Raw genomic sequence first — 144,179 nt, 5'->3', positions numbered from 1 at the left:
CTTATTTGTTAAATCAGATTTCCCTGAAAATAAGTAGGAAAATTAAAAAGATAACTTTTAGAGAATATTATAAAATCTTTATGATTGCTAGGGAAAATTAGCAACACCAACAACACACGGTTTCAGAACCCAAATTGGTATCTGTCTCTTTTAAAAGTTTTTCTGATTTCAAGGTAGAATGGGATTAAGATTTATTTAATATATTCCTTCAACAAACATTTATTGATCACTTGGTATGTACCAAGAATATATGTATCAAGTCTATCCCTTGACAAAATAAACACACAGAAGTTTCTGGATACAATAAAATAACCAAATAGTTATGAAGAGAAGGAAGCAAATGGAAAATAATTTTATTCCAAATACCTACAAACAGAAGCCCTAGTGGTAAAATCTACTCTACAAATTAGAAATAATTCTTTTCAGCCTGAAAATGATACCCATTGCCTGAAGTGTCCAGATGGCCAGGCTGCTTTCCGTTTAAGATTGTTAATATAGCACATTAAAATTATTTTTCTAATAACAAAAGTAATCCAAATCCAACGACTCTAAAAAATATGGGAGTCTCTCCCCAGCAAACCCATTTCCCGGGAGTCACCACCGTTAACATGTTTGTTCACCCAGACTTTGTTTTTCTGTATCCCAAATTATAATAGATGATCCAAGAAATTCCCAAAGTCCTGGGAAATTTGACAGTCAAGCCTCTTCTATAATTGATGAGAATCCAAGAGAATCTTAAGTTACCCGAAAATTGCCAACGTGTGTTTCCAGTGTGGTATGCTTCTCCTGGTTGACCAGGGGTCTACTCTGCTTCCTTGACACACCAGTGTATGAGTAGCAAGGTACATAGAATTTATATCTTCAGCCCCTTTCTAGTTCTATTTTTTATTTTTTTAAAGATTTTATTTATTTATTTGACAGAGAGAAGTAGGCAGAGAGGCAGGCAGAGAGAGAGGAGGAAGCAGGTTCCCCACTGAGCAGAGAGCCTGATGCAGGGGCTCGATCCCAGGACCCTGAGATCATGACCTGAGCCAAAGGCAGAGGCTCAACCCACTGAGCCACCCAGGCACTCCCTCTAGTCCTGTTCATGACCATAAAAGTAAGAGCTGAAAACTTCAAAATAATCACTTTATCAGAATTTGGTGATCACCTTTCAAGGGCCTTTAGCTGGTCCTTGATGACTCATAGACTTGAATGACGTCACCTCATGTTGGATGCACGCAGCAGGCAGGACAGGGACACGCCCTGTTCCCAGCTGGTCCTCGAGTTCGATCCATGTCTGAGAGCGCCTCGCAGTCTGGCCGACCACACCTGCGAAAAACAGGTTAATATTTATTCCTTCAGTGAGTGCTTCTGGACATTGCTTTATGTCAAAGAATATTGATGAAGGAATACCCTGAGGGGCTCCTGGGTGGCTCAGCGATTAGGCACCCGACTCTTGGTTTCTGCTTAGGTCACGGTCTCGGGGTGGTGGGATTGAGCCCCACGATAGTCCCTGCCCTTGGCACAGAGTCTGCTTGGGATTCTTACCCTTTCTCTCCCACAGTCTCTCTCTTTTTCTCTCAAATAAATAAATAAAATCTTCCCTGAGAGGAACTTAAGGCCAAATTTCTCAGAAAACTAAGGTCAAAAAAGTGAGGAGATTTTTCCAAAATTACACGGCTGGCTGTTAAGCACAGTCAGTTTAAGACCTGGGTCCGTATCCAGGTTAGAGTGATACAGCAAGGAAAGGAGTTTCCAGGAGATGTAAGCTTCCCAAGAAAACAAAACAAAATTTGAAGAAAAAAAAAAAAAGGTACCATTTTCAGATAGGTATACAAAATATAGCATGATTAGGTAATTACCAATCCTTTATGACTTCCATGAAATTGCTCCTGGGAGCAGAAAAATAGAGCAATGTACAAGAAACATCAAAGGCAAGATTAACAATTCAGTCTCCTCAGTAAAACGTTCTATGTGCTCCATGTAACGGCTCACAAGATATTTTAGATCAAAACACTTTCCAACAGCCAGAACCAAACCCACCACGAAATTCCAGGAGTACAGGAAGAGACTGTTACATCTACTAAGTATCTTAAATCAGGTTCTCTTCTCAATTATAAGGATTACATCGATGCTGACATACTTCATTCTAAGGCTCTCTTTGCTTTATGCCAAATCTTAGTCCACAGATGTATAATCTTAGGAATATGATAGAAAAATATGATAAAAATACAGCTGATAGAGATTTTAATCCACATCTTAAATGAGCTTACTGCATGTTGTTACCTGATTTTGGTTATCATACTACTTGAGCGACAAACTTCCAACTCATAAATACCCAGGAGGGAAAAACAGGCGGTTAGCCCATTTTCTTTTTTCTTTTCTTTCCTTTTCTTTTCTTTGTGTAGTCTCTACACCCAGTGTGGGGCTCATACTCACAATGCTGAGACCAAGAATTGCTTGCTCTACTGACTGAGCCGCCCAAGTGTCTTTAGACCACTATTTTAGAATATACGTTTGGAAAGTTTTTTTTTTTTTTTTCTTTTTGGTCATTTGGGGTCTGGTGTTATGCGAGAAGCATGGGAAAGAAAAGGCTTTAAGAAAATTTGTTTACCCTTGCCTGATTAGCAGTTTGCCTTTCAGTGTGGCAGACAGCTGAGCACATGAGACTTTTGAGACTTAGTTTTATAAGATTGAGACATATGGAAGACTAGCGAAGACTTTTGGAAGTAATATTATCAAGTCTTTCATTTTTACTTCATTTTTAGTTTGTCATTTCCATCTACTCCTTCTATTTAAAAACTCTCTGATGCTTTCTGTTCATTTATCTTGACTTCAAGAAATTGTCGAGCTGCCCCATGCTGTTTCACTGAGACAAACATCTAATGCTGTAGAATTTCACTTGAATGAAGAGTCAGGTCATTATTATATTCAATGAATAACATGGTAGCCCCTAAGTCTCCAATATTTTTGATATTTGGAGCTATTTCATTGACATAGACAATTGGGTCAGTGTTTTCACTTTATGCAGTCTTAAATAGAGCTCGTTAGAAATCACTCTTTGGGGGCACCTCGGTGGCTCAGTTGTTAAGCATCTGCCTTGGGCTCAGGTCATGATCCCAGGGTCCTGGGTTTGAGCCCCGCATTGGGCTTCCCGCTCGTCTGAAGCCTGCTTCTCTTTCTCCCGTTCCCTCTCTGGCTGTGTTTCTCTCTCTCAAATAAATAAAATCTTAAAAAAAAAAAAAAAAGAAAGACAAAGAAAGAAAGAAAGAAAAAGAAATCTCTCTTTGGGTCCAACGCAATTGTGTCATTACTTACGTCTGGGAAGTTCATCTCCTGGGTTTCTCCAGCTCCTATGCTTGGAATAGAACCATCTCCATTAGTAGTTAACTCTACTGTATTCAGCATAGTGAAAAGTACTAGTCCTACTGGCTAAACATATTAATCATCTCTATTAATTTTCTGTATAAGGTCCTAGTGAAAAATACTTATACAATAGAGGTTGTGGTTCAGAAACTTCAAGAGAGAGTAAAACCACATTTAAATTTAAGCACAAGTGACCTGATGAAATAATGTAGAGCGTTATTATTATTAGAGGCAGAAGAATCAGGTACTAAAGGTGAGAATGTCTGAATTTGAGCTCTAGGTTTGCCACATGCAAGGGGAGCTTGTGAATTTGGAGATGTCATCTGGCATCTCTGAATTTTCTTATCTGCTAAAAATGGAAGTTATGATGATATAACTCTGATTTCTTCCAAACAATACTGTTGTAAATATCAAATGAGCTGATTGTACATTAAAAAGTTTTATAAATTATGGGGTGCCTGGGTGGCCCAGCCGTTAAGTGTCTACCTTCGGCTCAGATCACGATCCCAGGATCCCTGCATCGGCTCCCTGCTCCGAGGGAAGCCTGCCTCTCCCTCTCCCACTCCCCTTGCTTGTATTCCCTCTCTCACTGTCTCTCTGTCAAATAAAAAAAATAATAAAATTTTAAAAAACTTTTGTAAATTGTTAAGGTGCTATGCAAAATCAGAAACAGAGTAATAAAATATTTGTTTTAAAATGCAAAGTAATATCTCATTTTCTTTACCAAACTGCAGAAAACTGGAGAGGATTAGAATGGCATATACTGTCTTATCTTACTTCTAATTATTGGACCTTTGCTGCCCACCTCAGCTTTCAGGTAACTACACTTATTGTCTCTTATTATAATGAAGCAATATTGTGCCTATGTCTGCCATTAAGAATTTCAACCAGCTTCTGTAATATATTATGTGTTAAGGGGGAAAAACACATTAGGCACAGATTTTTCATTTTACTAATAAAACATTTACATAATATCTTCTGGGGAAAATATAAAGAGGGCTATTCTATTGAAAGTTAAGAAAGGCCAACCTAAAGTACAGAAAAACTTTCTAAGAAATGAAAAGCAACCTAACTTGAGAGAGAATCAAAGAAAAGCCTCGAGGGAAGTCTTGTCTTCAGTTGAGAAGAATGTATTTAAAGCTTACTGTAAAGAGAGAGGAAAGAGCTATCGGAACAATAAGAATTGTTGATATGAAAGAATCTGAGAATGGTGTCAAGGGAGTGAATCAGGCAAGGAAGATAAAGCACAAAAGCACAAGAGTTCTTACGGGGAGAGAAATTGAAAAACGCTTTCGAAAAGAGGAAGGTAATGAGCTAGGGAACTTCAGATATCCCTGAGGTCACACATAATAGGAATAGTTATTTATGTCTGTGTCTATCTCAGCCATGAGATTTTTAGCTCCGTAAAGCAAGATGCCGTATCTTTTACGTAGTTGTGTCTCACGGAGCAACTAGCTTAGTTCCTTGTTTGTAGGATGTACTTGGTAGATACTGAGTTGCACCTGAATAAAAGTTACCTGTAGTGTATGTTAGATGCTGGTATGAAACACAGTAAGAGTCACAAAGCAAGATGAAGCTCATTAGGGATACACTTGCTCATTTATTCATTCTACAAATTCTCAGTGAGCACCATGTACTAGGAAGGTTCTGAGGATATAGCAATGAGTCATGTGTAATCACGTGTTAAAAAATAGAACCCGTATCTTCCAAGTTTAACATTAGAAGAATTTCCAGATGATCAGGAGATAGTTGGACCACGTGGCCATGCTTTTTCCTCTGGTCTTCCCTTGGCATGGGGGTCTTTAAACTGATTGTCATTGAGACAGTCATACTGGGGAGGGAGTGCAGATCCTGCTGTTGACACTCTAGCCCAAGCGTGGGCAAGTGACCCTGTCCTGGCTTCCTGGCTACCTCAGGCGGTAGAGCATGCTTGATCTCAGGAGTATAAATTTGAGCCCCATCTTGGGAGTAGAGATTATGTAAAAAAAAGAAACAAGCAAACAAACAAACAAACAACAAAACTAAAAAAAAAAGTTTATTAAAGATTGGGGAACAACAAAAGGTGACCTAAACAATAGCTAAATAATAGTATGAATTTGGGGGCACCTGGGTGGCTCAGTGGGTTAAGCCGCTGTCTTCGGCTCAGGTCATGATCTCAGGGTCCTGGGATCGGGTCCCGCATCGGGCTCTCTGCTCAGCAGGGAGCCTGCTTCCATCTCTCTCTCTCTCTCTCTCTGCCTGCCTCTCCATCTACTTGTGATCTCTCTCTATCAAATAAATAAATAAAATCTTTAAAAAAAAAAAAATAGTATGAATTTGGGTAATCCGGATTGAAGTTATACCATGCCTCCAAAGCTCATGTGCTACCCTGGAGGGGAAAAAAAAAAAGACAATCGAAAAACAAAATGGATCTTATCTATGTCCTCTCTTCTTGGCTCTCCTTTTGCTACCACTTGGTGGACCATGGGAGCCATCTTTAATAGGAATCCCTCAACAATACACTTCCAGGGGTGCTTGAGTGGCTCAGTCAGTTGAGCATGTGACTCCTGGTTTCAGCTCAGATCGTGATCTCAGGATCCTGGGCTCAAGCCCCAAGTGGGGCTCTGTGCTCAATGTGGAGTCTCATTGTCCTTCTCCCCTCTCCTTGCATGTGGGTGCGTTTGCCTGAGGTCTCTCTCCCTCAAATAAATAAATAAAATCTTTAAAAAAAAATACACTTCCAAATATTCTGATCCTTTGACCTTTGGAGACCAAATCTTACTTCATATCAATTTTGGGCACACCGACTCAGAAAAACGTTCCTGTCTGAGGAATAGCCCCTTTCCTTGGCAAGTATCAGCGTAGTTGTTCCGACCGCATCACAACACGATAAGCTGAACATTCTCTCAAGAGATACATACATACAGTCATAGTACAGGTGGGAAAGTTAGTTTCGTATCATGAGGGCACTAAACGCTAGTTTCCTCTTTCATTTGTAATTAGGAAAATGGGCTCTGTGTTTACTAAAATAAAAATAATGTAAAAACTAAGTTTGTTGATTGAGTCTAGATATCCCACCAAGTTCCGCGTGCAAATCACACAGAAAGGAAAAAAAGCCTGTACCTACACAGATTCAAACTTGTGACCTTCATTACTTCGGCTCAAAGCACTCTGTGAAGGGGAAAAGGCTATGAGGAAAGGAGAGACAAGAAGAAAAGCTACTCTTCAACGGTCTTGTCTGTGCTAGTACAGTTCTAGCGATACTCATAAATACCTCATTGTGTCTTCCCAACAACACAACCCTGTCAGTTTGGCTCATTTTATAGGTGTGGAAAACAAAATACAAAGGATCTAAGTGAAGAAGTCTGTTCGTACACAGCTTGTAATTATCGTGATAAATCAGACTGTGCTGGGCTTCCTGCAGTCACTCAGTGAATATTTACTGTGAATTTACTAGGTGCAAGCATTACAATGTATCACGAGGGAAACAAAATGACATACATTCTCTGTCCTCAAATTACTTCCATTCTAGTAATGGATGAGAAAATCAGTCTGCTAATGAGGAGGTTATTCATAACCACTGAAATAATGTTTTCGGATGACAAGAGTGGGATTAAAGCAACCATCCAGCAGTTTCAAAAGTGGTGGCTAGTGAGAAAAAAGAGGCAATGAGCATGTAATAGGATCCTCCCTGGACATGTTGGTTCAGGTTACAAATTCTCAAGCTCCTTTAAAAATTAAATTTGCTCAGTTATATTGAGTCATTCATTCAGAGACTGCCTGGGGGTAGGGACATTAATTAGAATCAATTGTAGCAGATCGAAATCTAACGCAGATCTTCACTTTAAAATGGCAAATAGGCTCATATTTCCAGAAAAGAACCGTTCTAGATAGATCAGAAAGGAAAGGCAATTATGAAGGGAAGCTGCATCAGAAAGTAAGAAAAGCACTGAACAGAAAGAGAATGGCTGCTCTAAGAAGTAATAAAAATTATATCTGGTGGGGCGCCAGGTGGCTCAGTCCGTTGAGCGTCTGACTTTGGCTCAGGTCATGATCCTCACTGGGCTCCCTGATCGGTCGGGAGCCTACTTCTCCCTCTGCCAGAGTCTCCCTTGCTTCTGCTCTCTCTCTTTCTCCTGTCAAATAAACAAAACAGGTAACTGTATCTGACGATATATTGTTGTAGCTAAGCACAGGGACCTAAACATTAAAAAGACCTGGACTTAGGTCCTGGCTCCCTAGAAGGTTATTTGACATCTTTGAGACTCAGGTTTCTTATCTGTAGAGTGGGGGAAAATAATACTATTATTTACCTTTACACGGGAGTTATAAAGGTTAAACAAGCTAATGCAAATAAAATGTCTGGGACATTGTGAGCTCTCAGTAAGTAGCTTCCATTATGGTTATTCGGTGTTTTAAGGACTGCCCTTGAATTTGGTGAATAGTTGGTAACCCACTAGTGTCATACAATGAATTCAGTGGAATGCTAAACGATCTTTAACATACATTCCACAAGTGCAGTTCTTAATTGGTGTGTCCACGGATAGGGGCATTTTGAGAGTTTGTATGAAAGGTTTTTGGACAATGTAGTCCTGGGAGTGGCAGTGGGGATGAACGACACTTGGGATGAGCGGACGGGGCTGCAGATGCTGTATGTCCTGTGATTCTCGGGAAAGTCCTCCACAGAGAAAGGTGCTGCCTGTGCAACCTACATGATTTGCTTTTCTTTCTTCTGGTTTTTTTTTTTTTTTTTTTTGAGATTTTATTTATTTATTTGACAGAGAGAGAGATCACAAGTAAGCAGAGCAGCAGGCAGAGACAGAGGGGAAGCAGGCTCCCCGCTGAGCAGAGAGCCCGATGCGGGGCTCCATCCCAGGACCCTGAGATCATGACCTGAGCCGAAGGCGGAGGCTTTAATCCACTGAGCCACCCAGGCGCCCCAACTTTTTTTTTTTTTTAAAGATTTTCCTTATTTATTTGAGGGAGAGCACAAGCAGGAGGGTGGGGTAGAGGAGAGAGGGAAGCAGAGTCCCCACCGAACAGGGAGCCCAACTGGGGACCAAGACCTTGGGATCATAACTGTGAATTTACTAGGTACAAGCATTACAATGTATCATGAGCCACCTAGGCACCCTCCTACATGATTTTCAAATGGACGTTTTAGACATTAGTGTAGGTATAAAAGAAAAACAAAACAAAACAAAACAAAACCCAAAACCCTTTCTATAATGATGTGAATCTAGAATTGAACTCCATTTTACTTAAAATATAAAAGCATTTCCCCCCTCCCACGGTTCATATGAATTTTCTAGGAATCCAGCTATTATGTAAATGGAGGAAAAAAATGAACGTTATTCTCTTTGGAATTTTACCAAGGACATTTCATCATTTTGGGAAAATCCTGTCACTCAACAGTGTTACTCCTATGACAAATCAACACATCTGAATATCAGTCTGCTTTTTTGGCCATGACATTTGAATTAAAGCTACATATAGGTACAAGCATCTAGCTTCTCCATTCTGCCTTCTAATGAAGTCATGTTTGAGTGCTTCATCATATTATTTCATTATAGATTTCTTGGCTTTTATTATGCTATATTTTATGCTGGTGAATTGTATTGCTTTTAAAAAATTGTTTAAAAATTAAACTTATTTATTACCTATGCATTTCATCTTAGGATAGTAAGGAAGGCGTTATAAAAGATTTGCTATTAGAAGGGAGTATTGGGCCTAATGGGGTTGAAAACTATGCTCTGGGATTATATTTAATGGCAAGAAAATATATTAATAACATAAGGTCAACACAAAAGACCTAGAATAGCTAAAGCAATCATGAAAGTGAAAAACAAAGCTAGAGGACTTATCTCATCTGGACTTCAACTTATATTATAAAGCTGTGGTAATCAAAACAATATGGCACAAAAATAGACACATAGATCAATGGAACAGAATAGAGAGTCCCAAAATAAATATAATTATAAGGTCAATTAATCTCTGACAAAGCAGAAAAGAATATCCAGTGGGAAAAAGACAGCCCCTTCAACAAATGGTGTTGGGAAAACTGGACAGCTATATGCAAAAGAATGAAATTGAACCACTTTCTTAAACCATATACAAAAATAAATTCAAAATGGATTAAAGACCTAAATGTGAGACCTGAACCCATACAAATACTAGAAGAGAGCAAGGCAGTGACTTCTCTGATGTCACCCATAGCAACTTTTTTCTAGTTAGACCTCTTGAGGCAAGGGAAACAAAAGCAAAAACAAACTATTGGGACTTCATAAAAATAAAATACGTCTGCATAGCAGAGGAAACAACCAACAAAACTAAAAGGTAGCCTACAGATGGGAGAAGATATTTGCAAATGACATATCTGATAAAGGGATAATATACAAAATATGTAAAGAATTTATACAACTCAACACCCAAAAAACAAATAATCCAGTTAAAGAAAGGGCAGAAGACACGAGCAGACATTTTTCCAAAAAAGACATACAGATAGCCAAGAGACCTGTGAGAAAATGCACAACATTACTCATCATCAGGGAAATGCAAATCAAAGCCACTATGACTTATTGCCTCACACATGCCACAGTGGCTACATTCAACAACCCAAGAAACAACAGGTATTGGCAAGGACGTGGAGAAAGGGGAGCCCTCATGCACTGTCGCTGAGAATGCAAACTGGTGCGACAGTGTGGAAACAGTACGGAGTTACCTGAAAATGTTAAAGAATACAACTACCCTATGTTCCAGCAATTGCAATACTTACCCAGGGCACTTACCCAGAGAATTAAAAAACACTAATTTGAAGGGATACATGTGCCCCAGTTTATAGCAGCATTATTTGCAATAGCCAAATTATGGAAGCAGCCCAAGTGTCTATTGACTAATGAATGTATAAGGAAGATGTGGCATATATATTATGTATTTATATATAAAAATATATATAATATATAATAAATGTGTGTGTATATATATACATATATAATGGAATATTATTCAGCCATGTAAAAGATGAAATCTTGCCATTTGTCATACACGGATGGGGCTAGAGGGTATCATGCTAAGAGAAATAAGTCGGTCAGAAAAAGACAAGTACCATGTGATTTTACTCATATATCGAACTTAAGAAACAAACAAATGAGCAAATGGGAAAAAAGAGAGACAAACCAAGAAACAGACTGTTAATTACCAGAGCGGAGTAGGGAGGGGGAATGGGTTAAATGGATGATGGGGATTAAGGAGTGCACTTGTGGGGCACCTGGGTGGCTCAGTGGGTTAAAGCCTCTGCCTTTGGCTCAGGTCGTGATCCCAGGGTCCTGGGATCGAGCCCCACATCGGGCTCTCTGCACAGCAGGGAGCCTGCTTCCTCCTCTCTCTCTGCCTGCCTCTCTGCCTACTTGTGATCTCTGTCTGCCAAATAAATAAATAAAATATTAAAAAAAAAAGGAGTGCATTTGTGATGAGCACTGGGTGTTATATGGAATTGTTGAATCACTATATTGTACACCTGAAACTAATATCACACTATGTTAACTGGAATTTTTAAAAAAATACACTTAAAAAATAACATAAGATCAAGTGAAAAAAGAAAATTTCAAAGCATTACTTTTGGGTTGATCCCACTTTTATAAACAAAACTCACACTCCTTCCCCTGTAATAACTTACGGGATCACAGTATCCCAACTGAAGAGGCCTCTTCTGTGCTCTATAATTTGGTAGCATTTTGATCAAACAATTTATGTGCTTTATTTTAGTTGAAGAATTACAGAAATGTATTGGTTAGGTTCCCAGGAATCACATGGGAAACAAAATATGGGTTCTAATATTGGCTTTATTACTTAAGCCAAGTCATTTAATTTTTATAAGTGTGTTTCTTTTGTGTGCGCATGCATGTGTGTGTGTGTTTATTTTATAAGTGTGTTTCTTTATCTGAAAAACCAAAGGCCTAGGGATACCTTATCAATAACAAGAATTCCAGCTTTCTGGTTCTGTAATGATAAGCATTTCCCCAAGTATGATCTATAGAACACTGATACAATAGGACATTTATGGGTCTTAAGTAAATAGGGTTCTGTCACCAATATATTTGAGAAAGCCCTGGTTTAAATGAAGTTAGATATGTTTCCTTAGGTAAGACTTTTTCACTTTTTTTTTTTTTTGTCCAGCTTAAGGGTATTGTGAGTTTTCAAGAGAAGTACAATTGTAGCATTTCTTGTGCATAATTTGCCACAGATTTTCCCTTTCCCTAAACCCTGAGAATTTCATGGAAGTAGTATGCTATAGAGCAGGTGTTGGAATATGCTAATTTAAGGCGATGTACATTTTTAGAAAGTTTTATTTTCAAAGGATTGAGTCCCCATGTTTAATATTCAGTCATTGTAATAAGCAACGAGGGAAATTGTTCTGTGTAGTGATTCTCTTAAATCACATCGTATGTTGGAATCCTAACTTGTGAGTTTAGGCTGACAGAAAGAAGAAAGTGGAAAAATTAACAAAAGAACACAAATTTTAAAAGGGGGAAAAAAAAAAAAAGGAACACAGTGGCGCCTAGGTGGCTCAGTCAGCTGAATGCTCAGCTCTTGATTTTGGCTCCGGTCATGATCTCAGGGTCGTGGGGGCAAGCTCCGTGCTGGGCTCTGCACTTGTCCTCCTCCCTCTGCTCCTCCCCACTGCTCGTGCCCTCTCTCCCTCTCACATAAGTAAAATCTTCAAAAAAAAAAAAAAAAGAACACAAATTAAAATGTGTGATGAGCATGAATCATTTTAGAATAAGAGTGAGATAGAAGCTCTTTTCACACTAAAAGACTGTTCTATTTCATAAAATCAGTCCCCCAAAACAGGTTTGGCCGGTCTATTCAGTTTAAACTATTATATCTGAAATTGTTTATAGAAAAATAATACAATGTAGACATGGAGCACAGTGAAGATATACACAGAATATAATAGTATAGATAGAAAATAAATAGGAAAAGAATTAGATGATTTGAGATGTTATATTGCACTTTCCTGGTTTTTGGGGGGTTTGGGCCACCAATATAGACAAGCTAAATAAGAAAGTGGAGTATAATTCTGGAAAGAACACAAAAAACAAAATTATCTCTGTTGCAGAAAATAGCACAGTCTCTTTAATGATTATTTTAAAGGTCAACTGGTAGAAGTTTGCCAAAATTGTTTTGTGTAGGTGTATCAGCAGTTGGTATTAGTTAAAAAGAAACCCAAAACCAAAAACCTCTTGTTTAGCATTTAAAGCGTTATTCTAGATTATATAAATGTCAAACTTCAAAATGTAAATTATTTAATGTGTGGAATATCTGACGCAAGATTTTAACATCTCGTTTATTTACTGTGCCATAAAATGTACCTTTGGGCCACGGTTTCCCACAGGAGATGGTGTATAAAAACTGATTTTAGGGTGCCTGGGTGGCTCAGTGGGTTAAAGCCTCTGCCCTCCACTCAGGTCATGATCTCAGGGTCCTGGGATCGAGCCCCGCATCAGGCTCTCTGCTCACTGGGAGCCTGCTTCCCCCTCTCTCTCTGCCTGCCTCTCTGCCTACTTGTGATCTCTGTCAAATAAATAAATAAAATCTTAAAAAAATATATAAAAAATTAAATACTAATTTTAATAATATACAAAGTAGGGGCGCCTGGGTGGCTCAGTCGTCAAAGGTCTGCCTTTGGCTCAGGTCATGATCTCAGGGTCCTGCATGGGGCTTCCTACTCAGCGGGAAGCCTGCTTCTCCCTGTCCAGCTCCCCCTGTTTGTGTTCCCTCTCTCTCTATTAAATAATAAATAAAAATCTTTAAAAAATAATAATAATAATACACAAAGTAAAACTAAATCATGAAAGTAAGTCTACCACCCAAATAAAAACAAAACAGACAGTTAATGGATTCTAAAACCAAACTAAGATTAACTAACATATAAACTTCTTAAGGATAACAACAATATGGAAGTCTACATTTGGCCAAACAATTAGTAAGTCTCCACCTCACAGGTCATTAAGCTACATTTCTGGGTGGGTGAAGGGAATGTCATCATTCTACTCAGGGGGCCACACCCAATATTATTTATTGTGAGTCAACCCGATATTATGTGTCTTCTCATGAGAGGCAATATGGTATTCAGAACGTACCAAGAAGTATTCTAGCCAATTTGAATCCATTAAAACCTTACTTATAACAGTCAGTTTACAAAAAAACACAGGGTACAGTGGAATAAACCAGATGATATAACACAGGGAAAAAATTAGACAAATCTGAAAGTGTGATGTCCTCCAGGATAATTGCCCCAGTTTCTTCAAGTCAAGGTCATAAAAAAGGGAAATACTCGATAAAGAGAGACTTAGCCATATCAACTTGATGTAATGTGTGGTCCTGGATTGGAGACTAGTTTGGACAAACCACTCTAAAGGACATTTTTGTGTCATTAAGGAATTTTTAAGACTACATTCTATGTGTTAGATAAAAGAAATATTTACTAAAATAGGTGGGCATCATTGACTGATAAAAGCAGGCTACAGGGCACCTGGGTGGCTCAGCGGGTTAAGCCTCTGCCTTGGGCTCAGGTCATGATCTCAGGGTCCTGGGATCGAGCCCCACATTGGGCTCTCTGTTCAGCAGGGAGCCTGCTTCCTCCTCTCTCTCTGCCTGCCTCTCTGCCTACTTGTGATCTGTCTGTCAAATAAATAAATAAATAAAAATCTTAAAACAAAAAAAAGCAGGCTACAAAACCGCAAACACAGTATGAGTTTATTTAGTTTAAAAATATGTAGAGAAAACGAGGATGGGATACATCACTAACTAAGGTGCTCAATGTAGTGGAAATGTAACTTTTTAAATTTGTCTATATTTTCTATAATGCAAATTCATTAATAAAGGGCTATTAACAATTCATTAATATGGGGCTATTAACAACAACAAAATATGTGGCCCTTAAGGAAATGAGTTTCTCAGTGACTTACCAGGCTGTTTGTTAGGAAGGGGATTTGACAAAAGCTGTTTTTCTGCGTCTTGATTCAATAAGTGAATGCTGGACTTCTAGTCATATGTAAAATGTTTCTGTGCCACCCCATTTCTATCTCCCATTCTTCTATCAGTCAAATATTTCTGAGAGCCTTTCACAATTTAAGAGTAAACTCTAAAGACACACAGAGAAAAGGAGTAGGCTTCTTTCCCCATTTTAGGAAATGCTGGATGGCACCCTTTTCCTGTTGGGCCCCTTACTCACTGGTGCCCTGAGGACAGAGGAGTGGCAAACCAGATCGGCTAGAGCTTGACATTCACTAGAGCACAGTTTACTGGGGGGCGGAGGGTAGGGCTGCTGGGTCTAAAGTGCAACTCTGCACTTTTTTTTTTTAATATCAGATGGAGGAAATTGGGTTTCTAGGTCCAATATGCTAGCTGGACATCTGGGCAGAGCCTCCTTAGCACGGTGACACACCATAAGGACGTGACCTGTTACCCTCTCTGTTTTTCCTGTAGCTGCTAGTCTACCATTCTCTCTCTTGCTGTTCTAGCTTCTCACATGCAGTGGGCTAAGTCAGCCAACCAGCCGCCATCCTTTTTGTGGGAAGAAACTTTGGTCTCAGCCCAATAGTGTGGCTAGTTCAGCAATCTCTTCGGCATAGTAGGGGACACATTTTTAGAGGATATATTAAATGTACTTTATTGACAGGGGAAAGTCCCAGCAAAGTGTAATTGGTTTCTGAAAGAAATTTAAAAACTCTTCATAGACATTTTGTAGAAATTTTAGAGCACGTGAAGTATCCATTCTTCACAAGTTTTGGAAAATTATAGTACAATGCATGCTTTCAGAATAAGATGCCTAGTACTATAATCTTGAGAAAATGTACCTGTTTTTCTACCTCTTTGTTTCTTAATGCACTCCTACTTCTCTACTCAGTTTTCTGACATTTTAATTTAAAAGCACATACTCAAAATAAAAACAAAAATAATCCAGGGGTTGAACATGCTTTTAGAAATTTGGAATTTCATAGAAATTTCTTATCTGAAAAATCATCCCTATAGCAACTGACTATAACTTTATTAACAGATTCACTTTATCAGTGTGAGGCCTGGATTGATGTTATATAATCTATGATTTCAACCTCTAGCTCATGCTTGGTACACAGAATTGCAGGTTGTCCGGAAAAATGAGAACAAGAAAAACAAAAAAGCACATCCTCCTCAACACAGTTAGCATGAGAACACAGTGATACTTGGTATTTTTGGTAAAGCAGTTATATGGATCAACCCACGCATTAGCATATAATTTCTTCAATCCACTAAAAGAATTGGTCAGGTAAAAATATTAACTTAATTGGTCAGACAGTTATAAATCCTGCATTATCAAGGGAAAGAAGGAAGGAAAAAGTGAGGTTGGGTGGGTGGGTTTGTTCTGGAGAACTGATTAGGGAGTGTTATCAGAAAATAAGGTGTCGCAGCTCATGAAGAAGAAATTCATTGCAGGAAGAGAGCCAAAAGAGACATTACTTCTTTTAACCATTTATTTGTCTTTGTTTAATAACATAATTATAGGACATAATATGTAACATTTTAAAATAATTTATTATTTTTTATAATATTTACACTTGGTATCTTCACCTTTAAGTTGTTTAGGGTATGTAATGTCTTGGTTTTACTCCACTGTTTTTGATAGATTAAGAAGCTGGGAAATGACAAGCCTGGCAAATTGCCAACGATGGAGAATATATGTAATGACAGAATTGGAAGTAGAACACATCACTCCTGCCTCCTCATTCAGTGCAAACAGATGTGTGTATTTCCACAATTTTTCAAGTTCTGGTTACCTGGAGATTTCTGGTGAAGAAATTTCTTTTTTTTTGTTTGTTTTTTTAAAGATTTATTTATTTATTTGACAGAGAGATCACAAGTTGGTGGAGAGGCAGGCAGAGAGAGAGAGGAGGAAGCAGGCTCCCTGCTGAGCAGAGAGCCTGATGTGGGACTCGATCCCAGGACCCTGAGATCATGACCTGAGCTGAAGGCAGCAGCTTAACCCACTGAGCCACCCAGGTGCCCTGGTGAAGAAATTTCTTAAAGTAAAACATGCTTTAGGTATTTTCTACTTGTGATTATGCCTTTTAATTATGTCAATGTATTTTTTAAAAAACGTGTTTTGATGATTTTTACTTCTGATAAAATCGAATGGAAGAAAGTATATCAACTGCTCCTTGAAGGTATCTTTGAAAAATTCATATTATGACTCAAAATAATATAACTCAGCAAAGCCTGTATACTATATTTATTAATTTAGTCAAAAAACATTGAGTTTCTATTGTTGTCAGGCTCAACAGTTACTATTTTACTTGTTTTCATGCCAACCTTGCAAGTACATATTATACTTATGTTTCAAATGAAGTTAAGCAATTTGTCTGGTGAAAGGCAGAGCCAGAGTTGTATCCTGTCTTGACTCAAATCTGTCTTACTCCAAAAGCCATAGGAGTTTTACGACACCAAATAAAAGGTCAGGGTCCCTTCTCTCAAAGTGCTGAGGGCATTCAGATGGGAAGGAAGAGGTATCTGGTTGTGGGGGGTACATCGAGTCAAGCTTTACGAAAGAAGGAGCGTTGGAACGGGTGCTTGAAAAATGTGCTTGTTTTGATTATGTGGAGATAGGCTGAGAAGTGAAAACCAAGAACAGTGTCAAAGGTGCAGAGTGGGAGTCAGGGCATATGCAGGGAACATGTCTGGATGCAATTTAGGGTACATGAAGGTAAAATGTGCTAAGTTTGGAAAAGTCTCTGAATCAAGGTTCTAAAGATCCATGAGCAAAAGACAGTGGGGAGCCTTTACTAATTACCACTGGCCTAGAAGTATAGGTATGAATACAAAACACACAGCCCTAAAACTTCAATGGTAATAGGGTGAGGAGTATCACCTTCTTTGTAAGGGTTTTTTTTTTTTTTTTAATTTATAAAGGATAAGAGAGTCCTTCTACTTGATAACTCAGAATTTACATATAGAGTCTTCAGTGTACCAAAAATAAGCTCTACTGACCTTTTAGAAAGAGACTGATTATTGGGTTTAAAAAACAGACCATGAAAATTTTATTGAAAGGGTCTTGCTTTAGTTTAGATAAACATAAGTTTAAGTTTGCTTTATTAAACTTTTAGTTGTGAAACTCAGTACAATGCCGTAATTGTATTTCTTTGGACTCCTTAGCCACACAATGTTGAAATGATGGACTTAATGTATGCTACACCTATTCTGAAGCTTCCCAGTATATTTGTTTGTGGTGGCAGTACGTTTAACTGGACACTCTTTCCCAGCTTCCCTTTTAGCTAGTTGTGTCCTGTCATTAAGTTTGGGCCAATGACATCCAAGGAAATATTTCTTCAGTAAGACTTTCAGGAAAGTGCCTAGCGATGGGGGTAATTTTTGCCTTTCTAGGACAATGGATGGGATGGTTGGAATCCCAAAGGCTGTATCTAAGATAATCTCTTAGATAGAATAAAAACACCGGTCCTTGCAGATGAATTAGAAAGAAGTTCCCCTTCTCAGCAGCGACAAACCTTGCAGTATAAGGATCCCCTCACTTCCCGGTCAGGTGCCTTGGCAGTAAATAAAGCGCATGGCCATGTGAGGTGGCCCTGACAGATCTACTGGATGCTGAGGTGACATGGAGCCCTGTTCCAAGGATGGCAGCGAGAAGACTAATCCCTGCTGAACATGGATGTGCCACTTCAGCCCTGCATCGACTACCACCAAACTTCTTTGATGTGAGAGAAAAATAAAATTTATCTTAAGTTACTGTTATTTCTGATTTCTTGTATAGCAGCTAATTGCTAGTAAATGGAGACCAAATGGTTTGGTTGAAGAAGTGCTACCAGTAATTAATTAATTACACAGATGTTTCTTGAGCATTATGTATCGCTCTGTGATGTGCTAGGAATAAAAACAGGGCTTAAAATCCACGATGAGAAAGACAGATGCAGACCTCTGTAGAGAATTACAGTAGACCACGATGGTTGCTCAGTTTGCACTTCGCACATAGACATCTGGCCAAAAAGTGAGTGCGGGCCGGGCTCTGATAGAGGGCATTCACACAGACAGGAATCGTTTATAGTTCGTCTCCACAAATGGGATGTCTCTTTTTAAAAGACTATGATTCAACCAAGAATAATGCCTTACTGTTCAGTGATTTCCAAACTTCTTTAGCAGCAGTTAGCCTTCTTTGAAAGAATCCTCATGCAGAAACAATGTGTTAGTCCAGATATTTTGGTTGTAGAGGTCTACTTCAAATTAACTTAGATGTAGAAGAGAATTTGCTAGTTAATTTAAGCACATACATTGTAATAAAAGTGGGCACTGTGTGCTATGAGAATACACAGTAGGACTTCTACAGATGGCTCTACACAAAAAAAAGGGATGCTTGAGCTAAAGCTTGAAAGATGATTTCAAGAGGAGGACAAAATGGGAAAAAGCATACCATGCTGAGTAAGTAGCTTGTGCAAAAATATCTAAAGGATGTCCTGTTTTGGAAATAGGTGGTTCATTTTTTTTTTTAAAGATTTTTATTTATTTGTCAGAGAGAGGGAGAGCAAGCGAGCACAGGCATACAGAATGGCAGGCAGAGGCAGAGGGAGAAGCAGGCTCCCTGCTGAGCAAGGAGCCCGATGTGGGACTCGATCCCAGGACGCTGGGATCATGACCTGAGCCAAAGGCAGCTGCTTAACCAACTGAGCCACCCAGGCGTCCCTAAGTGGTTCATTTTTTAAAAGATTTTATTTAATTATTTGAGAAAGAGAGATCACAAGTAGGCAGAGAGAGAGGGGGAAGCAGGCTCCCTGCTGAGCAAGGAGCCCGATGTGGGACTCAATCCCAGGACCCTGAGATCATGACCTGAGCTGAAGGCAGAGGCTTAACCCACTGAGCCACCCAGGCGCTCCTAAGTGGTTCACTCAAAGCAGGGGTGAGAGAGAGCGGAGGATAGTTAATGGCTTCAGGCGATGGTGGCGGTAAGGGAGAGGCAGATCATGAAGGGCCATATATACTTGTGAAATTGGCTTTCTGTTTATAAATTATGGAAAGTCGCTGAAGGATTTTAAAGAGCAGAGTAAAATGAATAGAATGTCTTAGAAGGCTGTTGGGATTATACTTAGTAGGGATGTCTTAATAGACAAAATGCAAAAAATCAGGCAAGAAGAGACTGGCTGACTTAAGACATTAGCAGTTCACGGGGATGGAGGGACTAGATTACTGAATGTACTTAGCAGGTTAAATTGGCAGACTGTGGTAATGATGGGAGAGAAAAATTAAGAATTCCTAGGATTCTGCACTGGGGAACTATTCCTATGATTACATGACCATTAGCATAGTAGTACCATTTTTCCCAAAAGACTTTAACTAGAGAGAGAGAGAGAGAGAGAGAGAGAAAGACAGAGTGTGTGCAAACAGTGGGAGGGGCAGAGGGAGACGGAGAGAGAGAACACCAAGCAGACTGTGCACGGAGAGCTGAGCCCCACGTAGGGCTTGATCCACAAACCTGAGATCATGACCTGAGCAGAAATCAAGAGTCGTCTAGCCAACTGAACCACCCAGGTGCCCCAGGGCGGTACCATTTTTAATGGGAGGGGGTCAGCCAGGCCAGGAACAGAGATCAGGAGGAAGGACGATGAGCTTAGTTTTAGCACCGGGATGTGGAGACACGTACGGACTGTTCAGGGGAGACACCCAGGAAGAAACTGACCATGCAGGTCTGAACGTGTCAGGACTGGAAAGTGTAGGTTGGCAATTATAAGCATAAAGATGGTAGTTAAAACCTGTAGATCTGACCATCTTAGACAAAAAGAGTGTGTTCATGCTCAATATGAAAAACATCTGAAAGGCTTAAAGAGGAAAAGACCTCTATTACGGCCTTCGTGGTGCCAAATAGCTTCCCACTCAGCAGTCAGTGACATTGCCACTGTTGTGATTTATTCTTACAGATCAAGGTTGTTTCTCTAAGTATTTACCTCTTAAAAATACCACTGGGAGGAGTTAAGCAGGTGACAGTATAGTGTAATGAAGAGAACAAATGAGCAAGGTATCTACAGATCAGTTTCTGATACTGACTTTGCCGTTGACTGCCTGTGTGATGTTTAGCAAGGCGCTGTGCCTTAGGTTCCTCATGTGGAAAAGGGGGAATTAGGACAAGGTGACCTTCAACGTTTCATAGACCATGATTCAACCGATAATAATGTCTTATTATAGCTTAGTTCAGTGCCTTTCAAACTTATTTAGCAGTAGTTAGCCTTCTTTGAAAGAACTTCCATGCAGAAATACAATGTATATTAGTAAGGATGTTTTGGTTGTGAGGTCTGACTCCAGTCAGTCTAGAAGTAGAAGGGAATTTACCAGTGAATGTAGCCACACTACGTGACAAGGTGCAGCAGGACCCCATGGGTGACTGGTACCCCAGATCGGCGCACCACTAGGACTTGTGAATGTAACCACACTACGTGACAAGGTGCAGCAGGACCCCATGGGTGACTGGTACCCCGGATCGGCGCACCACTAGGACTTGTGAATGTAACCACACTACGTGACAAGGTGCAGCAGGACCCCATGGGTGACTGGTACCCCGGATCGGCGCACCACTAGGACTTGTGAATGTAACCACACTACGTGACAAGGTGCAGCAGGACCCCATGGGTGACTGGTACCCCAGATCGGCGCACCACTAGGACTTGTGAATGTAACCACACTACGTGACAAGGTGCAGCAGGACCCCATGGGTGACTGGTACCCCAGATCGGCGCACCACTAGGACTTGTGAATGTAACCACACTACGTGACAAGGTGCAGCAGGACCCCATGGGTGACTGGTACCCCAGATCGGCGCACCACTAGGACTTGTGAATGTAACCACACTACGTGACAAGGTGCAGCAGGACCCCATGGGTGACTGGTACCCCAGATCGGCGCACCACTAGGACTTGTGAATGTAACCACACTACGTGACAAGGTGCAGCAGGACCCCATGGGTGACCGGTACCCCAGATCGGCGCACCACTAGGACTTGCTGTACTTTCATCTCTGTGTAATGGCTTCATTTCACATAAAGCATATGTGGCCACTTGCCATCATCAAGTCTTCCTTCTTTCCTCAGACTATCACTGTAGTGGGACAGCCCTTCTTTCCTTAGTTCCACCTGAACACATCCTGGGGAAGAGCTCTGCTTGCTTTGGCTTGAGTCACATGTGCACTCTGCAGCCAAGAAGTCGAGGGACTGAGCAGCAGCTGCCACTGAGGTCACCTGTTTAGAGAACAGGCAGAAATAGTTTCTCCAAAAGAAAGGAGCATTGTCTGTAGGAAAAGGAAAGTTACCAGGGAGACAAATAGATGGTCAATATGTAAAGCAGAAACTTTCCAGTCGAAGTCCCACCTATCTGGTCTCCTCTGTACCCTAGGTGGCATTCTGACGTGTACCTCTGAAAACCCATTAGGATCCTTGGAATGTAGCAGTAAAATAATCGATTTTATTGATTAGATAGCATGCCAGGTGCCCGTGAGTCCTTGATAAACTCATGTACTAGATGTCTATTGTCGGTGGTAGTGCTGAACTAGAAAATTTCTGGAATAAGGGAAGTACTAGAAAGAGTGGTGAGGATGTCGATGGGGCTGGGGTGGAGATTCTGAATACTCAGGGACCAAGGAACTTGAGATGGAAAGTATAGAAAGAGGAAGCAGGAGGCACCAAGACAAACTTTCCCTGCTTTGTCATTTTACCTAGGACTAACATATCAAATACACTGTATGATGGTGGAAAATGTTCCTCTTTGGCCAAGGTGGTGGAATGGTCCTCGGTGTCATCCGTAGTCAGTCTAGAGAAAGGGATAAGGGCAAGTTGATGGAAGGCGAGCTGGTGGACCTGGAGAGGGGCAGAGGCCCTGAGTAAAGACACCGTTCTTGGATGGATATACCCACGGCAGATGGCACTTCAGAAAATATTAGAAACAAAGTATTGAGGATACAGGGAGACAGAAGAGGAATAAGATGAGTTAAGACGGGAAGACGGAGAGGAATGTGGTTCAGTAAAGGGTAGAATACGTCACTGCAATACAGTGTAGACGCCCCATCAGGAGGTCTGGGAAGTAAAAATTCAAATCACCTTGATTAATACTTGCTTGAAGGTTATACTAATGGGTATCAGGTAATTAAATAATCACATTTAATTATTTTACTAATTACATGTGATGCTTTTCTTGAAAAAGTAGGTAGCTATTAATATAAGGGTATTGAAATCAATACAATCAAATTTGGTTCTTTATCAAATAGTAATAATGTTCTTAAATAAAAACCGTAAACCTTTGCCTTTTGAGCAAGCTGTTCAACAGAATTTCAGAAAATAGATAAAAGAACATAGTTCTCAGGGATCTTACAGGTCCAGTTACCTATGGCACTGACAGAAAAAACATGGAGATATCAGATATACTCAGATCAAATATTAATTGCTAATTTGCAAAAGACACAGGTGGTCACTAAACATGAAGTACTTTTTTTTTTTTTTAATTAGGAAGGAATGAACAATTCTGTAACAATGCAGATAAATGTAAGTGCTGTTTCAGAACAAATTGTACCTACAGTGCTATTACCAATTTGGTCAAAAAGCCTTACTTATGCCAGAAGCTTTCAACTGGATAAATTGTTTTTCTTTAAAGAGGGACTTTTCTATTATGTTCTTATTTTTAATCTTAATAAGAAATTGCAACGTCTGACAAACATGAAAAATTCCCTTGAAATGAGACATCAAAACAGGTTACCATTCTTTTGCAAACTATGATCTAGTATAAAACTATTTTTTAAAAACGGTTTGGGGTGCCTGGGTGACTCAGCTGGTTAAGCGGCTGCCTTCGGCTCAGGTCATGATGTCGGGGTCCTGGGACTGAGCCCTACATTGGGCTCCCTGATTAGCAGGTGGTCTGCTTCTCCCTCTCCCTCTGCTGCTCCTCCTGCTTGTGCTCTGTCAAATGAATAAATAAAATCTTTTTTTTTTTTTTTTTAAAGATTTTATTTATTCATTTGAGAGAGAGACAGTGAGAGAGAACATGAGCGAGGAGAAGGTCAGAGGGAGAAGCAGACTCCCCCATGGAGCTGGGAGCCCGATGTGGGACTCGATCCCGGGACTCCCGGATCATGACCTGAGCCGAAGGCAGTCGTCCAACCAACTGAGCCACCCAGGCGCCCCTGAATAAATAAAATCTTAAGAAAAAATGTCTTAAGTGCCAATGTTTTGTTATAGCAATGTTTTTTGAATTGGGATCATAAGAGCTTTCTAGTATCAAGGAAGATTTAATTTCTCACCATCTATACAATGTCTACTCTGTGAAAATTATTCCTCTGATCTCAATCTCATAGCAAATGAGAAAAACAATGTTTTTTTGGATGATACAGTTACATTTATTAATATATAAAAGTTTTGCTTTCCTTCCGTTTTCGGTGAGTAATACATTTCCTCTGGCATAAAGAGAACATTCCTGAGAGCAGAGATTATTTAAATTTAACCTGCATTCCACTGGCTCTTTTTCTTTTTTTTATAAAAAAAAAAAAAAACACAAACCACCTACTATTCTCAATTTCGAATATCTCAATTATAATTATTCAATGGATATATATCATTTACTATATAAAATTTAGAAATCAGCAATGAACATTCCCTATATAAACCTGAGCTTCAGGACCAGCAAACCACACCAATGCTTCCTTAATTAACATCCACCAAGGCGATCCCCTCTTTCCTGACCCATCACTGCTGGCCAGTCAGCCCATGAGAGTGACGGATACCATACGGCTCCAGTAAAAATGCCACTGCCACCAGCCTGTCCTCCTGGGGACTGCTGTGACTATTAATTTTGTGTTACCTTTCATAATTTCATTTCTGGTTGTTCTGTGAGAATTTCCTGTATAGAGTCTGTTTCCCCTACAATCATTGTGAGCTACTTAAAAAGGGATTATATACGCTTATCTTTATGTTTCTGAGGCTAAATACAATGTCTGGAACATAGTATCTCCCACATAGATCTTTCTTTCTTTCTTTTTTTTTTTTTAAGATTTATTTGACAGACAGAGATCACAAGTAGGCAGAGAGGCAGGCAGGGGGTGGGAAGCAGGCTTCCTGCTGAGCAGAGAACCTGATGCAGGGCTCTATCCCAGGACCCTGAGACCATGACCTGAGCCACCCAGGCGCCCCAGATCTTTCATTATTGTATATAGGTGGATAACTAGGAATTTATATATCCACAGGTATTTGAAGACGCTTAAATCTTCATGATACTTGGGAACGAGCGAGGCTTCCTGCAGGATTAAGGCCGCGTGGACACCTGTCCCAGAAGCTGGAATGGGGGTGCTAGAGAGGGAAATAGAAACCCAACACAGTTAGAAAACAAAGTCGCCCAGTCTTGTATATCCTATGGGGCTTCTTCGGTTACTCGCTTTCCGGGACAAAATGAAAGTGGTGCAATCGCTCTTTGGCAACGGCGACTCCTAATTTCGACGAGCTCCGGCTCCACGAGGATTGCGAGTACCGCACCTCCCCTCCCCCACCCCCGCAAATGAGGGCCTTCGGCCTTCATGAGGCCTCGTCAATGCCAGCAACACGACACGGTTCGCACGCTCAACTACCCCGCAGTGGGGGAGGCTCGCGGCTGAGACAGCCTCGTGCGCCGCGTCCGCACGCCCGGAGCTGCTCCGAGAAACCGCGACACCGCACCCGTCGGGTCCCGCCTGCAGGGCGGGGCTCGTTTCCACTACGTGGGGAAGCGCAGGAGCGGACCCGCAGAAACCTGACGAAAGCCCGGAAACTGAGATGCCGCGGCCCCTCCAGAAGCGATATCCGTCCCGCTCCCCGCGCCGTGCGGTCCCCGTCCCCCGCTCTCCCGCGCCGTGCGGTCCCCGTCCCCCGTCCCCCGCCCCCCGCGCCGTGCGGTCCCCGTCCCCCCGCTCTCCCGCGCCGTGCGGTCCCCGTCCCCCCGCCCCCCGCGCCGTGCGGTCCCCGTTCCCCGTCCCCCGCGCCCTGCGGTCCCCGTCCCCCGCCCCCCGCTCTCCCGCGCCCTGCGGTCCCCGTCCCCCGCTCTCCCGCGCCGTGCGGTCCCCGTTCCCCGTCCCCCGCGCCCTGCGGTCCCCGTCCCCCGCCCCCCGCTCTCCCGCGCCGTGCGGTCCCCGACCCGCGGCGGGGCACGGCCCCAGGAACACGCTCTATCGCGAGAAGGGAGGTTGGCGGAGGTCGCCGAGCGCCGCAGGCTCTTTCTTCACCCCTCGCGGCACAGCCCGCGCGTGTGTCACGTTCACACACCGCACGCGCACGACAGCCCGTCGGCGGGTCGGGACCCCTCGGCCTCCGTCACGGCCCCTCACCTGGCGTCTCTTTCGGACCCGAGGCCGCGCCGAGGGCGCGCGCGAGCGCCGGGTGAGGCCGTCGCCGGTCTCTTCCCCAGCGGGGCCCTGCGGACGCGGGTTTCTGACAGGCCACCGGTCTCCCCGGTCCGCCCGCCACGCGAGCCAAGAAAAGCGAGTAAAAAGGCGGTAAGGCCGAACGAGAAAATGGGCACAACTCCTGGCAGCCCCGCGCGCACGCGCGCCGCGGCGAACGCGGAGGCCGGGGGCGGGGCCGAGCGGCGGGCCCGGAGCCCCGCCTCCTCCCCGCCTCGCCCCACCCCCCGCGCCGGGGAGTGACTGACTCTCGCCAGCCCCTCCACGTCAATCAACCCTCCTCCTTCTCGCACTCTCTGCACCTTGTTATTAATCTCAATACCGATATCGCGCGGACGCCTCTCCCCCGGCCTCGGGGGTGTGAACGTGTGTGAGCGAGAACGAAGGCTCCGAAGGCTGGCGTCTCTGCGCAGCAGCCCCGGGCCCCGCGGCAGCAGCAGGCGCGGCAGCAACCCCCGCAGCGGCGGCAGCCCCAGCGCCGGGAGGCCAAGGCCAAGGCCGGGCTCGGCGCCGCGCTCGGAGTAACAGCCGCGGCCTCGGAGGCCGTGCGGGCGCAGCTTCCTCCGGCGGGGGGCCTTCGCGTCGGCGGCCGCGGCCGCGGGGCCTCTGCTCAGCGCCCGGGGTCACCGTCCGCGGAGCCCGGCGGCGCGGCCCTCGTCCCCCTCCCCGCCCCCCGCCCGTCCGCCCGCGCCCGTCAGCCGTCCTCTCCGCCGCCGCCTCTGCCGTTCCTCGGGCGGCCCGGCCCGGCCCGCCCGCCCCGCGTCCCCTCCGGCCGGTGCCGCTCCCCCCGGCGGGCTGCCTGCATGTCTTTGCTGCCCTCAGCCCCGCCGCCACCGCCGCCGCCGCCTCCCCCGCCGCCGCAGCACCAGCACCAGCAGCAGCCGCCCCGCCGCCGCCGCCGCCGCCGCCGCCCGGACCCCGGCGCGCTGAATGCAGGTGAGGAGGGGGCGCAGGCCCCCCGCGACCCCGGGCCCGCGCGCCCGGCGCCCCCCGCCCCCCGCCCCCCGCCCGCGAGCGAGGGCCCGGCCCTGCCTGTCGCGGCGGCTTCCCTTCGGGGCGGGCGGGAGCGAGGCCCGCCCGTGGGTGTTTGTGTTTGCGTCTGCGGCCGCGGCTCGGAGGGGAAGCATCTGTGGGGGCCGCGCGCGCGCGAGTGTGTGAGTGTGTGAGTGTGTGAGCGTGTGAGTGTGTGTCCCGGCCGCGGGGAAATGGCTGCTGCCGCCGCTGCCGGGCCAGACGGAGAGAATGAGGTAGAGTGTTTTTGTGCGTCCAGCAGACCCGGAGCGCCGGGAAGAGCCGCGCGTCCCCGGGGACGTGAGGTGGGAGACGGACCGGGGCGTGTGGCCGCGCGACTCGGGACTCGGGCGGGCGGGAGGCGGCCCGGGGGCCCGGAGCGAGTGGGTGTGTGTCGGGCGTGGGGCTGACCCGCGTCGCTGCCGGCGGCCGCGGAGGTCCCGGGGTGTGTGTGCGTGTGTGGCCGGGGCCGCGCGCAGGGCCCGGGACTCCGGGGGCGGATTTCGCGCGTCCGGGACCCCGAGTGGCGCGGCCCCGCCGGCGTGGCGAGGCTCCGGAGCTCGCGGGTGGGAGCTGCCCGGCCTCAGCCGGCCGGGGACGGCGAGTGTGCGCGCGGCGGGCGCCGGGCGGCCGGGCCGGGGGAGCCGCGGGTCGGGGCCGCGCCGCTGAGCCCGGGGCCCGGCAGGAAGCGCGCCGGCCTGCAGCGCGGCCTACCCGCCTCGGCGCCCGCCTCCCGCCCGCCTCCTCGGACGCCTCCCGGGACGCCCGGCCCGCGGGGGCCCAGCGCGCTGCCTCGGGCCTGGGCAGGTGAGGGTCGGAGGCGGGACGCGCCGGTCGCCGTCGCCTCGGCCGCCTCCGCGTCTGCTGAGGAGAGGCGACGGCGTGTTTTGGCGTTGGAGCTGCCGGCGCCGGCCCGCGCCGCGGTGCGACCCGAGGGAAAGTGAATCCGAGCGGGGCCTCTCGGGGACGCGCGGCTCGAGCTCGCCGCTTCCGTCTTTCCCGGAGGCGGTGGAAGGGCCGCGGCGGGCTGCCGGCCGGCGCCGCGGACGCTCTCGCGCGGGAGTCGGAGCGCCGCTTCCGAGCGCAGCGGAGCCTGGCGCGGCGGAGGGAGCCGGGAGCCCGGCCCGCCGGCCGCCGCGCTGGGGCCGGGGCCGTTTCGTGCGTTCGGAGAGGTTAGGTCCTGCCTCCGGGGGAGAGGCGGGTGCGCGCCGCGCCGGGCGGGCCGCGGGGAAGAGGAAGTTCCCGGGGCTGTCCGCGGCCCCGACCCGACCCGGCCCGGCTAGCGGCGGCGGCGGCCGTGCCGGGGGAGCCCCGCGAGCCGTGCGCGCCGGCAGCCGGCACCCGGCTCCCCCCCGCGCCCTCCGCCCGGCCGCAGCGCGCGGACCAACAAGTGTCGCTCGCCGTGTCCGGACCCCGAGCGAGTAGCCTTTCTCGCGGAGCCGCGGTGCGCTCTCGGAGGGCCGCGGGAGAGCGGTCTGGGCGGGCCGGGGCCGTGGGGACGCGGCTGCCGGGAGGGTGCAGCGCCTCGTGGACCCAGCACGGATGCTGTTTGCGTGGGTCCCCGCTCAGCCGCTGCACCGCGCCGCCCGCCCGTGGGCGCGGACTGAGCTCGCGCCGCTGCGACCCCGGACTCACGACCCGACGACCCCTGCGGACCGCGCTCTGCCGAGTGGCCGGCAGCTCTGGCTCCGAACCCGGTGTGCCACGGCGTGCCGGGCCGCTGGCGGGGAGCGCCGGCGGAGGGACGCGGGCGAGCCGAGCGCTGTCCCCGGTGACGACTGCGGGAGGAACGGCAGAGGGGGCTGCGTGGCTGAAGGGCTTGTTTCTCAGGCTCGGAACTCTGGCTGGGCCATTTTTCTTAGCTGTTGGACCGTAGCGGCTTACCTAGTGTCTGCAGACCCCAGTCTTCTCCTCTGCAATCAGGGCATAATACATTCATAGTAGGTTGTCCGGGGGGTCGAGTGAGAAAGCACGGTTGGCGCATAGTAGATGCTTAGTTAAATATTCCTCCTCCTGCAGCCCTGGTTGCGGGCCCCGGAAAACATGGATAAGTGCACATAGCCATCTGACAGCTGTGCAATTTTATGTAACTGTCGGTTAAAAATCAAGACAATAGAACATTTCCGAGTCTTTTGGTAATCTCTAAGTTACATATAAACAACTTTTAATGTTGTAGTTTATGTCTTTCATGGAATCGAGATTGTTACTAAAGTGGCCTACTATATTAGTTTATAGAGATTATCTAGTCATACTTTTTGTTCCCCATATTTTTGAATAGGCTGTTTCTCAGTTTCACTATTTTTTATGAATTTTGACTATATACCCCTAGAAAAAATTGTTTACACCGTATGTAGCACATATAGTCCAATGCAATGAAGCATTAAAATAGATCAAGAAACTGGAATCTAATTTACCTTTAGAGATTCACAAAGAATAATGCCCCCCAGATTGCTGTGTAATTCTTTTAGTTCACATGGACTGATTTGGTAAACATAAATCTCTTGGAATATTTTCCTGAATGGTTTAAGGAAAAACCCTCAGTTTTCAATAGTTTTCCATTTTTATTCTGTGTGGAGTAGTAAATGTGCTGTTCATTTAATTTTAATTGTATTCTGATGGGGGGAAAATAATGATATGGAGTTTAGTGTAAAGGCAATGGAGAGGTTAAGAAAGGATTTTTTTCTTTTTTTCTTTGGTGAAGGCAGGGGGAAGAGAATGTGGGAGGAGTTTCATTGGGTTAAGTTTGTACTATCTCTGTTTACTAATGACACGTTTCCCAGTTAGGCCTTATTTTTATTTATATCAGCAATATTAAACTTTAAGAAAAACCTGTAAAGTACTAAAATTTTAACACTTTTGTGAAGGATAGTAGGGAGAACTTTATTAGAACACGAAATGTCATTGTTTTATTAAAGTATGTGTCTTATGAGCATGTGTGCATTTACAACAAACAGAATTATCTGCCATATGGTTGTATTTAAAGGAAGAATTCTTACCTTAAGAGTTATAGATGGTAATAAAATAAAGAAATAGATACACTGAAATTATGGATAGTTTTTAATGCTTTAAGAACTATAAAATAGAAATGAATTTTGCCTTTAGGTAGATATTAGATATTACAAATTAGACATTATGAATTACAATGTTTTAAAATACTTTGTATTTTTTCCCAAAATTTTTAATTTGGGAAATTGAGAAGATATTTCTTTGTAATCATGAAATCATGAAAATATACTGAACTAAAATATTAAGACCTGTGGACAGTAAAATTTATTAACAGTGGAACTTTTCATACTATCATTGTTTAAAGTAATTATGTTACCAAAAAATCAAGGTGGAAAATTGTTTAGATTTTAAAATTTAATGTTACTTAAAGGGCTTTTAAACAATCTTTCCAAAATAACCCTTACAAATGTCTTTAATTAGGGGGAATTGAAATACTTCAGACTTTCTGCATGTATTACTTTGGATAATGCTAATTAGGTAATAAATACACCAGAATTTCAGTGGCTTAACAGATGTAAGTTTGTATTTTGCTCACTTGTAACAGTTCTCTGCAGGTGTTCCTGGTTAGCAGGCTTGTGGCTTTCCTCCATGTGGCGTTTGAGGGACCCACACTCCTTAACATCTATGGCTTTGGCATTCTTTAGGGCCTTGGAGCCTTGCATGTTACTTACAGGCCATTTCTTAAGAACTACCAGACTTAAAGGGACAAACATCTGCCCACATATGACTGGTGAGAATATGTCTCAGAGCCTTATTTGAATGCGAAGGGGATGGGAATGTAGTCCCCAGATGGTGGACAGCTTAGGGCATTTCATGATGTTGTTTTAGAGGGTAGCATATATTTATGAAATTATGTCAGAAAGGTGAGTTATAATCCTTAAAAATTGCTTTCCATCTTCAAAGAGTAAAGCTGGGGCTGTGGAGGTGGGAGGGTAAGAGAAGGAAGGAGTTAAAGCCACAAAGGAGGAAGAGCTGTCTTCTATGAGTTTGAAGGACAAGTGAAATCTACCTCTTTAAGGATACAGATTTTATGGAGAACGTAACAGTTGGATTTTATAACCTTCAGTAGGTCTCTCCTTTACTATCTAGCTATCAACTGTCATTGTGATCTACTGGGTTCTGGCTCTTTGAGTTTTTCTCTTTGTACTTTGAAATCAGTTGACCTCGAATTTCAGTTTCTGGTTTAGGGTTTCATGGGAAACACGGTTCTGAATTTTCACTTTCTCTCTAAGATAAATTATTATTATTACTTTATATTTTAAGGAAATATTTAGGTGGACCAAACTTGTTTTGTTGTTTGCTGTAGCTGTATTTATAATTCTAGAGTCATTTTATTTTAAAGATATAATTTATTTATTTGACAGAGATCACAAGTAGGCAGAGAGGCCGGCAGAGAGAGAGGAGGAAGCAGGCTCCCTGCTGAGCAGAGATGAGGGGCTCAATCCCAGGACCTTGGCATCCCAGGATCCTGACCTGAGCCGAAGGCAGAGGCTTTAACCCACTGAGCCACCCAGGCACCCCTCAAGAGTCATTTTAATTAATATATGTGAGACTTCCCTGAGAACAATAAAATCAAGTAAACAACAAAGGTTTAATTATTAACTTGTGCTGCTGTTTCATGATAAATGCTACAACTTTCTTTGATTAACTGCGCTAACAGGGAGCCTCTAATATATTAAATGAATTTTATCTCTGGACAACTTTAATTTTAATTGAATCATAACTTATTCTTTCATTACCTAGCATTATTATAATGTGAAACCTTAGCTCTATGTTCTCCTTCACTTATTTTTATTCTAACAGTTTGGTTAAGGATCTGAGGAGTTTAATATATATCTGTATTCCTCCAAAGGAAGATTTTTGAGTAGTCTTGTTAACTTCTTCATGGTACAGATTGTTAATATTTTGTATTTTGAAAACTGACGCCCTTATTTGAGGGCCCATTCCATATCCATTATTATACTCGGTTCTAAAGTATGAAAGAAGTAGAAGACTCTTGCAAAGCTTGTAGGTTATGCGGAAAGGAGATAAAACAATTTAGTTATTTCAAAAACAATGAATGAACAAACCCAAGTCTCTACAGTATAAACTGTTTGTAGACATTCTGAGAGGGAGTAACATGAAATGGAATGGTGGGTGGGTCAGGGACTACTTAAAAAATTGAGAGGTTTTTTTTTTTTTTTTTTGTAACAGCTTTTTTGAGATAGAATTCACTTAAACCATAGAAGTTGCCCATTTAAAATATGTAACTCAGTGGTGTTTAGTATATTCACAGTTGTGCAGCCATCATCTTAATTTTAGAACGTTTATATCCCTGAGATATATAAATCCTGTATCCTTTAAGAGTACCCTCCCGTACTCCTGTACTGCCATACCCTTATTTCTAGGCAATCACTGATTTGCTTTCTGACTATATATGCCTATTCTGAACATTTTGTACAAATGGAATCTTAACGTAATGTCTTTTATTACAGGCTTGTTTCACTTACCCCATTTTCACGGTTTCTTTTTTCTTTCTTTTTTTTTTTTAAGATTTTATTTATTATTTGACAGGGATGACACAATGAGAGAGGGAACACAAGCAGGGGGAGTGGGAGAGGGAGAAGCAGGCTTCTTGCTGAGCAGGGAGCCTCATGCGGGGCTCAATCCCAGGACCCTGGGATCATGACCTGAGCCTAAGGCAGACACTTAATGACTGAGCCACCCGAGTGCCCCCATTTTCAAGGTACCTCATTCTTTTTATGGCTGCATAATGTGCCATCATACGGATATATATTACATTTTGTTTATCAGCTAATGGACATTTGGGTTATTTCTACTTTTTGGCTATTCTGAGTAATTCAGTTATGAACATTCATAGACAAGTTTTTGTGTACATAGTTTCAGTTCTTTTGGGCATATGCCTAGGAATAGAATTGCTGGATTGTATGTCTCTATGTTTATTTTCTCTTTCTTTACTTTTTAAAGATTTTACTTTTTTGGTAATCTCTGCACTTAGTGTGGGGCTCAAACTCACAACCCTGAGATCAGGAGTCACATGCTCTACAGACCAAGCAAGGCAGGTGGCCCATGGTGCCTCTTGTGTTTAAACTTTTGAGGAACTTGTGTTTCCCAAAGCACCCTCACCATCGCACGTCCCTACCAGCAGTGCATGAGGGCTCCAGTTTCTCCACATCCTTGCCAACATTTGTTACTATCTTTTTGATCAAGGCTCTCCTCGTGAGTGTTAGGTAGTATCTCATTGCAGTTTTGATTTTCATTTCCCTGAAGAAGCTTAGTGTCTTTTCATTTGTTTATTGGCCATTTGTACATGTATTTTTTGAGAGGTATGTATTCAGATCTTTTGCCCATTTTTTAATTGTTTGTTGTCTATCTTTTGATCACCGAGTTGAAAGAGTCTTTTATATATTACAGACACAAATATTATAGATACAAATATTTCCCCAACTTGGTGAGTTATCCTTTCACTTCCCTGATGATGTCTTTTAAAGAATAGAAGTTTTAAATTTTGAAGAAAGTCTAATTTTTTGTTGCTTGTGCTTTTGATGTCATGTCAAAGAAATTATTTACTAATCTAAGATCATAGAGAGATATCCTTCTGTGCTAAGAGTTTTTCATTTTTAAAAAAAGTTTTTATAATTTTTTAAAAAAGATTTATTTATTTTATTTGAGAGAGAGGCAGTGAGAGAGAGCATGAGTGAGGAGAAGGTCAGAGGGAGAAGCAGACTCCCCGTGGAGCTGGGAGCCTGATGCGGGACTCGATCCTGGGACTCCGGGATCATGACCTGAGCCGAAAGCAGTCGTCCAACTAACTGAGCCACCCAGGCGTCCCAGTTTTTATAATTTTTTTTTTTTTAAAGATTCCATTTACTCACTTGACACAGAGAGATCCCAAGTAGGCAGAGAGGCAGGCAGAGAGAGAGAGGGGGAAGCAGGCTCCCTGCTGAGCAGAGAGCCCGATGTGGGACTCAATCCCAGGACCCTGGGATCATGGCCTGAGCTGAAGGCAGAGGCTTTAACCCACTGAGCCATCCAGGTTCCCCCAGTTTTTATAATTTTTTATAAAGATTTTTATTTATTTATTTGACAGAGAGCGAGCACAAGTAGGCAGAGAGGCAGGCAGAGAGAGAGGGGGAAGCAGGCTCCCCGCTGTGCAGATAGCCTGACAAGGGGCTCCATCCCGGGACCCTGAGATCATGACCTGAGCCGAAGGCAGAGGCTTAACCCACTGAGCCACCCAGGCGCCCCGAGTTTTTTAGTTTTAACAAATATTTAGATTTTTTATCCATTTTGAGTTAATTTCTGCATATGACCTGATGTAGGGAGTCTAACATTGTTTTTTTCATATAGATACCCAGTCCCAGTACCATTTGTGGAAAAGACTGTTCTTTGCCTATTTAATTGCCTTGTCATTTCTCTCAAAAATAAATTAACAATAAACAGAAGGTTTATTTCTGGACTTAGTTTTATTCCATTGATCTCTTTGATTTTCCTTATACCAAGTACTGTCTTGACCACTGTAGCTTTGTAATTGAGAAGGGAGAGTCCTCCAAATTTGTTCTTTTTAAAGATGGTTTTGGCTGTTTAGGGTGTTTCCTATTTCCATATGAATTTCAGGATCACCTTGTCAATTTCTGCAAGGAAGCCAGCAGGAATTTTGATGGCAGTTGTGTTAAATCTGATCAATTTGGGGAGCATTGCCATCTTAATGATACTAAGTCTTCCTACTTGCAAACATGGGATCTTTCCATGTATTTATTTTCTTTGATTTCTTTCAACAGTATTTTACAGTTTTTAGAGTCTAAGTTGCTGCTTTATTCCTAAATATTTTATTCTTTTAGATGCTATTATAAATGGAATTGTTTTCCTAATTTTTTAAAGGGGTTCATTGCAAGTGTATAGAAATACAATTGATTTTTGTCTGTTGATCTTGAATCTTGCAACCTTGCTGAACTTGTTTATTAGGTCTAATATTTTAGTTCATCCCATGGCATTTTCTGTGTAACAAGGGTCATTCCACCTGTAGATATTTTTTACTTCTTTTCCAATCTGGATGTGTTTTATTTCATTTTCTTACCTAACTGACTTGGCCGAAACCTCCATTACGTTGTTGAAAAGAAGTGTGAAGAACAGGATATTCTTGTGTTGTTCCTGATCTTGGGGGAAAGCATTAAGGCTTCCACTATTAAGTATGAGGTTAGCTGTGGGGTTTTCGTAGATGCTCTTTGTTAGGTTGATGACGTTCTGTTTCTCGTTTGTTGAGTATTTCTCTCATGAAGGGATCCTGGGGTGTTAGGGTTGAGTTTTGAGGGAAGGATGAAGGAGGGGATTACAAAATTGAAGATGCTCTGTCAAGTCATGTGGTAGGTAATAATGCTTAACTTGTTTGAGCAAGAGGAGCTAGCTTTCACCACCTCCTTTGCCCGCTCCCGGATTGCCTCCCTTCCCTGCTCCTTTAGTGTCCCCTAAAGTGTCTGCCTTCCCATTGCAGTTCTATATGTATGGACGGACGCATGTGCCATCCGTGTGTGCATTTGGAGATCTCTTAATTTAAAGATTTTTATGGATAATTCAGCTTTCTTGAGTAGTGGAGAATATTGTTTCTTTTGAAAAACATTTAATAAAAACTGTGGTTTTTTTCTGATTACATTGATAGCTAGTTTGGTGGGAGACACAGTTAAGCAGAAAACTAAATCATAAATGAAGAACTACTCATAGAATTAAAAAGATGGAAACACGTTTTTGTAATTATTGAGTGTATGGTTAATGAAGAAGTCCATATATACCATGAATCTGACTGTTAACTTTTTCCCAAAATATTTCAGCATGAATGGTTTTGTTTTTTAAGTTTTCTAAAAAAACTTGATAGCTTTCTTGAGAAATTCTATTCTGCAAAATAAGGTTATATTTCATTTGAAGTGGTGATTACCCTTTAATTTTTGGAACTTTAATTGTGTACATTCTGCTTATATGTATGTGTGTGTGTGTATATATATATATGAGTGTGTGTGTGTATATATATTTTAGATTTTATTTATTTATTTGACAGAGATCACAAGTAGGCAGAGAGGCAGGCAGAGAGAAGGAAGCAGGCTCCCTGCCGAGCAGAGAGCCCGATGCGGGGCTCGATCCCAGGACCCTGAGATCATGACCTGAGCCGAAGGCAGAGGCTTAACCCACTGAGCCACCCAGGCGCCCCCAGATTAGAAAAAATATTTTGAAAAGATTTCTTTCTCTCCGTGTTATACGTTGCAGAAGTTAAATAATTTTGGGTTAGCTAAGAGTCTTCCTGTTTACAAGTCAGAATTAGAAAGTGGTAATAGATTTTTTGTTTTGTATTTATTCTCTTTTGCAGCAGGATGTATTTCATTTTTTTTTTAGACCACATTAAAATCTCATTACAGATTAAAATTTATTTTTATTTTTTTTGACGAAGTGAGTGGTTCACTTTGTTCTGTTAGGGACTCATTCATACTGAACAGATGCCAGGTATTTTGGGGCGTTCATATTGTTTATTTTTTAAATTTTTATTATTTTTTTTAAGATTATTTATTTATTTATTTGATAGCGAGAGAGAGAGTGACAGGGGAGAAGGTAAGAGGGAGAAGCAGACCCCTCATGGAGCTGGGAGCATGATGCAGGACTTGATCCCGGGATTCCAGGATCATGACCTGAGCCAAAGGCAGTCGCTCAACCAACTGAGCCACCCAGGTACCCGTTTCATATTGTTTATTTATTTATTTATTTTTTAAACATTTTTTTTTTAAAGATTTTATTTATTTATTTGACAGAGAGAAATCACAAGTAGATGGAGAGGCAGGCAGAGAGAGAGAGAGGGAAGCAGGCTCCCTGCTGAGCAGAGAGCCCGATGCGGGATTAGATCCCAGGACCCTGAGATCATGACCTGAGCCGAAGGCAGCGGCTTAAACCACTGAGCCACCCAGGCGCCGCCATATTGTTTATTAACAGAAGAAAATAGTGACACTAATTGGTGACACAAAGTTGAAGTTATAGCACTTTATCTTCTTATATTCATCTTTTGCAGAGAGAACCTCTGTAATCTTACAGTTTAGAATTTTTTTCCCTTCCCATGTTACTTAAATAGATTCCCTAAATGAGTAACATAGATCAGTTATGTAATACCAGTTAACAAATACTACTAAGAGAATAGAACTAAATATAGGGATACTAACTGTAATGTCTCTCTGTGCAATGACTTTCTTGAGATCTTTATGTATATATTCATTGTTGTCTGATCATAATGTTTATATTTAAAACCAAAAAACTGGCAAGAGTGTTTGCTGCTGTAGGTTCCTGTCAGTGCAGTCTTCTGTGATTTATGAAATAATATATTGTGAATATACAGAATATACAGAATATGATCTTGAAACAGCACAAGGATTTTAATCACTTTAAAGTATATCTTACTTAATAAATATTAAGTTTGTACTGGCTACCAGCAATTGCATTCAGGGTTCTTGGCAATAAGGTTTGGAATTTAATCTTTATTTTTATTTTTTAAAAAAATGTTTTAAAAAATTTATTTGACAGACAGAGCTCATAAGTAAGCAGAGAGGCAGACAGAGAGAGAGGGGGAAGCAGGCTCCCCACTGAGCAGAGGGCCTGATGTGGTGCTTGATCTCAGGACTATGAGATCATGTCCTGAGCCGAAGGCAGAGGCTTAACCCACTGAGCCACCCAGGCACCCCTGGAATGTAATCTTTTTTTAAACTAAGAAATGGAACAGATATTTATTGGATTGCTGAGATCTAAGGATTGTGAAAAGCCATCTGCCTTCCTTAAAATAGTAATCTGAATTAGTTTTCATGAAAATCCTGTGGAGTATTATTATCATTCATTAGGTGGTTAATAATGTGAGCCCCTGGATCCTTCACTTCCTAGCTCTTGGGGAAACTCCCTTCTCCATATTTCAGTTTGCTCATGTGTAATGGGGAGATAATAATAGTTCTTATCTTGCAGGGTTGTTGTGAGGATTAAATCAAGTCTTTCTATAAGGTGCTTAGAACTGTAGTATGTGTTTCATCCAAAGTAAAAAACAAAGCTTAGAACAGAATATAATTTAGCCATTTATGTTTCTTATTACTAAGATCCATACAAGTTAAATAACAAGTCCTAAGTCTTGGTGAAATCAATATTTAGAATAGGATTTGTTTGACTCCAAAATACTTACTCTTACACTACTTATAAGGGATCTAAGCCCCAATAAATAGAAAGTCTAAGCAAAATATGCTAATTAACAAAGACCATTAAGTGCTGTATCATAATCTACGAGGATGAAGAGGAGGTAGAAGTTATCTCTCCTTTATGGTCAGGAGGAGGAAGGAAAGGGAGAAGGGAGTGGAACACTGCAGCATCCTTGCTTGTTCTCCCAGCATCCATTATTGCTTCTTTAACTTCTGCTTCTTTGTATACACTGTCAACAGAGAAATCCTTGCAAAATTCATTTTTAAGTTTTCTTAAAATCTTAACTCTTAAATATTTAAGTGTTCTTAAAATAGTAATAGTTACTATTTTTTGGTTGGATCCTATGTGCTAAGGACAGGAGTTGGTGTTACGTAAAGGGCCTTACATAGACTTTGGTCTTGTGGGTCACATTAAGATCTCTGTCCTATATTCTTTGTTTTTTATTTTTTGTAGTTTTAATTTTTTTTTTTTAACCATACTTTAGATCGTAAAACCATTCATTGCTGGCAAACCAAGCTGTAGTTTGCTAACCTCTCTACTAGGAGATTTACATGAATTCTTGTTAGAATCCTGGAAAAATTTATATTATTAACCCCTGTTTTATAGTTGAGCATACTGAAGCTCAGAGAGGCAAATTTTATGAAATGCACATAACAAGGACATGACAGAGCTCAAATTCAGATTTAGGTCTTTGGAATTCCTAAACCTGTGTACTTTCCAGGATAACCTGCTGCTGCTTATTTTTTTTAGAAGGAAGTGGAGATTTCATAGGATTATGTGTAAAACCCATCATGATCTTGTCCTACTGTACTTCTCCAGTTTTATCATTTTATTACTTCTCTCTCCTGAACATACTTCCTAGGCTCGCCATACTGAGTGAGTTACAGCTTGGTCTATGGTTTTATGTGCCTACAGTACTTTACACGTGATGACCTCACTGACTTTTTAAATAATTTACCTTATATTATTCCTACTTGAGGAATCTTGCCTGATGATCCTTCCAGTCTTTGTTTTATGTTCTTTCTCTGTGCTTTCCTGGCATCTTGTGCATTCCTTTTTCATAACCCTTGGCTTCTGTTTCTACTTTTCCATTAAACTGTGAGTTTTTAAGGGGGGAGATAACTCCATGTGTAGCCCAACTGTTTGTAGGGGTTAAACCCCTACTATGTATTAGTGTACCAAGTGTTTAGTATATAGAAGAGTCTTAGTTACTATTACTAAATGAATGAATAATCAAATGGGAATGCAAATGGTAGAAATGACATCAACAAATATGTAGTAGGAGAAAGGCCAACTCCAGCTTCAAGTATGAGAAGGGAATTTAGTTAATTTCTGGTTAACTTCCAGAGCTTCAGGGACAACAAGGAGGCTGATAAGGCAAATTGGAACCTGATCATTAGGGAGGGGTTTGAATGCCTAGGTGAGGAATTTTAGTTTTATCCCGTGTTCAACGCTAGAGCAGTGGGTGGTCTTTTACATCTATAAATTGAGGTTCTCTTACTAAAGCCTGACTTGTTATAATGTTGTTTTAGATGATACTTTATGGAACATAGCAGTATATTACTTTTGATTAATAGTGAGTGCAAGTATGGTTCTAGAATCTCATAATTACCAATATGACTGTTAAATGCACTGGTAGCACTGAGTGATTTTGAGCAGGTTGGTGGCAGTTTGGAATAACTCTTTAAGAAGATTATATGGTTGAGGTATGCAGAATCAGTTGAGATTAGAATGGAAGGAGGGAAGGTCTTTTTTTAAAGAATTAAAATGTGAAGTGATAAGTCATGAAATCTCTTCTCAGTTGGGATAGCTAGAGCTTTTAATAAAGGGACAGTGGTGATTCAGTATGAAGGAAGAAGTCAGAGATGACTGAGAAACCAGAAGACAATTTGGGAGAGACAATTTGGGGAAGAAAATTATGGATTCTGTTAGACAAATTAATTAAAATTGGGATGATTTCTGTTTTTCCCTGGATTTAGGCACTAATTGCTTTATGCCTGAATAATTAGAATATCCTCATGATTGGTGGCCCTTCCTGTCTCTAATGGATGAGTGGTATATTTGGATAATAGGTGAATGTTTGGTGGCATGGACCCTTTGGCAGACTGGAGAAAGCTGTGGAGCCTTTTTAGAATAATGATTTTAAGTGAATGAAAGAAAATAAGATTAAAAAGGAACCTGTTACATTAAAGTAGTAAAATTTATAAAAAAAACTGTGATATATGTGCCTCTTTATCAATACATTTAAATTGCAAGATCTAGTAGTGAGTATAATAACATAAATTTGAAGTAGTGGTATGTACGGATGATATTTTGAGATATGTGTAACAACTGTAATGTGAAACGAAAATATAACTTGTGTTAGTGACCAAAATCACAGGTACTGCTAATATCACGGCAGGTATCTTAGCTCTAATTAAAAGTGCCTGGGTGGCTCAGTGGGTTAAAGCCTCCGCCTTTGGCTCAGGTCATGATCCCAGGGTCCTGGGATTGAGCCCTGCATCAGGCTCTCTGCTCAGCAGGGAGCCTGCTTTCCCCCCTCTCTCTGCCTACTTGTGATTTCTCTCTCTCTCTGTCAAATAAATAAATAAAATCTTTAAAAAAAAAAAAGAGGTACTACATTTTCAATTGACATTAATGAAAATGGTGATGTAATTTATTTCTTATGCAAATTTATAGATTTCCTGAGGTTTACAGACCCCTTAGTTTAGCAGTCTTTGCTTGTATTTTCTGGTTTCCATCTATTTTATGTATTTTTGTTATAGTACTGCCCCCCCCGAGCAATATTTTTTCATGTCTGCTTTTGGAAATACGTGTCCTTATATAAAAAAATACTGAAGAGCATAATTTCCTTGTCGTTCTATCTCATTGCAATTAAGACCGTTAGTAGTATTGAACCATTGTCTGTTTCTGGGCAATATGTGTATATAACCCAAAAACATGTATAAGTAGAATGATTCTGTATACTGATTTTTTACATTTGTTTTCTGATTTAACAGCATATTACAGTCATTTTTTTCCATCAATAGATGTGCCTCATGCTTTTAAAAAGTTTTAAGCATTTTTAAAAAGTGAGAGATCACCATTTTAAAAATCACTGTTTTAAAATATATACTTCAGTGGTTTTAGTATTTCACTGTGTTGTGAACCATCACTATTTTTTTTTCTTTTTTGGGTGAACCATCACTATTAATTCTAGAACATTTCCATCATCCTCAAAAGAAACCTTATCCTTATTAGCAATTCTTTTTGGCCTATTTATTCATCTGCTGGCAACCACCAGTCTACTTTTCCTCTTATGGATTTGCCTATTCCAGGCCTTAAATATAAACGGAATCATACAATATGTGACTTTTTGGGTCTGGCTTTGTTTCACTTAGTGTAATGTTTTTAAGATTATTTCATGTTGTAGCATGTAATAGTATTTTTATGGCTGAGTAATATGCCATCATATGGGTATATCATATTTCGTTCATCTGTTCATTAGCTGTTAGGGTTGTTTCTACTTTTTGGTAATTATAAATAATTCTGCTATGAACATTCATGTACACATTTTTGTATGGACATCTGTTTTCAGTTCTCTTGGGTATATACCTGAGAGTGTAATTATTGTATCGTACGGCAGTTCTATTTTAATTTTTTGAGAACTGACAAACTTTTTCACAGCAGCAGTGGCAGCATTTTACATTTCCACACATTATGCTTTCTAAGGGCTGAAATGTAATTCATTTATTGATGTCCTATAATTCAGTCCCCTACTGATTGGCAATTTATTTCCTTATCTTGGACAATCATCAACACTAATGCAGAGAAAAGATTCATATATACACTTCACATTTACTTGTTTATTTATTTTTATTTATTTATTTATTTTTAAGAGGGAGGGGGCCTTAGAGGGGAAGGGAGAGAGAGTATCTTAAACAGTGTCCACACTAAGCATGGGGCCCAGTGTGGGCTTGATCTCACAACCCTGAGATCATGACCTGAGCCCAAATCAAGAGTCAGATGCTCAACTGACAAAGCCACATAGGCTCCATTTCCACACTTTTTTAAAGGATAAATTTCTAGATGTGGACTTGCTGGATTTAAATGATTGCACATTAAAATTTTGATATATCTTGTTGGGTTACCCTTTAGAAATGTATAGAACTGTATTCACATCAGCTGTGTAATGGGTGCCTGTTTCCCCACACTTATATTATTAATCTTTCCTATTCTTATAATAAAGTCATATGTTTTTTAAAATTTGCAATTATTTGATTAATTGGGTGGTTGTATTTCTTTTCACTTTTTTTGAGCCAGTCTTTTTTGTGGTTTGCCTGATCATGACCTTTACTCCCAATTTTTCTATTGGGGTATTTACATTTTTTTCTTATTGATTTGTAAAAGTTGTTTATATTTTTAGAAACATTACCTCATTTATCCATTATAAATACTACTGAGACTTTACTCCCATTTCCTTTTGATCTTCTGACTGTATGACTTGGCTCTTTGCCTTACAGACATTAATTTTTTTTTGTATCATTTAATCTGTCATTCTTTTGTTTTTATGGTCTTGAACTTTAGAAAAGTTTTCTGCACTCCAAGATTGAAAGATTATTATTCTGCATTTTCTGCTATATATGTTTAGAATTAAATTTGTCACAGTTTAGTAGAAGAATCTTGAATGTTGTGGTTGGAGTCATGTGTTTAGTCACTTATGAATGACACAGTATGAAGTGTTGGATATTTTACAACCTTTCTGGTCTTTGGTTTCCTTACTGGTAAAGTGGGAATTAATAACACGTTTTAATTTTAGTGACGTTAAATGTGATAATGTGTGCATATCATCTAGCACAGTATTTGAACACAGGCTGGGCATTTGATACATGTTTTCTTACCTCTCCCACTCAAATTCTGTTCCTTCAACCTACTTATAATCTGATTGGGAAGATGGGAGAGGGCAGGTTTTAAGGAGTAGAGGGTGGTCCTCAGTTTTTAAAATCAGAGAAATTATACAGGATGAGTTGACTAAAAAGCGGATTGAAAATTGTTTTGTAATATTGAAGTCATTTATGGGTTTTTTTTTGTCATTTATGTTTAAGAATAAGAGTTTCCATTGGAGAACCATATTTTAATAGGGTGAAGACTAAATAAAGCCATATGGGACATTATCCATAATTATTTATATCTTAGAAAAATAGTTGCAACTCTTCCTTTTTATTTCATTGTTAGGATGCTAATAAGAGGACAGGGATAGGAGTACTAATACATAGTATATGTATATGTGTATAGACAAGTTATAGACAAGTTATAAATTATAAACAAGTTTTGGTCATTTTTACTCTTAGAGTTACAGTACTCTTGGCACATTTCAGTTAATCCATCAGACCGGTCAGATACTACCTCTCCATTTTTATTTTATTTTTCTTGGTAGGCCCTTAGGGAATTTGTACACATTTTTTATTAAGTTATAATAATTTGTGAACAGTGTAGAATATCCTTCATGTATTTTAGAAGGAGATGGGAAATACATAAATGTTTATAATAATCGTTTACATTTTTCTAATCTTTCCTAGATGATAAGGTTTTTAGGGCAGTGAACACTGTTCTAATAATTGAAATAATGGATATTTGACATATTTATAATGCATTTTTTTGACAAATGTTTATAAAGCATTGCACTTTTCTCTTTTTATAAAATAACCTCAAAATAAAGTTTTAAAAATTGCTAATAATAACATTCAGTTTTTTTCTCAAGTGGAGAAAGAATAGACATAGATTATATATAATTGGGGTTTTTTTTTTTTTTTAAGATTTTATTTTTTATTTTACAGGCAGAGATCCCAAGTAGGCAGAGCAGCAGGCAAAGAGAGAGGGGGAAGCAGGCTTCCCGCAGAGCAGAGAGCCCGATGCAGGGCTTGATCCTAGGACCCTGAGATCATGACCTGATCCGAAGTCAGAGGCTTTAACTCACTGAGCCACCCAGGCGGCCTTGTAATTGGGTTTTAGAAAATGGTATCAAATTCTATTCCTTGACTCTGGGGAGCTTCCTAGTATGTTGCAAGTATCCTGTCCTTATTTTGTCAGCTTCAAAACAAGAAGGAAATTCTGTATTGGTTAGTTTAGGAAGAAGGTAATGAATTTAAGTAACAAAACAGGAAATTTGTTTCTCTGTGACCTTTGAGTTTGTGAAGTTGGCATTTTGACTGTAGGATTGAAATTGAGAAGAGTATTATATTTAGTTTGCTTTGTTGCTTTTGCAGAGTTATCTACCTGCCAGGAAAAAAAGTAGGAATCCAAGTTAAAGACTCTGCTACCTTTGTGGGAAATGATGAACAATACTCTTCCTTTTGCTGACAAAATCTGGGTATCTATGTTTTACAATGGCTGGTTTTTGCTTTCACATAGAGCCAAAGTATCCTTTTCCTGGAACCAAGCTGGACTGAAAGCCTTTGTAAGTTCTTATTCTTTATCCTTTTAAGCAACTATTTTAGGAACTATTTTAAAGCTGACACCCCTTCCCTTCCAACCTTTTCCGCTTAGTACAAAGCACCACTTTCTTGGCAGTCATTTGTGAGTAGAGTGGTACTCTCCTAGGCATTTATGCTTGCCAGAAAGTTAAGGATTAGCTCTATTGTTTGATGCTATCTGTTTGGGATCAATGTGAGTCAGCATTGGCTCTGCCTTTTAAATTCTTTCATGATTAAGATGCTGGCACCTTGGAACCCTTTCCTGGATGGAGCTTTACTTGGTGCCTTATCAAGTTTTAGAATTTGGTTACTAAGGTTTTTCTGTTTTACTCTGCTATTTTTTTCTTCTTTTTTCTCTCTGTTCTCTCTCTTTTTAAAAAATAGGCTCCATGCCCAGCTTGGAGCCCAATGTGGGGCTTGAACTCATGACCCTGAGATCGAGACCTGGGCTGAGATCAAGAGGTAGATGCTTAACTGAGCTGTCCAGGCACTCCTACTCTGCTATTTTTAATGGAATTTTGTACATTTAGATATGGCTTTTACAGATTGTAAACCCTGGCTCTCAGATATATCAAACTAGTTTTAACACCTTTTAAGTGTGTATCTTACTGAGTATATCTGATGCTTAAGCATTGTTGTTATGTGGTTCAGGTCAAAAGTATGGGATAGTTACTTTGGTTACTTGCAGACTTTCATATCAGTCAAGATTTAAAGACTTAATTATTTTCTAAATAAATAGAAAAGCTAAATAATTAGAAAACCTGTTCATTATGAAGAGAGATTCATTAGTTAAATTCTTAGCTTTTGGTACTATCAGATTCCGTTTTGTAGCAACAAAAACCAGTTTTGTGGATGAGGGTTTATATTTTCTTGATGCATATTTTTAGTTTATACACACATGATTTTTTGCTTCTATAAATAAACTCAAGACTTTATATTTGTGAAATATTAAATTCTTTGGTTTTATTTATCAGTAGAGAGGGGAAGCCCCTGAAATTAGAAGGTAGGAGATGGAAAAAAAGTGTATTTTGTATGAAGTATTAGAATGTTACTTTAGTATTTTTTTTTCCCAAATTTGAACAGGTTGGTTGAGTCCAATTTTTCTAGTGGATTTGTCAGAGTTGGTAAGAAGTCTCAGTTGTTGATGTGCTTGCTTTCTAACAATCTAGCTTATCTAGGTGATCTGTGATCTTTTTACAGCTGCCCTTGCAATTTGTCTCCGAGTCTGAACATATTTACTCTTGACATATTTACTCTTTGTTTATAGCAGCAAAGATGTTTTCATTTCTGGTAGGTTTGAACACGCTGCTGTGGATTCTTGTTTATGCATCTTTTAGTTTGCATAGCAAGTTGATTTAGAATACTTTTCTTTGGTTAGGACTTCTTACTGATTAGCAGTTTTAGGAGAATGCTTGAAGTAAATTTTCTGATATTAATTGTAGATGTCCTTGTGAATATAGTGCTCTTGCTTTTGTTTTTGCCTTCTCCCATTTTAGTAGGTTTACTGTAGGCAAGAAAATTCAAATGAGGATTTGCAGCAGTCGGATACAGTGACCTTTGGTGATCCCTATGCTAAGGAGAATGCTGGAGGCTAGACAAATGACTTTCCATGTTTATCCTTGAACACATGCCAGATGTGTTGGATAGCTCTGTCTTGACTACATAATAGCATCTCGAGTATGTAACAGGGTGGAAACTTTGTTCTCTATCTGTGGTTTTTTTCTTGCTTGCCTGGATATTTTATAGCTGTCTTGTTAAGAGGGATGTGAATATACTCTTGGAGTTAGGCTGACAGTGAATTTGGAGGATAGGCGTACAAATAGAAAAAAATCCCAAACCATTTTTTCTTGTTTATTTTATATCTGCTTTAGTGAGGAAGTAGGAAATGAAAAAAAGGAACTGCTAGTGTGAGAATTTATTAGAGAAATGGGCAAGTGGTTTCTCTTGTATTTTCTCTAAGTTTGTTGAGTTGTCAGCTGCACAGTAATAGGTGTCCTATTTACAGATCCTCCTTCTTCTCTAACATGAGAGATGATGAAAACTCCTACAACGTAGGATAGTTGTGATTATTGGTGAATTAATAATGCATGAAAATTAATAGATGGTACTTTTCTTGAGTTAATTATTGTATGTGGTATGAGGTAAAGGTTGTGGCTTCTTTGCTTGAATATGGCAGTCTGGTTGTTCCAGTACTGTTTATTAAAGATTCCCCTTTCCCTTATTGAATTGCCTTGGCACCTTTGTTGAAAAATTAATTGACCTTATATATGTGAATTTACTTTTAGACCCTATTCTGTTCTCTTTATCTGTTTTTCTTTTTGCTAATATCTCATTGCCATGATTACCATAGCTTTATAGTAGCTCTTGAAGTCAGGTAGTATAAACTTTTAATTTTGATTTTACTTTTCAAAGTTGTTTGCCTATTCTAGGTCCTTTATACTTCCATATACATTTTGTTTTTATTTATTTATTTTTAAGATTTTATTTTTAAGTAATCTGTACGCCCAGTGTAGGGTTTGATTTCATGACCCTGAGATCAAGAGTTGCTTTCTCCACTGACTGAGATAACCAGGATAACATCCTCCATTTACATTTTAGAATGAGTTTGTCAATTTCTGCAAAAATTACATGCTGGGATTTGGTTGAAGTTATACTGAATCTGTAGATCAGTATGGGAAGAATTAACATTTTTTTTTTTAAGATTTTATTTATTTATTTGACAGAGATCACAAGTAGGCAGAGAGGCAGGCAGAGAGAGGAGGAAGCAGGCTCCCTGCTGAGCAGAGAGCCCAGGACCCTGAGATCATGACCCAAGCTGAAGGCAGAGGCTTTAACCCACTGAGCCACCCAGGTGCCCCAAGAATTAACATCTTAACACTGTTGAATCTTCTGTTCTGTGAAGATGATGCATGTCTCCATTTATTTAGCTCTTTAATTTTTGTCAGTATATGTTATAGTTTCCAGTGTTGAGACTTTGCAAACTTTTTTTTTAAAATCTGAATATAGTTGACACAATGTTCTATTAGTTTCAGGTGTATAGCCTAGTGATTTTATAAGTTTTATGGATTATGCTATTTTTCCACATTTCTTTTCATATTAATCCCCAAGTATTATATAATTTTTGATGCAAAATAGTATTTAAAAAATGTGTTTCTGGGGCACCTGGGTGACTCAGTTGGTTAAGTATCAGACTTTTTTTTTTTTAAAGATTTTATTTATTTATTTGACAGAGATCCCAAGCAGGCAGAGAGGCAGGAAGAGAGAGAGAAGGACGCAGGCTCCCCGCTGAGCAGAGAGCCCGATGCGAGACTCGATCCCAGGACCCTGAGATCATGACCTGAGTGGAGGGCAGAGGCTTTAACCCACTGAGCCACCCAGGTGCCCCAAACCAGTCTTTTTTTTTTTTTTTTTTTTTTTTCAATTTATTTGACACACAGATCACAAGTAAGCAGAGAAGCAGGCGGAGAGAAAGGAGGAAGCAGGCTCCCCGCTGAGCACAGAGCCCTATGCAGGGCTCCATCCCAGGACCCTGGGATCATGATCTGAGCCAAAGGCAGAGGCTTTAACCATTACACTGAGCCACCCAGGTGACCCAGTATCAGACTCTTAATCTTAGCTCAGGTCTTGATCTCAGGCTCATGAGTTCAAGCCCTTGTGTTGGGCTCCATGCTCTTTGTGAAGTCTACTTTAAAAATCAGTTTCTGGTTGCTTGTTACTTTAAATAATATAGATTTTGGCGGGAAATACTAAATAACTTATTAGTTCTTGAATCTTTTTTGTAGTTTCCATAGGCTTTTCTATATATACACAAACCCGTTGTCTGAGATCTAAGATGAGTTAATTCTCCTCTGGGCTAAATGCCTTTTATGCTTTTTTCTTGTCTAATTGTGTGGGCTAGAATATTCAGTACAAAGTTGAAAAGAAGTGAGGGCAGACATCCTTGCTTTGTTCCTTATTTTAGCAGGAAAGCATTTAGAGATTAACGGTTAAGTATGATGAGACCTGTAGTTTTTTTGTGTGTTTTTTTTTTTTTTTAAGATTTTATTTATGTATTTGTTAGAGAGACAGTGAGAGAGGGAACACAAGCCAGGGATTGGGAGAGGGAGAAGCAGGCTTTCTGCTGAGCAGGCAGCCAGATGTGGGGCTTGATCCCCAGACCTAGGGATCATGACCTGAGTCTAAGGCAGAGGCTTACCCACTGAGCCACCCAGGCCTCCCCCTTTATTATTTAAATGAGAGTTCTTATTAAAAAGGAATAGTAGTTAGATTTTTCAAAATGCTTTTTAATCTGAATATTAGTGGATTATATTGATTTTTTATAACTTTTTCTTTTAATTTTACTTACTTGACACACAGAGATCACAAGTAGGGAGAGAAGCAGGCAGAGGGAGAGAAAGGGGAGGAAGCACGCTCCTTGCTGAGCAGAGAGCCTGATGCGGGGCTCGATCCCAGGACCCTGAGATCATGACCCGAGCTGAAGGCAGAGGCTTAACCCACTGAGCCACCCAGGTGCCTCTGTATTGATTTTTTTTAAATGTTAGCCCTTGTTTTCCTGAGATGATCACAACTTGGCATGATGTAATCCTTTTTATAGATTTTATTTGCTAAAATTTTATAAGAACATTCCATGTGCTATCTGGTTTTGATATTATATAATATTCACTTCCAACTTTATGGAAGAGCCTGTGTAGAATCATATTGTTTCTTCCTTAAAGGCTATCCAAAGTTGAAAACCACTGGACTGTATATGATCATCTGTTTCTGTTTGTAAAATTTTAATTCCTTTCTCACTCATAAAGAGCAACTCATGTCTTATTACTTGATGAATGAACCTCCTTGGAGATGGAGAAGAAAGAAGTAAGTTAAGTTTTGCTTGCTAAAGCATGGAGCAAGTTGATGTTTGATTCGAATGATTTCAAGGAACTGTGAGGAGAGGGAAGTCAGGGTTTCATAGACTTCGTGGTATGCTAAGTGTTGGCTTGGGCTGGATTGAAAGAGCTAGTTGCTAATTTTTCAGGAATTTTGCAAGGCAATTATCGAATCCAACCTATTAGAAATTAAATTATGTAACATAAAATTAAGCCATATTAGAAACAAATCCTGAAAACTCATCATTTTCTACTTATTTTGCTATATTTTACTGTTAAAATTTTTAGGTTACTTTTTTCTGAAATCAATATGATGATATGTTAGTAGGCATCCTGTTAACAGCTTGAAACCTGCCTTTCAAAATAAGGGTAATTTTGTACCACAAAACCACATGGAGGTATTTGCACCACAGAAATAGACACATGCTACAAATAGAGATTAAATTGTTGATTGTCTAGTCTTAAGAAAGTGACAAGGAAATATTAATAATCCAGTTTATTATTTTTCATGTATCAGTACAAATCAGTTATGTTTTTAGGAATGAAGAAAATGTGCACATTATAAAATTTTATTTGAATTAAGATTATTGAATAATTGAGGGGCGCCTGGGTGGCTCAGTGGATTAAGCCGCTGCCTTCAGCTCCAGTTATGATCTCAGGGTCCTAAGATGGAGCCCCGCGTTGGGTTCTCTGCTCAGCAGGGAGCCTGCTTCCTCCTCTCTCTCTGCCTGCCTCTCTGCCTCCTTGTCATCTCTCTCTGTCAAATAAATAAATAAAATCTTAAAGAAAAAGAATTCTCATATTAAAAAGATTATTGAATAATTGAAAAATGAATACATAGTGAAGTGTTTTTGGTACTATGTTATTAAAACACCCTTTTAAAAATAATGTTTTATGTTTTAGTTGTGTGTATGTATCTATATTCTGGGAAGACTATGGTTTTGAATCTCTAAAAACATTTAGCATTTCCTTTAGATGCAGTACTTTTCAGTTTTAAAAAAGTACTGTTATATACATACATACATACATACATATGTAACATGGTATTTTTATATATATTCATATATATAAATGAATGATTTATAGAGGAAAATATACTACATTCATAGGAAAAAGCTTTAGGAGAATATTATGGGTATAACAGATGAATAAACCTTAGAGAAATTGTATGCCATAGTATTACTTCTGTGGCTTTAGGCTTTTAATAACTAAACATTTCACAAAAATACTTAAAAATACTGTCTTTGATCAAAGAAAATATGGATGTTTAAATGGACAGTGATCACTTTACATAACTCATTAATTGTGAATCTAAGTTCTTTTTAAATTACCTTTCTTATTGGCAGAATTCCTTTTATCTTTGTATTTTTTTATCTTTGTATTTTTTAGAGTACAAGATTGTTATTTATCTTGAATTTTTGCAGGTGTCTGTAGGTAATACATAGCTTTCTCGGTATTGATAACATGCTAAGATGAGCAGTCAAGCCATAGCAAGATATAGAGGAGGCTTATATGCGTATTACTAAGTGAAAGAAGCTGGTCTGATAAGGCTAGATAATGTATGATTCCAGCTACATAACATTTCTGGAAAAGGCAGAACAGTAGATGCAGTCAAAAGCTCAGTGGTTGCCAGGGATTAGAGGGGAGGGAGGGATGAATAGAGCACAGAGGATTTTGAGGGCAGTGAAATCATTCTGCACGGTGTTACAGTTGTAGTTGTCATCATAGATATGATGCCATCCATAGGATGTAAAATAGCAAGAGTGAGCCCTTTTGTAAACTATGAACTTTGGGTGATGATGTGTCAGTAAAAGTTCATTGATTGTAACAAATGTACCACTCTGGCGCTGAATGTTTATAGTGGGGGAGGTTTTACCATGTGGGGGACAAGGAGAGCTTATGGGAACTCTCTAGTTTCTGCTCAATTTTGCTGTGAACCTAAAACTGCCCTAAAAAATGAAGTTTATTAATTAAAAGTCCTTTCTTTGTATTATAAGAACAATACATTAACAATGTATAAAAGTGAATATAACTAAATAAAAATTACCCATAATCCTATCATTCTTTCCTACCTCTTTTCATACCTGTTGCTACACAATTTGTGTGTGTGTGTGTGTGTGTATGTTGTTTCTTTACAAAGATGGGGTTATGGTATATGCAGTCAGTTTTTGTTTTGAGTTAGTGATACATCTTGAATGCTTTTCCATATACTTAGATGTTCAACGATTTTTAAAAATTGAATTAGGGCCCATCCATAACTGGAGAATAGAGTGTTCTGGTTTATGGAGAGATGCTTTTTACTAAATAAAGATTACCAGTTTTCTGGTTAGGCTACAAAAATATAAATATCCACACTATACTGATTGCAACTTAATGTTTTTCTTTGGGATTATTTATTGCAGACTGTAAATTAGCACAGATGGTAGGTGTTAGAATCAACTGATAGAATCTTGGGTAAATAATTTTTGTAGTATTTTATATTTTATGTAACTCTGAAAAACTCATTGCTTAAGTCCATGTGTTTAAATAAATAATAGAATTTTCAGGTAGTTGTTAAAGGAAACTTCTAGTAGTTATTATCAACACGAAATAGTTATTACCAAATTACTGGTATATTGGAAGCTAGTTCTTATCTTTAAAGCAAGGAGAATAATTGGCTAAAGTTAATTGTACTAACATTGTATCGAATATATAACCTTTTCGTTACTCTTCTACATATTTTTGTCACCATTTTGAAATGACTGGCATCACTTCCTAACCATCACTGGAGAGTTATTTTTCACTTACTCATACCAGAACTGTCTCCTAAAGAATATGGGGTTTTATTATTTGGTATATTTCTTGTACTCTAATTCCCCATCTTAAAAGAGAATCATGAGGCAACTGAATTTTAGGAATTTTTTTTTCTCTTAAGGCAGTTCATTTGTCTACCTTAGTTTTATGGAACTGAATTGTTGTATTTGATGTATTTATGTATAAAAATTAAATTGCAGTGTCTTTTATTAAGTAAGTATTAATTTAGACATTTTATGTTTTTAATGCAACCATTTGTGTATACATTATAGTGTTTTTCATTAAATAAATGTTAATTCTGAAGTTTTTTTTTTTTTTTAAAGTTTGATTTATTTGAGAGAAAGAGCACAGAGTGAGTGAAAACACAAGTCAGGGGAGAGGGAGAGGGAGAAGCAGGCTCCCCAATGAGCAGGGAGCCCAACATGGAGCTCAATCCCAGGATCCTGGGAATATGATCTGAGCCCCAGGCAGATGCTTACCTGAGTGAGCCACCCAGGTACCCCTAATTCTGAAATTTTTTTTTATTAATTTTTTATTTTTTATAAACATATATTTTTTATCCCCAGGGGTAGAGGTCTGTGAATCTAAATGGGAGTTTTGGATGGCCTAGTAAACATTTCTAAAATTATGACCAAGTATCGCTGAGTAGGAATTTTTCATTAACTCTCATAAAGCATAAATTTGGGAGTTTGTTGTTTTTTTTCTGAGGTATAAAATCATTCTTTTAGGTGAATGGTCTGTCTAGATTTCCTACCTTACGTTTATTTCTTGTAGTTTTTCATATGTATTTATATTTCACATATGTTTTCAAAATCTGATAGATTTATTTTAGAGCTAGTAGATAGGCTAGTTGCTGACCCTACGGAATCCTGAATTTCGAGGTTATTTAAGTGGAGTCTCTCAATTTCAAAGAAGATTATGAGTACACATTTTAGAATTGGATCTTATGCTAACGGGATCTGTTCACTACATTAATAATTATAATTGTGCAGGCTAAAAGTCTTGGGTAAAATGTGATGACAGTCAGTGCTGTGCTGTAATTTGCTTTTATGATGGATCGTGACAAGAATATTTTTATATTTCATATAAGTATAGGGCTTTTAAGGCATTTGTAATTTCTGTAAGAATGTGACAACTGACTCAGTAGAAGATATGGGCCAACTTGGAAGTATGACCAGAAGAAATGCTGTTGAGCAGAAGAAAGTAAAAGGCAGTGTAAGGAGGCAACAAGAATTAATAGTATCATGTTTATTATTAGACTCTCTTATGGCTGGCAGGCATTTATGTTAGGAAAACAATCTATTGAAGGAGTCAGGAAAGCAAAACAGATTTTTGAATTTCCCATGATTTTTTCTCTGCTCTCCTATACAACGCAATTTCTCTATACTTGGTGTGATAATTTTTAGCAATCCTTAACTGTTTGTAATCCCCCTCTCCTCTGTGTGTTGGGGGCAGGGGAAAGAGAGAGGGAGGGATTTTACTTCTCAAATGATTGAGGTCACTTAAACTCTGTTGGCGTTTATTAGTCAATAATATAGTTGATTTATTGTGACTCTTTGACATTAAGTAAGTTAAATCCACAGCATTTTACTTACGTAATTTTACTTGCTGGTCAATTAATGCTGTTTTTAGGCTAACATATTTTTAAATGCCTCGAGAAGTTAGAGGTCGGGAAATCCTACATCCTGTTAGCTTATTTTCCTTTTTTTATTCTCTTAGCGCTTTCTTGGATGGTAAAGCAATTTTTTTTCTCAGCTTATTAGTTTATTATTTATCAGTTTATTTCCCGAGTGTATTTCTGAGGGTACTATTACGATTAATTCTAATTAGCCAGTATATCTAGTTCACATCACAGAAAAATTCCCTCATTCCTCTTTCAGTCTCTCCCTTCTTCCACCCTTAGCCCCTGCCAGCCACTTACCAGTTCACTGTCCCAATAGTTTTGATTGTTCTGGAATGACCTATAAATGGATTCATCCAGTATGTAGTCCCTGAGGAATTGAGATGGAATTGACATAGAATGTTCTATTAGTTTTAGTTGTATGGCATAATGATTTTATTTATGTATATATGGTGAAATGATTACCACAATAAGTCTAGTCCACATTCGTTACCACATAGATTTTTTTTCCTGTGATAATAGCTTTAAAGATTTACTCTTTCTCTTTTTATTTTTAAATGTGCTCCACAGCTGATGTGGGCTAGAACTGATGACCCCAGGATTAAGAGTCTTATGCTATACCTACTGAGCCAGCCAAGTGCCCCTAAAGATCTGTTTATTCTCTTAGCAACTTTTACGTGTTTAGCACAAGATTAACTATAATTACCATGTTGTGCATTACATCCCAGGACATGCTTTTTAACTGGAACGTATACCTTTGAACTCCTTTACTTATTTTGCCCATCAGTCTATTTTGCATCTATAATTCAGGATTTTTTTTAGGTTCCATGTATAAGATCATATAATATTTGTCTGACTAATTTCACTTAGCACAATACCTTTAGAGGACAACCATGTTGTTGCAAGTGAGAGGACTTTTTTCCCTTTTTATGGCTGAATAAAATCCACTGTGTTGGGGGGTGTGTGTGTGTGTATGTATGTATCTATGTGTATTAGACCACATTTTCTTCATGCAGGTATTTGCCAGTACATGGATACACAGTTTGTTTGCATGTCTTGGCTGTTGTAAATAATGCTACGGTGAACATGGGGGGTGCAGATATCTTTTTGAGATAGTGATCTTGCTCCTTTGGATATATAACCAGAAGTGGAATTTCTGGGTCATGTGGTAGTTCTATTTTTAATTTTTTTAAAGATTTATTTTTTTATTTGGGGGGGGGCAGAAGGAGAGGGAGAGAATCTTAAGCAGACTCCAGGCTGAGTGTGGAACCCCATTCAGGACTTAGTCTCAAGTCACGACCTGAGCTGAAACCAAGGGTTGAATGCTTGATCAACTGCATCACTCATGCTCCCCCTATTTTTAATTTTTTTGAAGAACCTCCATACTGTTTTTTTTTTTTCTAGTGGTTGCATCAGTTTACATTTCTACCAACAGTACGCAAGGGTTCCCTTTACTTTGCATCCTCACCATCACTTATCTCTTGTCTTTGTGATGATAGCTGTTCAATCAGGTGTTGTCTCATTGCATTTCCCTGATGATTAGTGCTGTTTGTCCTGTATCTGTTGGTGTTCTTGGAAAAATGTCTATTCAGATTGTCTACCCATTTTTTAATTGGGTTGTTTTTTCAGTTGAGTTGTGTGGGTTCTTTGTATATTTTGGATATTAACCCCTTATTAGATATATGATTTGCAAATATTTTCTACCATTTTGCAGGTTTTTTCATTTTGTTGATGGGTTTCCTTTACCAAGCTGAAGGTTTCTAGTTTGAGGTACTCCCATATGTTTGTTTTTTGTTGCTTTTGATTATGGTATCAATTTCAAAAATTGTTGTTAAGACTCGTGTCAAGGAGGTTCTAGGAATTTTATGGTTTCAGTCTTATGATCAAGTCCTTAATCCATTTTGGGTTGTTCTTGTATACAGTGTAAGATATAGATCCAGTTTCATTTTTTTCATGTGCCTATTCTGTTTTCCCAACATAGTTTGTTAAAGAGGCTATCCTTTTCCCATTGTATATTCTTAGCTCCTTTGTTTTAATTAATTGATCATATATATGGGTTTATTTCTGGGCTGTCTATTCCATTACATTGATTGACGAGTCTTTTTATGCCAGTACCATGCTGTGTTGATTATTATAGCTTTATAGTATACTTCATAGTCAAGGAGTATGATGTCTCCAGCTTTGTTCTTCTTTCTCCAAAATTGCTTTAGCTGTTAGTGGCTTGTGGTTCCATACAAATTTTAGCATTGCTTGTTTTATTTCTCTGGCAAGTGCCATTGGAATTTTGATACGGATTATTTTGAATCTGTAGATTATTTTGGTGTTATGGGCATTTTAACCATATTCTCCCAATTCATGAGCATGGATTATCTTTCCATTTCTTTGTGTCATCTTTAGTTTCTCTCGTCAGTGTCTTACAGTTTTCATTGTACTGATCTTTCATCTCCTTACTTAAATTTTTCCTGGGTATTTCGTTCTTTAATGCAATTATAAATGGGATTGCTTTCATAATTTCTAATAGTTAATGAATGTACAGAAATGAGACAGTTTTGTATATTCTGTATATTGCAACTTCACTGAATTTATTAGTTTGGCAGTTTTCTGGTGGAATCTCCAGGGTTTTCTATATCTAATGTCACATTGTCTGCAAACAGTTTTACTTTCTTTACAGTTTGGATGCCGTTTACTTTTTTGCCTAATTGCTTTGGTTATAACTTCCAGTACTGTGTTCATTAAAGATGGCAAGAGTGAGCTTCCTTGTCTTATTCTTGATGATAAAGAAAAAGCTTTCAGCTTTTGTCATTGAAAATATTTGCTGTGGGCTTGTCATATGGTCTTTATTATGGTGAGATACATTATACATAGCCTTTTAAGTATGGTAATGGTATTTTTAATTTAGCATAATGTATTTGACATTCATCCATATTTGTTTTTGTCATTAATTCTATCCTTTTTATTACTGAGTAGTATTTCATTGGGTGACTGTACTATAGTTAGTATTTAATTGTCAGTTGAACGATATTTGAGTTGTTTCCAAGTGTGCTGGCTTATAAATAAAGTTGCTACTAACATTTATGACAGGTTTTTGTGAATGTAAGTTTTTATTTTGCTTGGCTATATACCTAAGGGTGGAATTGCTGGTTATATAAGAGTATGTTTAACTTGGTGAGAAACAACCAAACTCCCTTCCAAAGTGGCAGTACTGTTTTGCTTTCTACCAGTGAAATGTGAGAGTATATGTATGTATGTATGCATGAATGTGTGTGTGCATGCATGCATGAATATTATTTATAAAAATATAAATGAATATGTACATGTATATATAAACATACACACAAGGATGGTTGTTGATGCATCTTTGTTGGCCATAGGTATTGTAAGTTTTTAATCTACTCAGTCTGGTAGGCATGCAGTGGTATCTTATTGTTGTTTTAAGTTGCATTTCTCAAATGCCTACAGTTGAGCATTTTTTCCATATGCTTATTTTTTATCTGTATATCTTCTTTAGTGAAGTGCCGTTGAAATCTTTTGCCAGTTTCTTTATTAGGGTGTTTTTCTTATGATTTTGTTTTGAGAGTTCTTTATATATTCTGGAGTGCTTTTTCAGGTTTGTGTTTTGTAAATACTTATTTTCAGTTCTGGGCATGCCTTTTCATTCATCTTTCAAAGAGGAGAAGTTTTAAATTTTTGTGAAATTCAGTTTAGTATTTTTCTTCAATGGAGCATACTTTCTGTGTTTTATCTAAGAAATATTTGCCTAATGTAAGGTCGTAAAGATTTTTTTTTTTAAAGATTTTATTTATTTATTTGACAGAGAGAAATTACAAGTACACTGAGAGGCAGGCAGAGAGAGAGAGAGAGAGAAGGAAGCAGGCTCCCTGCTGAGCAGAGAGCCCCATGCGGGACTCGATCCCAGGACCCTGAGATCATGACCTGAGCCGAAGGCAGCGGCTTAACCCACTGAGCCACCCAGGCGCCCCAAGATTTTTCTTTTATGTTTTCTTCTACAAGTTTTATGGTTTTGGGTTTTACATTTAAATTTATGATCCTTGTAAGCTTGTTTATAGTACAAGATATGGATGGATGATTATTTATTTTTGCACGTGGATGTCAGGTTTTTCAGCAAATGTTGGTAGAACAACTAATCTCTCTGGAATTACCTTTGCACATTTTCGTAAAATCTATTGGCTGTATAGGTGTGGTTCTATTTCTAGTTTCTCAGTTCTGTTCTTTCGAACTATAGAAGTCTGTCCCTTCATCCATACAAAACTGTCTGGATTAATAGATCTTTATAGTAAGTGCTAACATTAAAATAGTGGGTACTTACAAGTTTTTATTTCTTTTTCAAAAGTGTTTTGGCTACTTTAGATTCCTCTGTATAAATTTTAGAATTAGCTTGTTGATTTTTAAATGGGGAAATAGTCTGAAGAAGAGGTGACAGAGGACTTGAGTCATGAAGTGTGGATAGGAATTGAAAGAAATGAAAATGTATACATCATAGGAAATAGAAAACAAAAGTTACACCAGAAAAAGTGGAAAGATTAAAAGGGGAGGAAGAAATCATAGTCCTAGAAAAATTGATGTGAAAATTCTAATCTAGTCTAATTACCTCTTGTTCTCTGCAGGATAATTAGATTGTATTCAGTATGTTTAGGTAGGTGGGAGAGAATAATAAGTAAATGCAAGAGGCATTAAAGCATAGTGACTGTTAGGTAGAGACCAAGATCTAATTTAGAATGTTAGCGTTATAATGGTTTGGTTAGTCAAATTGGATGCTGATGAAACAAAATGAAAGTCATCTAAATATTTTGGAAATTTTTTTTTAAGATTTTATGTATTTATTTGACAGAGCACAAGCAGGGGGAGCAGCAGGCAGAGGGAGAGGGACAAGCAGGCTGTCCGCTGAGCAGAGAGCCCGACACCGGGCTCCATCCCAGGATCCCAGGACCCTAGGATCATGACCCGAGCCAAAGACATGCTCAACCGACCGAGCCACCAAGGCACCCCTATTTTGGAATTTTGAAGTGATTGATTTATAATCCCACGTCTCTGTTTTTCCTTTTAGTGTTTATTTGTTTTGTGTTGCTGCTCTTGTTTTCTGGTATCCCCCATATGAGAGAAAATTTCGAATGTGTAGAAAAGGAGTTATATTTTGATTCTTTTTTTTTTTTCCCTCATAGTACTTTAGCTGACAAGTAAACTGTGCCTTTACCCCTTTATAGAATTAGAAATTTCCTTTAGCTATCATTGTGGGCTACCATATTACCTTTAGATAGAAGTATAGAAACTATTATGACATCTCATTTTCATCCAGGGGCTTTATTGTCATGTATGCCTATGCATTTTGTTTGGGTAGGTAACTAGTTTGGTTTGGGATTTGAAGTAGATTCTTAAGAATAAACCATCTAGAAAGAAGACCTATTGAATTCAAGTATTTTTATTTTTTAAAATTTATTTAAAATTTATTTTTTTAGTAATCTCTACACCCAACATGGGGCTAACCTCATGATCCTCAAGATCAAGAGTTGCATGCTTTTCTGATTGAGCCAGCCAGTACCCCCAAGTCCAAGTATTTTTAAAGACCAAAACAGTCCTCGTTACTAAACAGTTATCTAAAAATTTGGTTTCTCAGTTAGGATCATAGAAGAAATAATGTCTCTGGGTTCAGCAAGTATTTGCTATCACCTTATATTAAATGTACTGATAAGTTTTAACCTGGTTGTCTTTGGTCTGTTCCCCAGTGTTAAAACTTGCCATTCTTGTTTTGGGAACTGTGTTCTTTCCACTTGTCCTTGACCATTGTATAGATTACTTGCTAGGGTTGACCCTTGAATGACTTGGAGGTTAGGAATGCCAATCCCCCATATATTTAAAAACTCAGGTATAACTTTAGACTGCCCTAAAGCATAACCAGTAAAAGCCTACTGTTGACTAGAAGCCTTACTGATATAAATAGTCAATTAGCAGTTATATATGTTATATACTTATCCTTATGATAAAGTAAGCTAGAGAGAAGGGAATGGTATTTAGAAAATTGTAAGGAAGAGAAAATACATTTATGGTACTATTAAAAAAAGGTCTGCTTGGAAATAGGACTAAGCAGTTCAAACCCAACATTGTTCAAGGATTAGCTTCATTACCCTCATCCTTTGTGATAAGGATGTTTTATTTTCCCTTTAGTTGTACTCTCTCAGCATAGTGACAAGAGGGAGTAATAAGAGTGAAAAGGAATTACAAGAAATGCCAAATTCTTTATAGAATTGTTTGAAAGTAAAATATATATTCTATATTTTATTTTTCAAATAGTGCTATGAAAATGGTATAAGCTACATGAGGGCAAAGATGTTGGTTATCTTGTTTACTGTAGAAGTTTTAGTGCTTGGTGTAATACATGGTGGTAGTAGACCTGCAATAAATATTTGTTGAATAAATGTTAAACTGGTCAGAAACATGAAATTCCAAAGATCTGAGATTTTTTTTTTTCATAGTCATGTGTGATTTTACCGTCCTAAAACATGGGTTTGTTTTGCTTTGTTTAGAATAGTGTTTAGTGTTTTGTTTAGAGTGGGAGACACTCATGAAAACTTTGGGGTTCTTTTTGAATGTTCGCATGATTATGGTCTGTGGACTTTAGTTGAATTTGTTATTGCAGACAAATGTCATCCAGAGAGGCCCTTGGTATAGAAGTAGAGCGGGGAATGCTAATGACATCATTATCTCAGGGTTTCTTCTAAGCTCTTGCGTGTCATCAATCCTAATTTTTAACAATATGATCCTACTATGTGTAGTGTGATTTGCTAGGTACTGTTTTTTAATATCAGATGGTGAGCCCATTCAGGGAAGGAACAAATTTTGTGTAACAATTATAATGATTAAGAATTGTATACAGATGGGGTGCCTGGGTGGCTCAGTGTGTTAAGCCTCTGCCTTTGGCTCAGGTCATGATCTCAGGGTCCTGGGATCGAGCCCCGCATCGGGCTCTCTGCTCAGCGGGGAGCCTGCTTCCCCCCTCTCTCTTCCTGCCTCTCTGCCTACTTATGATCTCTGTCTGTCGAATAAATAAATAAAATCTTTAAAAAAATTAAAAAAGTTGTATGTAGTTAAAAATAGATACTGATGAGGAACTAGACACTTCAGAAATGTTGCAGCTCCACGGTTATTTTGCTTCATTAAAGAAGGTAAACTTAGATTTATTTTTTCAGAAAGGAAAATAGTCTTTTTTTTTTTTTAAAGATTTTTATTTATTTATTTGAGAGAGAGACAGTGAGAGAGAGCATGGGAGGTGAGAAAGTCAGAGGGAGAAGCAGACTCCCATGGAGCTGGGAGCCCAATGTGGAACTCGATCCTGGGACTCCGGGATCCTGACCCGAGCCTAAGACAGTTGCTTAACCAACTGAGCCACCCAGGTACCCAGAAAGGAAATCAGTCTTAATGCTTAAGGCCAGATGGGAAGCATGGATGTTAGGTGGGTTATTCACTAAATAACATAATGTGTTTCATAACCTTTGGGAATAAATGCCAGTATAAGAACAGATTTATCTGAGATATTTAAAATGTATAAATCATTGACATCTTGCTCTAAAATGTAGGTAGAAATATCTAATGTGGGCTTAATTTTATCTTCCTCCAGGGACTCCTGGGTGACTCAGCTGGTTAGGCATCTGCTTTCAGCTCAGGTCATGATATGAGGGTCCTGAGATCAAGTTCCATTTTGGGATTCCTGCTCAGTGGAGTCTGTTTCTACCTCTACCCCTCCTTCCCCCCAATGATATCTCTCTTTCTCCCTTTCTCTCTCAAATCAATAAAATCTTTAAAAATTGAATTTTGTCTTCCTCCAACTTTGGGAACTTTGCCAGCAGCATTTCTGCCAAAGATTGCTTTGCAAACTGCAGTTGAGATGACCACTTAATATTTGTATGGAAATAAATATGTGTCTAATAATTTGTATTTTAGTGTTGAGTATTCATTATGAAGCAGTCTATGATAGTTGTAGTATTCTTTCTTTCTTAGACTGAATTCTGAATGAAATAATAGTAATTGTGGTGAACTATAGAATTGAATAAAATGACCTTAAATTTAGATAGGATGGTGAGAGGGAAGCTCTGGTTTAACAGTAAAAAACATACATCTTTATATGTACTATACTGGCTGTTCTGTTTTTGTAAGTTGCTCAAGATAACCAGTAATAACAGAAGTTCAGTTCTAGCCTTTAATTGTTTGCTCTGATTTGGCTCAGATGAGTTTTTTTGTCTGTTTGTTTGTTTGTTTGTTTTGGAAGGGGAGAAGTTAAATTGTGTTATTTTATTAGCCTCAGATATAAACTCTGAGATTTGGGATTCCTTAGTAATAGTATATTTGGGTGTATTTCATATATGTTTTATAATATGCTATTCACTAAAACAACATGATATATAAGCATTTTGCATTTTATTTATGGTTTTGGAAAATCCAATTTAAATTTTTCTAGGGCAAAGTAGCTCAGGTGCTACATATAATATTGCTTGTAACTGGGGGCACCTGGGTGGCTCAGTTGGTTGGGCTGCCGACTCTTGATTTTGACTCAGATCATAATCCCAGGATTTTGGGATTAAGATAGGGCTTTGTGCTCACAAGGGAGTCTTCTGCTTGAGGATTCTCTCTCCTTCTGCCCCTCCCCCTGCTTACTCTTGCATGCTCTTTTTTTTTTTATTTTCGTAAAGATTTTATTTATTTGGGGCTCCTGGGTGGCTCAGTGGGTTAAAGCCTCTGCCTTCAGCTCAGGTCATGATCTCAGGGTCCTGAGATCCAGCCCCACATCGGGCTCTCCACTCAGCGGGAAGCCTGCTTCGCGCTCTCTGCCTGCCTCTCTGCCTAGTTGTGATCTCTGTACGTCAAATAAATAAATAAAATCTTAAAAAAAAAAAAAAGATTTTACTTATTTCACAGACAGAGATCACAAGTAGGCAGAGAGAGGGAGGAAGCCTCTCTCCGCCAAGCAGAGAGCCCAATGTGGGGCTTTATCCCAGAACTCTGGGATCATGACCTGAGACGAAGGTAGAGGCCTTAACCCACTGAGCCACCCAGGTGCCCCGCATGCTTTCTCTTTGTAAAGTAAATAAATCTTAAATATTGCTCATCACTGAAAAAAATTGGAGTACATTTTCCATACAGTTTGTATTTTATGAGTTTACATGACATTTTTCCTGTGTAACAGAAGACTGAGAAATAAACTAATGAGAATCTTCACTGTGTGGTAATGATTAATCAGTCTTAAGTGGTGGAGATTATGACTAGTTTACTTTTAGGGTTCTTCATGTAGGAACTAAGAAGTATGACGTAGTTAGGTTCTTGGCCCAGGACTGATGGTAACTCTCAGAAATTTTGCAGTAGAATCTGGGGGGGTCATGTAAGTGATACCCTAAGGTTCAGTGAATGAAAAGTAGATGGCAGGTTTAAAGAAACTTATGTAGTTAGCATTTGGGGAGTTAGGTGGAATATTTTTTATAGTGTTGGAACAGGATTGAGGACTGGGAAGTTAAACAGGCTATGTTGTGAAAGGGGCTTTTATTGTGCTCCGCTACGTGAGCAGGATCCCTAGTATAAATTAGGTTGATGTAACAGTAGGATCTTTTGGGAACTGATATAAGATGTAAAAATTAGAACCCATAGAAAAACCAATTCAAAAACCTACTTGTTTCATCAGTTTGAAAAAGAAGATAAGGAATTAGCTGTTAAGCTTTCCAAAATGAATCATTCCTATTTTATGGATAGAAAAATACCAGTATTTGGATAGAAAAACTCAGTATTTAAGCCTTAGAACGACCTATGAGACTATTTGAAATTCCTACACTATCAGTATCATGTTTAGAGAGTTAAATTACATTTGAATTATTTTATATTTCACCTTATTTTAAAGTAGGTTTTTGTGGTATGTCTCCAATGTGAAAAGCTGATGCTGAGGAACTGAGGAGGGAAAATAAAGCTGAATAGGAGGCTTCAGTATTAACTGAATTAAGTTCATGTATAACTTAATTAAGTTACCCAAATGTGAATTCTCTATGTCTTTGGCAGCATATTTGAAAATCTGATGTTTGAGACAGTAATGATCACCAGAACTATAGACTCTACTAAATTGCTTGTTAGTTAACCCAAATGTAAGATGTTACAGCCTTTTTTTTTTTTTTAAAGATTTTATTTATTTATTTGACAGAGAGACATAGAGAGAGAACACAAGCAGGGGGAATGGGAGAGGGAGAAGCAGGGTTCCCACTGAGCAGGGAGCTTGATGCGGGACTCAATCCCAGGACCCTGGGATCACAACCTGAGCTGAAGGTAGACACCCAAGAACTGAGTCACCCATGTGCCCCTAGATTACAGCTTTTTTTTTTTTTTAAGGTTTTGTTTATTTGTCAGAGAGAGAGAGTGAGCACAGGCAGACAGAATGGCAGGCAGAGACAGAGGGAGAAGCAGGCTCCCTGCTGAGCAAGGAACCCAATGTGAGACTCCATCCCAGGACGCTGGGATCATGACCTAAGCCGAAGGCAGCTGCTCAACCAACTGAGCCACCCAGGCGTTCCCTAGATTACAGCTTTAATCAGACTCTCCAAATCTATATTCATTTTGCATTAAGTGACTTGTATTTTCATTGGCTTCCTAAAATTTGAAAGAGATTTCTGACCCCTAGTATGACAGTATTATTACTTTGGTTTTACATGTAAACACTGGTGAACATTCCATGGATTTGTTTTGCGGGTACAGATTTTGTAAATTTTAGTGGAATTAGGAAGGTGGGAATTTATGGAAAAAAAAAAAAAAGCTTTTGGGACGCCTGGGTGGCTCAGTTGGTTAAGCAGCTGCCTTTGGCTCAGGTCATGATCCCAGCGTCCTGGGATCGAGTCCCACATCGGGCTCCTTGCTCTGCAGGGAGCCTGCTTCTCCCTCTGACTCTTCCTTCCACTCTGTCTGCCTGTGCTCGCTCTCACTCACTCTCTCTCTGACAAATAAATAAATAAAATCTTTAAAAAAAAAAAAAAGCTTTTGTAAAGTAGTTGTTTTCAAAATTAGAATTAGAGGGCCAAGAAGATAGAGCAATTATTGACCTGTCCAAATTATTAAAATATTTAGGGGAGTTGAATATGTGAGTTAATTACCATTTCCTGGGATTGATTTTTAGAAAAGTATTGACTGAAAACTGTGAGGTGGAAAAGGCAAGAAGAATGAAATGTGGCAGATTTTAGGATTATAAAGCATGTACTCTTCCACAAATACATATTAAGTCCCTACTTTGTGGTAGGAACTATATAGCAATAGAAAATGGATATGCCTTCACACAGAAATAACTCATAGTCCCCTTAAGGAACATATCATGATTAAAAGCCACATTAAGTTGACCCTGATCCCATGCTCTATGGTTTATGAAAATGATCTAAAATTAATGGAACAGGTTTTTTTTTTTTTTAAGATTTTATTTATTTATTTGACAGAGATCACAAGTAGGCAGAGAGGTAGGCAGAGTGAGGAGGAAGCAGGCTCCCTGCTGAACAGAGAGCCTGATGTGGGGCTTGACCCCAGGACTCTGGGATCATGACCTGAGCCGAAGGCAGAGGCTTTAACCCACTGAGCCACCCAGGTGCTCCTTGTTTGTTTGTTTGTTTGTTTTTTCTTGTTTTTGCATATTTTGCTGTCTTTATTTTTTACCCATCTGCAATGTAGTGAATGGATTTGTAGCATGTCATTGAGTTTGGATCTGTTTGATTTGGCTTTGCTTAATCTTGTGTTTTTGTGGAATCTTGTATTAGCTTGCAGAAGTACTCACAGAGATACAGGTGCCTTGTGCACAGTGGAAATTCTGAAAACCTTGTCATCTAAAAATTTTATTTTAGAAATGGGATGCCTAGGTGGCTTGGTTGGTTAAGCACCTACTTTTGGCTCAGGTTATGATGTCAGGGTCCCGGGACAGAGTACCACATCATGCTTCTTGCCCAGTGGGGAGCTTTTGCTTCTCCCTCTGCCTGCCGCTCCCCCTGCTTGTTCGCTCTCTCTCTCTCTCACAAACTCTTCAAAAAGGGAAAAGTATTTTACATAGGTCAAATGTGGTAGAAGTCAATTTTTTTTTTCCCTGTGGAAAATGATCCTATTCTTTGTGCGCTGTGCAAAGATCTTGGATATGTATGGGAAATAAAATATGGGTTAGTATTAACCAAACTGTGGGGTAAAATTAAAGGAGTGGGCTTAGCCTGGGAACTTGGAAGCAAATTACTGTTACAGGTGAAGAAATCTGGAGTACTTTCTCTTTTCACCTTTTGGTAAAGGGAAAGTGACTATTTTACCTTAAATACAAAGAGTAGATATGGTGTAGGAAACTTTGTGTTCATGATCTAGCTGTATTTTTGAAACAACTAGGATACCACTACTTTTTATTTATTCTCTGTTATGTAATGAATTTTAGACCACCTGAAAGTAAATTCCATTGAATCATAAGTTCTAAACTCTACTTGGAAACACTCTCATATTTGGTTTTGGTGTGTGTGTGTGTTAAATATGAACAAAGAACCAACTACAAAAAAAAAAAAACAAGGTGATTTACAGATAGCATGCAGGACTTTAATCAGGCTTGGGGCTTTGTCATTTGCTTTTCTTGCTAGCTCTGAGCTCAATTTTATTTTCTGCCAATAATTAAGCAGTAATTCTTGTGTTGGACCTCTTGAATGGTTACATTTAGGGCCATTTGTCATATGCTTCATACATTGCACACTTGAGGACTTTTATACCTAGTTGTCATCGCTCATGATCATTTGGTGATTATTCTGGCAGTTATGTGAACAAGATTATATAATATTCATTTCAGTTAAGGTGCCCATGTAACTCCATCTTCAAATTTGGACACTTTTTAAAAAAAACTATTTTTAAATAGGCTCCACACTGGGTGTGGAGCCCAACTTGGGGCTGAACTAGGACCCTGAGATCAACACTTGAGCTGAGGTCAAGAGTTGGATGCTTAAATGACTAAGCCATTCAGGTGCACCCTCCACCCAAGTTGGACACTTTGAGAGTGAAAAGGCCTTACATTACTTAAGAACATCAGATCAAACCAAGACTGGTTCATACTAAGAAAATATCATTATGTAGGATGCTTTTGACTACAAGTAACAGAAAACACAACCTGAACAACAAGTGAAGTATATTGGCTTGTGTACTGAAAAGGCCCAGTGTTTGGGAGCCCTGTGGTATGATTTGGTGGGGGATCTTTGTTTCTCTATTTTCTAGACTCTTACTTCTATGGCTAGTTTCCCAATAACCATGTGGACTATATTCTTCTTTCATGACTGGCAGGAGAGAGAAGACTGCTCCTTCCGTAAACATAGAATGAATCTTAAGCCTCGCGATTATTAGATACTTCTGAACTAATCTCTGCAATAAGAGGAATGTCTTGTGTTGATTGTCTTAGATATAAGATATTTGAGTATCACTGAGGCGAGAGCATGAATTACTCTGATATTCTTTGACTAGTCAGAGTCCATTCAGAGAACTGGTATAAGGTTAGTCAGTTTAGGAAAGCAAGACAACTAAAGGAAGGAGAAGGGAATGGATGTTTGGAATAGAATGGATGTTTGGGAAGCAACCACAAAGTTCAGTGTTAAATCCAGTGTCATTGTTTGCATTTTGCCTTAGGCATCTGTTATGGAGTTTCTGCAAGAGTCAAACATACTGCAGATGTGTTTTCCTTCTAGTGAGAATTTGTAGTAGAAAATGACTTAGTAACCTGGCAAGGGGAGAGGAAAAGAAAACTTACCATTCCATTTTTCTTTTTTTTTTTTCTATAAGATGTAGTAATTGATGGTCATCTTTTTTGTTTGTTTAAACAGACTAATAGGGATGCCAAAGGAAAAATATGATCCTCCAGATCCTCGAAGAATTTATACCATCATGTCAGCAGAGGAGGTAGCCAATGGGAAAAAATCTCACTGGGCAGAATTAGAAATCTCGGGTGAGTGGAATCTTGAAGCATTTAATCTAGGATATAATAGCAATAATGAACATCAGTTGAATATTGTCATATTTATTTGTTGTACATTTTAAAATATGTGAACTGAGAAAATACAGGATGCAGAAGTACTAGTGTTTAGTTTACCTGTGACTAAATATCTTTATTTCTGTTCATTCTTTTGAGATAATACCTTGGGCCAGGGGTGGCATCTGTAATTGAGGACAATGGGAATTCAGTTTCTCAGTAAACCAGGTTCTTTGATATACTAGATTTTGTTTTGGCTATTAGTAATTATTTTTGCAAATTGAAATATTTGCAATTCTTCTGTCATCCTAGTTTTGGCAGAGGAGGAAATCTAGAGGCTATTGGTTTATTCTACAAATAACTAATCACTGTGTTACATGACCTTTCATGTTTAGGATTTGTTAAAATAGAATATGATTTCTAAGAACTTACAGCCCCAGTCTACTAGTGAGAAAAAAAAATCAGACAAACCCAAACTAAAGGACATTCTACAAAATACTTAACTACTAATTCTCGAAATTGTCAAAGTCATGAAAAACAAGGAGAGAGTGAGTCTTTGTCACGGACTGGAGGGGACTAAGGTAGGATGATGAAATGGTAAAAGGCTGTCTTGAATTGACTCTTAAAACAAAAAGGTGTAAAAACTGGTGAAATCCAATAAAATCTATAAATTAGTAATGTACCAGTAAAACAAGTAATGTATCAGTGTTAGTTTCCTAGTTTTGACAGATGTACAATGGTAATATAAGAAGCTAACATTAGTGGAAAACAGTATGAGATGTATACAGGAACTCTATTATCTTGGTAACTTTTTTGTAAATCTAAAATTATAAAATTAAAAGTATTGAAAATAGAATATAATTACTGCCTTTCTTTTATGAATTGGTACAATACAGATAATATGTAGAATGTTTTTCCTCCAGTAGGCTTTCATTTGGAAGTATTAACCACATTATAGTGTCAATAGCAAGAATTACCTGTACATTTAGCTAAAAGGTACCTGGTGGATAGGTGATTGGTAATGAGCAGAATGAATATGAGTAAATCCTAATGGATTAACCGAGGGTTTCTCAACTTGGCATTGCTGACATGTAGGGCCAGATAGTTCTTTGTGGTCGGGGCCAATTGTGTGCAGTATAGGTTGTTCAGCTGTTCCTGGTCTTTACCCGCTAGGTGCCAGTAGCACCACTTGTCTCTTTTTTTAAAGATTTAATGGACATTAATTTCATGGTAGACATGATACTGGAATTTTGACAATGAAAATAGTTATCCAGCAATTTGGGTCCTTAATATGATAGTTTTCCATATATATGTTTAAATATGTTAGTATTAACATCTATAACATTTAAATACATGTGAGTATTAGCATGAGATATTGCCATCTTGTAAAGAATTCCATTAAAACACACATGGGATAAAAGATTGCCATAATGCATATCAGTGGAGATCTTTAGGACTGTAATTCACATAAATTATAATTTTTTAAATTGAAGTATAGCTGACACACAATGATGCATTAGTTTCATTTGTACAGCATAGTGTTCTGTGTTCCTGGCTTCTACCCAACAGATGCTGGTAGCATTCTTCTAGTTTTGACAACCAAGAATGTCTCCAGATTGCCAAAGTCCTTTAAGGAGTAAAATTGCCACTGATTGAGAACCACCTGATTAAATCCTAGGTACAACTGAAATAAGTTTCTTTTGCCAGAGCCTCTCTTCACTTTGAAACCTTTTGGTCCTATAAATACAAAATCCTGGCACTTTAAGCCTGCTTTTATACAGCATAAAGAAACCTGTGAGAGAAAGAACCCCAACAGATGTAAGCTTGAGTTTACTGGTTGGTAGCTAGCATTTACTGTTTGAGATTTTGGGCCCTCTCTACGTTCCATTGCTCTTTTAATCAAAGTCTGTTATTTCAATACTGATATAAAGTTAAATTCTGTTTTATTTTTGTAATGTTTATAAAATGATCTTCTTATAAATTATTAAGATAATACACATTTTAGAGCAGCTGTGGCTGGGTGATTTTCCTAGGTTTATATAGCTAGTAAGTGGTAAAAGTCAGGACTCTGAAATAGGTTTTCTGTTGTTTTCTGATACATGTTGCATCATTGAGCTGTCCGATGTTGACTGATTGCTAAAGCTTAAAGTGTGACCATTTCACTTGAGTATGTTGCATTTAATGCAAAATCTTAAACCAGAGTTGTTAATTACACCATCAGAAATCTGGGGAAAGGTAAGTCCTTTAGGGGTAAAATGGTTTTCTAGTGATCAACCTAAGGTTGGTTTTGAATCTATTGCTCTTATCTTTTTTAAGTTTGTAGAATAACCCAGGCCCAAATTATGGATAAGCCTTGCACTACATACTTTTTGTAGGGTATGTAAGAAGTACTTTTGTTAGGACTGTGCCTTAAAATAAAATTCAAGACGATTCTATCATAAAAGCTTAAGTCAGGCCCGTGTTTTTCTTGAGAGCTTCTCATCACCCTGACTCCAAGGGCCTCGTTATGCTGCATCTCATTTAATGCATGGACGGTTCATGAGGAAATAATGGTTGTCAGGCAGAAATGGAATGAAATTAAAGAAGGGCTAGGTGTGTTTGGAAGCAATCAAATGGCATTAATACAAAATTAAACGTCAAAGATAAATAGTATCTGTATACATTGTAGTCTCTTTTTTTTCTCTTCACTTTTTACTTCTTAAAGTTTAGTCTTTGTCTTAGGCGTTGAACTTAATGCTTCAGTATTTTGCCTTTTAGGTAGAGTGCGGAGCTTAAGTACATCACTTTGGTCATTGACACACTTGACAGCACTGCACCTAAATGACAATTACCTTAGTCGCATTCCACCTGATATTGCCAAGCTTCATAATCTGGTTTACCTGGATCTGTCATCCAATAAACTCAGAAGTTTACCAGCAGAACTAGGAAACATGGTGTCTCTCAGGTAAGAAAATAGTATAGATAGGACTTACTATATAAAATTCTGCATTTACCAAATAAGAAAATTATGAGATAGTACTCCTCTTACAGGAGGATTTCCATATGTGTTTAAAAATAAGTGATATAAACTGTCTAAACATAGTGCTTGAGTTGGCTTCCACTGAATATTTCCTTTAACTTAAAGGTTTCTAGCTAGAATGTGCTTATATTTCTTTTGACACACTTGAGGTGGGGTGGGGTTGGGGTTAAAATACTAAGTCTCACTTGAGGCTCAGGAGTGTGATAAGGTAATTGTAAATAATTGGGAAAATATTCTGTTCTTGTAGTAACTTTTAGGAACATATCTTTGTTCTGTAAGGCAAAGTATACTTATATATCACAACTCTTTTTTTGTTTTTAAAGATTTTTATTTATTTATTTGACAGAGAGATCACAGTAGACAGAGAGGCAGGCAGAGAGAGAGAGAGAGGGAAGCAGGCTCCCCGCTGAGCAGGGAGCCTGATGCAGGACTCGACCCCAGGACCCTGAGATCATGACCTGAGCCGAAGACAGCGGCTTAATCCACTGAGCCTCTCTCTCAAAGAGATTCTTTGAGAATCTCTTCATAGGAAAAAATTGTAGGTCCCTTAAGACCTTGTATAAATGTTCTCAGTATCAACAGGGATTGCTTGTCTATGTTTATATGCTGAGAAGTAATTTTTTAAAAATTTAAAAATAATTTAAAATTAAACATATATATTGTTTTAGAATCTTGTTCCTCACCATCTCCTTATTATATGTTTTTGTTGGTTTTCTTTTCTTTCTTATTTTTTTTTTTAAGTACTTTTTAGCTGTCTAATGAGGGGCTATTTATTTCGTCTGTAGTCTGGCCAAAATTTCAAAATCATAAATGTGGATCTTATCTGTATTCTATTATCTGTATTATCTTATGTTTTATTTTCAGTGTTTATGTTCTGTGTCAGATCTTAGTGTAATTGCAGTTATTAGTTATAAAAATTGACAAAGGTGATTGGCTTTTTTTTCCTATGAATTAGACTGGATTCAAGGATATGGGTTATCTTTGGGTACTGAGAATACCTGTCACTCTGATTTGTATCTCTTGTCCATTTGGGTGAGAGAAAAGGGGATGGATTTAGCCCAAGAATGATATACAGTTCTTACAACTTTTTAATAATCTGTGTTAGAGAATGTGTAAATTATAAAAACACTGTTAACAGTTGTGTCAGCTAACACATTTTGTGGTACTTTAATATTAAACGACACTTTTGGATTAAAAGTATAAAAAATGCCTTGAATGTAAATATCACTCATAGTATATTAAGGAAGGTTAAGAAAATAATTATATATTAATAGATATATCTTTATATATTAATAAATGTATTATACATTATACAGTTATATATTATATAAATATATTTTTATATAAATTTTATATGTTAATATATTAATAAATTATATATTAATAAAGTTTGATATATTTAAGCAGTTTTTATTTATTTTTAAAACAGGGAATTGCTTTTAAATAACAATCTGTTACGGGTTTTGCCTTATGAACTTGGTCGGCTCTTCCAGCTACAAACTCTAGGTTTGAAAGGTGAGTGATTTTTTAAGAGATGACAAGATCTCAGTATTGAAGTGTTTGTGAGCCTTTTAAAGCTAATTTTGGTTACAGTATGGGTCATGTTTAGCACAATTTTGAGAATGTAAATCTGCTTTCTTTTGAAATAAAGTGGGTTTTCATTATCAAATTGAGTTTCAGAATTTCAGCATGCTGCCATCATTTTAATAAACTTGTATAGGGAGGTTTATTTTTTGTATGTCATGTTTAATTTTCTAAGAAATATGATATTAGAGGAGATATTTTAAATTTAACATTCTAGTTCATCCCACTGCCCTTTTAAAGGAATGACTCAATAGAGTAAACCCTAACCAGAATGATCCATGTCAAGTTTTGATAGAATAGATAAAATTGTATTGACATATTGGATAGGAGAGAGAAAATGATAATGGTAAAATGAACTATACCTAATAAGTTTGATTATTCTTAATAAAATGTATCAGTCCACAATATATGCTCCTTGATAATCTCATCTTAATCAGCTTGGAATGAAAGTCCTTCTTAATTCATATAAATACTGAAACTTGTCTTAGTTTCCTCTTATAGCATAGGAAGAAGAGTTTATTTTGAATTCAGAGGACTAAATACAGATGTACTGTGTTGGTTAAACATTTTGTTCTGTGCTCATGAGGAATGAAAATTAACCAAAGCCCTACAAAGTAAACACTTGTACTATTTTTCTTCTTCAAAGACAGTTTGAGTCTCTGTGAACACGTTCTGTTTGCTTTGCTTATGTCGTATAATGGACTATTTATTAAGAAAGAAGCTTCAATATGAGTAGAAAGAATCCTGACATTTTTGGTTGAAATGACAGAAATGGTATTAGACTTCTTTGTACAGTTAACCTTTTGTAAATTACATAATTATATGAATGGTCTGTCTTGTGTTCTTAGTTTCTCTCTTAAGTTTCTCCAGGTAGGACTTCATTGATATTTTCTGTTACATATGAAGTGAACCAGAGGATACGTACGTCTAAAATATTTTCTTGAGGTTGAACCCAAAGCAACTGTTGGGTCACTTCACCTTACTCTATATATGCTAAACCTTATTCTTAAAAATAGTTGAAATAACCATCCAGCTAGAGTTGGAGTGGGAACAGGTTGATTCTTTTCTATTAAACAATATTACGGAATTGCTGTCATTTTTTATAATCTTAGATTCATGAAGTATGAAATTTACACTATAATACTGATTGTAATAGTTTTTTTGTTTCTAAGAACAACATATTGTTTTTTTAAGATTTTATTTATTTATTTGACAGACAGAGATCACAAGTAGGCAGAGAGGCAGGCAGAGAGAGAGGAAGGGAAGCAGGCTCCCTGCTGAGCAGAGAGCCCGATGCGGGGCTTGATCCTAGGACCCTGGGATCATGACCTGAGCCGAAGGCAGAGGCTCAACCCACTGAGCCACTCAGGCGCACCAACATATTGTTTCTTTTAACACCAATTAGAACAGCTGTTTTCCTCTTGCTATTATAGATGGAGAGCACATCAGTGACAAATGAATAATTTACTGTTGAACTCCGTGATTTACCCTTTGTACCATGTGATGTTCTGAAAAAGCAAATATTACATATCCTACTGTTTCATAACTCTATTCTGTGTTATCTCACATAAAGATAGATTCCCATAAAATTTATACTAAGCATCAACTGAATGAATCATTCTGAATATCTATTATTTCCTCAGGCCTTCATTCTATTTTACTAGTTAAAAATCTTTATCTTCCAAGCTACTGTTTTTGTTGGTCTTTGATCCTGGTGTCGTTTTTGTCTACTGAGTCATATTTGTTAAAATCTCTTCTTAGGCTGCTAGTCTTTGAGATTAGGTACCAGCTTTGCCTTGTGAACTGTAACTTACCTTTGTGCGTACCTGTAAGTAAATTCTTCATTAAACTATAGTTTGTTGTATGGTAAATGCCTATATGGTATTTTTTTCATCTTCTTTGAGAGTCAGTTTTTTTGGTAGTGCTACTTTTCATTCTGGTGATCTGGTATAGAAAAGCGGAGGACCTTTTAGAATGAAGGAAATGCAGCTATTTCTGCCATTTTTCAAAAAATTGAGATGGTAAAAACAGGATTGGTTTTATGAAGCAATGGAACAAGTAAAATGTCCCGGATGAATGGTAACTTTATATTCTTAGGAAGGTAAAAATTGAAATAATTTCCTAATCTGTTTTAGTAGCCACATAGTGGTACTTTGTGTCTAGAAAAGGGGAGGGAGTAGGGTGAAGCATTTAAAATGACACTGTGATTTATTTAAAAGAAGCCATGCACAACCTCTGAGATGCCCTTTTGTCTTGAAACTGAAAGAAAGAACACCTATTTCCTATTTTTTTTTGTCTTCCCCTGAAGCACAGATAGGGAAATATTGATAATAAGTTTGATCATCCTGGACTAACAAGCTAATTTCTAGAGATTCAGTTTTGACATTTGAGGAGTATATGTGAAGGCTATATGCCAGTATTTGAGGAGTTAGGATAAAAGGGCCAGTTTAATAACTACAGGCTTGGCCAGTCAAGTAATTTGGAAATGTGCTGTTAAGTCACTTAAAAGAAAAATCCAGAGTGTATTAATTTTATAGAAGGAGGAAGTAAAAGCAGTTATTCCACTTATGTCTTAAGGTGTAAGGCAATACTTTTTCTGACAGGTAGGCCAAAGGGTTGTCCTCATGCATTAAACATTGAAGTAGCAGGTTGTAAACTATTTAGAACTTCAGCAGTTGTAAAGATTTCTAGCTTTCTTCCAAGAATTACTTATCTCCCCTAAAATAAAATGGACCATAGAGTAGAAACTTCTTTTACTTGTGAATTTTTTTTCATGAAATATAAAAGAATAACGTGTTTTTTATTTTATTTTATTTCTTTTTTAGTGTTCCGGAATTCATTGTTTATGTACCATACACAGAATTCATTGTTTATGCTCCTTGCAATACGTGTCCTCTGTAATACCCACCACCAGGCTACCCCAAACCCCCACCCTCCTCCCCTTCAAAACCCTCAGTTTGTTTCTCAGAGTCCACAGTCTCTCATGGATCGTCTCCCCCTCCAATTTCCCCCAACTCACTTCTCCTCTCCATCTCCCTTATGTCCTCTGTGTTATTCCTTATGCTCCACAAATAAGTGAAACCATATAATTGACTCTCTCTGCTTGCATAATCTCTTCCAGTCCTGTCCACGTTGATAAAAAAGTTGGGTATTCATCCTTTCTGATGGAGGCATAATACTCAATAGTATATATGGACCACATCTTCCATATCCATTCATCCATTGAAGGGCATCTTGGTTCTTTCCACAGTTTGGCAACCATGGCCATTGCTGCTGTGAACATTGGGGTACAGATGGCCCTTCTTTTCACTACATCTGTATCTTTGGGGTAAATACTCAGTAGTGCAATTGCAGGGTCATAGGGAAGCTCTATTTTTAATTTCTTAAGGAATCTCCACACTGTTTTCCAAGTGTCTGCTCCAACTTGCATTCCCACCAACAGTGTAAGAGGGTTCCCCTTTCTCCACGTCCTCTCCAACACATGTTGTTTCCTGTCTTGCTAATTTTGGCCATTCCAACTGGTGTAAGGTGGTATCTCCATGTGGTTTTGATTTGAATCTCCCTGATGGCTAATGATGATGACCATTTTTTCATGTGTCTGTTAGACATTTGTGTGTCTTCTTTGGAGAATTGTCTGTTCATGTCTTCTTCCCATTTTTTGACATGATTATTTGTTTTGTCTGTGTTGAGTTTGAGGAGTTCTGTATAGATCTTGGATATCAGCCCTTTGTCTGTAGTGTCATTTGCGAATATCTTCTTGCGTTCTGTGGGTTGCCTCTTTGTTTTGTTGACTGTTTCCTTTGCTGTGCAGAAGGTTTTGATCTTCATGAAGTCCCAAAAGTTAGTTTTTGCTTTTGTTTCCTTTGCCTTTGGAAACATATCTTGAAAGAAGTTGCTGTGGCCAGTGTCAGAGGAGTTACTGCCCATGTTCTCCTCTAGGATTTTGATAGATTCCTGTCTCACGTTGAGGTCTTTTATCCATTTCGAGTTTATCTTTGTGTATGTTCTAAGAGAATGGTCAAGTTTCATTCTTCTACACATAGCTGTCCAATTTTCCCAGCACCATTTATTGAAGACACTCTCTTTTGTCCACTGGATATTTTTACCTGCTTTGCGGAAGATTATTTGACCATAAAGTTGAGGGTCCATATCTGGACTCTCTGCTCTGTTCCACTGCTCTGTGTGTCTGTTTTTGTGCCAGTACCATGCTGTCTTGTTAATCACAGCTGTGTAGTAAAGCTTGAATCAGGCAACTTGATGCCCCCAGTTTTGTTTTTCTTTTTTTAACATTTCCTTAGCAATTCAGGGTCTCTTCTGGTTCCATACAAATTTTAGGATTGTTGGTTCCAGATCTTTGAAAAATGCCAGTGGAATTTTGATCGGGATGGCATTGAAAGTATAGATTGCTCTAGGCAGTATAGACATTTTAACAATGTTTATTCTTCCAGTCCGTGAGCATGGAATGGTCTTCCATCTTTTTGTGTCTTCTTCAATTTCTTTCATGGGTGTTCTGTAGTTCCTTGAGTACAGATCCTTTACCTCTTTGGTTAGGTTTATTCCCAGGCATCTTATGGTTCTTGGTGCTATAGTAAACTGAATCAATTCTCTAATTTCCCTTTCTGTATTTGCGTTGTTAGTATATAAGAAAGCAACTGATTTTTGTTCATTGATTTTGTATCCTGCCACATTACTGAATTGTTGTATGAGTTCTAGTAGTTTGGGGGTGGAGCCTTTTGGGTTTTCCATGTAAAGTATCATATCATCTTCGAAGAGAGTGAGTTTGACTTCTTCATTGCCAGTTGAGTACCTTTTATTTCTTTTGTTGTCTGATTGCTGTTGCTAGGACTTCTAGTACTATGTTGAACGAGAGTGGTAAGAGTGGGCATCCTTGTCATGTTCCTGATCTCAAAGGGAAGGAAGGCTGTCAGTTTTTCTCCATTGATGATGATATTTGCTGTGGGTTTTTCCTTGATAGATTTCATGAAGTTGAGGAATGTTCCCTCTATCCCTATACTTTGAATCATTTAAATCAGGAACGGATGCTGTATCTTGGCAAATGCTTTTTCTGCATGTTTTTGTATTCATGAAATGAAAAAGAATAACCTACATTTTAAGGAAAATAAGATCAATAACTGGATACCCATTATATATTTGCAATAAATTTTTAAGAAATGCACTTTGAAAATCTGTCAGTTACACATTTTGTGGTACTTTAATGTTGCCAGCATTCTTGGATTAAAAGTATAGAAATATGCCTTCATATAGGAGCAAAGTACTCATTTCTGTGTTTTATAATGAGCTTCTAGAAATTAATAAGAGAACAATCCAGTAGAGCATGTATAAGAGGATATACACGAGGCTTTAAAACATAAGAAGTTCATCAACTTATGCATAATAATACAATGTAATGGGACTACTCAACTTTTACTTGTTAGATTGGTAGAATTTCAAAAAGCTGTTGAATTACTATTGGTGAGATTATGGGAAATAGGTACAATCACTTCTTGTTGGTATAGATCCCCTGCATCTTAAAATTGTCCTGTGTGCCTTTTCGTGATTACATTTTTATCCCTTTGCCCAGAGGTTACTACTGTCCTGAATTTTGCATTAGTCATTCCTTTACTTTTCTTTCAATTGAACATTGATGAGCACCTAGTATGTGCCAGATGCTTGGGTTATATATGTAACTATTACCAGTGTTTTAACCTTTATGTAAATAAATGAGATCCTACTGAATATGTTTTTCGTGACTTGTTCTCAGCTTAATGTTTTTATGATTCAGCCATATTCATGCATGCAATTGTAATTTAATTGCTGTGTTGTACTTTGATATATGTATTCATTCCACAGTAGATATTTAGATTATTTGCCCCTTTTTTGGGCTAATATAATTAACGCAGCCATGAACATTCTTGTATGTATCTCTGATAGAGCTCCTAGGAGTGGAATAGTTAGTTTGTAGAGATCTGCTTTTACTTCCTGAGCTCTATTAGGCAATGCCATAATGTTTTGCCAAGTAGTTGTACTAAAGTACACTCTCAAAAGTAATAACAGTTTTCATTTTTCTGTCTTCTTCTCAACACATAGTATTGTCAACTTTTTAAAAAAGTTTTATCGGTTACTGGGTGTGAAATAGTTTCTAGTTTTCTTAAATTTGTGTTTTCTTTCTCTTTTTAAAAAAATTTTATTTATTTATTTGACAGAGATCACAAGTAGGCAGAGAGGCAGGCAGAGAGAGGGGGGAAGCAGGCTCCTTGCTGAGCAGAGAGCCTGATGTGGGGCTCGATCCCAGGACACTGAGATCATGACCTGAGCCGAAGGCAGAGGCTTAACCCACTGAGCCACCCAGGCGCCCCAGTGTGTTTTCTTAATTGCTAATAAGCAATTTGTGTTTTCTTAATTGCTTAGAAGATTAAACACCTTTTCATATGGTTATTGGCCATGTTCTTGTTTGAAGTTACTATTGATGTCTTTGCTCATTTTCACTTGAAGTATTTATTTATAGAAATTTTTAAGTTTTGTGTGTTTTGTATTGTAAATGTCTTCTACTCTGGCTTTCCTTTTTGTTTTCTTAGGTATCTTAATGAGTAGGTTTGATATTTTTATTGTAGTTGAATTTAAAAAGCTTTTCTTTTATGAAGTCATAACTTGTGAAAGAAATCCTACCCTACCCCACATCAGAAACATGTTTTGCTATATTCCTAAAAGTTCTATCAAGTTTTACTCTTTGTAGTAAATTCTCTTGCGTTTGAAATGAAAAAAAAATTTTTTAGTTGAGGTGTAGGTGACATATTAGTTTCAGGTATACAACATAGTAGTTTGACAGTTGTGTGTGTGTGTGTATATACACATAAAAATGCTCACCACATTAAGTTTAGTTACTGCCTGTCATTATACAACATTATTGCAGTATTATTGGCAATCTTCCCTAATCTGTACTTATCCCCATGGTTTATTCATTTTAAGATTGGAAGTTTTTTTTTTTTTTTAAGATTTTATTTATTTATTTGACAGAGAGTATAAGCAGGCAGAGAGAGAAGGGGAAGCAGGCTCCCTGCTGAGCATGGAGCCCTATGTGGGGCTGGATCTAATGACCCTGAGATTAGGACCTGTGCTGAGACCAGGAGTCGGCTGCTTAACTGACTGAACCAGGAAGGCACCCCTGGGTGTGTGTGTGTATATTAAGAAAGCTCTAAGACCATCATGGGGCTTATACTCAAGACTCTGAGATCAAGAGTCCCATACTCTATGGACTGAACCAGCCAGGTGCCCCTCTTTTGTTTTTTTTAGATTCCACATCTAAGTGAAATCATATGGTGTTTGTTTTTTTCTCTCTGATTTAGTTCACTTAACATAATTCCCTCTAGGCCCATTCATATTTTTGTAAATGGCAAGATTTCATTCTTTTTACGGCTGAGTGTTACTTCATTGTATGTACATCTATACCACATCTTTATCCATTCATCTATCATTGGTTACTTGCATTGTTTCTGTATCTTAGCTGTTATAAATAATGCTGCAATTAACAGGAACGTGTATATCTTTTTTAAGGTCCATTGATTTCTTTCTTTCTTGAGTATACTTGACACACAATGTTACATTAGTTTCAAGTATACAGCTTAGTGATTCAACAACTCTATAAGTTATATTGTGCCCACCACAAGTGTGGCTATCCTCTGTCACCAGGTAACACTATTTAAATACCACTGGCTGTATTTCCTATGATGTACTTTATATTCCGCTAACTTAATTCATTCCGTAAGTGGGAGCCTTCTCCCATTTTGTCCATTGGCAGTTATCTGGCAGGCATCACTTTGTATTTACAGGACTGATTCTGCTTTTTGTTTGTTCATTTGTTTTTGTGTTTTAGATTCTGCATATAAATCAAATCATATGGTATTTGTCTTTCTCTAACTTCTTTTGGATAGAATAATACTCCCTAGGCCCATCCACGTTGTCTGAAATGGCAAGATCTCATTTTTAACGTCTTAGTAATCCATCGTGTGTATGTGTATATGAGTGTATATGTGTATATATGTGTGTAATATTCCATTGTGTATATATGTGTATGTACATGTGTATATATACATGTATACACACACACATATATATACACACTACATCTTATTTATCCATTCAGCTATGGATGGATACTTGGGTTGCTTCCATATCTTGGCTGTTGTAAATAATGTTGCAATAAACATAGGACCACATACATATTTTTGAATTAGTGTTTTCATTTTCTTCTGGTAAATACGCAAAAGTGGAATTACTAGAATTTATTGGATTTCTATTTTTAACTTGTTGAGGAACCTCCATACTGTTTTCCATAGTAGATGTACCAATTTACATTCCTACCACATTTCTCCACAAGCTTGCTAATACTGGTTATTGTCTTTTGAAACTAGCCATTCTGACTGGTGTGAAGTGATGGTTGATTGTGGTTTTGATTTGCATTTCTTTGATGATTAGTGTTGTTGACTATCTTTTCAAGTGTCTCTCAGCCCTCTGTATGTCTTCTTTGGAAAAATGTCTGTTCAGGTCCTCTGCCCATTTTTAATCAGATTTTCTTTGGTGTTGATGTATATGAGTTCTATTTATATTTTGGATATTAACCCTTTATAGATATAGCATTTGCACATATCTTCTCCCATTCATTAAGTTGCTTTTTTGTTCTGTTGATGGTTTCCTTTGCTGTGCAAAAGCTTTTTCCTTCGATGTAGTCCCAGTTAATTATTTTACTTATTTTGTTTACCTTTCCTGAGGAGAGAGATTCCTAAAGGTATTAAGACCAATGTCCAAGACTTGACTGCATACGTTTTCTTTTAGGAGTTTTATGGCTTCAGGTCTTACACTGAGGTTATTAAACAATTTTGAGTTCATTTTAGTATATGGTGTGAGAAAGTAGTCCACTTTCATTCTTTTGCATTACCTATTGCATTTACCTGTTGCATTACAGTACTCTTTTGGAACTGATTTTTTAATATGATATGAGGGGTCTCATTTAGGGAGTGATGTAACCATTTTTTCTATGAATAATCAACAGTCTCACTGAAGTCAGTTTGTCCAACCTTGGACTAATTACTACATTATCATAGTCATTATTATGGGTTTCTAGTAAGAATTGATACCTGCTTTGGAAATTGCCTTTACATTTTTCTTTCATAGTGTCTTGGCAGTTTGGCTGTCTTGGATTGCTCATGCGTAAGAAGCAGCTTGTTATGTTTAATGAAAAGTGCTCTTGGGACTTCAGAATTGAATGTGTAGATCAGTTTAGGAAAAACCGACATCTTAATATATTGAGTCTTCCTATCTGTGAATTTTGGCATCTTCTCCATTTATTTAGATCTTATTTAATGTCTTCAAATACAATTTTTTAACTATGGACTTTTGCTCAGGCATATGTTGGATTTGTTTCTTATACTTCTTATACGTAAACTTATACTTTTTTTTCCTATTATAATTACTTATAAAGTTTTTATTTGCCTATTTAGCTGTTGGGATTTAGAAATACAAGAAAGAAAAAACTGATCTGTGGTAGGCTTTATTGGTTCAACTTTTATCTTTCAGAAAATTTGTCTGCAATTTTTTTTCAAGTTGTGTATGCAGTTAATCATTTCATGTGCTGATGGCAGTTTGGTATCAAACTCTTATTACATGTTTCTTATTTTAATGTCTGACCAGAATGCTTAGTATAGTGTTGAGTAGAAGCATTAATACTGGGTGAGCATGCTTCTATTACCAGTCTTAAAAGAAGTACTTCTAGTATTTTTCCATATTTGCTTTATATTTTTGGTAAAACACATTTTTTTAGTTTCTAAAAGTTTTCTTCTATTTCTGTTTTGCTAATCCTTTTGTGAGTGCTGAATTTTATTAAATGCTTCATCTGTTGTGGGATAATTTTATCATCTCATAGGTTGAGTTAATAAATTATATCTATACATTCTTTCCTATTTATTCTTTCTTTTTTTTTTTTTTAAGTTTATTTAAGTAATCTCTGCACCCAATGTGGGGCTTGAACTCATGACCTGGACATCAAGAGTCACATGTTCTTCTGACTGAGTCAGCCAGATGCCCCCATTTTTTCCAGTTTAAACTCACCTTGCCGTACTGAAATAAATCCAGCCTGGTGCTTCTGTATACTGGATTTATTCTGGTAATATCTGTCAAGGTCTGTGAAGGCCCTGAGATTTTACCCTGCTAATAAGCTAATAAGTTAGGCAACTATTGTTTCATAGGTAGTGGCAGAGAACAGTGCGACTTCTGGGTCGGAGACAAAAAATGTTATCACTTTAAGCCACAAGATGGGCCCAGACATATGCTATGTACATAGTGAGTTTGTGTTGTAGCTGAGTGGTTAATGGCCAGCACTCTAGCACTTTTCAAGCTAGCACCGAATACTGTAGTAAGCAGCAAAAAGCTAGTTCTGATTCCCCGGGGGTGGGGGGGCAAAGAGTTACCTGGAAATATTGCTGTGGTTGCCTTAACCTGTTTAGTTGCCTATGTAAGTAGCTGCAGAAACTGCTCAGCATCAAACTCAAAAGCCTCAGAATCTGTCACATTCACCAAGAATGAATAGGGAAGCGCAGGTCCCTGGTGGACTGCCTCTCCCAATAAAAAAAATTTTTTTAGGAATTTTAAACATTTGCTCATGAACAAGACAGACCTAAATAAACTTCTTAATTGCTTTTTCTTAAAGAATTTGTGTAAGATTGAGCTAATGTGTTCCTTAAAATTTTGGTTGAATAATTCTGTAAAACTCTCATTGCCAGTTGTTTCTTTGTGGAAGATATTTAAGTACCACCCCAATATATTTGTAGTTTTAAGAACTATTGAGGATTTCTGATTGTTAATGAGTCAATTTTGTTGGACCATATGTGTACTACTGGAATTTGTTAGATTTTTTTTTTAATTTGTTAGCTTTTTAATTTTTTATGTTTATTTGCGTGAGTGTTCATAATACTGTCTTGATACATTTTTACAGTGTTCTATTATAGCTGTATCACCCCTCTTCATTTCTAAGATTGTTTATTTGTGCCATTTTTTCTGATGTAGCCTCCCCACGGATTTGTCCGTTACGTTATTTTCATTGAGTCAATGTTATCTTTTATTTTTCAAAAACTGGTTCATTTCTGTGTTTCTTTATTCTGTTTTGTCTAGATATAAATTTCGCTTTTTTCTCTTTTTAAGTTGGATACATGGTTTTGTTTATACTTAGATTTTCTTATTTTATATTTCTTTTATATATTATACATAATATAGGTATATATAATATTTTTATTATATATATTTATATTTATTTTATATAAGCATTTAAGTAAGGCTATAAGTGTGCCTATTTGGCTATTTTTGTTGTTGTTTTTGCATCCCACAATTTTGATATGAAGTATTTTCATTTTTGTTTTGGCCTAAGTACTTTTAATACAGGTTATCATATCTTCTTTGACCCATTAGTTATTTAATATTTCCATTCATATATGATTTTAAATATATCTTTTTTTATTGTTAGCATTAAAGTTAACTGCATTATAGGCAGTTAGGGTAATCTGTATGAATCCATCCTTTGACATCTGTTGATTCATACTTTATGACCTAGTATGTGATAAAGTATGTGATAAATTTTTGTAAATGTTTTTGCATCTGCAAGAATATTGTTTTTCTAATTGTTGGGCATAGATTGGTATATTTGTCAATTAGATCAGATTTGTTGCTCAGGTTTTATCTATCTCTACAAATTTTTGACTCTGCTTTCTTAGTAATTAAGGTGATTAATGCTAAAATATCCACTAAAATTGTGGATATGCTAATTTCCCTATGTAGTTTACTAAGCTTTTGCTTTATACCCTTTGAGATTATTTTATTAGGTATACCACGTACATCTATATATTGCAGTATATTTGCTGTATTGTATATATTGCTATACCTTCTGGCAAATAGAATCTGATATTAGGTAGTGATCCTTTTCCTCTCTTGTTAAGTATTTTCATCTTATGGTCTATGTTGTCTAATATTACAGCTGTGCAAGTTTTCTTTTGGTTAATGTTTGTCTGATGTATATTTTATCATCTGTTTACTTTCAAACTTTATGTGTACTCATGCTTAGGTGTATCTCTTACAAATAGTATATAGCTGGACTTTGCTTTTTTTTTTTTTAAAGATTTATTTATTTGAGAGAGAGTATGTGTGCAAGCAGGGGGAGGGGCGGAGGGAGAGGGAGACAAGCAGACTCTGTGCTGAGCGGGGGGAGCCCAGGCTGGGACTTGATCCCAGGACCCTGAGATCATGAACTGAGCCAAAATCAAGGGTTCGGTGTTTAATCAAGTGAGCCCTCCAGACACTCCTGGACTTTTTTTTAATCCTTTCTGACTTTATTTTGTTTTTAACGTGGGTTCAGATATTTTTGAATTACACTATTCTACCTTTTGATACCACTCTTTGTGGTTATGTAGCAAGAGATCTTCAACTTTGTGATTATTTTTCACATTTGCTCTTATACCTTTAGATACTTTACATTTCCATATAAATTGTAGAGTCAGCTTATTATTTCTGCAAAATATCCTGCTAAAATTTTGGGGGGATTGTGATGAACATGTAGATCAGTCTGAGGAGATTCAGTATCTTAATTTTAGGATTTAAGATTGTGTTTTCCAATCTGCTAATACAGTATATCTCTTCATTTATGCAAGTCTTCCTTATTTCTTTAATGCTTTTTAGATTTCAGCATTCAGATCTTATAAATATTTTGCTATATTATACTTACTTGATATTTTTGATGCAGTTGTAAATGATAGTGGTTTTTGAATTTCTACTTATTCATTGATACTATAGAACTAAGATACAGTTGTTTTTTAAATACATTGACCTGGTCTCTTGCAACATCTGTAAACTTTTACAATCTTTTAATCTGTGAATAGAGACTGTTTCATTTCTTCCTTTCTGATACATATTGTTTTAATTTGTTGCCTTATCTCATTGGCAGTAGTATTAGGAGAGTATTAAATACATGTGATGACAGTGCACATCCTTGCCTTGTTCTCAATTTTATGCAAAAACAGTCTATCACCATTAATTATATCAGTAGACAAGTTTGTTGGTAGATGCTTTTTCCGGTTAAATAAATTTCCTTCTAGTTCACTTTTGCTTGAAGATTTTTGTCATTGATGCAAGTCGAATATGATCCAATACTTTGTGTGTGACTAAGAGGTGTTCTTGCAATTTTTTTTCCTTATTGTGTTTATGTGTTGAATTACTTAAATGATTTTCAGATGTTGAGCCAGCCTCTATTCCCATTTCAAAACTGACTTGGTCATTATGTATTCTCATTCTAATATATTGAAATGTATTATGTAAATATATACCAAATATATATACTAGTATATATCTAAATATATTTATTCGTATGTATCTAAATATATACTATTTTGTTGAGAAGGTATACATTAGTGATCATAAGACATTGTATAGTGTTTTTCTTAAAATGTCCTTGATCTGATTCCAGGATACTGGTGACTTCATAAAATGAGTTGGAAAGTGTAACTTAACACTTCTTTTTTCTAGAAGAGCTTGCATAACAATTGTATTACTGCTTCCTTAAATGATTGGTAGAATTTTTCAGTAAAACCATATGTGCCTGGAATTTTTTTGTTGAAAGGTTTTTAACTACTAATTCAATTTCTTTCACTGGTAAAGAACATTGAGATTATCCCTTTCTTAGTATAACCACTCCCCTCTTTTCTGTTTGCATGGCATACCTTCTATTCTTTACTTTCAATTTATTTGTGTCTTTGAATCTACAGTGTATCTTTTGTGGAGAGCATAAAATTAATTGTTTTATTAATTTTGCTAATCTCTGCATTTTAATCAGAGTTTAATCCACTTATACTTAATGTATTTGCTGATAAGGTAGGATTTTCATTACATTTTGCTATTTCTGTATCTTAGTTCCTTCTCATTCCTCTGTTTCTCAATTAATGCCTTCTTTTTTTGTGTTAAATGAATATTTTCTAGTGTGCCAATTTTATTCCTTGTTTCTCTTGCTGTATTATTTTGACCTGTTTTCTTAGTGATTACCCTGGGGAATTATAATTAACATCTTATTTATAGTAAAGTCTTAATTTGGATTATCAACTTAATTTAAGTAATGTTAAAAAAAAGTTTTGCACATATATATAACTCCATTCAACTTCTCATTTATGCTGTTACTGTCATAAGTATCATCTTTGTATATTGTGGCCATCAACATAGATTTATCATTATTGCTATATGTAGTTGTCTCTTAGATTGAAAAGTGGTAAAACCACTAATTATATTTATACTGTCATCATAGATACTTATGTAGTTATCTTTATTGGTATTCTTTATCATACAGATTCAAGTTACCATCCAGGAATCCTTTTAATATTTTCTGTAGGACTGATGTAGTCACAAACTCATTCAGTTTTTGTTTATCTGGGAAAGTGTTAATTTTTCCCTCATCTAAGAAGGATATTTTTGTTAGATATAGAATTCTTAGTTGGCAATTTTTTTCTTTCAGCACTTTGAATATATCATTCTCTTACCTTTTGGCCTCCATAGTTTTTTTTTTTTTTTTTTAAAGATTTATTTTTAAGTAATCTCTACACACACCAGGGGGTTTGAACCTATGACCCCAAGATCAAGAGCTAAATATTCTACTGACTGAGCCACTGAAATCTGTCCATTTTACTGTTCAGATTCTGACTTGTGCACAGCCTCAAGATCAGGAAGAGGTGAGAGCTTAGATTGTTTTTAGGTCTTTCCTAAGCATATGCAAAGCTGCCCACATTTATGGTTTTCTAGATAACCTGGAATATGTCAGAACTTTACAAAGCCCTTATTGACATCTTACTCCAAAGCGTTTCCTTTTAAGCATTTAGGTTAGTCTTTTGTCTCCCTTACCTGTTTCACTGACCTCAGGCAGCCATAAGTTAGATCATTTACCAGTAATGATTTCCACAAATGTACGTGCCCTTACACCCTCTCCCCCTTCAGGTGGAAGACTTTTAGGACTTGCAGGAGTTAAGGAACTACCAGCACACAAGTCAGATAATGGCTAGTCTTGAGAATGAGGTTTTGAAAGGCTCTAGTTCAGTCTTGGTTACTTCACTGGTTTCCAGGCTGCCTTGGCAGTGAGGGCCCAGAAGAACTCAAACTCCACAAATTACTTTACCCATATTCTGCCATTTTGCTCTTATGAAGGGGCAGATTTTTGGAGGTCTTTACTCTGACATTTTTGGCTGAGTTTTCTATCTATTTTGTTTTGAGTGATGTGTGATATTTTCTTTAAAGACATTTGGTCATTTTTTTCTAAGTTGTTGAACTTAAGAACAAAGTTTCCTTAGTATTGCCTGTCCTAATGCCTCAAGGGAGTATTCCTTATTTAATTCTTTATATTTATGAGTTGTGTCTTTTTTTTCTTGATCAAGCATAGGTTTATCAATTTCCTTTGTCTCTTTTTCAGAGTACCATATTTAGGCTCAGTAGTAGTCTCTTGTTTTTCGTTGTAAATTTTATTGATTTCTGCTCTTTATTTTTCTTTCTGGTTTCTTTGGGGTTTATTTGCTTTTCTTTTTTTAGATTTTTTTTCTTTTTAAAATTTTATTTATTTATTTGACAGAGAGACACAGTGAGAGAGGGAACACAAGCAGGGGAAGTGGGAGAGAGAGAAACAGGCTCCCCATGGAGCAGCGAGCCTGAATGGGGACTTGATCCCAGGACCTTGAGATCATGACCTGAACTGAAGGCAGGTGCTTAATGACTGAGCCCTCAAGTACCCCCCCCATTTTTTTCATTTTTTAAAAATTTATTTTCAGCGTTAACAGTACTCATTGTTTTTGCACCACACCCAGTGCTCCATGCAATCCATGCCCTCTCTAATACCCACCACCTGGTTCCCCCAACCTCCCCCCCCCCCACCGCCCCTTTAAAACCCTCAGATTGTTTTTCAGAGTCTCTCATGGTTCCTCCCCTTCCAATTTCCTTCAACTCCCTTCTCCTCTCTAACTCCCCTTGTCCTCCATGGAACTCCACACTGTTTTCCAAAGTGGCTACACCAACTTGCATTCCCACCAACTGTGTAAGAGGGTTCGCCTTTCTCCACATCCCCTCCAACACACGTTGTTTACTGTCTTGTTAATTTTGGCCATTCTAACTGATGTAAGGTGGTATCTCAGTGTGGTTTTGATTTGAGTCTCTCTGATGCCTGGTGATGATGAACATTTTTTTCATATGTCTGTTAGCCATTTGTATGTCTTCTTTGGAGAAGTGTTTGTTCATGTCTTCTCTCCATTTTTTGACATGATTATCTGTTTTTTATGTGCTGAGTTTGAGGAGTTCTTTATAGATCTTGGCCATCAGCCCTTTGTCAAGTACCCCTTTTTTAAGATTCTTAATATGTAAGTTAAGTCCTTAATTTTAGATGTTTTTTCCAATATAAGAATTTAATGTTATAAATTTCTGTCTAGATACTGACTTAGGTTCATCTTACAATTTGGTAATGTATTTTCATTTTAATTGAAACTTTTTGTGATTTTTATCTTTGAGCCATGGAAGTGTGATGTTTAATTTCTAAGTACTTGGAGATTTTCTAGTTCTGTTGTTGATTTATAGTTTTTTAATGGTCAATATGCTCTTACTTCATTTCTTTAAAACATGTTACAGTTTGTTTTCTGGACCAGAATATGGTCTGTCTTGGTGGCTGTTCGTGTACACTTGAAAAAATTGTGTATTTTCCTCAGTATTACATAAATATCAGGTCAAGCTGCTTGATGTGTTTTTCTGATCTCCATCTTTACTGACTTTGTTTACTACTTCTTTTGTTGATAACTAGTGGAGGAGTGTTGAAGTCTGGAACACCGTTTTGCAGCCTTTGAAAATACTATTCCTCTGTATTCCAGCTTCCATTCTTGCTAATGAATTTTACTGCCCTTACCATGTTTTTTGTTTTGTTTTTGTTTTAAGTAATTAGTTATTTTCCCTAATAGGTTTTAAAGGTTTCTGCTTGCAATTGGCATTCTCTAGTTTGCAGTACAAAGTAAAATGAAATCCTTTCATATACTTCTTTGTATACATTGTGCTTCTTCGGTCAGTTTAGTCATTTTAAAAAAAATTATGTTTTGAAAGTTTGCTGCCTTTTTCTTTTAAAATAATGCATCTTCTCACTTCTTTCCAAACTCTCTTTCTGGCTAGGACTTAGACTAGCCATTGTTTATTGTTTGCTGCTGTTGTATGTCAGAATCTAAAATTTCCTTCAGTTTTCTTGTTTTTTCTCCTTTGTTGCCTTTGGCTTTTCCTAGAGACTCTGAGGCTCATAGTTCTATTTACCGTAATTATCTTATTACACAGGAGCAACACTCAAGCAGTTTTAAGATGTGGAAAGAGAGGAAGAGTCCTGTAGTTTTATGATTAGGTCTCAGTGTTTTAATGGGCATTTGAGGTAGATCTGTTCCTTCCTACTCTCTCTGCCCCAAATCGGTTAGAGGGGGCTGGAGTGTCGGGTATTTACTTGAGATTAAAAGGTAAAAACTGACCTCATTATATTCTGCTAAAATACTTTTCCTTGCATGCAGAACTTGTTAATGGGAGCATTACTGCCCCCAGAAACACACAAGGGGAATTTTTTCCCCCAGTTTTTATATTAAAAACCTAGTGGGGTCTTGGAAGTAAAACTCAGGGACCTATTGGAGGCTCCTAAGATTGGGTGCCTTTGATTTTTTTTTTTTTTTTTAAACTCTCAAGCTAATTTTCTCCATGCCTCCAGCAATTTGTTCATTATGACTTAAAATGTGTCCACTGATCCTAGCTCTATTCCTGGGCTCCTGTATCTAGACTTTTGCTTCCGTTCGGCTGTGATTCTCTGTATTTGCTTGTTTGTGTTCATGGCAGCAATTTGCCTTATGACTTCAATTGTGCAGACAGGAGTGACTAACTTCCAAGTTCTTTATATATTGAGCCAGAAACCCAACTCCTGTTCTTTATTTCTAGAGCTCCAATTTAATATATGTTAAGATTTCTTATCTTAACATATCTATTACTGTCTCCTGCTTTATATCTTTCTGACTCTTTGTGATGCATATTCGGTAGTTTTTTTGAATGTATTTTTTTCTGTTGACTAATTTTATTTTTAGTTGTGTCTGATGTACTGCCTAACTGGTTGATCATAGTTTTTTTTTCCCGCCTAGTACTTTGAGTTATAATTATATGTAGTAAAATATCCCAGTATTTTAGTATGCACTGTGTCTAATTTTGATAAAAGTATACACATGTGTTACCACTGCCTACCTTAAGACAAGGGCATTTTTGTCACACCAGGTAATTTCATTTTTCTCTTTCATTTCATTTCTCTCATTCATTGTCATTTGGAAACTGCCAACCAGATTTTCACCACAGTTGGAGCATTTTATACTTGTACTAGCAATATGAGAGTTCCAAGTACCCTACATTTTTCTTTTACTTTTTTGGTCAATATTTTTAAATTTTAGTTGTTCTGCTGAGTGTGTGTTGAAGATTTTGTTTGCTTCAGTAGTTAAAACCTTTGTTTCTGGAAGTTCCATGGTTTTTGTCTTTTCAGATCTTTTTGCAAGACTGTTGTTGCATGCCTGTCTGAACAAATTCCTCTTTTATTTCTGAAGGGAATATATAAACTTGACAATAAGCTTTTTTTAAAAAATATTTGATACATCTGACTGTTAGTACTCAGATATTCCTGATCACCATCATGAAAAAATTCTTATTTTCCTCTCATATTTTACCAACTCATGTTTGTACAAGGTTTTCCTTTAACTTGAAATGTCTTCCTTTCTCCATGTAATATAAATACTCTAACTAGGAAGAAAAAAAGGAGATTTTTTTTTTAAATGATAGCATTCATTCTTTCTCATATAGGACTGTTTGTCTTTCAGTTAGAATATTGCCTTCAGAGATAAAGTAGAACTTATAAAGGTTAATTCAGGGTGCTGAATTGTGATATTACTTCAGAATTGACTAAGATTAATATATATGTTTATAAATGTGATTTTGGCAAACATGAATTGTAGGTATATAGTATAAACAGTGAAATCTGGAAAGAACATTTTTGAAATTTTATGACTATCTTAAAGTATTTCTTTAGATTCACATAATTTCTTTAAATTTATGTAACAGATTAAATACTTTAAAATTCACTTTACAAAATTAGTATTTTATTGTGTACATCTGTCTGTCTTACAGATTTTATTTTTGTATTCTGCTTTAGGCAATCCTTTATCACAGGATATTCTCAATTTATACCAGGACCCAGATGGAACCCGAAAGCTACTGAACTTCATGCTTGACAATCTTGCAGGTAACTCTTAATGATCAGTCAGTGAACTCTACATGTATTACTGCGAAATAATATGACAGATGCTCTTTGACCTTTTTTTTTTTTAATAGCTTCTCAGTTTTAGATTTTCTTCTGTTACTGTATCCCATGGTAGTGGGACATTCTTTTCATATACTGAGTGGTTTGTATTTACCAAGCAATATATTAGGAGCTTTAGTTAAATTATCTCATTTAATTTTTCTAAGAATCTAAGAGGTCCAAATTTTTACTGATATTGTACATATGCAAGTTCTGAGATTCAGTGAATAAATTAATTTTCCCAAGTTAACACAGCTGGTTAATGCCAGCTCTGTGAACCCAAGATTCTCTTGCTCTTAATCACAAATATATAGTTATTAATTATTTGAATTTGATGGATATTACGTGGATCACATACACTGTACACACTTTTTGTGCATGAAATTACAGTTTGATTGACTACACAGTTGTAGAGATTTGTGAGCAGGATTTTGATTAAGAACACCAGATCTGACTAAAATAGTTGTATTCCAAATGGAAATTTTTCTGTAAGAAATCTTTTAAGTATTGACACGATTTTTTTTTTTTGCTTAAGTATTCAGAATATGAGTAAAAGATTGTAGATGCTTAAATTCAGATCTTTTTCTTAGAATAATGTCTTTCTAAAATACAGAATCCTGAAACAGAGCTAGAGAAATCTAGATTCTAGCATGAGGCCATCATCACAGTATGTTGTCTATCCCCCCCACTTTTTTTAAAGAAAAGTGTGAAATTTAATCTTTATTTACAGAACATATACTCTTTAATTCTCTCTCCATCATAGAAGACACCTACATACAAATTTTTTTTTAAAGTAACATTTACAATAATGTAAAACCAAATTAATATCATCTAACATTTTTTGGCTATAAAGACTAAAATTTGGTGGGAGAGAGATAATAAACTTAAGAGAAGTCTTTTCAATAACAAATTAAGAATATATGGCTAAAAGTTTAATTTAGCTATGTATGTGTACACTATTTCCTTTCTGCTTTAAAAATACATATCTCCATTCTCTAAATAGATGTAGCCACTTGATGCATTGATATGGGTGGATGTGTGTGTAATTTTTAAGGAGTTCTTCATTGCTTTAGATACAAGTCATCTGTTGGTGTATATATTGCTGGTAGCCTCCCCCATGCTGTGTTTGCCTTTCCTCTTTCTTAATTTGTCTTTTGATGAACAGAAAACATTTTAAAGAATTGAATTTATTGATCTTTTCTATTATGGCATTGCTTTTGTGTGCTATTTAAGAATTTTTCCCTACCTCAAGCTCAAGGATATATTTTCCTATATCTAAAAATTCTATCTTTCACTTGTAATATTTAAAGCTAGTATCTTCCTAGAATTGAAATTTGTATAGCACAGGAGTCAATTTTCATAACTTTTCCATAATACAGATTAAATTGACCTCAAGTCACTTACTGAAAAGACTGTCCTTTCATTACTGCTTTTTATTGCCATCTTCGTCATAAATTGTCATTGTATATATGAGTTTATTTCTGATGTTTTGTATCCTCTGTTCATTTCTAGTAGTCTTTAAGACAGTATAACAATGTCATTAATTACGGTATTTTTATAAAATGTCTTAAGACCATAGAGTAGGTCTTCCCTCTTGACTTGATTCTGAAGTCTAAGCTAGTTTTAGGCCTGTGCTTCCTTTACCTTGTATTTTCATTAAAATTGTTGGAATTGGCTTTTCAAATTTCTCCCCTAGGGATTTAGGTTGAGAATATATTGAATCTATAGATTGCTTTGGAAAGAATTGACATGTTTACAACACTGGATCTTTTGAACTAACAGTGTTGAATATTCTTTGATTTATTGTGCTTTCTCTAATCTCTCCCACTATTGAGTTTTAGGTTTCTGTGTAATGGTCTTCACTTTTTTTTTATTACATTTTTTCTAGGTGTTGACTTTTTATTTTATTTTATTTTTCTCTCTATAGTACGTACACTCCTCAATGTCCATCACCCAGCCTAGGTATTGACTTTCTGATGGCCTCATAAACTGTCTTTTCAGAAATGAATCTTAATAAGGTTATTATTGCTTATTTATGGAACATAGTTGGGTTTTATATATTTATTGGTGTTCATATACTTTGCTGAACACTTGTAAATGCTTTTGGTAAATACATATACAGCCACTTTGCTAACCTCTTTTTAATCCTAATGTATTTTTATTTGTTTCTACAATTGTATAATTTGTGAATAATGACACTTTTATTACTCTCTCATTCTTTATATCTTTTATTTCTTTTTCTTGTCTTATTGTACTTGCTAAGATCACCAGTAGATGATAACCAAAAGTAGTGATAATTTGTCTAATTTCAAAATTTATAGCTTTTATTAATTACAATTTAATGTGAACTTCACCATTATATAAGTTAGGGAAGCTTATCAGATTAATACATTTTCTTCTGTTCCTAGTTTGTTAGTTTCTAATTTTTTAATATGAACAAATGTTTAATTTTTCACATGTTCTTTCTCTGTTAAGATAAAGATATATTTTCTGTTCTTTATCTGTTACTTTGGTAAATGCACTGGTTATTTTCATGTTATACCACCTTTCTATTCTTAAAATAAATTAAAATAGGTTGTAATATAGTTTTTTATATATCCCTTTATGCAGTTTGCTAATATTTTACTTAGGATTTTTCACATGTGAGTTTGAGTGAGAGTGGCTGATATTTTCCTTTTTTCACTATCCTTGTCATGTTTTAATAAAAAGACTATACTGGCATCATAAAATTTATTTTCTGTTATTTGAAAGAGTATTTGAGGTTTTTTTTTAACATTTTATTCATTTATCTGACATAGAGCATGTGTGTGCATGCATGTGTGGATCCGAAGTGGGGAGGGCCAGAGAGAGAGGGGGAGGAGCAGGCTCCCCACTGAGCAGGGAACCAGATGCAGGACCCAATCTTAGTACCCTGGGCTGAGCTGAAGGCAGATGCTTAACCGACTGAGCCACCCAGGTGCCCCAAGGTGTTCTTACTTCTTACACGTCTTATAGAATACATCTGAGTCTGGGGTTTCTTTGAAGGAAATTCTCAATTACTGATTAAATTTCTTTAATAATTGTAGTACTGTTCTGATTCTTGATTTCTCTATCAGTTTCTGAAAGTTGTGTTTTTTTGTAATTTTCCCATTTTATCTAAATCTTCACATTTATTGATGTAAAGTTGTTCAGAATATCTTTTAATGTTTATTTGATATATAGTGATGTCTCTTTCCATTCCAGATATTAGTTATTTATGTTGCCCTTCATGCATAGTCTTGCCCAGGTATTTATTGATATTTTCTTTGGAAAAAAGAACCAATTTTTAACTTTATTGGTGTGCTCTTATTTTTAATATCAGTGACTTTTAATTTTTATTCCTTTGCCTTTCTTTGGGTTTTCTTTGCTGTTCTTTTTCTAACTTCTTAACGTCTAAATCATTAACTTTTAGACTTTCTTTTTTTCCTCAAAGTATTTACTTATAAATCTCCTTTTAAATATGGCTTTTAGCTGCATCCTTCAAGTTTTAATTTGTATTATTTTCATTATCATCCAGTTTGTATCTATCTACCTATCTATCTATCTATCTATCTATATTTTAAGATTTTATTTGAGAGAGTGCGAGCAGGGAGAGCATGAGCAGGGGGAGAGGTTGATGGAGAGGAAGAGGTGACTTCCCTGCCTAGCATGGAGCCCAGTGCAGGACTCCATTTCAGGACCCCGGGATCATGACCTGAACCGAAGACAGACACTTAACCGACTGAGCTGCCCAGGCACACCCAGTTTATATTTTCTAATAACTCTCATCATTTCTTTTTAGATGAATCACTTAGAAGTATCTTTATTTTTAGGGGAGATGTTTTCTTTGTCATTGATTCCTAGCTTAATTTCATTGTGGTCAGAGAGTATTCTAATTGATCAAAAATTTTAAAATGTGTTATTTATTAGCCAGTATATGCTTAATTTTTCTAAATGTTAAGATGCACTGAAATAGAATATGCATTTTGTAGTTATTTGGTATTCTGTAAATATTAGTTTAAGTTTGTTCATTGTTTGAATAAGACATATATACTCGGTACTTTGTTTTTATTCATTATTTGTAGACCTGTGTTAAAATTTCCCCCTTTGTAGATTTGTTTATTTCTTATAGCTCTTGCAGGGATCAAAAGGATTGATTGTTTTATCATTATGTAATCACCTTCTTTGCTCCTACTATTTCTTTTTAATTATATATAATGAGGGTATATTTTCATGTGTTTCATTTTTCTGGTTATTTGAAGTGTTTTATCAGCTCCTGATGCTATTCTTATTACTTTAATATTAGTATGGCTAATGAAAATATGTAGCTATGCAAGTTCTTTCTGGTTAATATTTGCACTGTATACTTTTTTCTGTTCTTTTATGTTTAAGCTTTCTGTTTCCTTATATCCTAGTAATTCCTTCTGTTTTATTTTGTTCTTTTTCTTACTTGAAGAAAAAACAGTTTGATTTGAAATTCTTCCTTTTTATAAATGCAAGCATGTAGCATTATAGTTCTTCCTCTCAGAACTACTTTAGCTGTACCCCACAAATTTGGATATGTTGTATTTTCATCTGTTTGATGTATTTTTAAAAATTTCCTTTGAGACATCCTCTTTCACTCATGGATTATTTAGAAACATGTTGCTCATGAGCAAACATGTTGCTCAAACATGTTTCACTCATGGATTATTTAGAAACATGTTGTTTCTTGTTCTTTCTGTTATACTTGTCTGATTCCAGTTGGAAAACACAGTCTGCATTATTTTAGTTCTTTTAAATTTTCTGGGGTCTGTTTTATTGTTGGTGAATGGTTCTATAAATGTAAATTAAATTAGATCATGTTAGTTGGGGGTGCTATTCTATTCGTCTTTATCTTTTCTAATTTTTTATCTAGTGCTATTATAAATACTGACATTATAGTGTAGAAATTCCCAACTGTAATTATAGATTTGTCTGTTTTTCTTTTCAGCCATGTCAGTTTTTGCATCGTGTTTTTTGAAGGTGTATTATTTGGTGTATACATATTTAGAATTACTACATTCTAATGTGATGGTTTGAAACTTATTATTATGTAATGATCTTCTTTGTTTCTAGTATTTTCCTTGCTCTTTAAAGTCTGCTTTAGCTGCTGTTAATATAACCACTATGCTTTTTTGTTGTTGTTGTTTAATACTGGCACGGTCTTTTTCCATCCTCCTTCAACTCTACTGCGTCGTTGTATTTGACATGAGTTTCTTGTAGACAATATACAGTTGTGCCATGCATCACGTTTTATATCTGTCCTGCCAGGATTCTGCTCTTTTAATTTGTATACTTAGATAATTTAATTTAAAGTAATTATTGATTGTAGAACTTAAGTCTTCCATTTTTTTAGTTGTTTTCTGTTTGTTTCCTCTGTTTCTCCTTACTTTATCTTGTCTTGGTTTCCTGGGGGTTACCTAAACATTTTGAATTCTACATTGTTTTATTTATGCTATTTTTGAAACTTAAAGAGTTCTGATTTGAACTCTTCTTTTCTTAGTGTTGCTCTAAATATCATAATATACATATTTAGCATAGTCTCCTGATAATGTTTTATAAACTAAAGTGCATTATTGTTGCCTTACTTCCATTTATGTGCCTTCACACTCCCCACTTTTATTAAAATGTAATTGTCTCTACTCTTTCCTCTACCTACACAGAGTATCACACAGATGTTATAATTTGTGCTTTAACCTTTAGATATATTTTAAGAGGCTTGGAGAGGATAATCCATTGTGTTTAGCCTTAATTTTACTCATTGCTTGTTCTTTCCTTTCTGATGTTCCAGTTCTTCTGTTTTCATTTCCTTTCTGTTTAGAGAGCTTCCTTTAGCCATTTTTTAAGGGCGGGTTTGCTAGCAACAAAGTTTCATGGTTTTCCTTTTATAACATTTTTATTTCCACTTGATTTCTTTAAAAAAAATTTTTTTTAAAGATTCTTATTTATTTATTTGATAGAAAGAGACAGTGAGGGAGGGAACACAAGCAGGGGGAGTGGGAGAGGGAGAAGCAGGCTTCCCAGCAGATCCGGGAGCCCAATGCAGGGCTTGATCCTAGGACTATGGGATCATGACTGGAGCCAAAGTTAGATGCTTAATGACTGAGCCACCCGGGCACCCTCTTTAAAAAAAAAAAAATTTTTTTTTCAAGATTTTATTTATTTGACAGAGAGATCACAAGTAGGCAGAGAGGCAGGCAGAGAAAGAGGGGGAAGCAGCCTCCCTGCTGAGGAGAGAGACTGATGCAGGGCTCGATCCCAAGACCCTGAGACCATAACCTGAGCCGAAGGCAGAGGCTTAACCCACTGAGCCACCCAGGCGCAGGTGCCCCTAAACATTTTTTTTAAAGACTTCATTTGAGAGAGAGAAAATGAGCACAAGCAGGGGGAGAGGGAGAGGAGGAGAGAGGAGCAGGCTCCCTGATAAGCAGAGACTGGATCCCTGGATTCAGAGATCATGACTTGAGCCAAAGGCAGACACCTAACCGACGGAGCCACCCACGTGCCTCAGTTTCCCCTTGATTTCTGAAGGGAAGTTTTTCAGGATGCAGAATTTGTGGTTTGACAGTTCTTCTTTCGGCACTTGAAAATGTACCACTTCCTCTGGCTGCCATGGTTTCAGAAAAGAAACCCGTTGTTTCCTGATAGGTAATGTGTCTTTTCTCTTTGATGTTCATGAGGTTTTTTTTGGTTTTGTTTTTTTGTTGTTTTTGTTTTGGATTTCAGCAGTTTATGATGTCTCTTCTTGTGGATTTCTTTCCATTTATTCTACTTGAAGTTTGTTCACCTTCTTGAGTTTGTAGGTTTATGTCATTTACCAAATTTGAGACATTTTAGCCATTATCTCAAAATACTTTTTAAGCCCACGTTCTTTCTTCTCTCCTTCTGGACTCTGATGATATGAGTCATAGAACTTTTGTTACAGTTCCACAGGTCTCTCAGGCTCTGTTCATTCTATCCCCACCCCCACCCCCAGTTTAGTTTCCTTTTAACTGTTCAAATGGAATTCTCAGATTGACTCTGAGATTTTTTGTTGTTGTTGTTGTCTTTATTTTTGTACCCTCCCAGTTATTTTGATTATTGTATTTTTTAGTTGAATAATTTCACTTTGGATCTTTTCAAAAAGTAGAACTGCTTCTTTGGGCTTTCTATTTTTTCACTTGCTTCAAGAGAATTTGTAGTAACTCCTTGAAGCAGCTTTATGACGCCTTCTCTAAAATCTCTGTCATTGTCAAATCTGAATCTTCTCTGTGTTAGTCTCTGTTATAGTCTTTTCTCATTTAATTTGTGATAATTCCTGGTCTTTGGTATGACGAGTGATTTTCGCTTGTCTCCTGGATATTTTGAATGTTATGTTTGGAGACTCTTGATAAAATCAAATCCCAATTTTAGCAGGCAGTTCCCCAGTTTGGGTTTAGCATGTGGGTTCTGTCCGCTCTTCTCGGCTCAGCTGATACCCTAACCGTGGGCAAACCAGGCTTATTGCTGCTGGTCACTGAGGTGGGATGGGTTGGCTCTCTTGGGTTTTGTTAGAGAGACTGCCATTAGCATGTTGGATTACCACTGCCACTAACTGTGAATTTCCCACCTAATTCTTGCTGTACTTCTTTTTTGGCTTCACTGGCCAGAGAGATCAGGATTTTCTTGCTCTCCCACTCCCTGCCCCCAGTCTATTCTGCATGGCTCCAGGGCGGGTTGCAGGGCTGTCTAGCACCTGGTGTGGCTTGTATGGGTGATAAAAATGGGAGGATTACTGTTTTATCACATTTTAGGTATGATCCTGAGAGACCTGTTACTGTGTTAACTGCTGTCTCTTTTGTTCAGGAGAACAGACTTCTGTGTTGATCCAAATTCTAGTACTGTTTCTAGGACCGTGTATACCTATTAAACAGTCTTTATTTGATGGTTTGTCCTATACTGATGTTGCAGTTTCATCTTACAAACATAAATTTTTAGTATATGTCACACATGAATATATTATTCTCCTTGTAAAAATTCCTGTTAAGACTAAAATTTTCTTTGACCACTATCTTTAATTCCGTGTTCCCTCCATAGTAAGTAAACATGCTTTTAAGTTGGATGTGTGTTCTTGTAGATATTTTTATAGACATTTACATATAAAAATTGTACCAGTAGAAATGTTACGACATTACTTTTCATGCATGTTTTTAAAAAGTTTGCAAATAAAACATACTCTATTTTATCATTATATATGTATTTAAAGATTTATTTTATTTGAGAGAGTGCATGCATAAGCACGGGGAGGGGCAGAGAGAGAGAGAGAAAGAATCTCAAGCAGACTCCCCACTGAATGTGGAGCCCAATGCAGGGCTTAATCCCAGGACCCTGAGATCATGACCTGAGCTGAAATCTGCTTAACTGACTGAACTACCCAGGTGCTTCATCATTATATATTTTCTAGTTGTTTCTGCTCAGTATTACTTGTATAGCTTTCCACTTTAGCAGACATGTATTTATCCTTTAAAACTATAGCATAGACTTCTGTAAAATGGATATTAGTCATTTACCCTTGTTTTTGCTGTTATAAACAACAGTGCAGTGAGTATCTATTTGAATGCTTCCTTAGCAGATGGGGTTGATCCCAGGAAATAGAATAGTTGAGTCATAGGGACAAGGATGTTTAGATTTTTAAAAGATGGTCCAGCTTGTTCTCTGAGCTAGCTCCCAGTTTATAGTTATACCAGCTATACATGCAAGTATTCATATCTTACCACCATCATCAATTTTGCATATATTAAAATTTTGGGGACAACCTGGATTAAAAACATGCTCTCTCATCTTTTTATTTTTCCTGGTTATTGGTGAGATACAGTGTTTTTTATAGGATTTTGGCTGTTTGGATATTGTTGGTGACTACTGTGCATTTTACTTATACTGATATATTATGATGTATTAATTAAAATATGTTAGTAAAGTTTTGGGAAGCACCAGAGTGTCAGCATCATCTTACTTGTTTTATTTTGAGGATTTTTTTGATTTCTGAATTTTTAACCATTTACTGATAAGGAACCCAACAGCTAGGAGGTTCCTTCTTTACACTTCATTGTATTTATATATTGGGCTTTCCGTTTTTTAGATAGTTGTTATAACTGTGGCATGGTACTCCTGGCAGGCATAATTTTTTCCAGGATTCAGTATGTTGATTCAGCTGGATGGTTTGTTTGTCATCTTATGATAACCTTCATTCCTTTCCTGGCAAGATATGGGCTATGCAAAATAATGTTCATTCCATGTTGTGAAAAGTTGGGATGCTAAACATGCATCCTTTAGATAGGCTTTTGGAACACCAAAATTGTTAGTAAAGTGAAACTTATAAAGATCATAAATACTCTGGTCAAAACTTCTATGGCTGGATAAAGATAAGAGTGTTTTGTTTTAAAGGAATACATTTCTCAGCCACTATATTCCTTGGAAAAATCTGCAAACTTGAATTTAATTGTCCTGTAATTGTCAGTGTTCTTAAAAGGAAAAAGTAAAAGTGAAGTTAAATCTTAACTTAGTGAATTTTCTCTCATCTGATAGTTGGGTAGCTTTTAGTTCAATGGTATTGATAACCATATCTGAGTGATTAATGTTTAACCAGTGCTTTCTTTTTTTCTGTATAATGTAGTTCTAATCTCTTGTTTTGCATGGATGTTATAAAATAAAATTTAAAATTAGGAAATAAAAACCCCATTATAAAATTCACTAATTTTTATTATGCATTCACATGTGTTTTTCCTATTTATTTATTTATTTATTGACATTGGTCATTTGATTTTTAAAAAATTAATGTAATATTTGGTTCAGGGGTACAGGTCTGTGATTCATCAGTCTTACACAATGCAAAGCACTCACCATAGCACATACCCTCCCCAGTGTCCATCACCAAACCAACCAATCCCTCCCACCCTGTCCATTCCAACAACCCTCAGTTTGTTTTATCTCCGTCTCTAGTTTCATTTTGTTTCATTTTTCCTTCCCTTCCCCATGATCCTCTGCCTTGTTTATCAAATTCCTCATATCAGTGAGATCATATAATGTCTTTCTCTGATTGACTTATTTCACTTAACAAAATACCCTCTACTTCCATCCATATCATTCCAAATGGCAAGATTATGGGTTTTTTGATGGATGTATGATATTTCATTGTGTACACACACACACACACACACACACACCACATCTTCTTTATCCATTCATCTATTGATAGACATCTGGGCTCTTCCCATAGTCTGGCTATTGTGGACCTTGCTGCTATAAACATTTGGGTGCACGTGTCCCTTTGGATCACTACATGTATATATTTGGGGTAAATACCCAGGAGTGCAATTGCTGGGTTGTGAGGTAGCTCTGTTTTTAACTTTTTGAGGAACCACCTACTGTTTTCCAGAGTGGCTGCACCAGCTTGATTCCCATCAACAGTGTAGGAGGGTTCCCCTTTCTCCGCATCCTCACCAACACCTGTTGTTTACTGACTGGTTAATTTTTAGCCATTCTGACTGGTGTGAGGTGGTATCTCACCATGGTTTTGATTTGTATTTCCTTGATGGCAAGTGATTTTGAGCACTTCTTCATGTGTCTGTTGGTCTTTTTGCAGCAATGTCTGTTCATGTCTTCTGCCCATTTCTTGATTGGATTATTTGTTCTTTAGGTGTTGAGTTTGATAAGTTCCTTATAGATTTTATATACTAGCCCTTTATTTAATATGTCATTTGCAAATATCTTCTCCCATTCTTTCAGTTGTCTTTTGGTTATGTTGACTATTTCCTTTGCTGTGAAAAAGCTTTTTAGATAGATGAAGTCCCAGTAGTTTGTTTTTGCCCTTGCCTCCCTTGCTTTTGGCAATGTTTCTAGGAAGAAGTTGCTGCAGCTGAAGTCAAAGACATTGCTGCCTGTGTTCTGCTTAAGGATTTTTGATGGGTTCCTCTCTCACATTTAGGTCTTCCATCCATCTTGAGTCTATTTTTGTGTGTAGTGTAAGGAAATGGTCCAGTTTCATTCTTCTGCCTGTGGCTGTCCAATTTTCCCAACACCATTTGTTGAAGAGACTGTCTTTTGTCTATTGGACATTCTTTTCTGCTTTGTCGAAGATTAGTTGACCATAGAGCTTAGTTAGTTGACCATAAGGCTCTCTATTCTATTCCATTGATCTGTGTGTCTGTTTTTAGCCAGTACCATACCATCCTGATGATGACATCGTTATAATAGAGCTTAAAGTCCCGAATTGTAATGCCAACAACTTTGGTTTTCTTTTTGAACACTCCTCTGGCTTTTTGTGGTCTTTTCTGGTTACACATAAATTTTAGGCTTATTTGTTTCATTTCCTTGAAAAAAGTTGATGCTATTTTGTTGGGGAATGCTTTAAAGGTGTAGATTGCTCTGGGTAGCATAGACATTTTCACAATATTTGTTCTTCCAGTCCATGAGCATGGACCATTTTTCCATTTCTTTGTGCCTTCCTCAATTTCTTTCTTCAGTATCCTATAGTTTTCTGAGTACAGATTCTTTGTGTCTTTGGTTAAATTTATTCCTAGGTATCTAATGGTTTTGGGTGTAATTAAATGGGATTGACTCCTTAGTTTCTCCTTCTTCTGTCTTGTTGTTGGTGTATACAAATGCAACTGATTTCTATGCATTGGCTTTATATCCTGTATGAGTTCTAGCAGTTTTGGGGTAGAGTCCTTGAGGTTTCCCACATAAAGTATCATCTGCAAAGAATGAGAATTTAACTTCTTTGCCAGTTCGGATGCCTTTTATTTCTTTTTGTTGTCTGATTCCTGAGGCTAAGACTTCTAGTACTGTGTTGAATAGCAGTGGTGATAGTGGACATCCCTGCTGTGTTCCTGACCTAAGGGGAAAAGCTCTCAGTTTTTCCCCATTGAGAATGATATTTGCTGTGGGTTTTTCATAGATGGCTTTTATGATATTGGCCATATTATGATATGGTATACCTACACTGTGAAGAGTCTTAATTAGGAGAGGATGCTATATTTTGTCAAATGCTTTTGCAGCATCTATTGAGAATATCCTACAGTTCTTGTTCTTTCTTTTATTAATGTATTGTATCACATTGATTAATTAGTGGATGTTGAATCAGTCTTGCAGCCCAGGACCACATGGTCGTGGTGAATAATCCTGTTTAATGTTCTGTTGGATCCTATTGGCTAGTATTTTGGTGAGAATTTTTGCATCCATATTCGTCAGGGATATTGGTCTGTAATTCTCCTTTTTGATGGGCTCTTTGGTTTTGGGATCAAGTAATGCTGGCCTCATAAAATGAGTTTGGAAGTTTTCCTTCCATTTCTTTTTTTGGAACAGTTTCAGGAGAATAGGTATTAATTCTTTTTGAAATGTTTGGTAGAATTCCCCTGGGAAGACATCTGACCCTGGCTATTGTTTTTGGGAGATTTTTGATGACTACTTCAATCTCCTTACTGGTTATGGGTCTGTTCAGGTTTTCTGTTTCTTCCTGATTCAGTTGTGGTAGCTTATATGTCTCTAGGAATGCATCCATTTCTTCCAGAGTGTCAAATTTGCTGGGGTAGAGTTTCTCATAATATGTTCTTATAATTGTTTGTATTTCTTTCGTGTTGGTTGTGATCTCTTCTCTTTCATTCGTGATTTTGTTAATTTGGGTCCATTCTCTTTTCTTTTTGATAAGTCTGGCTAGGGTTTACTGATCTTATTCTTTCAAAGAGCCAACTCCTAGTTTCGTTGATCTGTTCTGTTCTTCTTTTGGTGACTATATCATTGATTTCTGCTCTGATCTTTATTATTTCTCTTCTCCTGTTGGGTTTAGGCTTTATTTGAAGTTCTTTCTGAAGCTCCTTTAAGTGAAGTGTTAGGTTGCATATTTGGAAAAGACTTGTAGTGCTGTATTCTTTAATCTTATGACTGCCTTTGTTGCATCCAAAGGATTTGAACAGTTGTGTTTTCATTTTCATTTGTCTCTTTGAATTTTTATTTATTTATTTTTAAGATTTTATTTATTTATTTGTCAGAGAGAGAGGGAGAGCGAGAAAGCGAGCACAGGCAGGCAGAGGCAGAGGGAGAATCAGGCTACCTGCCGAGCAAGGAGCCCGATGTGGGACTCGATCCCAGGACACTGGGATCATAACCCGACAGCTGCTTTACCACCTGAGCCACCCAGGCGTCCCTGTTTCTTTGAATTTTTAAAATTCTTCTTAAATTTCCTGGTTGACCCATTCATTCTTTGTAGGATGCTCTTTAGCCTCCATATATTTGAGTTCTTTCCAACTTTCCTCTTGTGATTGAATATTACTTTCAAAGCATTGTGGTCTGAAAATATGCAGGAAATGATCCCAGTCTTTTGGTACCGGTTGAAACCTGATTTGTGACCCAGTATGTGATGTATTCTGGAGACTGTGTCATGTGCACCAGAGAAGAATGGGTATTCGTTGCTTTGGGATGGAATGTTCTAAATACATCTGTGATGTCCATCTGGTCCAGTGTGTCATTTAAAGCCTTTTTTTTTCCTTGTTGGTCTTTTGCTTAGATAATCTGTCCATATCAGTGATGGGGCTGTTAAAGAAACCTGTTATTACTGTATTATTGTCAATATGTATCTTTGATTTTGTAGATTAATTGGTTTATATAATTTGGCTGATTCCCATGTTAGGGGCATAGATATTTACAATTGTTAGATCTTCCTAACAATTTGGACAGATCCTTTAAGTATGATATAGTGTCCTTTTGCATCTCTTATTATAGCGTTTGGTTTAAAATCTGATTTGTCTGATATAAGGATTTCTACCCCAGCCTTCTTTTGATGTGCATGGTAAATTGTTTTCCACCTCCTCACTTTAAATCTGAGGGTGTCTTTGGGTCTAAAATGAGTTTCTTGCAGACCACCTATTAATGGGTCTTGCTTTTTTTCATCCATTCTGGTGCCTCGTGTCTTTTGATTAGGGCATTTAGCTCATTCACATTCAGTGTAACTACTGAAAGATATCAATTTGGTGTCATTGTATTGCCTGTAAGAGGACTGTTACTGCATACTGTCTGTTCATTTCTGGTCTATGTAATTTTAGGCTCTCTCTTAGCTCAGAGGACCGTTTTCAGTATTTCCTGTAGGGCTAGTTTGGTGTTTGCAAATTCTTTTAGCTTTGTTTGTTCTGGAAGCATTTTACCTCTCCTTCTATTTTCAATGACAGCCTAGCTGGATATAGTATTCTTGGCTGCATATTTTTCTTGTTTAGTGCTTGCCAGTCCTTTCTGGCCTGCCAGGTCTCTGAATAGGTCTGCTGCCAATCTAATATTTCCACTGTTGTATGTTATAAACCTCTTGTCCCGAGCTGCTTTCATGATTTTCTCTTTGTCACTGAGACTTGTAAGTTTTACTGTTAGGTGACAGGGTGTGGTCCTATCTTTATTGATTTTGAGGGGTGTTCTCTGTGCCTCCTGGACTTTGATGCCTGTTTCCTTCCCCAAATTAGGGAAGTTCTCTGCTATAATTTGCTCCAATATACCTTCTGCCCCTCTCTTTCTTCTTCTTCTGGGATCCCAATTATTCTAATACTGGTTTTGTCTTATGGTATCACTAATCTCTTAAATTCTCACCTGGTGGTCTAGTAGTTTGTCTCTTTCTCAGCTTCTTTTTTCTCCTTCATTTGGTCTTCTTTATCACCAATTCTCTCTTCTGCCTCATTTATTTTAAATGTTAGAGCCTTGATTTTTCATTGTACCTCATTAATAGCCTTTTTAATTTTGACTTAGATTTTATATTTTTTATTTCTGTGGAGAGGGATTCTCTAGTGTCTAGTATGTCTTTTTCAGGCCTAGCTAGTATCTTTATAATCATCATTCTGAACTCTAGTTGTGACATTTTACTATTGTCCACATTGATTATATCCCTGGCAGGTTGTACTGCCTTTTGTTCTTTTTTTTTTTGAGGTGAGGTTTTTTTCAATTTTTGTCATTTTGTCTAGAGAAGAGTATATGAATGAAAGAACATAATATTCTAAAAGGATAACATTGTCCCAGAACAATACACACTAGCCAGGTCAGAAGAGACCTGAAATTGGTGGGAAAAGAAAGAGAAAGAAAGTATTTTTTTGAATTTTTCTTCTTTCCTATTTAATGAACATCTTATCCGATCAATTCCTTTTTAAAAAATCTTTTAAAAATTTTCATCTTTACAGTCATATTCTATCCCTTCATTGAAATTTAACCTATTTTTTTGTGTAAGTTTTTCTTTTTTTAAAATTTTGGGATACGTTTTTTTCTTACAGCCTGATGGCTAGTGAGTAGAACAGAGTGACCTACTAGATCTTTGGTGTGTTTTGGTCTCTTAGAAGAAAGTGCCTATGAAAATTTTAAAGAAAGCAAAACTTACATATATATAAAGATAAGGGTAAATACGATGAAGGGATGAAATATGAATGTAAAGATGAAAATAAAAAAGATTTTTAAAGAGGAATTGAGAAGTTGGTTGATAGAAATACAAAAAAAAAAAAAAAGAATGTGATTAGGTGGGAGACTAGAATAAAGCCTTACACTAGATTGGGTTATATTTTGGTCTGTTAGAAGAAAATGTATCCCAATATTTAAAAAAAAGAAAAACAGATAAACACAAAGCATAGCTTAAATACAATGAAAGGCTAGACTATGATTGTAAGGATGAAAATTAAAAAAATATTTTAAAAAAGGTATTAATAAGATGGTTAAAATTGGAAAGAGGAAATATTAAAAAATAATAGAAAAAAATAAAAAAAACCCAACTTTGTAAGCCTGAAGAATCATGGGAGAAAAGCCATGAATTCTATGTGCTGTTTTCTGCTAGCGCTGGAGTTCTGCAGTTCTCATTGATAGGCAAACTTGGATATTCTTGCTGATCTTCTGGGGCAGGGGACCTGTTGCAGTGAGTCTCAAATGTCTTTGTCCAAGGTGGATCTCCTCTTGCCAGAGTCCAGGCTCAATAATCTGCTTGGGTGTACTCATGGTAGCTTTTGTTGACTGAAAACTTTCTGTACAGCTTTGGAGGACAGGAATAAAGATGCCAGCCTCCCAATCTCTGGCTCAGGACAAGTTGAGAAATGAGGGCCCCACTCCTCAGTGAGCCCTCAGAGAAAAGCGGTCAATCACTCCTGTCTCTCTGGTCTCTGGCGGCACTCCCTGCAAACCTGGCCTGTGACAGAGCCTTTCTGTCTCTGGCACACAGCTCCATTTGCCGTCTCTAGACCCAGGTGATTCCCTCAGTGCCCTCCCATGCTGCTCCTTCTGGGAGTCCAAGGGGAGTCTCCCTGCGTTTGCTGCTTGTGGGGTCCCTGCTTGGAGAGTAGTGGCCTGACTGGAGTGTGGATCATGACTTGTGGCAACCCTGAGCTGACAGCCCACTCAGGGTTGAGGCGGCTTCCCCACTCCAAGACCTGGGAGCTATGCCACACTCAGGCCTCCCCTGTCTTTCCGTGACTCTGATGGTCCTGAGACCACACTATCCCAGTAAGGATTCCACCCCCACTTAGCCATTGGAGCGACGTCCCTCAGTGGAGCAGACTTCTAAGTTAGGATTTTGTGCTCTGCTGCTCGATCACTTGCCATGAGCCAGCTGATGAGGCTCCTTCCCCCACAGTCTATCTTCCTGTATATCACCTCGCATTCACTTCTCTGCACATCCTACTTTCCAGAAGGTGGTTGCTCTTCTGTTCTTAGAATTGCTGCTATTCTTTTCTTGGATCTCCTGTTGAGTTTGTAGGTGTTCAGAATGGTTTGATAAATATCTATCCGAATTCCTGGGACCAGATGAAATTTAGTTCTCCTACTCTACCATCTTATTCCTCCTCTCTTTTTTTCTATTTTAACAGTATTTGAGTATTTCAGTTCATTAGTATTTTGGAACCTCCCATAGCTTTGATTTCTCAGCAGGGAAATGATACTATTTACATTTGTAATTAAGACATAAGAGCTTACTTAAGATTGTGGGTTTTCTTTCTTTCTTTGTTTCTTTCTTTTTTAAAGATTTTTACTTTAGTCAGTGTGTATGAGCAGGGGAGGGCTAGAGTGAGAGGGAGAGAATCCTAAGCAGACTCCTTGCTGAGAGTAGAGCCATGGCTGAGCTCATCCCAAGACCTGGAGCTGAAATCAAGAGTCAGATGCTTGGGCGCCTGGGTGGCTCAGTTGGTTAAGTGACTACCATCAGCTCAGGTCATGATCCTGGTCCTGGGGTCGAGTCCCGCATCAGGCTCCCTGCTGAGCAGGGAGTCTGCTTCTCCCTCGGACCCTCTCCCCTCTCATGCCCTCTCTCTCTCTCAAGTAAATAAATAAAATCTTAAATAAATAAAAAAAAAAAGTCAGATACTTAACTGACTGAGCTACCCAGGTGCCCTGATCTTAAGGTTTTAAAAAGGTACTTCTCATAAATACTGTGTAAGTGGAACTGTGAATAATGAGTTACCTAATGTTCTTTTCATATATTTATTATGTGTTTTCTGCTTAGGTCTGCTCAAACTTCCTTTGGCTGCTAAATCTTTGTATTTAAATATTAGATTTTTAAGTCAGTTGTGGGCCACTATAGCTGAAGAGAAAACAAGTTGATTTGGCATTATAAAGTAAATGATACTGATTTTAGAAGCACATGAAAATAACTTGTGTTTAAGAAAGATTTTTCTCCCCCCGCCAGTTCATCCAGAGCAGCTTCCTCCGAGGCCATGGATTACATTAAAAGAACGAGACCAAATTCTGCCATCAGGTAAATAGTTGTTCATATTTTTCTTGACTTTTTTTTTTTTTTCCCCCAGAAATACTGGAAATGCCACGTGGGCTTTGTGATACAAGTATAACAAGCCTTCATTTTATGTCCACAAGGTAGATGAGCTTCAAAAAGTACTTATAGGTAGATTTAAAAGTATAAAACCCACATTAAGGCCATGTGTAGGAATCTCCTTTATCTTTCACAATGATGTAGCTCTTGGTTTCACAATTATTCCTTGTAAATAAAGCCTTACAAATAAGAAAATAAATGAAGCCTTCCAAGTGGCCTCTTCATTCAGGGTATTGGGTGAGTTAAATAGTTAAATACAAAAAATGAAAAATAATTTTTTTCTGAAAATTTTAAACCACTTGGCTACTTTATCTTTCTTCAGTGGTTAGAGTGGTAACACTTTTGAAAGATTAATTTAGACTGAGTCTGTATTTGCTATATTGGAAACAAAATATGATACCAGGAAACAAAATATGGTAACAGCATAAGCAGTACATTTCTGTGTCTTCCAGCGGCAGTAATTTTAACACTACCACACTCTTAGAGTCACAGGATGAGCCTGTTCTAGGAGGCACTGTGTCGTTGGTCCATTGTAAGAACACTTGTATTAATAGGATGCACATTGATGGTCTGAGTAAAAGGAATTCCTGAGGTTTTCTGCAGAGTCTTAACTTGGTGGATTTATTTTGTTTAGCCTTCTTCCTTAATGCATAATTAATTACCTTTCTGATTTTAAAAACACTATTTTCTGATTCTTCAAAGTAATCCTTTTTTGAGTACTAGTGAACATAATCTTGAAGAAAAGCTTTCCTAATACTGCATACATACATTTTCATTAAGAAAAAGAACAACAGAAACATGATCTCATCAGTTGTTGAATTCTCAAAGTAATGTGTTCTTGTGTTTTCCTTATTGAAAAATGAGTATGGATTTTCCTTGGGATGTATTGTACTTTCCTCAGTAGAATCTGAGTGCTAAATAAAGGGGCTTTTACTTCTGGTGAGTAGGGAGATGTGTATAATACTTAGGATTTATTTTGTAAGAATCAGTACCATATAGTGAAAAAGCTAACAGTGTACGAAATGGCCTCCAGTTTGATCCCCAGGGGACTATTGAACTGAATTTCTCTTAATACTTTCCCCATTATCTGAATCTAACCAACTTCAGTCAAGTATTATTACTTCATTATTTGGATTCCTCACCTTTTATTCAAGTATGTGATTCACAGCCATTGCTGTCCACTATAGTCATTTGGGATGCTTTTTAAAAATATGTAGTCTAGGCCCTAAATATACTAACTTACTTAGTCTTGAGCAGGGCCCTGGGAATGAGCATGTACAGAGTGATTCTAATGGGCATCCTGGATAGAGAATTACTGGTAAAAATCAGGGCTTTTAAAATTAATGTCCATATGAATAACCTGGAGATTTTGTTAGCTTGCAGGTTCTGACTTAGTAGGTCTTTGTGGTACCAAAGAGTCTGTATTTTTGAGTACCTAGGTGATAGCAGATGCTTTGGGTCTTCAGAGCACATTTTTTGGTAGCAAGGCTATAAGCTGTATTCTCCTTTTAGTTTGTTCACAGTCCTTCTATAGTTCAGGGGCATTTTAAAATGAGAATTCAGTTTCAAAAATGAATATATGATTTGGCAGAAAGAATTCTCTTACAACTAAACTTTGTTAGTCAGTGTTCTGGCTCAGAGTGATAAGAGCAGTAAGAGGCTCCCAAAAGTATTAACTAATGGGTATTTTGTTAGTAAAAATGAAGTTAGAGTCTTTTAATGAACAAAACTAAATTCACTTTTGTTCCAGTTAAATGAAGCTTCGCTCAAAAAATTATGTGCAAAATATTAGCATCCTGACTTAGAATTTGAATTTTTATTAAAATAAATTTCCTAAAAATCTAAAATGTGAACTATAAGTCTAATTCTAGTGAAAGAACTTTGATGTGACAGACTTCAATGAAGTCTTAGTAGATAAAGTTTAACAGAATTTTGCCGAAGGCATTTCACAGTGATGATATTTGGGATAGGTTTGTATGCCATCTGTGCTTGTGCAGGTATACATATGATAACTTCTCTTTGAATTCTTGCCTAATTTTCTCCCTTTTGTCTTTTTTTTTTCCCCTCCCATTTCTTAGCATCATTCACGGTTATGTGTTACAATGTGTTATGTGATAAATACGCCACCCGGCAGCTATACGGCTATTGCCCATCCTGGGCATTAAACTGGGAATACAGGAAAAAGGGAATTATGGAAGAAATTGTTAACTGTGATGCAGATATCATTAGTCTTCAGGTAACACTGTAGACATTAATTGTCTGAGGGCACCTGGCTGGCTCAGTTGGTGGAGTACAGCTCTTGATTTCAGGGTTGTGAGTTTGAGATCCACATTGGGTATAGAGATTACTTTAAAAATAAAGTCTTAAAAAAATTTAAAAAAAGGAAATTCAATTGTCTGAAACTTAAGGATGATCTTAATAGATCTTACTTCCAGGAGAGAGTCTGTGTTCAAAACAACTCAGAAGGATTTGTTTTCTCTCCTCTTAAAAAGGGCAATTTTAGTAAGCATATAAGACATTTCCAAGGTCAAACTGTTTTGCTAAGTACAGCATCCACCTGTACTCATTTACTATTAAGTGAAAAATAATTTCATCCATTTTTCATTTTTCATTCATTTAACAGTTCATCTTATGAACAGATCACTGGTATTATTGAAAGAGAAAACTGCAGAAGGTTGTTTGATTTAAGAATGTAATTTAACTTATAATGGAATCTTGAAAAAATATTATTTGTCCACTGTTCCTTAATGATAAACATTGTAAACACAAATATTGTGCTATAAATCATGCAGTTTTGCATTATTTTAAAAACTGTCTCTGAAATGGACTTTTCTGTTTTATAGCACTTTATTATAATGAATTTAACTGAAGAAACACCTTTCTGTTGAAATATGTGTTTTAGCACTTTAACACTCAACTAATAAATAGCCAAGTTTTCTAGGTAGTATTTAATAACTTTTTTCTTAGCAACTTTCAAAGCATATTACATATTTATGAAGGTATTTTAAAATTTTAAGTGTAAGAATTTCATAGCTGCTTTTTAGCACAGCCTGAGAAGAAAGGTATTACTTTTTAAATCATTTTTTGTACTAGAGTAGCTTGAAAATATATGTTGTCTGTGGTTCATATGACTTCCTGGGAAATAATAAAAATATTCAAAAATTAAATTCTTCTGAACATGGAGAACTGACAGAATCATGGGGGAGAAGGAGGCAAAGTTAGTTTCCTTCTTTTTTATTTAGTATTTGTAGTAATGATAGCCTTACATTCTTCTAAGTATAGTTTGAAGGATAAAAACATAATTTAAAAGGTATTTTTTATTGTAAAGGTAATACCATAGTATAAAATGTTCATTCTAGAGAAATTGAATATTTTGAAAAAATAATGGAGGAAACCCCTAAAACTTCTGAAGTATTTGTTGTATTTTTTTAAAAATTTATTTACGGATCTATTTTCAAAGTAAAGTTGAGATCATACTATTGCACTTAATGTACTTAACATATTACTAAAATTCTTCCAAGCCAATTCATTATATGAATATATATTTATTGATTCAGCATTTTCCCTATTAGTGACCATTTAGGCTATTTATTAGTTTTTACCATTATAAAATCATGTTATGAGATCATCATTATCTTCACATTTAATTATTTCATTTGGAAAGATTAAAAACATTTTATGGGTCAAAAAATGAAATAATCTAACTTAAAAATACTGGATTAACAGAGACTATTGGGTGATTGGTGTTCAGGTACCTTAAATTCTTTAAAGTTGAACTTTTTGTTGATTGATCTTAGACTTCTCACTCTTGGGTATCATTCCTTTCCATTGCAGTTGAGAAAGAGAAATAGTTTTTAAAATTACCCCTCTAAATTAAACTTACTATTCCTTACTGCTTAATCCATAATCCATAATCTGTCCAATTTTACCAGGAATTATTATATAGTAGAATATATATATATATATATATATTATTATTATTATTATATAGTAGAATGAACTCTAAGTTGGAACTAAAGAGATTTGGGACCAACTTGCTAATAAGCAAGAGAAAATCAGGCAACAGTTCAGGTTCTTTCAGGTTTAAAAGCTGCCATTATCAGATGACTGCTGCTAGAGGTAAGGTAGGATAGATAATATTTTTTCTGTGAATTACTTTAACTTAGTCGCACCTTACTTAAACTGCTAAAAATTTTTATATCTTAAAGTTCTCCTCTGTCATGTCAATGACAACTTTTCTTTCACCCCAGGAAGTGGAAACAGAGCAATACTTCACTCTCTTTCTGCCAGCATTGAAGGAGCGTGGATATGATGGATTTTTTTCTCCAAAGTCACGTGCCAAAATCATGTCTGAGCAGGAGAGAAAGCATGTGGACGGTTGTGCAATATTCTTCAAAACAGAAAAGTGAGTTAAGGAAACAAAGCATAATAGTGTATACTTACTTCTTGAACACACAAATTAGCAGTAAGCTAGCTAGAAAGCAAGAGATGTAACAATTTAAACTGTTGGTAATGTTGTTATTATACTTTATGCTTTATTGCCAAATTACACTAACTTTTGAGAGGTATATATTTGAATATGTTGTGTTATCATATTTCCAAATATATTTTCATGAAGTAAAATACTAATTCTGGTGTTTAAAAAAAAAGTGTAATGCTTTTTTAGGATTTTGAATGAGTGATCTGAGTTTCTTTCTGTGAGTTTTGTTTTGGTAGTTGGCTTTTTCAGAATCATTAATTTTGATAACCTTTTTTATCCTTTAAATTAACATTTCATTTATTTAATCATTTATTCACTAAATGTTAGCTGAGCATTTATTTGCTTTGTAACCAGTGCTGTGCTAGTCAACGTAGACATAAAGATAGACAAGACATAGTTCTAATCCCACTCAGAGCTCTGGTCTAGTAGGAAAAGGTAATGACATAAGAAAATAAAAATGATATATATGAGATAGAGATTTGCATAGATGAGGGAGGGTGGAAGAGAGACAGCTTGTGGAGCTGGAGAGTTAAAGGATTGACTGAGACAGGACAGTGGAAAGCAGCCATTATCAAACAGAGAAAACATGATTTGTGTTTTTTCAGTGCTGTTGATGTACTTGATTAAAGTAAGTAAAAGTTGAGAATGTTGTGAATCTGCTTATTAAAATACATAAATGATCTTGTGGAAACCTTTGTTATCTTGTTGCATTGGGTTTAGGAAACTGCATTTCCTACTTGAGGATGTAGAGCCACAACACTTTCAGAAATCCGTCTCCTTTTGAGTGCTGGCTAAGTAGCTTGTTGATAACAGACATATTTAGTTATCATCTTGAGGAAAAGAGAGAAGCATATTTTTTGCCTCAGAAAGGCTGCCAATTTTATAGTGGAAAATACAAAAGAATCTTCAATAGAAAACTGAAATGCATAAAATCTGATAGAGGTGGAATCCCATGGTTAATACAGACAGGGAATCATCTATGTATAGGATAAGCATGTATTATTTTCCAATATTGGCCCCTTTTTAATACCAGTCATAACAAAAGAAATTACATGGTTTTATTGATACAGGCATATTACTAGCATATTATGTTAAGCAAACAAATAAGTGAATTTGAGAGATACTTGGCCTACTTTTTCTCATTTATTTGTACCTATTTTCCTGTCTTTTCTGTGAATTTTTAATAGAGATATTGTCATTTTGGCTAATAATTAGTGGATAGGCCTGCAGTGTTTGAGGTTAGAATATACTGAATTCTTGTAGTTGGTTCACGATTTTATTTATGAATTTCAGAATAACAATAGATATTACTTTTATATACTGTTAGGCCTTTTATGGATTCTCTCACTGAATTTTTAAACCCTCAGAGCTAGGGTTACAGCTGTATTCTCATTTTTATACATGAGGAGACCAATGTATAGAAAGTAGTGTGGCTTCATAGTCAGTCCTTTTAACCATGGTACTAAACTGAATTTTTAGGTTTCTTATTGAGCTTCCAATATTACTTATACTTCTTAAAAGTTTACCTCATTTGGAAAAATTGCTTTGAATTTGATGTTTGTTACTTACATTCATAAGCACATTTTCTTGAAACACCATAATTGGAAAAAGAGTACTGGTAATATTAAGATAAAACATCAGGTTCTTTTTCCATTTGCCGCTGTGTCTTCCCAAAGGAAGATAATATAGTTTTCATCATTCCCATCACAGATTGAGAGGAAAATCTAAAATGCCTTGATAATTTACTAGAGGTAGTTAAGATTTTGAACTAACAGTTATAACTATTATCTAGGAAACTTTAAACAAAGTATTTGAAAATCGAAGCTTGAATTATTAAAAATGCTGTGAATTAGTTAAGAGGTGCACACAGGAAATACTTCAGTGCATCATTTGGTTTTCTTTCATGTCAACTCTTCTTGCCTGATCAGTAACGTGGATCCAGTAACAGATGAATACTTTGAATATAATACCTTATTATATTCTTTTGTGAGAAGTATTAAATACTTGTTGATTTTGTATGAGCTAACTGTCCAATGCCAAACTATTTGAAATTTAACACAAAGTATACTACCTTGCCTTTATTCTATTCTGTTCTTCAGATTGGAGAGATAATACAAGTGCAAAGAAAAGAATTGTGAAGCCAGGTGGTTCTCCTACTTATGTGGCTATATAATCTTGAATGAGTCACTTCCTGTTCAGGACTTATTTCCTCATTTGTATTTGTTTGTATGTTACCATCTAAGATAATTGCTTTATGTAGTTAACAAAACTGACAAAGTCAAAAGACAGCTGTAGGAAGAGTACTTTGAGTCTCATTCTCAGTCTCATTCTTCTAAAACCGGAGTATCTCAAAATTCCTACTCTAGATTGATGATGGTTTTTCCTGTCATGGAAAACAGTGATACAGAGTAAGTAACCATAAATAGAAACTATAATAATCACTGTTTTTAGCAAAATACTGTAATAAAAATTTCTTATCCATCGTAATGAAAGAATAGGAAATTACTTAGTAAAGAGTGGGACACAGATGACCAATTTTCAAAGAGCTAGAATACAGTAGAATAGTCCTTGCACCATATTCATTGTGGTTTACTCTTCAGGGCTTCGGAAGGGACTTCAGGATTTGACAGGACCTTTTGGTCATCATTACAAACATTTTTTGGGTAGTTAGATGCATGGAGATACCAGAAAAAAGAAGTTTCAGTTCATAAAATGCTAGAAGTCAGCTTTTGCTTTGTCCTTTATCTCAGTAGCTATTATTATCTTTAGTGCAAAATATTTTATAAAATACATTTGTGTTGTTGTTGTTGTTGTTGTGTTTATATGGAAAGACTTACTATAGATAGGTATTTTAAAGTTTTTTTTTTTTTAAAGATTTTATTTATTTATTTGACAGACAGAGATCACGAATAGGCAGAGAGGCAGGCAGAGAGAGAGAGAGAGAGGAAGAGAAGCAGGCCTCCTGCTGAGCAAAGAGCCTGATGCGGGGCTTGACCCCAGGACCCTGGGATCATGACCTGAGCCGAAAGCAGAGGCTTTAACCCACTGAGCCACCCAAGCGCCCCTAGATAAGTATTTTAGACTCAGAAATTTAAAATTTCTTTTGCTGTATTTTGTCCTATAGACTTAGTGGTTAGCAGAAGTGGGCTTGGATCCAGATGCACAAATTGAAGAAATTGAAAATGGAGAAAAATGGAGATGAAGCAAGACCTAGATACTAGACTTGCTGTTCCTGAAGTTAATAGTTCTGATCATGCTTTGTTTCACATCAGTGAGAAAGGGAAAGGTGAGAGTGCTAGAACAGGTGACCATTACACTGTGGAGAAGCAGTGTCTTCCAAGAGGACTTAGAACTAGGCTGTCATGGTGCTCATTCCTTGCTTTGTTGTCTCTGCTTTCTAACCTGCTTCCAGTCTTAGATTAGCCAGGTGAGGCCAAGTCTTTGCTTTTCCTTCCTATGTTATTACAGTAATTCTGTGCTTGAGAAGAGGGTATCCAGAAGTTACAGTATCATTCCAAAATGACCTAATGTGATAATTCCTTCTCACTGGTTTCTCAGATACTGATATCCTGTGTCATCGATGGTGGTTGCATTTAGAATTTGTGTGATTTTTTTTTTTAAAAAACAGATTATTATTGTGTTTCTGTTGTTCACTGTCCCATAAATTTAATCTGGAACAAAAAATTACTCTTTTGTGCCACATGGGGTACAATACAGATAGTAGTAACTTTGACCTAATTTGAGAGGTTTCTTCTGGGCTAAAATCAAGAATGTAAAAATGGTTTCAGTTGTTCAAAGAGTTGTACAAAGATTGGTAGGATAGTGCATATCTACTTTTCTTCCCAATTCATCCCAGTGTCTAAGCTTACTTTTTTTAGCAAGTTCTTTTCTGGCGTTCCCATGATTATCTAAAGGGACCCAAGAACACATTTTATAGTATCTTCACCCTAAATATACAATAAACACTTCTGTTTGGTTTAGGCTTAAGAGTGCTGGAATATGATCCAGAAAGGGTCATAGTTTGCTTTTGTGTGGTTATACTCATTTCTTGACTATGTACCTTTCAAGTTCGCTTTGGCGTGTAAATAAAGTCGGGTGGGGGGGTATATTGTTTTGCTTGCTGGTAGTTGGCATTCATTGTCCTTTCTCTACCAGTGACTGAATCACATCACAGCCCATAAAATTACTTTCGGATCATAAGCTAATACGAAATTGAGTTATCTCATTGTTCTGTTTGAAGGCTATTTTGGACATGTTCTTCCTGAATTTGAAACATTCAGCCTAATAATCTGCCTCAGATCATGTAAGAAGGGTGGGATCTTTGTTTTTTGATTATAGCAATCTTTATATGATCTCGCTATGCCCATTTGACTTTCTATAAAATAAGACTTTCACAAAGGTATAAAGAAGAATCCTTAGACTAAAATAGCATGAGGATTAATGCTTATGGCATCTGTGTACTTGATATGGAACAGAAATAATAAAATGAAATAGAGACAAATCATAAGATTTTACATATTAACCAAGGATTGATAGTTTGGATTAGTGACTGGAAAGTAATTATAAACCAGTATGTTTAATCCAGAACTAACATCTAATAGACGGAATGAGGAAGACATCTCTGTATGTCAAAATGTCACCTGTAGATAAATTTGAGGCAGAAAATGGAAACAGTGGAGTGTGTTTGGTTATGTATAAGAGGGGAAATTAAGAAATAGTATTGGTAAGATAGTATGAATAGAATATGGATAATTATTTCTTACTATACTATAAATGTTTTATAAATATAGTATAAAATAAACAGAAAAACAAGACTAGGTGTAGGAGACTACAGTTACCTGACCTAGTGCTGGAAATTTTCTTAAGGCAGACTAAATGAAAGTTCTTACCCTGCAAGAAGCACATCTTGCTCTTGCTTAATTCTAAGTGTAAAGAAGGAACTTCCTTTGGTTCCTTAGTGCTCAACTATCTCTTTGGTTCTTTAACTCTTGGTGAGGGGGCACCTGGGTGGCTCATTTGGTTAATCATCCAGCTCTTGGTCTCAGCTCAGGTCATAAGACCAGGGTCGTGAGATGAAACCTTGTGTCTGGCTCCACATTCAGCTTGAAGTCTGCTTAGGACACCCCCTCCCTCTGCCTGTGCCCCCCTCCCCGGATGTGTGCACAAGCACATGCACTCTCTCTCTCTCTCTCTTAAATAAGTAAATATGAAAAAACCAAAAAGCAAACAATTGGTGAAGCTGAAATGATAAAATTCAAGAGTATGACCTAAGTGTCAAGGAAGGGAGTATTAGTTCTAAGTATATATTTTGTTTAGGATACCTCATTTATTTTTCTGAACTTTTTGAGACCACAGATATTAAAAACCTGATACTTCAAGAAGATTGGGAAGCTGTAAAGTCAAAAGTGAGGTGATACAATCATTAATTATACCAATTAGAAAGATAGGTATTTGTGCTTGAGAAGAGGGCACTGTCCCTTCAACTATTGAAGGCATAGATGGAAGACTTAGTAAACTAAATAATTGTTCAGGATTCATTTTAAATGAAGCAAAGTCAGTAACCAAACATGTATTTTAACAAGAAGTTGAGTGAACCTGTGATCTTTGCCAAGAGACTAAGAAAAATCAGAGACTTGGTGAAAATGCTAAGAATGGTATTTTAAATACCATGCACTTAAAGAAAGGGATATACCCATTGTGGATTGTGTAATCATTAATTGAGGATCAAGGTATAGAACAGCTGTACCCCTTCTATTTTACTTTTATGAGTTCTATAGAGAATTGTCTTCAAAGTGGAGACTAAGACCAGGCGAAGAGGAAATTGGTAAGGCAAGAGAGTCACTAATCTGCCTGAACTAGTTAGGTTTCCAAATCAAGATAATGATATCCCATGGTACTAAAAAATCTTATGAAAGTATGCCTGCAGAACTGGCATGGGCGATCTATTGTGAATGTTGCAGTGCAGGAGAAGTTCCTAGGATACTGAAGATGAACAAACGACCTCATTTTTCAAAAAGATAAGGCAGTTTGGTGTTCTCTTATGGAAGGGAACAGGGAAGAAATTGGGCAGAGAACAGAGGTGTGTAGCAGGCCTCACAGCCGCAGCTGACCCCACCTGTAGTTTTGGAGCTGGAATGGCCTGTCAGAGTTAACCCAGGAGGGACCAAAATCCCTAAACTTTTATGTTTTGCTTTAGATCTATAAATGGACGTACACCACTCCTAGAAGTACTGGACCTTGGGTGATGTAGCTTTCTGCAGCTAGAGCAATTCCTGAAAGATTGATGAGGAATCTGGACAGTGTGTTTCCATATTCACCCCTTTGAAGAATTTTTGCAGATTTTAGCACTAATATGTATCAAGTACCTATCACAAGTCTGGATACAAAGTAGATCCTCAGTAATGGGCAGCATGTATTATTTTTATTACTAGTTCTGTCCTATTGAGAATTTTGATTATTTCAGAGAAGACCAATATGTACACCTACCATTTATGAAAACCAAAAATGGTAGGGATATTTAATCTTTTTGGGAAAAAAAGAATGAAATTTCTAAGTGTCCTTAATCAGTAATTTCTCTGACATCAGTAGTAGCAACTTTTTTCTAGATAGGTCTCCTGAGTCAAGGGAAACAAAAACTAAAATAAACTTTTGGGACTATATCAAAGTAAAAAGTTTTTGCACAGCTAAGGAAATAACAGAACTAAAAGGCAAACTACAGAATGAGGAAAAGTATTTGCAAATGACGTGTCAAATAAAGGGTTAATATCCAAATATATAAAGAACTTATACAACTCCACACCTAAAAAACAAATAATCCAATTAAAAGATGGGTAGGAGACATGAACAGACATTTCTCAAAGAAGACATACAGATGGCCAGTGGGCTTATGAAGAGATACTCATTGTCGCTTATCAGGGAAGTACAAGTTAAAACTACAATGAGATGTCACCTCACACCTGTCAGAATGGCTAAAATCAACAACATAAAGAAGATGTGGGCCATATATACAATGGAATATTATGCCTCCATCAGAAAGGATGAATACTCAACTTTTGTATCAACATTGATGGGACTGGAAGAGATTATGTTGAATGAAATAAATCAAGTAGAGAAAGTCAATTATACAGTTTCACTTACTTGTGGAGCATAAGGGATGACATGGAAGACATTGGGAGATGGAAAGGAGAAGTAGGTTGGGGGAAATCGGAGGGGGAGACAAACCATGAGAGACTGTGGACTCTGAGAAACAAACTGAGGGTTTTGAGTGGGTGGGGGGAATGGGTGAGCCTAGTGGTGGGTATTATGGAGGGCATTTATGGCATGGAGCACTGGGTGTGGTTCTAAGCATTAAATTCCGGAACACTGAAAAAAAAAAAAATGAAATAAGTAATAGCTCAAATCAAGAAGTAATTTAAATGTCTACTACAGAATGTTAAATAAATTATGGTGAATCTGTATAGTGGACTATAATACAATCATAAATATTAAATTTAAATAATATTTAATTTTATAAGTCCTTATCCCTGATAGAGGGGATTAATAAACCAAAATATAAAATTATGGAGTATTATAATTGTATAAAAATATTTGTATGCAAATGCATGGGGAAAAGTCAGTGGGAAATATATTGACTTAGTGGGGATATTTGGTTGCAGGTAACTTTAAATTTTCTTTATATTTTTCCTTGTTCCCAAGTCTGTATAATACATTTATTATATGGTCATTTTTTTCCACTTATTTTTTTTATTTTTTTTAATTTTTTAAATGATTGTATTTATTTGTCAGAGAGATAGAGGGAGAGCGAGCGAGCACAGGCAGACAGAGAAGCAGGCAGAGGCAGAGGGAGAAGCAGGCTCCTCGCCGAGCAAGGAGCCTGATGCAGGACTCGATCCCAGGACGCCGGGATCATGACCCGAGCCAAAGGCAGGCGCTTAATCAACTGAGCCGCCCAGGTGTCCCGTCCACTTATTTGTTCTTAAGCATCTATGGAATGCAGGACTGGTTTAAGAGTGAAAAAGTCCAGGAAATTTTGGTTGTATCTTGGTTCTTCTTTGGGTTATAATTAATATTTCCCCAAATGCAGTTTCAGTCTTTATTAACAGAAGTACAGTTTAAAATGAAGAAGGCACTAGTTCATTTATGCCCCATTCTAGGTACTGTACCTTGGGTAAACTTGAGTTGTTAAATGAACATATATGTCCTATATCATATAAAGAATTGGCCATTTCTTAGGAAAGGTATAGTGGAGTGATATTTAAAGTAGTGTAAAGTTATTACTAGTTTTTATTCTGTATTCTTTTAAAGAAAATATCGATCTAGGTTCAGTGGAAGAAAGGTACAGGGAAACAAATTTTAGTTAAGACATTTCTAATTATTAGATGCCCCCTTCCCTCACAATGGCCTGACTTTGGTAGAAGTAAAATATTCCAATACTAAAAACGTTACCATTAAGCAGGATTTTTACACTTTCCTACAAGGTTCCTGTAAATAAGCCTTAAGAGTTCTGTAAATATTTAGAATATATTTCAAAAACTAAATACAACTAATTAAACTGTAACTTTAAAATAACGTATTCACTCAAATGTTTCAAGTACCAAATTTTAACACTTGGAAATTAATATCATGTTTCAAAGGTGCTGCCTAGTTGACTTGTTTTTGTGCAGACCTCTGAATCAAGTTTGTTCCTGCTTGCTTAGGTTTTCTGAGTTCAAGGTCAGTCAGTTATTTACTAATAATATCTGTGTGTCTCTGTGAATCAGGATTTTTTTTTAAGATTTTTTATTTACTTGACAGAGGGAAACACAGAGAGGGAGCAGAAGCAGGGGGGCGGGAGAGGGAGAAGCAGGCTTCCTGTGGAGCAGGGAGCTCCATGTGGGGCTCAGTCCCAGGACCCTGGGATCATGACCTGAGCCCAAGGCAGACGCTTAACAACGGAGCCACCCAGGTGCCCATCTGTGAATCAGGAGTTTTGTTAATACTCTATAACTGAAACAAAAATACAGAACTAAACTGGATACAGAGGCGGATATAAGATTATAATTATCAGTACCCTCTGATTTAATATTTTTATATTCATCAAAACGGATTCATTGTTTTCAGTGACTGATTTATTTGAACAATACTATTTTATTTTATGTATGCAAATTTTACCAGAAACTATTTGAAAAAGATATCTATTGCCTAGGTGTTTGGAAAAGTCTGATATGGAGAATGGTCATATCTACCTGTAGAACATATTTGAATCTTCCTTCTTCTCTATTTCTCTTGCCTTAGTCCAAGCCACCATCATCTGTCATTTATACAACCTCAAAAACTTTGTTCGATCTGACTTCAGCTCCTATAATCATTCTCCACAAAGTAGCTGGAGTGATCTTAAAATTTAAAGTAATACCATGTAATACCATTGAACCTTCCATTGTTGCCTTTCATCTTTAACATAATTTCATACCCTTCCATTCTCTTCCATCCCACAAACATGCAAAGGTCTTTGCTACCTGAGGATCTTTGCTTCTTCCTTAACCTGGAATGCTCTTAATTCCATTCTTCACCCTGGGAACTCCTCATCCTTCATGTTTCAGTTTAAATGTCACTTCGTTAAAGTAGAGGTGAAAACTGTGCTCCTTTTTATCACTCTGGGTTAGAAATAAGCATTTGACCTGACTTTATTCTTCTCCGCATGAGAAGTGGGGCAGGGAGAGGAGTATGATTTTATCTAGCACAGTGGCCTGCAGCATAGTCAGACTTTAGTTTATATTTATAAAGATATGAGCGCATGCTTCTGTTTCAAAGCTGGGGGAGGATGAGATGGAGGCCTGTTCAAAGAGTAAAGGTGTCTTCTCGCCACATACTACTTAGTGAAAATAGTATGTTTAGTTAGTTTTAGTTAGTTTAGTTATATTTTACAGATCTAATAAAACTAGGCTAAAAGAGTTGTTAAATGGCTTGACCCAAAGCAGTGTGACTTTTTCATATGTATGTCATCAGTATGACTATGTCAGTACTACACTCAATTCTGTTAAGTCCTATAAATCTATGATTATTAATTTGGAAGTAAAGAAAGAAAATACTATCCATGCAGAAACTGTGGTCACATGGAGAGCCATTTTTCACCTTATAGAAGCTGTTCCCCTGAAGCCTTACATACATGTAATGTCAGCTTTTTAGTAAAGGCCAGGTAGAAAAATTGCCTTCTTAGTTGAGACAAGGGTGTGACAAATCTCTTGATGGGGTAAGAATAAAACGGCAAACAGGGTAGGTAGATTTTACTCTGTTCTTTGTCATTAATCTGCTGAGTTAAGGTTGTGTTCACCTTTAAATGCCAGAAAGTTCTAACAGCAGTTTAAAGAAATGAAAGAAGAGCACTTTTTTCGCACAAGTCCAGATATGGTAGTCCAGAACTGCTTCATCTGCTTCCCAGTCCATAATGGGTTGGCTTTTGCCCTCCTGCTTACCACAGGGATAAAGCCATAAAAAGACATATGCCTTTGCTAGATGACACTTCTAAGAAATTTTTTAATCACACGTCTTATGTCTCACTGGCGTAAATTCATCGCATGTCCCCTTGCAGATGGAAAATGACTAGGGAGACCGTGAATAGTATGTATCTTGTGTTCCGTCATCTAATGTCTTTTAGCACGATACTCCAAGTACCTAACACCTAATACTAATTAATGCATTGTGCCTTTTAGATTTACCTTGGTGCAAAAGCATACAGTGGAATTTAACCAGGTGGCAATGGCTAATTCAGATGGATCCGAAGCTATGCTGAATAGAGTGATGACAAAAGATAATATTGGTGTCGCTGTGGTATTAGAGGTCCACAAAGAACTATTTGGAACAGGTGAGTGCCATTTAAAATATTCTTACTAAAAATAACCACCATCTTGTGCTTTCCATTTCAAACAAGTGCGTAGACTCCGCCTTATTTGTTGCACAGTGATTTTTTTGGTCTTTGAGGAAAGTTAGGGGGAGATGGGCTGGAAAATAACACTAATTATGTAAACCATCATATATATATCTAGGGATATTACTTACCAGATAATCTGTAAAAAGGAAAGTCTTTAATATGCCATTATTTCGAAAAGGTTATTTGAAGTAGGAAATGCTGAATTTGGAAATTATGATGAGTTGGTTCTCTTTTTAGCCATATTTTTAGCTTCTTGAGTGTGAAATCTTTTGTCTTTAAGGTTAAGTACTTGGCAAGTTTTCTCTAATTTCTTTGTTATATCTCAGTCATTGTCAGGGTAAGAGCGGGATCTTTTATCTACCTGGTACTTAGCTTTTGCATTTTAGATTATTTATAGCTTCTTTCAAAGTCAGAAACTCATTATGTACTTTGCATATCGAGACCTTTTTTTCCCCTTTATCCTGCCTGCCTTTGCACATTTCATTGTTTACTTAATTAGTATATTTTAGGCAAGAACAAGGAGAAGATGTTAAGACCACATTAGGGCTTTATTTTTAAACTTTTTTTCTGTTCTTACTGTGGAAGAAAAGATGTTTGCCCTGAGTATTGATTTGAATTATTCAGACCATGCCTATCTGTCAAACCTCCCTTTTCTCTTTGTTATTTTATCCATCATCAGATAATCTTTGATAAGTTATTTAAAATTTTTCTTCTTTTTTGGTCTTTCCATTTTTACCTACTTTTATGTCCTTTCCAGTCTTACTCTTTTCAAAAGTTAGTTACCTCTTTTTTGGGTGACTTCAATTCATGAAAATTCAATTTCTTTTGGAGTTTTATTCTTCTTTTAGTATTCAGAAAAGTAATTAGAAATTATACAGCAGATACTTTCACATTTTGAAATATGGCTTTTATTCCTACAAGAGGAATTTAATGTAGAAGGTGCTGATGGCTTCGTTGTTTTTAATAGTTCTTAGTATTTAATATAGTGAACATTTAATGTACAACCAGAAGTGACACTACAGAATTTCTAGGAAAAGAGTGGAGCATAGAGAATTTTGGCTATAAGATTTTATCTTGTAAAATTGCTTTAAAAATGACCTTCTATATTTTTAAGTCATATATCCAATAAGGGGTTAATATCCAAAATATGTAAATAACTCATAAAGCTCATTAGCAAGAAAAATGAACAGTCAGATTACAATATGGGCAGAGTGTCTGAATAGACATTTTTCTAGGGAAGACAGAGATGACCAACAGGCACATGAAGAGATGTTCAACATCACTAATCATCAGGGAGATGGAAATCAGAACCACAATGAGTTATCACCTCATGCCTGTTAATATGGCTATTATGAAAAGGACAAGAAATGACAAGTCTTGGTGAGGCTATGGAGAAAAGAGAACTCTTGCACGTTGTTGGTGGGAATGCAAACTGGTGCAACCACTGTGAAAACAGTATGGAGTTTCCACAAAAAATTAAAAATGAAAATACTAACTTGAAAAGAGATATACACCCCCATGTTATTGTGTCATTATTTACAATAGCCATGGCATGAAAGCAGCCTATGTGTCCCATCAACAGATGAATGGATAAAGAAAAGGTTGTATATATACCCAGTGAATACTGTTCAGCTATAAAAAAAAAGTCTGCCATTTGCATTGATGTGGATGGACCTTGAGGGAGTTATGCTAGATGGAATAAGTCAGAGAAAGTGAAATATTGTATATCCTCACTTATATCTGGAATCTAAAAAAAAAAAAAAAAAAAAACCAACAAATGAACCATGACAGCTAAGCCAGAGTCATAGATACAGAGAATATAGAGTGGTGGTGGCCAGAGGGGAGAGGGGTTAGGGACCGGGGAACAAGAGCTAAGGAGATCAAGAGGTGCAAACTTCCACTTGTAAATCAGTCATGGCGATAGAATGTATGGCATGAGGGAAGTGCACTTGAAAGTTGATGAGAAAGTAAACCCCGGGGCGCCTGCGTGGCTCCGTGGGTTAAAGCCTCTGCCTTCAGCTCAGGTCATGATCCCAGGGTCCTGAGATCAAGCCCCGCATCGGGCTCTCTGCTCAGCAGGTAGCCTGCTTCTCTGCCTGCTAGTGCTCTCTATCAAATAAATAAATAAATAAAATCTTAAAAAAAATAAAAAGAAAGAAAGTAAATCCCAAGAGTTAACTTTATATGGTGACAGATGGTAACTCATTTTGCAATGTATGTAAACACTGAATCATTATGTTGTACATCTGAAAGCAATGTAATGTCAATTATACCTCAATAGAATTTTTTTTAAATGTCTACTTCTGTCACATATAGCAGACACTTCAGTTACTTGTTTATACTCAACATTGAAGATAATTATATCTTAGTAAGGTGAAAGGAAACTTAATTTTATCAAAACAGTAGACTTAAAAATTCAGTCTTTTTCTGCATGCAGAGTTTTATATTTTCAATAGAAAAATTTAAGAGACATTCCTACGGATTTTTTTTTTTGTAGTTTTAAGATTTTATTTAAATTTCAGTTAGTTAAAATACAGTGTAATATTAGTTTCAGGTGTAGAGTTTAATGATTCATCACGTACTTAAAACACTCATCACAAGTGACCTCCTTAATCCCTGTCATCCCTGTCATCCCCTTCACCTCCCTCGCACCCGCAACCTCGGTGTGTTCTCCGCAGTTCCGAGTCTGTTTTCTGGTTTGCCTCTCTTTGTCCCCCATGTTCATTATCTTTTTTTCCCCTTAAACTCCACATATGAATGAAATAATACAGTATTTGTGTTTCTCTGACTTAGTTCATGTAGCAGTATACTCTCCAATTCCACGTCACTGCAAATGGCAGGATTTCATTCTTTCTGATGGCTGAGTAATATTCCTCTGTGTGTGTGTGTGTGTGTGTATACAAATCACATCTTTATCCATTCATCAATAGGTGGACATTTGGGCTTTCCCCATGATTTGGCTATTGTAGATAATGCTGCTATAAACATTGGGGTGCATGAATCCCTTAGAAGAACTACTTTTGAGTCCTTTGGCTGAATACCTTATAACACAATTGCTGGATCATAGTGTAGTTCTATAGAAATTTTAATAGAAAATGAATTGTGCATGTTTACTAATACTGCAATAGTGCAAAAGCATATAAAATAAAAAGTAAATTCCTTATTCATACTCTCTAGGAGTGGCTCTTGCTAATTTCTTACTTTCATTACTAATAGAGACTGTATGTATATGTATGTATGTATAGTTTAAATGGCCTCATACCATGCACATTGAACTTTGTGCTTTCAGTATTTTATGGATGTCTTTCTCTGTACCTGTTAACCAAGTTTAATTTTTACAATTTTTAATGTATTGTCTACTTTGTTTCCCATTTTGACAGCTAATACTGTGTTAATACTTACTTTGACAAAATTTATAAAGCAATTTTAGGGGGAAGAAAGAACCTTTTTTTAGTTGAATATCTCACTTTCCAAAGGAACCTAAGTACCAAAAAAGTTAAGCATTCCAACACCAAAATAAACAGTAAAAAAGTCAGGTCCAAAAACTGTGTCCAGATTTTTGAGAGCACACTATTCCTGTGTCTCCTTTTAAAAATTACTCTCTTTGGGTGTTTAGTATGAATTTGTTTTGGTAGGAAATTTTCTTACTTACGTAATTTGTATAAGTTAATATAGTGTTACTACCTTTTATTGATCCATCACTGATGTGCTCAGGAAATGCAAGGTGAGTGAGTACTGGGCAGTGGGAAGAATTTAAATTAAGGTTTAGGTCATTCAGATAACTGAAAACCTGCCTCACTAAGTGATTGTGATCTTTAAATGACAGAGGTATTTAAAGTTCTTGTTTACATCAAGAACTCAGCAAGTCAAGGAACTATAATCAAATGTTGATTGTATCATGATATAATTCTTAACTTGGGCATATAGAGCAGAAGTTGGCAAACTTTTTCTGTAAAGGGCCAGAAAGTTAACATTTTAGTCTCTGTGGGCCACATACAGTCTCTTTCACAGTCTTTCGAAGATATTTTTGTAGACTCCTTTGAAAATGTAAAACCAGGGTTAGCTCATCCAGGCTGTACAGAAACAGATGGTGGGCCAGATTTAGCCTGGGGCTGCGTTTGTCTACCCTGATCTAGAGGAGTAATTCCCATGTTGGGATTACCAGAATCTTAGCATTTTAGCTTCTAAGGACTACATTATGAGATAAAATGGAAGATACAGATTAATGGAAAAAAAAAATAAGGGGCTATGGGCTTTTGGGAGAAAACCTTAAGATAATTGCTTTTTTGATACATAAACCATAATCTTACCCTCTTGTTTCAAATGTTTGAATTTAGGTATGAAGCCTATTCATGCTGCAGACAAACAGCTGCTTATAGTGGCGAATGCCCACATGCATTGGGACCCAGAGTATTCTGATGTGAAACTCATCCAGACCATGATGTTTGTCTCAGAGGTTAAAAACATTCTGGAGAAAGCCTCTAGTAGGCCTGGCAGCCCAACCGCAGATCCTAATTCCATCCCGCTGGTGCTATGTGCAGATCTTAACTCATTGCCAGATTCAGGTATTTATAACATCATTTCCTCATTCCTTTCAGTTTTGCTTTAACAGCTAGTTGAAGGGCTAGCTAGCTCCCAACTTCTGAGTGAATTTCTCTGCCAGATTAAGGGAGTGTATTAGTATGCATCCAGGGATGATAGGACCTGGGGTAATGGAGAGTTTAATATAGAGGCTATGAACACAAATGTGTACGGGGTTAAGGTACACAAAATAAGGGGTGGTGCAGTCCTCTGCTACTAAGGGAATTAGGACCTTTACCACATCTACACCTAAAGGTTTAGAAAAGGGTAGGAACTTTTCTCATAACTTGGAAAAAGTCGTTCTAAGAAGAGGATTCTGTAGTAGGAGTGAAGGCAAAGCCAGCAGTAAGATGGGGTCTCACTCTGCCCTCCTGCCGGTCCGCCCGTGACCAAGTCCAGGCAGCAGGTAGAGTGGGAGGAGAGCTTGCCATTGATGCCGTCAGCCTCCTGGGGCACGGAGTGCAGCGGAGAAGAGGCAACCAGAGAATATTCAGCACGGGTAGTTTAATAGGGTTGCAACTTTTCAGTGAATTCATTAAGATAGATTACTAATATGTGGTGCAGAAGACTGATCCATATTCTCCTTGGATGTGACATTACTTCTAGAGCTCACTAAACTACTTTATGTCCTAACTTACATTATTTTAGATCTATGGAAAAATTAATTTCTGCATTTTAGATATTAAAGTTCAATGTAAAACATTGAAGTATTACTGTTTTGGTATTACTAAATTTTTTATATGTTTAATAAGCTATTTTAAATTGTTTACTCTCTCAACAGTAAATGTGACATAACGCAAATACTTGCAATTGGAAACTCATAAGTCACAAATCTAGAAAATATCTTTACTTTTTCTCCTCAGTAAATAAATGTTGTCTTCAATGAATACTTGTCTTCAGCACCTAACCCAGTTGGCACCTTAACCAAAATAAAGAATATTTTCTTCCTTTCTTAGTCCTTTTGAGTTGAATGCTCTCAAGTACAAGTTTCTCCTGCTTCGCTTGCTTTCTTTAAGCCGGGGAGCTGTCATGTGACAGTACAGCATGGTGAGCTGCTTTTGCAGCCAGACCGTCAGGGTTGGAACCTGGTTCTACCACTTACAAGTGCAGTCTCTGAGTTCCTCATTTTTAAATAAGGGGATAACAATTTCATCTACCACATAAAGGTGTTTGTGAGGTTTAAGTGTATAAAGCACTTGGAACAGTGCCTAACATGTAGTAAGTGCTAGATAAGTGCTTTTCACATATTCACAGTACTGATAACTGTGCTCATCACTTAACTCATGATATGTTGCTGTCATTCCTGATCACAGACAGAAGGAGATGGCTAACAGTCTTCACTAATCATCATCACAAGGGTTCTGATATATTTCTCATATTTGCTTGTTAAATGGAAGCAATGTATTTTTCGAATGCTTCTACTCTTTTTAGCTCTTTATACATACCTAATATTTTTGACCAAGTAGCATACAATGTCCCTTATAGTATGAAACGGAAAGAGCCTCACTATAGTTCAAAATAAAGAATATTTTCTACCTAACCTAAACATAAAAGTGTTGAAGATCCAAAATCTGTTTTTGTTGTAAATGATTTTTTATTACGTATGCACTATTTTACATATTCCCAAAGTTGTTAATTGACTGCATAAAATAGTAAAATACTAACGAGATATAGTGGTTTAGGATAATATTCTAAAAGCCTTCAGGGTTAAGACCTTCTTAGTGAATGCCACCTTGGGCTCAGGGAATCCTCTTTAGCTTGAAGAACCATTAAGAAACCTGAAGATATTTCTGGATGATCCTGATACTTTGTTCTGAAATAGGGAAATACTCTTCAGTCTGATTTAACCATATGAAATTGTTGGTGTTTGATTTTTTTTTTTTCTTTTTAGCAGTGACAACCAGAAAAAGGCAATTGCATATGGCTCAACCTAATTAAATCATCCCGAACCTGGTATATCCACCTGACAACAAAATTTTGGTCATAAAGTCCTATAGAAGGTCTAAAATGCTAACTGATGGTATTCCTTCCTTCTTTACTAGGTGTCGTGGAATATTTGAGCAATGGAGGAGTAGCTGACAACCATAAAGACTTCAAGGAGCTAAGGTACAATGAGTGTCTTATGAACTTCAGCTGCAATGGCAAGAATGGGAGCTCAGAAGGGAGAATCACACACGGCTTCCAGCTGAAGAGCGCCTATGAAAATAACCTGATGCCTTACACCAATTACACCTTTGATTTCAAAGTGAGTGACCCCCTCTGGGCTGACACAGAACTTATTTCAAATACAAACCTACGACAAGAAAGATAAATATTATTTATAATGCTTACTTGTATAATCTCTGGGAATTTTTAGATTCTCAAAATGTCTTGACTAAGTATGCTTCTAAATGTCAGGAGATTTATTAGCTTGTTTTTTTTTTTTTGTTTTGTTATTACTGATTTGAGAAGATTTTTAAACCTTCAAACTTTCACATTTGAAGTAATACTGATAAATAACAAAAACTTCCAAAATGCTTAGTTCAGAACACTTTATATTTATTAATATAGTTAACCTTCACTTGTCCATACCATCCCTAACTTTCAGTAAGGATCTAAATAATAAGCAACCTGATATGGGTATATGATCTTGAATGAGTTTACATAATAGTCGCTCAAAATTTTCTTTGTACTTTCCATTAATGTCTTATTTATCTTTAAATTTTCTAAGTTTCTTTGGGAGATGGGGTTAGAGATGGTTGTACTTAGGGTCTAATATATATATATATAATATATATATATATCCACATAGTCAAATTAATATGGTCCCAGCCGTGGAACACTCCAGCTTAATGAAAGAAAAATATATTTTTTCAAAATAAAAAAAATTTAGAGGACCCATTGTACAAGACAAATTGTTCTTTAGAAGGATTGATTGTAGTGGTTTTCTGTAGGTAAGATTACTTTCCCTTTGCCAATTATCCGATCAGTCTTTCTGACTGTATGTAACTCCTCCATGGTACCTCTGTTTGACTTTCTGGCACTTCAGGCATCTATACTAAAATCTTACACTATCTTGAAAAAAATGCAGATATTAGAAAGTGGTTTCATGTAAGAAGCCTAGAGGGAATATAATAAAAATACCAAAGGAAGTTTTCAAAATGGCCTTTCATATTTCCAATAACCATTTTATATTTTTGGTGCTTGTTAGCTCCTTTTTAAGGGGCAAATAGGAGAAAGGGAAATCTGTGTGACGTTATTAGTTGACTTTTGTGATCATGAGGTGGAGGAAAAATTGTGTAGAGTGAATTGAATCTAATTTTAGTATTTTTGCTGTTAGAGTAGTTAGTACTATCCCAAGTGATAATTCATTTTATTCAGATCACTCATACGCAGTCATGGGCTAGTAGACATCTAGCAACCAGCTTTCTGAGAAAAAGAAACACTAACTCCAGGTGCTTCCTGGTTTCTGTGGTGTAAGTTTTCCCATTCTGGTAGATTTCAAGCTCCCAGCATAATACCATTCAATTCAGAGTGGGGATGAAGCACTGAGAAAGCAGGTACTCTCTGACTGTAGCACACCCCTGCTCTTGTGCAACCTCAAAGGAAAACCTCTAGGCTTCATGGCACATGGTTTACCATAGGTTAATTTCTATCCCTGTGACTCTAGTGATACGTAATACGTCTCTGCCAGCACAACCCAGAATATCTGAATTAAAGTTCCCCACAATAAATGTTTAATAGTTTTGCAGCTCTTATTGCTGTTTTTGTATGCCTGTGGTTAAAAAGACCAAATCATTTCTATCACATCTAGGCTTTGATAAATGTTATTTTTCCTTGTCCATCAATGGAAATTAGAGAAACAAAATTTGGGATATTAATCTGAGCAATCTTTCTTAACCATCTGAATTGTTTTAAAATCCTTTGTTGATATTTCTTCAAAAGATTTTACGTGTGTTAATAATTGAATCAAAAATCTTAACCATTTTCATTGTCCACGGAAGTACAGGTAAAGAACCAAAAGTGCGTGCGTGACTCAGAGTGTTTGATGTTTGAGTATGTGGATAGGTTGAGACAGAAGGATAGAGCGCGAGAGACAGGTGCGCATGGGAAGAGAGATACACTGGCTGACCTGATCGGTGGATGGATAAGATGGGAAGTGGCTGGAAAGACAGGGTGAGCCGAGGAAGAACTGGGCACACCTAACAACAGAGAACGAAGCTTTTAGTCCAAATGACAGTGAGTGTTTCAGTTTTATGTAAAGTGTTTTATGCCATCCTATTATTAAAGTCAATCAGTAAAAAAAGGTTAGGTAACATAAAATATAAAAGGATCATGTAATCAACATTACATATGGATCTAAATACAGTATTCTGCCATTGGATCAGTAGAGTGTTGTTAAATTTTACTCATTTGGCTTAGCATTTGTTTTCTTTCTTGGTCCTTGAATAATTTAGAAATGTAGAAAAGTGATGTTTAGAAATCAGATTCCTTTAATCTAGAACTAATTGGGAAGATACCAAAGGGTAGGTAAACAGTTAGGAGAATTACTTGTAGACCAGGTGTCCTCATAATAGCTAACAGAATATGGGCCATAGACTGTGTGGCTTAGAAATAACAGAAATTCATTGCTTACAGTTCTATAGGCCGGAAGTATAAGATCGGGGTACCAGCATGGTTGGGTTTGGATGAGGGCCCTCTTCGGGTTGCAGACTGCTGTTTGCCTGTATCCTCAAGTGGCAGAGAGTCTAAGAGAGCTCTCTGGGGCCTCTTTTCATAAAGCGCTAATTTCATTCATGAGAACACTACTTTGATGACCTAATTAACTCCCCAAAACCCCACCTCCCATCATTTTAGGAGTTAGGATTTCAGCCTGAGAATTTTAGGGGGACAGAAACCTTTAGACTATAACACCAGATACATTGAATTAACAGCTTAATTCAGACTTTTCGCTGTTGCTGTTCTCTATCCCACCAGTCTAAGGGTGTGCCTGAGCCAGTTAATGCAAGTAGTAAATCTTTTTTTGTTTTGTCAAGTAGTAAATCTTTCTCTATTACATTATGAAATTTATAGTATATAATTTTCTAACATTCTTTTTATAATACAAACTTAGCATAATGCTAGCTCATAAATTATTTTCATTATTTTTACCTTTTTTCAAATACATTTCTATAGACTTATTACAGTCTTTCCTAATATAAAAGTTATTTTCCTTACATTATAGCCTTTTAAAAAGTTTGAATCAGGAAAAGGTTAGGAATCATTAGTCTAATAACCTACTTTTTGGAAATGGCAGTATATAAATGTAAATACATATGTACAGATATTTGGATGAGTTTGCAGATACGTCCTTGCTAAGGGTTTTGATTGAGAAATTTTACTCTGGATGTTTCACACTGAGAAAATAGTTACAAGTGATGCCTCCAATTAAGTATGTCTTACTTTCTAGAATGTTTAACATCTTCTTGAGGCCTGTGTTTGCAAAGGATTCTGTAAGTCTATCAGTTGATCTGCATGATGACACTCTAATAAAGTCACTAGGTTTATCCAACCTACATAACAGAGTATTTCAGTTGTGTGTGTGTGTGTGTTTTTTTTTTTTACTTTATAGTTGAAGCAAAGGGGTGGTCTCATAAAGGCAAATAAATCCACCCTGACCCTTGTGAACCCTTTTCCTAAAATGTCACTGTAAAACTGGGCATGAGCCAAAATGAAAGGATAATACCTTGTACAAATATCATTTAATAACTATTTGAACTTGGAGTATAAATGGCAGAAAGTCCATTTCTTGGATTCAAGTAGGTACCTTAATTTGTGGCAAGGTTATGGTTTCTAAATGTTAATGAGGCCTTCTTCCTTAAAAGAACAATGTCGTTATTTTGGTCTTGGTCATGTCAGAACCAACAAACTGAAGTAATTATTTTCAAATTTTGATAATACAAGTTTTTTTCATTAAATTTTTTTCTTTTTTTTTAAGTAGCCCATTTCATTGTGATAACATTTAAAAGACTACTGGAACTCATTATGTGTAGCATTTCTAAATAGATACTTCCATATCTGGAAATATTTCTCCGCACTTGGGCTCAGGCTCTCTTGATACGGCTAGGAAGAAATTTGACTATAATCCCTCCTTCCCTTTTTAAGTCGGTTCCATGCCCAGTGTGGAACACAGTGCAGGGCTTGAACTCATGACCCTGAGATTAAGACCTGAGCTGAAATCAAGAGTTGGGTGTGTGTACACACACACACACACACACACACACACACATCCCTGCTGAAATTTTTTTGGCAAAGAATCCAGAATTTGTGAAAATGAGAACCTGAGAAAAAGAACACATTAGAAAAATTAAGTGTATGTAGTATTTTGTACATATGTGGCATATCTGGGAAAGCTGAACTAGAATTGGCAAATCTGAAACCTGCTTTACCATCATTCAGGTATATTTGGATATCTTGATGTGCAAGTAACTGAAAATAATGCCAGTTAACATTAAAAAGTTAATTTGGGTCCTACCTTTTTGTCACACATTTATATAAAAACAGCTCGTTGAAACTGATAGATTTAGTGTAGTTCCCATAATGTTTATACTGATGTATTAGATTTCACTGACCTAAGCAAGCCATTTTTAAAGAAGATGCCTAGACACAACATGGTGTGTTTAGCTTAGTTTGCTTACCACTTGGACACAAATGCAGGCCTCTCTGACCAGTAGGGCCACGTATTTCCCTGTTGAGCCCTCTTTATTTCGTTAATACCCACTGAAGACGAGTCCTTTTTGACTTCTTGTCACGACAACAGGTACCGAAAGTACAGGTGACTCAGGTATTTGGCTTTTACAAATCATGGATTGTTCTTTATATATCTTGAGTTATTCTTTCTTTCTAAGCATTTATTTTTCTTTTTCCCCAACCTCTCATCTCTTTCCAGGGCGTGATTGACTACATTTTCTATTCCAAGACTCATATGAACGTGCTTGGTGTCCTGGGGCCTTTAGATCCTCAATGGCTGGTTGAGAACAACATCACTGGGTGCCCGCACCCTCACATCCCTTCAGACCACTTCTCACTGTTAACCCAACTTGAACTCCACCCTCCACTTCTGCCTCTTGTCAATGGTGTTCACTTGCCTCATCGGAGGTAGTGGAGTCCTGCCCCGCAACGACGGGGGAGCTGTTGCTACGGACCTGTACAGTTGTAAATCAAAGTATGTAGGAGTGAAGTATGGCCATCCTTAAGCTGCTTCTTCAGGTTCCTTTCATTATGCGTTTGCTCTAAGATTTTGTACATTTTTGTGCATATTGGTATCATTTGGCACTAGGGCTGGAACCAAAGTATTACTCTTTCCAAATTTTTAATTTAACATGTTTTTAAATTCGACCTTCTTCATATTATATTAGGAGTCAACATTCATAATTAATAAATCACCAATTTAAGGCCCAACAAGAGTGTATTTGTTTTTCCAAAACAAATACTTTCTTTTGAATGGTTTCAAATGAGCCAACCATTTTTGTAAAAGGCAATTTTTAAAAACTATAAATATGACATTTTAAACTGAATGATGGCATGCCTTACAGGAAAAGTTTCTTGGATTTCTGTTTTCCATTATAACAAACTGATTTTTGGCTCCCCAAGTCTTTTGCCCATTAACAAAGCACTTAAATTTGCTAGATCTGTACATAAACTATGATACAGCCTTTAACCATAATATGAAAAATAGAGAAATTAAAGATGGTTGCACAATATGCTTTCAAAATCAGGCATTCAACAGCACATGACAGTTTGTTGGGCAAGCGCTGGTTTTGTTTTTTTTTTGAGGAGTCACTGTATTTAGTTCCTCTATTAGTTATAACCTCATTAGAAGTATTAATTTTAAGCCTTTCTGTCCAGTTTATTTATTGGGAAATAGTGGGTAATTTCTACTGCCACACATCTTGAAAATAGGATATGTTATATTTTAGGATGCCCACAAAATTAGTGTCCAGTATTTTTCATTATTCTCATCTACCTTTTTTCTGTCTGGTTGTGCTAGAGAAACAGATATTATATGATCTGTATAATAATTTTTGCTGTTATAGTCAAATGTTTAAAAAAAAAACAAACTACTGAATAAAAACCCCCTGATCCAAGTTTTAAAAGGGAAAAGCGATACAAATATCTCATGTGTTTCCTGAAGTAGGACAAGTGGGCTACTAGTTTTGGCTTTTTGAGGTAACAGTGGAAAGGATTTGGTTGGGGGCGACGTAGAAAGAACAGGGAGTAGCTGAAAACCTCGGATCATTTTTCCTGACTCTAGTTGCCAAATGGCCATTATATGCTTTTAATCTTTGTTTCTGTTGTCTGTCAGGGTTGAATTAAGAAGCTACTGGTTTATTCCCAGCTGTCCATGCTCTTTAGAAGTGTTGGAACCCTTTTTTTGCCCAGGAGGGGCCAGTTAAAAATCTGTGACTCGAGGCAGTGAACGTAATACTGTTTTCTGGGGGAAAAATTGGTTGGCTACTTGATGTTAATTATGGCACAGTTAACAGGAAAAGGTTGTGTCTGTGTTTTTAAGTTTTTCTTTATTCTGCTTTTTTGCTGCTATAAGAGTTTTCTGAAATTTATATTTTAAACTTTTCATGCACTTTACTGTTTCTAGTCTCAAAATGTGATATTTTTAATAAACAAGAAATTTTCCATTATGTGAATGAAATTTTAAAAGAAAATAGCCTATATTTGTGTCTCACTAATATATAAAGTACAGGTCAAATTTAAATTATTTAATTAGTTTTAAATATATACAATTTGCCTCCTCTTTCAAACCTAACACCTTAGGCTGTTTTATTAGTCTTAAATGATGCATTTCCTTTGGTCCTTTTATACTAATTTCTTCCATAGTAAATTAATCAGGCTGTATAAGATAATATTTCCCGAGAAGGATAATTTTAGTGGGACGAGGGTGGTGGGATGATGTAATGTCATATACGGGATTGCATCAGAAGGGTTCTGTAAAGCCTAAACTCCCTTTTAAAAGTGCCTAGTGATAGAGGCGTTGTTTGTCATCTATTATAATTGGAATGTCATTGTAGTTGAGTGAAGTTTGATGTAAATAAAATATTCTTTTAAAAATGGTAAAGTACCAGAATAAACAAACAAATAACAAAGAAACAACCATTAAGGTGACAGATTTTCCTCAGTGTGCAGGTATCCCTTCTTATATACCTCAAACATTCAACATCTAGCCATGCAAATTGATTACCTGAACCATAGTACTGGAAAGTAGAATAGCATGAAAAACTTAATTTTGTGGACATTACCTTTTTTTGTAATCAGCTACTGTATGTTTTATTTTAAATCTTTTGTGTCGGGCGGGTTTTCTGCTCTGGAGGTATATGCACTAACAGAACATTTTCCTCCTTTCGTACACGCATGTTAATTAGCAATGTGAGCAATATTTCCTACCATACTTCACTCCCAATATTTTTTGAGATGTTTGTATAAAATGGAATTTAAAGTTCACTTATGATTGTATATGAACCACAGAGGAGCCCATTTATTAATAAAAAACTTTTTTAATAGTTAAATGTAGAGGGAAAAAATAAAAAAAAATTGGGAAACATTGTAAACAGCTTAAGTTTATTTTGTGTATGATCGAGGCACTCTGTTGCAGGAAGGTGTGTAATTGGGTTCTCTCTGCTTCCAAATGCACTCTTTCAAAGCATTCACTATCCTGTGTATTTTTAATGTGGTTTTAGTAAATGTTGGTAGTAGCTCTGTTGAAGTAGGTAATTGTGTTATGTTTTGGGTGGCACACACACTTGGGGCATGGTAACCCAAATTTCATGTGCACGGTTTCCCTTTAGCCCACTGCCCAGATCTCACCCACCTTTCACCCTTTGTTCCCTTTGTAAAAGGAGTGGTATCTGTTTTGAGCTGCCGATTCAGATGGTCAGAAATGCTGCTCTCCTCAGTATTGTCTCGTTACAATGCATGCCGTTCGGAACTTTGGCAGTGAGAAGCCAAAAGGAAGAGGTGAATGACATATGGTATATATTCAATGAAAGTCAATATTTATGCTTATATACTTTCTAGTTCTCAGAATCTAAGTTTAATAAGCTTTATGCCATTGGGGCTGCTGCATATTTTATCTGAAGCTAAGAGAAAATTTGGGCATTTTTAGGTTGTGATAATATGTGTTGTTTTTAACTGTTAAATATGATTTCTGATAATTGTCTAAGAACTGGAGTGTTCCTTAAATTTATTAAAACAGTGTTGTTTGAGGAAGGGAAAACTGCACTGTTTGCTATTACAACAGTCATACAAGTGCATGTCAAGTCACCCACTCTCTCAGGCATCAGTATCCGCCTCATAGCTTTACACATTTTGATGGGGAATATTGCAGCATCCTCAGGACTGACATCTGGGAAAGGCTCAAATCCACTTACTGCTCCTTGCTTGTTGACTTTGTTTTAAAATATTGTGCCTGGTGTCAACTTTTAAGCAACAGCACTGCCTAAAAGCAAGCAGAGAACAGAATCCCAGCACCATTCTATAGGCAACTTTTTAGAATTCAGATATAGTAAATCTGTTCAAGATTTATGATGTTTTATGTAAAAAAAATTTTGTACAACGTAGCTGAATATTTTCGTTTTATTTCTTTGATGTAAGGCGTGTGAACGTTCGTTTGAATATCACATGTTCAAGTCAGGTAACGGCACAATGGGTTCTGAGACCAGCTTCCCGCCCCTTCCCCCGTTTGCCTTGTTCCAAGCTCTTTCTTTTCAAATTACTTTTCTGATATTCCTAGGCAGATGTTTAATTTTACTAATAAGCATCCTGTGTGAATGTATTAAAGAAGCCACTGTGTTTTAGTGTTGTAGTTTGCAGAAATATAAAGCTTCTTTTCTTATTTGTCCCTGTTATTTGGTGTGTTCCAGTTATGTATTGAATCACAGAGAAGGGAGAAAGTTGAAAGATACCTAAGGCTCATATCACTTGATTCTTTGGTGGGTTGTGTTAGAATTGAGGATGTGGCACATTAAAACTGGAACATAGGCAAATATAACTGTGTTCCATTTTAAAATTGTATCTCCTAAGTATCTCTTATTAAGTGGGTGAAAAATTAAGCTTGTATTTGCATTTCCAAGAGTTTCTAAAAATCACAAATGCTCTCTATACTTTCAAATCAAATAGCAAGAAGTAGAGAAAGCACAAGACAAAATAGATTAAATATGTTCTTTGATGGAATGAGAGGCATGTGGTTTTCATTCCTAATACAGGGCTAGGTTTTCTAGCAAATTGACTGTGTCCCAGTACTTACCAGTACTTGTTTGTTTTTAAGTCTTATATTCTGAGAGATTTTAATAGCTTTGTAAAATGTACTGACTGAGCAGTAGCTTTGGTCACAGAAAACATAGTTTCTGATATATTTGGAAGGCCATAGAATAATGGTTATATAGCAAGCAATGACTTCGTGGCACGTTTTCAAAAGTAGCACTCATGTACCTATATTTTGACAGAAATGTGAATTCTCACATTTATGAGGTACTCTCTTTCTCTCCAACCTGCCCTACCCTTTAAAAAAAAAAAACAACTTTCTAATGCGTAGGTTTGTTTAACCTTTTCCTTCTGAATTATGTCATGTTTATAGAACTTTGAGAATTCTAGGTAGATAAATTAACTAGGAAAAGTAGAATATTTTTCTAAGCCAGGAACTTCAACTAAAGTTTTCAGTTTGTAGGCAGATGAGAACTTTTATACTTATGGTTGCTTTGATTTAATTTTTTTATGGCATCATGATCACCAAATTCAAATTGAGACTTAAATAAGTTAGTACACCTTTAACCTGGCTTATTTACCAAAGTTAAAATCTGTTTCCAGAACAGGATGGCAAGAGCATCTTTCATTTTACAGAATGATTTGGAAATGTTTATTGTATAAGCATCATCTTAAAGCTTCTGGGGAAGAAGAAAGAAGAAAGCTCTTCAAGCTATACTGCAGGGTGTTCTGAATAAGATCCATGAAAAGAAAAAAAAAATTTCTTTTCAGGAAGGTGGTTAAGGAGAGCGTGCATGTTTTATTATTTTAACCAAATGCCTTCTTTATGTAAGTTTCTCTGTTGAATTACTCAAGTCCTACAGCAAGAAGTAGGGAGATAACTAGGAAAAACAAGCTTGGTTAACCTACTTAGTAATTCCTTTTGGCCTAAGTTTGTTTGGGTTATTTTTGGAACCAAAGGAAAACAAGCATGTTGAGGTTTTATTCAGCATACGTTATGACATGGAAGTAATGGAATGTTTTTAAGTAAAATTTTACTTTCAAAACATATGAAATAAGGACATTTCTGTCAACTAAATATTCATTTTTTATGGCACTTAGTATAAACTCAGTAGCATTGTTCTGAAATTAGAAATTGCGTTATCAGAAACAATAAATCACATTTTGAAAAGGGTATGTAAATGCCAAGTGATATGACTCTTTTGGCATAGTACCTTGGTACATACAGCTTTCCGAAACTTTGAGAAGTCATAGTTTGGCACCTGTTAGTAGTTCTTTGTTTCAACAATCTGCTCCAGATTTAGATAATTTTCCTACTTGTGTATCTGTCACTTTCAACTCTAAAAGCATAAGAATCATGGTAACCCTCTCAGAAGTGGTCCGTCCTTGCTCATTTTAGTTTTGTGTTAATTTCTAGTTACTTGACATATAACTGTATTTTCTTTGAAGCTAACAGTGGTTATATGTACCCTATTTGTTTAGTTAGTTATCTTAACTCACACAATTGGCTCAGCATTGATGTGTCAAACAATGGCTTTGCTTCTTAACAGGCTTAGTTTCCTGCTACTTGTTTCAGTCTTGATACAGTAAGTGATGCAGTAGTCTGGGTGTGTATGTATTCAGAAGCTGTACTGTTCTTTCTCTGTGCTTAACTTGCTAAAAATATATTCCCTTACCTGTGAAATTCCTGAGCGGTGCTCTGCCAACTTTTTCTGGGGGGGCGGGGTGGGGAGGAGTTTGGATGGCTGTATTATTGCACACTGGATCTGGAATTGTTCAGTGTTGTGAGTGGCAAATTTCTTAAACACCAGCAGCACTGAGAAGTGCACTATGGGCATTCGTACAGTTGTCCAAATGTAAGCATTTCTTTCGTCCAGGAGAAGTTGAGGAATAGAGTTCATTGGAGTCCTTGGAATATTTTGAGGATGAGCATTTCAAACTTAGGCCTTTTTACCTCTGGATGGGGTGGTATGGAGGGAGTTTTGTTTTTTGTTTTTGTTTTTTAAGAGAAAGTGTGTGTTTGTACCTTCTCTTTCGGAAAGGCCAGGGTGTTGATCACATTCACTATGGGTTAATTTATATCTTCCATTGTGATTTCTTTCAACCATAAAACAAGTGCCAACTAAATATCCATGAGACGATCTACTCTTCAACTCCATTTACCATTTAAATAGGGAAAGGTTCATTTATTTTCATTATTTGGCATTAAGTTAATAATTCATTGTTTTGCCTAAATTTGAGTCATTCTGTGGCCTATAAAGTGTTTTTGTAACTAATTTAATGGTTGGTAAGCAAAGCACTTCAGTTTAAAACTGAACAAGATATTTCGGTAATTTTTCCTCTGAATACTTGGGGGTTTCTACTGATACTATTTCAGAACAAATTCTCCTGTTTTAGGTTGTATATTTACTTTGTTTTTGTCCTAAGAAAAAGCCAAGCACCAAATCAATTTGTTACTGTGTTCCAGTAATCAGTTTAGATCTAAGATTTTCCTTTCTTTTTCTTTTTTCTTCTTTGTGTTCTTTTTAAAAAAAAAAATCATTCTCTTTTTAATCAGAGACTTAATGAAGTGCCATGTAATTATAGCTTACTAGTGTTTAATGTTTAATAGACTGGTTCTGTGGTGTCCTAATCATTTAACACTCTGTCATCCTTGGAGAAAGTGGTTCTGCTCTTACTGAACACATTCTCTCTGACAAAATCACCAGCTGCTTTATTTTTCTATTTATTACAGTTAAACGGTTGATGAGGTCTGAAACTTGAGCAAACTGCTCAGCTGAGATGTTTTCACAATAGACACTGTACAAAATGTGCGTGCAAAAGGACACAGTTGGGTGGTAGTATTTTTTCATTAATGTGAACATTGACTAAACAAAGCAGTCCTGCCTTTTAAATCTTGTGGCAGCTCAGAGGGAGGTGCTTAAGAACCTTAACTACTATGTCAGATGACAAAATACTTTTTTCCATTTTGGAGATTGGGTACTGCTCACACATGATGTATAGGGCTAAATATATGCTTGTTTCCTTGCACCTGTGTACTTCCTCTTCTCTCCCGCCCTTTCCTTCCCCTGTAGGCAATAAATGGCCATTTTGCAACTGCATACCTTTGTCTTGGTTTTTTACTGTATTTGTGCAGTATGTGTTTGCTTTTAGGTTAGTACATCTCTTGGAAAGTGAAGTAGGAAGCCAAGGTAATTCAGGCAAAAAGTTACAGATTCATGCTACTCTCCCCCAACCCCTGTGAAAGCTATATTACTGCTTAAATAGTACTTCGTTTAGAATAGATTTGGAAGTTAGCCTTAGTTATGGCTTGCTTTGGCTGAAGAAATATGAGCAGAGGGACTCAGAAGTGAGGCTTTAAGACCCAGTGTGTAATTTGCCATGTTCCCTTTTCTTGCCTTGGTGATGATAGAAGTGTATATTGAGATTCAACTTTCCATCCTAAGTCTTTGACTTTGACAAACAGAGCTT

At 37.2% G+C, this 144,179-nt stretch overlaps 1 protein-coding gene across 6 annotated transcripts; it reads left to right on the top strand.

Moving 5' to 3' along the window:
* Positions 1–26,513: 26,513 nt before the first annotated feature.
* On the top strand, positions 26,514–143,809 carry CNOT6L (CCR4-NOT transcription complex subunit 6 like). Of its 6 annotated transcripts, none has more exons than XM_045088787.1 (12): positions 26,514–26,700; positions 67,565–67,686; positions 70,468–70,654; positions 72,159–72,244; positions 91,563–91,652; positions 109,369–109,437; positions 111,588–111,745; positions 113,760–113,914; positions 124,678–124,829; positions 129,233–129,460; positions 131,519–131,721; positions 136,384–143,809. In XM_045088787.1, the coding sequence occupies exons 2-12, from the start codon at positions 67,575–67,577 to the stop codon at positions 136,594–136,596; spliced, it is 1,653 nt and encodes a 550-aa protein (XP_044944722.1). In that variant the 5' UTR covers positions 26,514–26,700; positions 67,565–67,574; the 3' UTR covers positions 136,597–143,809. The 6 variants fall into 6 exon arrangements, with proteins under 6 accessions (XP_044944722.1, XP_044943727.1, XP_044944085.1 ...); XM_045087792.1 differs by lacking the exon at positions 26,514–26,700 and adding an exon at positions 26,844–27,011; XM_045088150.1 differs by lacking the exon at positions 26,514–26,700 and adding an exon at positions 26,844–27,080.
* Positions 143,810–144,179: the final 370 nt, after the last annotated feature.

This window comes from Mustela putorius, unplaced genomic scaffold, assembly GCF_011764305.1.
Source record: "Mustela putorius furo isolate JIRA1106 unplaced genomic scaffold, ASM1176430v1.1 tig00000040_pilon_pilon_pilon, whole genome shotgun sequence".
Classification (NCBI taxonomy): Eukaryota; Metazoa; Chordata; class Mammalia; order Carnivora; family Mustelidae; genus Mustela; species Mustela putorius.
This window is presented reverse-complemented; position numbering and strand designations above follow the sequence as displayed.

Coding starts and splice junctions, on each gene's coding strand:
- CNOT6L (XM_045087792.1), top strand. Junction 70,655..72,158: donor GGAAACATGGTGTCTCTCAG/GTAAGAAAATAG, acceptor TTTTTAAAACAG/GGAATTGCTTTTAAATAACA. Junction 113,915..124,677: donor ATATTCTTCAAAACAGAAAA/GTGAGTTAAGGA, acceptor TGTGCCTTTTAG/ATTTACCTTGGTGCAAAAGC.